Here is a 144,179-nt window from a genome sequence, read left to right as displayed (position 1 = left end):
GAAGCAAGCCTATTCCCATCCTTTTGCAATGACATACTGACTTATCAGTGTTACTGGTGTGCAAATCCTAGCAATATGGCAGCTAAGCAGCATGCAAGAAATACAATAAGAAAACACATTTCGTTAGGGTCTGAAGTCTTCTGTTCATATTGTCAGAAGTTTCCATGGATGATGATGATGTTGTGGAGCAATTTTCTGCCACAGTCTTTGGTATTCTCATCTAGTGCAGATAAATGGCCATGAAATGAGAAAGCTGGCAGATTCTAGCTCATCATACCCCATTGTTCCATATCATCTGTACTCTGTACTATTTGCGAGTACTTATCCATTGCTCTATCTTCCAAATACATCCAGGAGAAAATGGCAGGTCTCCCATAATTATTAAAGACTATTTTACTGAATATCTTCAATACAGGGGCGAGTATATACAGGTACAGGTATATACAGGTATATAACCCAAAAGGGTGTTTCCAAACTATAATAGAATAAAGCGAACACAAGTAAAGAATGTAGCTATAGCACTAAGAAATCCAGTCAAAGAAGAGATTAACAAATTATCCCAAGGTGGCCTTTCTGACAGATGTCTGCTCCTCCAGGGGACGTTCAGTGTATCCCAGGGAGGTCTCTCTGTTCCTTGCACCATTTGTGCTACCTCCATGGAATCTATCTTCTTCCCCTTCATACTTTGTGGTAAAAAAAGGTAGGTATTAGTAGTGTGTGTGTCGGATTGGTATAAGGTGATTGGGAGCCCCTCCCACCGCCACAAAGCTATGGTCTTGCCTGCTTTCTGTTCCCAGCTTCTTGTTGACTGTACCACTGTAGCCCACGCAAAAGGTGGCACTGTGCTAACTGAGCAAAGAGGCATCTTTTAAACGTGATGATTCTCTTTATTTAGCAGGGGGAGAGTAACTGGCCCTATCCACCCCCAGCACAGTACTTCCAGTGACTGTTGCTGGTGTCTATCTGATGTTTCTTTTTAGATTGTGAGCCCTTTGGGGTTTGGGACCCATCTTAATTATTTATTTATTCTTTCTCTAATTAAACTGCTTTGGGAACTTTTGTTGAAAAGTGATATATAATATTTGTTGTTGCTGTGGCATGCTTGTTTCAGGCAGGCTGTGTGTTTTTTGTGCGTGGTCTGATGTGTTGAGGTAATGAGGGAATGTTTCCATCACCGTGTATCGATTGACGCCTTCCATGCCTAGCCCATGTTGGGTTATCAATGGCGTGCTGTGGAGTTATCATTGGCACACACCATGATCAGAGTGTGCTGATGCTGTTGCCATGGGTGAGGTACTGGTAGGTTGCACTGATCTGAGTTTCTTTTCTTCAGCTTGTCTTTTGTCCTCCCACCTTATACACCTTTTCTCCTCCCAACTGATACAGAATCCCAACTAAGTTACACTGGTGAAAGGATGGAATTTTTCTTTCTAAATTACCCATCCTTTAAAAAATAATATGTATGTATGTATGTATGTATGTACAAATAATAGCTAGTCACAGTATTTGTAAGTTATTGTACAAAAATTAGCAACAGTGTCTCACAAAGCTATGAGCAAGCACAGCCTCATTCTTGGTGATATTGTACATTCTGGTAAAAGGAAAATTGTAATTCCTGCTGTGAAAGAGATAAAGTCAGGAAAATAAACAGCATTCAGTGCATCTAAATCTTCTCCATATTTGCATAGAATTATCTTTAAAAGAGATGGCTCCCTGGCCATCTAGGGGGATTGATTATACATGCATAATAGGAACTGGTCAACATGAATTCTTTACCTTGAGAGAATGCCTCTGAATGCAAAGTATCAGCTTCTTGTTTCCTGAAGTAAATTATAGTTTATATATAAAATTATACTGGCACAGTCAATCCAATATAGTTAAGACAGAGAGTATATTCAACATTCTACCATTATAAGCCTTGAACATGCTATTGCTTATAAAATCAAAACCACTTGTCCAATCTGCCTGATCATCAGTACATTTTCCCTAGGTGGCAACAGATACCTCTCCTGCAAATTTGGTGAAGATCCATGGAAAAAATGGCTTAGGTAGAGAAGTTTTTCTCTTTTGAACAGGGGTTTAAAGGGTCGGTGATGTTCTTTCAGACTGAACAAGTGGTATTTAAATGATTTTGTAGTCCATTTGCATAGTTTCAGCCTGTAGACTGCATGCTAGAAAAGGGCCTTTTGTATAGTTATGTATTTATTTAGCACATTTTTATACCACCCACAACCTGCGTCTCAGGGCAATTTATAGTTAAAAACATTTAAACATCGATTAAACAAATTTATGTTCCATTATATCCTCTGGGACCTAATTGATGGTTATTTCACAGTTGATCCTCAAAGTTGCATTTTAAGAGGCTGAAAAATACATCTTTACTGCAAAAAGAGCCCACAACCAGTGTGGTGGCCATCATCTTCTTCTCTGTCCAAGCCTTGGGAGCACAGCCCTTGAATTTCCTTCCCTGTCCTCTTCTTTCCTCCCCCACTGCAGCTATTCCTTTTAATACTGCTCCTTTGCCTTAGAAAAACTGTCCAACTCTGGACATGAGCTACTCCACAGACATCGGTTCTTCAAAACCATGTGTATTTCATCCTGACCTCCAGCCCAAACCAGCACGCTGCTCTGGGCAGCCCGGTGTAAGCAGGAGGTGGGTGGAGGGAAGGAGACATGCTCTGTTTAGCTAGGCTGCAAAGGGCTCATCTGGGCTCATCTAGGGGTGTGTGTGTGTGTGTGTGTGTGTGTGTGTGTGTGTGTGTGTGTAGTGTGTTTGTGGGGTGGGGATAGCTGGAGTCTATGTAGAAATGGCTGTAGAGTGTTCGCGTGATGGTAATTTGTTCTCCAAACCCATATGTGTGAACCTCATTATGGGTTCATAAGGATGAGAGAGCCATCATAGCACAGTGGTTAGAGTGTTGGACTAGGACTGGGAAGACCTGAGTTTGAGTCCCCATTCAACAATGAAACTCACTAGGTGACTCTTGGCCAGTCATGTATCTCTCAACCTAACCTACCTCACAGGGTTGTTGTGAGGATACAAAATAGCCATGTACTCCTGAGCTCCTTGGAGGAAGAGTGGGATATAAATGTAGAAGATAAAAATAAGTAAATAAATAAATAAATACCCCGCTGCTTATTAAGATCTTCAGGGGTGGTTCATCTGAGGGTGCCACCAACTAGTCTGGTGGCAACTCAAAGGTGTGCCTTCTCTGTAGTTGCTCCAGGACTGTGGAATGCACTACCTCCTGAGATTAGAGCTGCTCCATCCTTGCTGGCTTTTAAAAAACAATTAAAGACACATCTCTTCAGTCAAGCTTTTTAGTTCGTTGGTGAGTTTTTATGGATATTTTAATCTGATTTTAATATGTTTTAACTGTTAAATTCTTGGTTTGCTTTATTCTTGGTTTATACTGTTTTATACTGTAAATCACCTAGAGGTTTTGGTAGTGGGCGGTATACAAAGTTATTAAATAAACTAACTAACAACAACCCCCAATGAAGCACTATCTTGATGTGGTTGTGGGGCTTGCGTGCTCTGAGGAAGATGAGAACTATGCCAGAGGTTCAACCATATTGGACAGGTCTCATCAGAGGAGCCAGACGAAGAGTGCCTCCCCCATAAACAATATGGTGAGACATAAATTTAATGAATCTATACCTGATCGGTCTTCGCCCGGGTCAACAACGACCGTGCCAGGTGCTGGAGTCCCTGGACATCTGGTGGCAAGTGGGCTACAGGATTCAGGATCTTCAGTTGAGCAACCAGGGCTGCAGACTGCAGGGCTACAGGAAGAAATGTCACTTAACCGAAAAAAATACACAAAAAACTCTAACAAAGAAATAATGATTCGCTATTACAAGTCTAGTCCCACCAGAAGAGGTCATTTTTTAAAAAAAGTGTGCCAAATTGGAAAAGAGAAACATCCAGATACAGAAATAACAGAACAAAGGCTAGCAGACCAGAGAAGATTTATAACAAGAAATAAAGTATTCACAGAAGTTGAACTGGAAGAACTGCAAAGAGCAATACAGGCTCAAGATACAGAAGAAGAATCACCACCAACTGAAGAAGTTGCTCAGGTGCAGGTGGAGGATTCAAATGCAAAACCATTTCAAATTCAAAACCAGGCAACCTCTCCTTTGCTTTCATCTCAAAAATCTGAATGCCATTTAACAGAGAAGCACTAAAAACAGTTGCCAAAAACCAACTTTCTCAGGCATTAAAAGATATAAATTATTATTATTATTGATTCGATTTCTATACCACCCTTCCAAAAATGGCTCAGGGTGGTTTACACAGAAAAATAATAAATAAATTATTATTATTATTGATTCGATTTCTATACCACCCTTCCAAAAATGGCTCAGGGTGGTTTACACAGAAAATAGATCCCTGTCCCCAGAAGGCTCACAATCTAAAAAGAAACATAAAATAGACACCAGCAACAGTCACTGGAGGTACTGTGCTGGAGGTGGATAGGGCCAGTTACTCTGCTGCACATGTAGAAATAACAACCAATAATTTGCAAGAAACAAACCAACTAATGTACAGCGCAGCAACAATAAGAAAACAAGAGCTTGCATATAGGATCAGTGGAACTCCAAAAAAAGAAAAAAAAGAAAAAGAAATGAAAAAAAAGTAGTATACCACCTAAGTAGAAGATTAGATTAGAAAATAAAATCTCCACGCTTAGATCAGATGCTAGTAAATAGAAAAATATGAAAGACAAAAAGCTGAAGAATTAAAACACCAAACAGTATCTGACTCCCAAATACCATCTAGATTCCAGGAAAATTACAGAAGTCATGGAAATAATAAAGAAGCAAATAATAGCAGTGTCAAAGAAGATGAGCAGACACGAAGCCAGAATTACACAACACAGGCAGAATCTCCAATTCCAGACAAATCAGAAATGCTTCTATCAAAGCACAGAACGAGAAACTGCAAGAAACACAGAAATCCCAAATAAAGATGAAACAGTGCAATTCTGGGAAAAATTATGGGACAATCCAATAGATTACAATAAAAAAGCAGGCTGGGTAAAAGAGGTTGAAAAAATGTAACCAACAAAAGCAAGATCTAATAATAACACCAGAATTGATAAATGAAAGAGCAAAGAAAATTAAAAATTGGACTGCACCAGGTGATGATGAACTGCATGGCTTTTGGCTTAAACACCTAACAAGCCTTCATAAACAACTATCAAAACAGTTCAATCACATTATGAAAGGCGGTGATATTAAACGATGGTTAATAACTGGCAAAACTCAACTCATAATGAAAGACCCAGCAAAAGGTGCAGTTCCAAGTAATTATAGACCGATAACCTGCCTGCCAACCATGTTCAAATTATTAACTGGAATAATAGCAGATGAAGTAATGCAACACCTATTAACCAATAAGCAGCTCCCAGCTGAACAGAAAGGAAATTGCCCAAATACCAGAGGCACAAAAGACCAGCTGCTGATTGACAAAATGATTTTAGAAAATTGCAAGAGAAGAAAAACCAATCTAAGTGTTGCATGGATTGACTACAAGAAGGCCTTTGACTCATTGCCTCATACATGGATACTAAAATGTTTAGAAACAACTGGTGTCTGCAAAAACATTCAGATATTTATAAATAAAGCAATGAGCATGTAGAGTACACAGTTAACAATCAATGGCGAGACACTTGGACAGGTTAGCATCAGAAGAGGTATTTTCCAAGGGGACTCACTATCCCCTCTGTTGTTTGTAATCGCTATGATTCCACTTTCTCAAATATTGAAACGGGCCTTAGATACCAAACATCTAAAACATCATGTAAAATAAACCATCTGCTGTACATGGACAATTTGATGTTTTATGGAAAGTCCCAATCAGAAATAGAATCACTGCTAAACACTGTCTGCATATTCAGTAGCGATATAGCAGTGGAGTTTGGACTAGATAGTGTGCCATATTAATAATGAACAGAGGAAAAATAACAAAAACAGAAGGAATAGAACTGCCCAATGGAAGCAACATCAAGAATCTGGAAGAGAAAGAGCATTCTCCAGGCTGATTACATTGCACACACAGAAGTTAAAAGAAAAATTGGAAGTGAATACATCAGAAGAGTTAGAAAAATTCTAAAGTCCAAACTCAATGATGGGAACACCATACAAGCCATCAACACCTGGGCTATACCATCATTAGATACACTGCAGGAATAATAGATTGGACTCAGGCAGAGCTAGAGATGCTAGATCGTAAGACTCAGAAAAAAATGACCATCAATCATGCTCTGCACCCCTGCAGTGATGTAGATAGGCTCAGGTGGAAGAGGAATGCTGCAAGTCCACCTAACAGTAGAGGAGGAGAAAAGAGGCCTTGCAGAATATATAAAGGACAGTGAAGAAGATGCATTTAAATTGGTCAATAATGAGAAACTATTCAACACCAATGAAACAAAGCAGGCCTACAAGAAAGAACAAGTAAAGAACCGAGCAGAAAAATGGAAAAACAAGCCACTGCAAGGATGATATTTGCATGATATAATCGGAAAATCAGACATCACCAAGACCTGGCAGTGGCTCAAGACAGGCAACTTGAAGAAAGAAACAGAGGGCTTAATAGTGGCTGCACAAGAACAGGCATTACGAGCAAATGAAATAAGAGCAAAAGTAGAAAAATCAACAACAAATAGCAAGTGCCGCATCTGTAGAGGAGCAGATGAAACAGTGGACCACCTAATCAGCTGTTGTAAAAAGATGGCACAGACTGACTACAAACAAGGGCATGACAAGGTAGCAGCAATGATACACTGGAGCATCGGCAAAAAATACTAGCTACCTGCAGTCAAAAATTGGTGGGACCACAAAATGGAAAAAGTGGTAGAAAATGAAGATGTAAAAATATTATGGGACTTTCGACTACAAACAGACAAATGTCTGCCACACAATACACCAGATATAACTGTAGTCGAGAAGAAAGAAAAACAAGTCAAAATAATTGACATAGCAATACCAGGAGACAGCAGAATAGAAGAAAAAGAAACAGAAAAAATAACAAAATACAAAGATCTACAAATCAAAATTGAAAGGCTGTGGCAGAAGAAGACCAAAATAATACCATTAGTAATTGGCGCTCTAGGTGCAATTCCGAAACAACTTGAAGAGCATCTCAACACCATAGGGGCCCACAGAAATCACCATCAGCCAACTACAAAAAATAACTTTACTGGGAACAGCCTACATTTTGTGGTGATACCTATAACAACAACAATATTGATAACAAAATTCTGGCATCCCAAGTCCTTGGGAAGGACTCGATGTCTAGAGAAAACAAACCAGTCAATAACACCTGTTTGACTGTGCAAACAAAAATAATAACAACAATATACCAGACTGCACAACATTTTTATAACTTACATGGCACAGACGTTAAGATGGGCACTTTAACTTGCAAATTTCCATTCCTTTTATAGCGCAAGTGAAAATGTAAAGCAGCTTAACTCTCATCTTAAACCAAAGGCTTTTGGATTACTGAATAGCTATAATCAACATTCTGGGAGGGGTGAATCAACAAACGTACCAACAGGAAGACAAGTCCACTACTTAACCTCTCCCAAGTATTTCAAATATAAAATGTCTTTCACAATTTTTTTTAACACCTACAATACAGCAGTGTTACTAGACTGCATGACTTCAGGGTCTGCTTTTATATATTGTTCCTTTCCCCCCTCATTTTTTTTCATATTCTGTATTTTGTTTCTTCCCTCTCTCAAACCAAATCCAAAACACCCAAGCTGCTTCTGTTCACATATGAATTCAGGTGTAATATCCGCTTAGCAATATCTTCAGATCATGTTCCGAGAGCAAAGAAAGCTGCATGCCATGGATATTAGAGATATGGCATAGCTGAGGAAATTGCATGAAGAAACAACCATTTTAATTAATATGAGCTCCACATCTGATGGGCACAGTGGCCTGTGGCCCACTGGGTTTTTAAAAAAATTGTTATTCTTCTTCCCTAAAGTGACTCATCATTTTGGTTATATTACAAAATATAAATACGGTAGCTACTGCTGAAGGTAAAATATATTCTAGCGTATAGTTCCTGATATTAAGATACATTGGCATGTGATATTTTTTGAAGAAAATTTTTCCTGAAACAAGACTTCAGATAACTTTTTCAACAATTATTATAAAGAGGTGGGAGTTCTGAACATTTACTTTCCTGTAAATATTTGGTTAGGCGTCAGGTTAAACTAAAAGTTATAGAAGACTTGGAGCCCTTGGTGGTTTAAGGTGCAGAAATACACAGGAGCCAAAGAGCAATGGCAACAGTGGGGTGATGCATTTTCCCAAAGTGAATTTTCACCATTTTTATTTTGTTAATTGAACAGAATAAAATATCTATTACTGTTACACAATGAGGCTATTCACACAAGTGTGCAAAACTGGCCTAAGGGAGCCTAGCCCAGTTTTACATGCTCATGTGAGCCACCGGGATTGGGCCCGATCCCAGCGACTACACGGTGGCAAACAGCGACTACACGGTGGCAAACCAGTTAAATGAGGTTAAGGGAACCAGCACTCTCTTACCCTGATTTTTCTGATTGTGTGTCAGCCACAGCTGCAAGCAGCCATGCCTGTCATACCTGAGGTGAGGGAGAGGGGATCCTAATAATGCACCGTGCACTCGCACAGTGCATTATTGGGGCTCCAGGGGGCAGGGCAATGCATCCAGGTACCCCAACCCTGGGAGCTACAGTGGGAGCTGCTGCTCATCTGGGCAGGTGATCCACCCACCCAGGGACTAAAACCCAATCATCTGCAGGGAAGGTAAGTTAAACTCTCCTCCCTCACAGACCATCCACGAGCTCTATTCCCCACAGACCTCTGTTGCCCACAGACCACCCGTGAGCTCTATGACTTGTGAGCTCTATGATTCATGGGCTCAGAGATCGTGAGAAGAGCTCTATTGTTTCCCCAAACAACTGCTGCTTCAGTACCATTTTTTCTTTATAGTTACTGTATCTTCTTCCTGAGGATAGTCACAGAAGTGATTCCTGCTCAACATAGATCGTGCAATGAAAGGGATGGTAGTCACAGATTGGTAATGTGCTAACATCATTACAGGCCGGTGCCCAAGATACAGTCCTCGGCACACACATTTATGGAGGGGACGCTCCAAGAGCACACTTGTTTGGATGTCTTCTGCTTTTCCTCAGACACCCTCTCGGTGCATCAATTTATTGGGGGGGGAGGTGTCATCTAATGAGCTCCAGACCCTTGTTTAAAGAAGTATTTGGAGTTCTTGTATAGGGGTCATTTGGATGAACAGCCCATCCATGTGATAAAGGGATGAGTCAGAAGAACTTTTAAAATGATGCCTGGGGAACAGCCGATGGGAGCTGGGCAGTATCCCATTTGGCAAAAGCCATCCCTTAAAGTGTGTGGGTGCAAAGGATTCAGATAAAAGAGAAGGGGACAGAGCAGAAACTCATAAAGAGCAGAGGGGAGCCTGTGCCAGCAGGTCAAAGAGTCAAAAGAATAGCACACATCAGGTGAGAGATTCAGCGTATAGGTGCTTATATGCCAATGCCAGAAGCCTCCAAGCCAAGATGGGTGAGCTGGAGTGCTTGATTGCTAATGCAGAAATAGATATAGTGGGCATACAGAAACATGGTGGAACAGTGAGAAGCAGTGGGACACTGTTATCCCTGGGTATAAACTCTATAAAAAGGACAGGGAGGGGCGTCTTGGAGGTGGAGTAGCACTGTATGTTAAACAAGGGATAGAATCTAACAAGCTAGAAAACCTAGGTGGACTGGAGTCCTCCACAGAAACCCTGTGGGTGACAATACAAGGCCTGAAAGGGAATGTGCTACTGGGGACGTGTTATCACCCCCCGGATCAAAATGCCGACAGTGACTGGGAGTTGCAGGAGGAAATCAGGGAAGCGTCAAGGAGAGGCAGGGCTGTAATTATGGGTGACTTCAATTACCCACACATAAACTGGGTAAATTCACAGTCAGGTCAGGACAAAGAGGTCAAATTTCTAGATACACTAAATGACTGTGCCCTAGAACAGTTGGTCTTGGAACCAACCAGAGAGAAGGCGACCTTGGACCTAATTCTGAGTGGCACCCAGGACCTGGTGTGTGATGTCAGTGTCATCGACCCTTTAGGGAACAGTGACCATAGTGCCATCAAATTCAGCATATATGCGGGGAGGCATATATGCTTCCTTGTACCGTCAAGGAAGCCATAAAAGGGAAGAAGACTTCCTTCTGAAATTGGAAGGCCTGTCCAAATGAAGAGAACAGAAAGGAACACAAACTCTGGCAAAAGAAATGCAAGGTGACAATAAGAGAGGCAAAAAGAGAGTTTGAGGAACACTTAGTCAAAAGTATCAAGGGGAATAACAAAAACTTCTTTAAATACATCAGAAGCAGGAAACCTGCCAGGGTGGCAGCTGGACCATTATACAATGAGGGAGTGAAAGGGATTATTAAGGAGGATATGGAGGTTGCAGAGAACCTGAATGAGTTCTTTGCATCTGTCTTCACGGCAGAGGATACTGAGTATATGACTGTTCCTGAACAAGGATTTTAGGGATGGAGGCTAGAGACCTGAGTCAGATAGAAGTGACAAGAGATGATGTTCTAAACTGGAAAAACTGAAAGCTAACAAATCACCAGGGCCGGATGGAATCCATCCAAGAGTCCTCAAAGAACTCAAATGTGAAATTGCTGATCTCTTTGATAAAATATATAACTTATCCCTGAAATCAGGCTCTGTACCAGAGGACTGGAGAATAGCAAATGTAACACTGATTTTCAAAAAGGGGTCTGGGGGCGATCCGGGAAGTTACAGGCTGGTTAGCCTAACATCTGTTCCATGCAAATTGATGGAAAGCATCCTCAAGGATAAAATTGTAAAGCACCTAGAAGAACAGGCTCTGCTGGGAGTCAGCCAGCATGGCTTCCGCAAAGGTAAATCTTGCCTCACCAACCTTTTGGAGTTCTTTGAGAGGGTCAACAACTGTGTGGATCAAGGTGATCCAGTTGACATAGTATACCTGGACTTCCAAAAAGCTTTTGACAAAGTTCCTCATCAAAGACTCCTGAGGAAACTTAGCAGTCATGGGATAAGGGGACAAGTACATATGTGGATTGCTAACTGGTTGAAAGACAGGAAACAGAGGGTAGGTATAAATGGAGAGTTTTCGCAATGGAGGGAAGTAAGAAGTGGGGTCCCCCAGGGATCTGTACTGGGACCGGTGCTTTCATAAATGATCTAGAAGCAGGGGTAAGCAGCGAGGTGGCCAGATTTGCAGATGACACCAAACTCTTCCAGGTAGTGAAATCCAAAACGGATTGTGAGGAGCTCCAAAAGGATCTCTCCAGACTGGAGAGTGGGTGACAAAATGGCAAATGCAGTTCAATGTTAGCAAATGTAAGGTGATGCACATTGGGATGAAAAACCCCAACCAAGTATATGCTGATGGGATATGAGCTGTCAGTGACTGACCAGGAGAGGGATCTTGGGGTCATGGTGGACAGCTCATTGAAAGTGTCAACTCAATGTGCGGCAGCTGTTAAAAAGGCAAATTCCATGCTAGGGATCATTAGGAAGGGGATTGAAAATAAAACCGCTAGTATTATAATGCCCTTCTACAAAACTATGGTGTGACCACACTTGAAGTACTGCGTACAATTCTGGTCACCACATCTTTAAAAGGACATTGTAGGACTGGAAAAGGTACAGAAGAAGGCAACCAAGATGTTCAGGGGCCTAGAGCACCTTTCTTATGAGGCAAGACTACAACACCTGGGGCTTTTTAGTTTAGAAAAAAGACGACTGCGGGGAGACATGATAGAGGTCTATAAAATTATGCATGGTGTGGAGAAAGTGGAGAGAGAGAAATTCTTTCCCCTCTCCCATAACACTAGAACCAGGCGTCACTCCATGAAATTGATTGCCAGGAGGTCTAGGACCAACAAACGGAAGTACTGTTTCACACAATGCGTGATCCACTTGTGGAACTCTCTGCCATAGGATGTGGTGACAGCCAACAACCTGGATGGCTTTAAGAGAGGTTTGGATAACTTCTTGGAGGAGAGGTTTATTAATGGCTACCAGTCGGAGGGCTGTGGGCCACCTCCAGCCTCAAAGGCAGGATGCCTCTGGGTACCAGTTGCAGGGGAGTAATGGCAGAAGAGAGGGCATGCCCTCAACTCCTCCCTGCGGCTTCCCAAAGGCATCTGGTGGGCCACTGTGCGAAACAGGATGCTGGACTAGATGGGCCTTGGGCCTGATCCAACAGGGCTGTTCTTATGTTCTTACGTTCTTATGAGCACTGGGAAGTCTACAGATGATGTTCTGCTGTGCACACTCTTGAAGCATCTCTTCCTAATTTTGTGTTTTTGAGTTTGTATCAATGGAACTGTGGGTATCAAAACTGAATGAGATGGCAATGCTTCCTGACAGAAGCCACATGTGTTCTATGCCATTGAGGATCACTAAATAAACAGGATGGCATGCTACTATGACATGCTACAATTCTACTTCCAATTGTAGGGGGGCGGGGGGAGATCAGTCATGATGTCCAAATCAGTTAATCTTAGTTTATTCTAATCAGAGTGCTGGGCGGGGAGTGGGGGGCAGAGATATGAACCAATACTTGAAGTGGGTTCAATGTATTTCAGTTACTTTGGTTAAAGCTGGGAACAAAATCTCTCTTTGAAGAGATTTGAAGAGTATTTCAGGTTTCCTCCCAAGGAAAAACTTGCAAAAGATTTTCTCAGATGGATTATCCACATCCCTAAAATAAACCAATCAGCTCATTTTGGGTGATCTTGGCATGTTTCCAACTCCAATTGGAAGTAAAGTTCTTCCAGCTCATGCTGGCAGGGGATGGGAGAGTGCACATTCTAAAGGCCTGAAGATGTTGCAGAGAACCAATATTTAACTATGGTTCCATGTGATATCTGCATCTGTCTAGTGTTTCCTCCAGTGCTGCTTAGGTACCTCCCCCCCTCCCCGTTTGGTCTCTGCTTCTTTCTTTATCTGAGTTAAGTCATATGGGCAATTCTTTCTCAGTAGAAGTCACCAGGATGATGATACAACAATACATAGCAAATCAGATTTATCTACATTAAGGCAAAGAAACCAACTGAGACACAACATCAGAGGAAAATGTACAGTAAATGAATAGACAAACATTTTTGCAGGCTTTGTTGGTGGGGGGAACATTGAAAGAGGAGTACATTTCTTGATCCTGCTGAAAATGTCCCACAACTACAATGAGTCATTTCTGTTTAGCTGTAAATTGGATTTATCTGATTCTGGGGACTGCAAAGGCATAGTATCAACAAAATCTTTCTCAGAATGTACTTTTGAGGCAAAAATAGAACTCTGTGCCACCCCCCACACCACCACCAAATAAAGACTTATAATTCCAGATATCTGATTAAGTTAAAAAAATTCTCTCTTCATATTTGGTATATATCTTCTTTAGGAGAGATCATAGTCTTTTTGGAACAATGTGGGGGTGGGGATCCTTTCAGACATATGATTATGGCCTTGAGGCAAGTGCCATCAAATGTTATTTCTAGGATTAAAGCAATTCTGTCTAAGGCCTAGAAATCTCTGCAAGCAGAATTGCAATTTTTTAAATAGGAAGGTCTATTTTTTTTTTACCATTAATTTAATCTATACTGTGGATGTTACTAGTTTTTATTGTCATGGGATGGGTCATCAGCACTTTCTTTCAGTTTTATCCAGCCCATCATAACTAAAATAGTGATCTATTGTGATTGAAAACAAAAAATATCACTCAGCAGCTTATCTTGTTATATGGCCATACATTGAGCTTTCAGGAATAAGGTTTAATGATTCATGATGGACTTCCTTGATCCCCCCTCCCCACAAAGGGATACAATTCACAGTCTACCTTTTTTTTTTTTAGCACTGGGCATATATTTGACATAATAAGTTGCTAATTATGATCTGGTAAAAGAAATCTTTCAAGCCCCTTTTACGTAATTGTTCAAGCTTTGTTTTTAACATTCGGATGTATTTCACTCTAGATACAGACTGTACAGCAATTTTGCCATTGTTTTTCAATACAGCAGCTGTATAACAAGGGCAGAAGAAGGGTTCCACCCTTGCAGAGAGCAGCGTACCTGCACTCAAGCCTTACTCTGCAGCCCAATATGGGTGGAGGGAGAGGAGAAAGTGATTTTTGCTTCTGTCCCCTCCATTCAAAAGCCTTTTCGCTGCTGGGAATATATCCCCAAGGGACGAGCAACCATCAGGGACATATTCCTTAAAGCACAAAGGGCTTTTGAGGGAAGTGAGAGAATTAAAAAATCACTTCCCCCTTCCCTCTATCCATACTCAGCAGCAAAACAAGGCTTCTGTGCAGCTAGGCTCCTGCCATTCTGCCTAGGCAGAGCCCTTTTCTCTGTAATGCTGCAGAAGATGTCAACCAATATTTACATTTATTTATTTATTCATTTATTTAATCAAATTTGTACACTGCCCCAAACTTTCATCTCTGGGCGGTTAACAATAGCATAAAATAAGTTAAAACATATACATAAACTTAAAACAATTTAAGAATTTAAAAATCACCTACAAATTAAAACCTTGAAATTTTAAGGAACTGAAAAAACCTTGGGTGAAGAGGTGGGTTTTTAAAAATATTTTCTAAAAATTGTCAGAGATGGGGAGGATTGTATCTCAGTAGGAAGCACATTCCACAGTCTTGGGGCAGCAACCGAGAAGGCCCGTCCCTGTGTGGCCACCAGCCAAGCTGGTGGCAACTGGAGAGAGATCTCTCCGGATGCCTCAATGGGCGGTGGGGCTCATAATGAAGATGACGTTCTTTTAGATACCCAGGGCCTAAGCCATTTAGGGCTTTATAAGTTATAACTAGCACTTTGTATTTTGCCTGGAAACTTATTGGCAGCCAGTGTAACTCTATCAACAAAGGAGTGATGTGGTCTTTCCGAGATGACCCAGAGACCAACCTGGTCACCGCATTCTCTACCAACTGAAGCTTCCGGACTATGTACAAAGGCAGCCCCACATAGAGTGCATTGCAGAAGTCAAGTCTGGAGGTTACCAACATATGTACCACTGTTTTGAGGTCGTTCATCTCAAGAAACGGACGCAGCTGGCGTATCAGCCAAAGCTGCTAGAAAGCCCCTCTGGCCACCGCCTCAACCTGAGATACCAGGGAGAGGTGTGGATCCAGAAGTACTCCCAGACTGTGAACGTGTTCTGTTTGGGTAAGTGTGACCCCATCAAGAACAGGGAGATCGAAATCGTCTCTGGAGTTCTGACTCCGCACAATAAGTACCTCCGTCTTATCTGGATACCTGATCATTGTATGGGCAAACAAAATGTATACCCCCACATGTCTTTTATAATATGTTTCTGGGTAACCTCCAACTTTTTGAAGGAAGCTAAGAAGTAAAGATTAAGATGTTTTAAAAGATTTTGTAATGCTTCTGCCCCATCTGCATTTGATTACTCATTGCACATACATCTTTGAAAGCCTATTTTTCTTAATGCTGTGAATGAATGTGTAAATATTTGTGATAACACATTGGCTTAAAGGCATCCTGAGCCCTTTCTCATGATCACGTGAGAGGGCTGCAAGGCGGGTGGTGGGGAAGGCAGCATAAGCTCACCTTCCCTGCAGACGGCTGCTGGATCTGGGAGGGTCAGGACACATGACCCCACATGCCCAAGTGATCCGCTGTTTGCCCTGGCAGTGTGGAGGTACGGGGGTTGAGATGTGTTGTCCCAGCCCCCAGAACTCCCATATTGATCTGTGCAAGTGCACGGTGCATGGTGGGGATATCCACAGTGATGGGCAAGTGCCCATCATTGTTGCAGCATCTGCTGAAAGCAGTGTCAACTGACACTACCTCACCATCAAATGAATGGAGCTAAGGGAGTACTCACTCCCTTAGTCTAATATAAGAGGTGGGCTCCATAGGTGGTCTTTCTGCGGAGATACCGTTGGTAGCCGGGAGCTTCCCGCTGGTTCTCATGCACAGAAAAGCCCAATCTTGACTGTGTGTGAGAACAGCCTCACTCTATTTTTCATTTCAAGCACATCTTCAAGCAATATAAATTCTAAGGGTGTGCATGAAATGATTTTTTGTGATTCAATTTGTACCCGAATCGAAATGCCCCCGTTTCGATTTGTGTCCGAATCTGACCCATCTGAATCAGCCCAGATTCTATTTGGATCCAAATTTATCCAAATCTGAATTGATTAGGATCGGAAAAATGGGTCGTGGGGTCAAAAGAGTAGGGTGGGGTGGTAGTGCCTAATGGGTGGAGGCTACCACCCCAATTTCCAAAAAAATGGGCAAAGGGTTGATTTAAATTTTTTTTTGAAGTTTATGTGTCTTTAAGATTTTTTTTTTTTTTTGCTATTAGCAGTAGCAAATGAGAGTGGATTCATGGTTTCTTATTGAAAATCTCATATGCAACCAGAGAATCTACACTAAGAACACTTCCAAAACAACAGAACCCAGTACACCATGGGTTATCAAGCCATGGAGGTGGTTGGCACCCTATGTTCACTATGCCACCACTCTCTCTGGGCCCGCACTCCCCTGCTGCAACCCCAAAGCCCCGCGCTCCCCTGCTGCAACCCCAAAGCCCCGCGCTGCGCTCCTCCAACCCCAGACCCTGCGCTGCACTCCTCCAACCCCAGACCCCACGCTGCGCTCCTCCAACCCCAGACCCCACGCTGCGCTCCTCCAACCCGACCCCGCGCTGCACTCCTCCAACCCCAGACCCCGCACTGTGCTGCTGCAACCCCAGACCCCGCACTCCCCTGCTACAGCCCCAGACCCCGCGCTGTGCTGCTGCAACCCCAGACCCCGCACTCCCCTGCTACAGCCCCAGACCCCGCGCTGTGCTGCTGCAACCCCAGACCCCGCACTCCCCTGCTACAGCCCCAGACCCCGCGCTCCCCTGCTGGCCAATCTGCAGGCTGGAAGGGCTGGAAATTCAAACAGATGTCAAAACTTAAAATGGAGACTGAAGGAGAAAGATTTTTTGTGATTGCAAAATGGAGTTCCAAAACAGCCGAAACAACAAAATGTTTTGTATCCGAAACAGGGACGTTTTGTTTTGGCTACAAAATTTTCTGTTTTAAGCATTGAGTGTTTTGTTTTGGCTACAAAACAGCCGAAATGGCCTGTTTTGTGCACAAAATTTTTTGTATCCGAAACAAAACACACATCCCTAATAAATTCCATTGAGGTACACAGATTCATATTATGGTCTGAAATTAGCTCACAAACTACATCATGTTTCCCATTTCGAAACACATTCCTAAACTGAGTTGCATTGTGGGACATGGATGCCGTCGATGATCTGAAACTCACTTAAAACTTGCACTATATTCCTACTGGGAGCATTCATATTATGAGCTGATATAGAGTTGGAAGTGACACATTGTTTGAAATTTCCCCATAGATATACAGAAGCTTGTACACTCAGTTCCTGCTTCCCACCCCCACATCATTTGCCACATATAAAGGACACTAGCTATTTATGCTATTTGCATTTGTAAGCATAAATTGTAGCCATTCACAACATCCACAGAAATCCCATAATAATATACCAAAACTGGAAGCTTGGCTACAGCAGTGACAAAACACAGGCACCCCCCCTACAGTTAAGTACTTTTAAGTCCAATTGGTTTCAATGAGATGCAGCTGATCACATGCTTAACTCTCTCTTTGAAATCAATGGGCATTCAAAATACTTAACTTTGTCTGGAGTGTCTGCCTTCAATATACAAACAAAGTGACAAGAGGCAGGTGCTCAGCTTTGGACCTGAGACATTGAAAACAGCTTGTCAGTTGGCCCACTGATCTCCTGTTCTTCACCTTCCCTCTCATTGCTATAGTTCCCAAGTCTTTTCCTGCTGTTCCTGGTAGCTCCTTTCCATGAGTGAGATGTATTGAGATCAGCAGTTGAACTTAAATAGATGGTGGTCTATGTGATGTGGGCATGGTTGCTGACTTAATGCAGGTATGCAGGTGCTAGCTGCTGATGTTCTCAGAAGGAACAGTGCAGTCAGCAACCATGTGATTGCACAATTCTGCCATGGTACCCTTCTGCACCCCCCTCCTGTCACCTACAGGTAAGGGTAGAAATTTCTTTCATCACCAATAAGTTGCTTGTTCTTCCTAGCAAACCATTTCACTTGCCAACACTGGATTGTGTCTTCACTGAATCTCCATCTCTGGCCACCAGAATCAAGTGGTGGGCATTTTGTTGCTACGTGTTGTTTTTATTTTCTTTCTGATTTTCCTCTCTGCTGATTTTTGTTTAGAGTTTGCCCACTGATATAATCCAAGCATCTCACAAATAAAACTACAGCCTGTGTTTATAGTGTTTGATACAGAGGGCAGAAATCCAGTAAGATATCAGGGAAGCCACAGCAATCAAAGTGTACAAGTTCATTAAAAGCAGCAAATTAATTCCCCATGTTCACCAAATAAACAATCAATAGAAATTTACATTAATTAAAAGATAAACTCAGCCCAGATGCATTCAATAAATAACCTCTTCTGAAGAAAACAAGGTATACTGCTGTGTGGAATGCAAGATGCTTACATTATCCATGGGCTCTTCATTCATTCACTCAGAGCTCACTGCTTGCAGTTCTCTTTAAGCTAGAACACACATTACATTCAACACAGGGATGCTACCAAAAATAACATCCCATGGCAAGTTCAACTACTTACTTCTGGGGCATAAAATGTAGAAGTTCTTCACTGTAGAATACAGAGTTAGAAATTAGTATAATTCATTGTGTACTGAAGACAAAATCAGAAGGCACTGACTAACGTGATACACAGCATAATTGCTCCATAATGACCCCAAATTTATTTTACCTCAGATGCCCACTCCTATCCAATTATAACATCTGGCCTACAAGATATATGTCTGTCTGTTTTTGTTCACATATCTACACCATATTAAAAAAAAAATGTCCATAGACAAGTCCCCTCCTGCCCTCAATCTATCTATGCGTCTTCTTGAAACCACTATGTGCAAAACTGAATGATGTTAAAACTGTTTGAAAAACTGTCAGAAGTTGTTCAGGCTTCTAGACAAATGGAGTTTGATACCAACTGTTTACAAGTGTCTTGACCTTGTTAGCCATTTCAAACCTATCAAGTCAAGAAGTTTCTTAAGCCTGTCTGTAATACTTTAGATACTCTTCATAAACATTGGGATGGTGGAAAGTGTTACCCTGGAGCAATGTCATGTGCAGTATGGTTATAAGCAAGAACAATGGTGTAAATATTATGCCATCCTTAGCAAACTGCACAGTTACTTGTCAGCTTTGGGGCACAAATCAAAGTGTTGATGTTTACCTTAAAGGCCAACTGTGCAATCTTGAGCTCAATCTATTGAGCAATCAATAGAAGTAAATCTATTGAGTTCAATGGGCACCACCTTGTAAGAATGCCTAGTTTTAATGCATCCTAAATTATCTAGGATCTCTTTCCAGGGAGATCTGGTCTGCCAATTGGAATCAGCCGGTAGTCCAGCTCCCTGAGGTGGGCTGACACACCAAATCCAGAGCAGAGGGTTGGTCTACCTGTCAATCCCAATTAGTAGACCAGCTCTCCCTGGAAAACCAGGAAAGCTGGTCTAATGATTGGGATTGGTGGGTATACAAACGCTCTGCTCCCTGGGGGAAAAGTGCCATTTTGAGCCCCAGTTTTCCAGCAAAATAGGCCTCAAAATGGCATCCAAATAGCCCAAAGAGATTTGGGTTGAATTGCAAGTGATTCTATTCTATCCCGAACCTGGCCCTATGTTTTCAGGGTGATTCAATTCAGGGCAAAATAATCTAATCATCCCCAATTTGACTGAAATCGATTCATGGGCAAATTGATCTGCACATCCCTAATCCCCTTATATCCTCTGAAAAGGCTACATTGGTTCTCTTCCAATCTTCTAGAAAAGATGGCAGTAAATTATATATTTTAATAAATAGTACAACATTTTGACATTTGGATTCTTTTAGAATTCTGAGTTAAATACCATAAAGGATGTCTTAATTTTTGACATGAATTATTTCTAAATCTATTATTTCTTTTACCTGTAGTAGTGAGTGCACTCTAGATGCAGTGCCTTCCCCCAACCCCTGAGTCTTCAAGCGGGGGGGGGGATATTCAGTGATCAATTTCCTGTCTGTCATCACCTCCTGTTGTCAGCTAACAACCCCCCTGACTCTCTGGCTGGTTTCCTAGTTCTGATATTTCTAAAGACATTTTTAGGTATTAGTTATCCTATTTCTAGCAAGCTCCTATCTTCAATTCCTTCTTGGCTTATGCAGTAGATTTACATTTGGTTTGGCACAGTTTATAATCTTTTAAAAACATTTACTTTTTAAAGAAAGCTTTCTTGTGTTTTTGTAACCTTCTTGACTTAACTTCTTAACCATCTCTGATTGGATACAAGTGCTCATGTTGCTGTAGCCTCACCAGAGTGGAAGAGGAACAATGAGACCTGTGAAATGTGATTCAGAATATTTGCAGGGAATTGTCTTGCTGTTGTGCATTTTAGATTGGTAGCAATTACTTTGATCAAAGAATCCCCCAAGGTCTGTGTCTGATTTTTTGGCCTTCGCATAATCTGCTACAACAGCACACTGAAAATTAAATATCTACTTGGCAAGCTAATTATGAAGTTTATATGATAAATTCTCTTTTTTTAACCATATCAGCTTTATCATTTGGAATATTTAACCATCAATTATGTATTCCAAATGTAAAGTAGTTTATTTCACGGATTCCCCAGGCATGCATCTAAAATCTAAATTGCCCAAATTTTGCTGAAATGGCACCTCATCAGAATGTATAATAATAATAATAATTTTTATGCTGTGTAGAAACAAGTGGGTTTGCTGAAGCAAGTGTGACTGCAGGAGAGATGTCTGTGGCCAGCAATGCTCTCCCAAAGATCTGAAAGGAAGATATTCTGCATGTTTCTGGCACATTGGTGTCAGACCCAAAGTTGCAGCAGATCTCCCTACCACTAATGGCATGTTACAACGCAGCTGGGTGGCAGGGCAGTGAATCTGGTTGCAGTTAGCAAAGGGTGCTACAGATGTGAGTGGAATGAATGAGAACAATTCACATTCTTCAAGATCAACCTGCAAGGATCAAAAATCCAACAAATCTTGAACCATTGGGCAATGGGCCAGAAAGGAGGGAAAGACAGCAATGATTAGAGTCATTCCAGAAAAGTACCTGGGATTTAGTGGAGGTAGAAGTTTCAGGAGTGTTGGGCCAAAGGCATTATGAATTATGGATCTACCTATATGGCTTATTTTATTTTATTGTTAGATTTATATACCACCTCACGACAAAACAATCTCAAGGCAGTTTGCAAAATATTTTAAACAATCTAAAGTTATAAAACAGTTACACAATACAAATATTAAATCAGAATCTAAAAACACAAATTTAATTAAAAGTTTTAAAAAACATATACAATGAGATCATACAATACAGAACAGCAGCAACAAAAACAACACTCATTAAAAAGCCTGGGTAAAAGCCAAGATTTTCACTTGCTTCCTAATGGAGGAAGCGGATGCCCACTGGGAGAACATTCCAAAGTCTGGGGGCGATAACTGAGAAGGCCTTGTCCCGTGAGCATGACAGCCAAGCCTCCATCATTGTTGGAATGCAGAGCAGAGACCCCTCCGATGTCCTTGTCAAGTGGGAAAGAAACCCATGGGAGCAAGCAGTCACTCAGGTATCCAGGGTACAAACCGTTAATTTTATTTTATTTATTTATTTATTATGTATTTATTTAATTTATATACTGCCTGGCTCTGAAGGCTCTAGGCAGTTCACAAAAGTAAATACAATAAAAACAAAATAAAACAACCATTAAAGTAACAATTGAAAACAATTTAAAGCATTCACAGTTTACTAACAGCCAGGCTAAAAAGATGTGTATTAAAGGCTCTTTTTAAGGCGGGTAAAGATGTTGAATCACAAACGGCTATAGGGAACGCATTCCAGAGCTCAGGAACAACTACAGAGAAGGCCTGCTCCCAAGTCACCACCTGACAAGCTGGCGGCATCTGGAGATGGACCTCTTTCGATGACCTTAATGTGCGATGGGGCTCATGCACATTGTCTTGGAATGTGGCCAAGTTTTGCTATGTAGACTGGAAAATCCATAAGGAACTCACTATCTGATTATTGTTGGCAGTTATTGTTTATTATTGCTGGTCAATGGCCGAAATAAAGCTATCTATCTGTCTATCCGGATCGTGCAGAAGAAGGCACTCTTCCAGGTAACTCACTCCTAAGACATTTAATTACCAGCAATTTGTATTTTGCCCAGAAACCTATTGGTAGCCAAGGCAATTGCTTTAAAACAGGTATAACCACATTTTGGACGAACTGAAGTTTCTGAATCACATACAAAGGCAGCTCCACATAGAGCGCATTGCAGTAGTCAAGCCTAGAGGTTACCAGAGAGTGCACCACAGTTCTGTGATTATTGTCTTCAAGGAATGAATGTAGCTGTCGTATCAACCAAAGTTGATAGTATGCACTCCTGGCCATAGCCTCAACCTGAGAAAGCAGAGTGAGGCCTGAGTCCAGAAGCATTCCGAAGGTATGTAACTGTTCCTTTGGGGGGAGTGCAACCCCAACAAGAACAGGAATATCTATCATGTCCCTTGAAATATAACTCCTTACCATGAGTACCTCCATCTTATTTGGATTCAGTGTTGGGATGCCATGTTACCTGGTCGCTTGGGTGGCCCTGTGAAGGCTGGAGAAGGACTGGGCATCCTCCTCTGAGGCTTTCGTTCCCTTTAGGGGGCAGTGGGATGAGAAGGGCCCAGGCTGGTTGGATCCCAGTGGGGTTGAGAGGGCAAGGCAAGAGGACTGCAGGAAGCAGCTCTAGGGAGACAGCTAAGTTGGATATGGCAGGAAATAGGAAGCAAGGTCAGGAAGGGGGTGGGGCTGGAAGTGGGCTTTAAGCCCTGTCAGCTCTGCACTGGGGTATTTAAAGACAAAGGAGCTGATGATAAGGGCTGAGTATGGGAGCCAGGAGTATGGGAGCCAGGAGTTCTCCAGGAGGGAACTGGCTGAATGCATCAAGCCAGGAGCAGAACGACTCTGGTGACAAACTAACTTCCTCCCCTGGCTGTTCCTGAGGCTGACCTTTTTGGGGTTGCTCCAGTCATTCTGGAGTTTAAGAAGGGCTAGGAGCCCACCTCGTCCCCCTGGGAGTCTGACATTCAGTTTCAATTTATTATCCCTCATCTATTCCATTACTCCCTCTGGGCAGTCATTTGGGGGCATTATGACATTTCCTAATGATGATGTCATGGAGAAATAGATTTGGGTATCGTCAGTGTATTGATAACACCCTGCTCCAAATCTCCTGATGATCTTACCCAGCAGTTTCATGTAGATGTTCAAAAGTATCAGAGATATCTTATTTTTATTTTTATTTATTGTTAAATTTATATATCGCCTTTTATTAAAAACAATCCCAAGGCGGTTTACAAAAGTCAAAACACATATAATAAAAATAACAGTTAACAGTAATTAAGCTAAAAATATAAAAACAGATCTGATTTAAAATATATAATATACAAGCACAACAGCTATACATGGATAAAAACACACAGAAGCAGCAATAAAACAATCATGTAAAGGCCTGGATAAAAAGCCAAGATTTAACCAGCTTTCTAAAAACTGTGATGGAGTCTGAGGAGAGAATGGCCACTGGGAGAGCATTCCAAGGCCTGGGGGCAGCAACAGTGAAGGCCCTGTCCCACATGCACAACAACCAAGCCTCCCTCATTGTTGGCACCTGGAGCAGAGCCCCCTCAGATGATCTCGTCAAGTGGGCAGAAACCCTTGGGAGCAGGCAGTCCTTCAGGTAGCCTGGGCCCAAACTGTTAAGGGCTTTAAAGATCAAAACCAGCACCTTGAATTGGACCTGGAAACACACTGCTAACCAATGCAGCTCTTTCAAAATAGGTGTGATGTGATCACACCGGGCAGCTCCAGATAGAACCCTAGCTGCTGTATTTTGTACAAGCTGCAGTTTCTGGATATTCTTCAAGGGCAGCCCCACGTAGAACACATTACAGTAATCCAGCCGTGACATGACTAAGGCATGGGTAACTGTGGCCAGATCTGCCTTCTTGAGAAAGGGGTGTAGCTGGTGCACTAGCCAAAGCTGTTCAGCTATGATAGAGCCCTGAGAGACACCATACAATAGCTCTCATTTCAGAAAGCAACTATTTCCGAGCGACATCATCTGGAATAAACCTGAGAGATAGGAATGGAACCACTGCAGAAAAGTACCTCCTATTCCCAGTTCTCCCAGGTGATCCAGAAGGATACCATGGTTGATAGCATTGAAAGCTGCAGAGAGGTCCAAAAGAACCAACAGAGTCACACTCCATCTGTCCATTCCTTGGTAAAGATCATCCATCAGGCTGAACAATGCTATTTTCACTCTGTAGTAGGGATGTGCAAATCAGGTTTGAATCTGAACCAGTTTGAATCCGTACCAGTTCAATTTGAAGGTTCAAACTCAAACCAAACAGGGCATTGAACTGGCAATGCCTGTCCAAGTTCAAACCAAACAGAACCTGGTTCTTTTTCAACCACTTTGAACTGGTTCAAAGGTTTTAAGTCTCTAAAACTAGGTTGGGGTGGTAGGCACCCATGGGTGCCAGCTACCACCGAAAGCAATCAGATACACCTGCAGTTTTTAATGATTTTTTGAAGATTTTTCCATTTTTTGCATATTCCCCACAGGATATAATGGGGACTTGAAGCGGCCCATTATTCCCTATGCAGAATGCCTAGGGGCACAAAACAGAGCACCTAGGGGCACAAATCACCCCAAAGCAATTGGACACTGATTTTTACTGATTTTTTGGGGGGGGAGAGATTTTTACATTTTTTGCATTTTTTCCATAGGAAAAAATATTTTATTAGCCATGAAGCTAACATATTTTATTAGCCATGAAGGGAAAGAGTGCACAAAGTTGCCCGCAAGTTGTCCAGGATCTTGTCCACATCCTCAGGCTGCACTAACTGAAAATAATCCAACACAATGGAAACAGATGGTACCCAAGGCACATCTGTTGGAACTGCCAAAACCCAGGAGTCCTAATCAGCACAGATCTGAGTGACTTTATCTGCATAGTGACATGCAAATTGATCACAACTGGCTGTAAATGGTTCCTCCCCCATTACCTGGGGGGATGTGTGGAGCAATGCCTTTGCTACATGGAACAGTTCCACTGGTCTGCAGTGAGCAAATGCAATGGAGGCAGAGAAAAGGCGTTTATTTGCCGACCCCACTGCCATGGAATAGTCCCTAAAATTGGCTCTAGCCTGTGTCCAGTTGAATTCATCACAACACTTTCTCCAGCATTGTTCCAGCCATTGTCCATGTTGTTTCATTGCCTTAAGCTCCAAGGAAAACCAAGGAGCAGAACAGGCTCCACCAAGTCGGAGAGGTTGTTTAAGAACTATTTGTCAACAGCCCAGACTGTCTCCATGTTCCAGAAATTCACCAGTGTCTTGAAAGAGTCACCAGCCCTGGACACTGAAAACTCCCTGAAAGCTGTCTGGAAACTGAGCAGGACCATAAGCCTCCAGGAGTGGTCCACCTCAATTCAAGATGGTGGACACATAAACTTTCGAGGTGCAAGTGCACTAACTTGTAGACAGTTTAACCGATTTGAAGCAAATTTGCTACAGCTGGATGGAAACATAGGGATGCCCCAATGGTGTAGTTTGTGATGATGTCACCCACTCATCTCAATCCAAGATGGCAGATGCATAAACCTTTGAGGCACAAGTGCACTAACTTGAAGATTGTCTAACTGATTTGTACCAAATTTGGAACAGCTGTAGTGAGTGACACAAAGGGACACCACATTGGTGCAGTTTGTGATGATGACATCCACCCCAATCCAAAATGGCAGACACATGAACATTTGAGGCATTAGGGTGCTGCTGCTGAATGCCAGGTCAGTTAATGCAAAAACTTCTCTCATCCACGATTTGATTGTAGATGAGCGTGCTGACCTGGTATGTGTGACGGAGACCTGGTTGGATAGGCTGGGTGGGGTTGGTCTCTCTCAGCTCTGTCCTCCAGGTTTCCAGATCGTGCAGCAGCCCCACCTCGAGGGTCGGGGAGGAGGCGTTGCAGTCATCTTTCGAGAGACCCTCCCCGTTTCCAGGTGCCCGGTCAGGCAATCTCAGAATTTCGAGTGTTTGTCCTTGAGGGTGGGCCTCCGAGATGGGCTGGGGATTCTGCTGGTGTACCAACCACCCCACTGCACTTCAGTCTCCCTACCTGAGCTGGTGGGGGTGGTCTCGGAGGTGGCCTTGGATTCCCCCAGGCTTATTGTTTTGCGGGATTTCAATGTCCACACTGAGGCCCCCCTAGTGGGTGCAGCTCAGGATTTCATGGCCTCCATGGCAACCATGGGCCTGTCTCAATTGGTATCGGGCCCTACCCATCTGGCAGGACACACTCTGGATCTGGTTTTTGACGACCGGGAAATAAATGATCTGGAGGTGGGGGAATTTAAGGCAACTCCCTTGTCATGGACAGATCATCATCTGGTGGGGTTTAGTTTGACTGCTCCATCTGTCCTCTGCAGGGGTGGTGGGCCGATTAAGATGGTCCGCCCCCGGAGGCTTATGGATCCGCTTGGATTCCAGATGGCCCTTGGGGAGTTTCCAGTGTCCAGAGCTGGTGACCCTGTCGAGGCCCTGGTTTATCTCTGGAATGCAGAGACAGCCCAGGCTGTTGACATGGTTGCTCCTAAATGCCCTCTCTGGCTTGGTAGAGCCCGATCTGCTCCTTGGTTTTCCTCAGAGCTTAGGGCGATGAAGCAACTCGGACGACGGCTGGAACGACGCTGGAGGAAGAGTCGTCACGAATCCGACTGAACACGGGCTAGAGCCCATTTTAGGGACTACTCCATGGTAGTGGGGGCGGCAAAGAAATGCTTTTTCTCAATTGCATCTGTTCAGTGCAAACAGAGCTGTTTCGTGTGGTAAAAGACTTGCTCCACACATCCCCCCAGACAATGGGGGAGGAGTCATCTACAGCTCTTTGTGATCAGTTTGCCGGTCACTTTGCACTTTGTCAGTCCCAGCAAATGTGCCTCTGGTACCATCTCATCCTGTTGTGTTGGATTCTTTTCGGTTGGTGTGGCCTGAGGTTGTGGACAAGATCCTGGGCAGTTTGCGGGCGACTTAGCATACTCTTGACCCTTGCCCTTCATGGCTAAGAAAAGCTGCCAGGGAGGGGACGGGCAGATGGTTGGAGGTGATCATTAATGCTTCATTAAGGGAGGGCAGGATGCCATCGTGCCTCAAGGAGGCGGTGGTAAGACCACTACTAAAAAGGCCCTCCCTTGATCCCACCAACCTAGATAACTATAGACCTGTTTCTAATCTTCCCTTTTTGGGCAAGGTGATGGAGTGTGTGGTGGCATCCCAGCTGCAGAGGGTCTTGGATGATACAGATTATCTGGACCCTTTTCAATCTGGCTTCCGCCCCGGGTATGGGACTGAGACTGCCTTGGTAACTCTAGTGGATTACCTACACCAGGAACTAGATAGGGGGAGTGCGTCCCTGTTGGTTCTGCTGGACCTCTCGGTGGCGTTCGATACCATCGACCATGGTATCCTTCTGGGCCGCCTCTCAAGTATGGGAATTGGAGGCACTGCATTGCAGTGGTTTCGGTCCTTTCTTGGGGGAAGGGTCCATAAGGTGGTACTGGGGGACTACTGCTCGGCCCGTGGCCGTTGGCCTGTGGGGTCCGGCAGGGATCGGTCTTGTCCCCCATGCTGTTTAACATCTACATGAAGAGGTCATCCAGTGACTTGGACTGAGTTGTCAACAATATGCGGATGACACTCAGCTCTATCTTTCCTTGTCATCTGATCCTAGGGAGGTGGTGGATGTCCTGAATTGGGGGCTGGAGGCTGTGATGAGTTGGATGTGGGCTAATAAACTGAAATTGAATCCGGTTAAGTCAGAGGTACTGTGGGTCAGTAGGAGAGCCAATCGGGATGAGGAGATTTTACCATTTCTGGATGGGGTTGTACTCCCCTTGAAGGAGCAAGTACGCAGCTTAGGGGTACTACTGGACCCGGCTCTGCTTTTGGAAGCTCAGGTCGAGGCGGTGGCCAGGAGTGCCTTTGCACGGCTTCGGCTAGTGCGCCAGCTGCGTCCCTTTCTCGAGAAGGCAGATCTAGCCATGGTTACCCATGCCTTAGTCACGTCGTGGCTGGATTACTGGAACGCGCTCTAGGTGGGGCTGCCCTTAAAGAATATCTGGAAACTGCAGCTAGTGCAAAATGCGGCAGCGAGGGTTTTATCCAGAGCTGCCCATTGGGAGCACATCTCGCCCATTCTGAAAGAGTTGCATTGGCTGCTGGTTCGTTTCCGGGTCCAATTCAAGGTGTTGGTTTTGACATTTAAAGCCCTTAATGGTTTGGGCCTGGGATATTTGAGGGACCACCTGCTCCCAAGGGTTTCTGCCCACTTCATGAGGACATCTTAGGGGGGCCCTGCTCCAGGTGCTGGCAATGAGAGAGGCCCGGCTGTCGTGCACTCGGGACAGGGCCTTCTCTGTTGCTGTCCCCAGACTCTGGAATGCTCTCCCAGTGGCCATTTGCTCCTCTGACTCCATCACGGCTTTTAGAAAGCTTTTACATAATCGTTTTTACTGCTGCTTCTGTGTGTTTTTACCTGTTGCATTGTTTTTATGCTTGTATTTTATAGATTTTAAATTTGGTTTGTTTTTATATTTTTTAGCTTAATATTTTTATTGTCTTTTAATTGTATGTTTTAACTTTTGTAAACTGCCTTGGGGTTGTCTTTTAATGAAAGGCAGTATATAAATGCAACAATAAATAAATAAAATAAAATCTACCCCAATCCAAGATGGCGGACTCATGAACATTTGAGGTGCAAGTGGGCTAAATTGTGGACTGTCTAACTTATTTGAATGAAATTAGGTACAGTTGTAGTGAGTGACACGCAGGGATACCTCAGTAGTGTAGTTTCTGATGATGTCATCCACCCTGATTCAAGATGGCGGAACCATAAATCTTTGAGGCGCATGTGAGTTATCCTGAGAACCACATAACTGATTTGAATCAAATTTGCTACAGCTGTAGGGACATATAGGGACACCTCAACAGTGAAGACTGTGATGATATCATCCACCCCAATTCAAGATGGCGGACATGTAAACCTTTGAGGCAAAAGTGCACTAACTTGTGGATAGTCTAACCGATTTGAACCAAATTTGGTACAGCTGGATGGAAACATAGGGATGCCCCAATGGTGTAGTTTGTGATGATGTCACCCTCCCCAATCCAAGATGGCAGATGCATAAACATTTGAGGCACAGGCACACTAACTTGAGGACTGTAACCAATTTCAACCAAATTTGGATCAGCTGTGGTGAGTGACACCAGGGACACCTCAATGGTGCAGTTTGTAATGATGACATCAACCTTGATCCAAGATGGCAGACACATAAATATTTGAGGCACAAGAGATCTAACCTGTGGACCTCTGTTTGCACCAAATTATTCCAGATGTAGAGACAGTGAAAGGAAAGTAGGCTGATTAGTTCTTACTGGAACAACTTGTTTACATTGAAAAAGGTAAGTTTCACCAGACTCCAGGGTTAATTTACGATATGGATTTCATTGCTAAAGTAAATATCTATAGTATTAAAGGATTAGTATTTGTAAAATAGTCATAAGAATAAAGTAATTGGTAACCCTTTTCAGTTAGTGGTCCCTATGGCACATCACCATTTGAATCTAATTGGAATGAACATGACATTAATACATACATTCACTATGTTAGCTCTAAGCACTGACTATAATACCCTTTGAGACTTAATAGCATCTGTTTGCTGCTATTATAATATACAACACACTAATTTGGTTAGTCAGTTCATATTTAGAGTTCCTGAGATGAGTATCAGAAACTCTTATAACTTTTACTGTTTTCCATAATCTTGCCCAAAATTGGTATGTTATGTGCTTTTCACAAAGTGAGTGTCTACTACATTACTTTGACCTTTAGAAATGCAACTGGTACTGCTAAAATAGCAATTTGGTAGTAATGTTCCAGGATAAAAAGGTGTCCTAATTTGACTTCAATTAGCCACTTTGACTTTACCTGCATCCTTTCAAAGAGTGCCCCAGCCATCATTTGGGCAGCAAGCAAACCAGCCAGCTGAAGGTTTATATCAATTCTAGGGATGGGCAGGAGCTGTTCATGCACCCACTGGTGGTGCAGAGAGCAGTTCCATTTAAAAGCATTTAAGGAGCTCCTTATCTGCTTGTCCCCACCCCACCACAGTTCTGCTGGCAGCACCCACTCTCTCAACAGCCACACAGGGCTGCGGTGCTGTTTCCTACAGCCCAGGCAGGATTAGGCTGGTCATGAGAACAGCCTCAATGTATGAATATGGCTTGTGGGACAAAGAGAGCTGGAAACTTAATAATTCCAAAAAGGGTATTGACAGACTAAGACTGTTTGTCCCTCCCAGATTTAAGAAGAAAAAGAATTAGGTGCTAGTACTACCCTAATGAATAACAGTGCCGTATTAATGTAGTTGCTCCTCTGAGGAGCTGAAGAGGAGAGCACAGGAGGGAGGGATGAGCCCCCTGCTTTTATTTTGGGAACAGAGAGAGAGGAGTGCTTGGAAGGAAGTCTGGGAGGCGCTCAGGTGAGGAAATCAGAGGTTAGGAATTCCATCCCACCCTCCATCCTAGCTATTTCCATCCTAGCAGTGGAAAACTGACCAGACACAGAAGTTTGGGGTGGTCACCAAATTAGACAGACAGACAAGTAAGTAAGTAAGTAACCTACCAACAGCTAATTATTTTCAAATTGTCATGTTTATTTAGCCCAACAGGTAATGTACACAAAACATCAAATCATCAAATATGGAGAGTTTCTCAGGAAACAGAACAGTGCAGTCAATGTAGATATCAAAATAACAAACAGGCAAGGGATTAAGACCTATTTTCTTGTAAATGAATATAAGAAGTTTGTACATAGAAGTGCATCTGTTCTGCTATGGAGAGTAAAAGTTGCCCTTAGGCAACCAGGCAGAAAATATACGTATTGTTTCTCTCTTATAGACCATAAATGAATAATATAAGCCTGTTCTTCCAGGAGAAAAAACACAAGGATTCAATGTGGAAAGGAGACACATCCAAACAAAAATACAGCAGCAGTCAAACAACATGTACCAAAATGTGCTTACTCAGCAGGGACATAAAATGGACCTACCATCATTCCTCCCTGTTTATCCCCAATCAATCAACTCAATAAAGCCAAGCTGTTCAAGGTCTCCAGAAACAAAACACCACTCTGATCAGCACTCCAACCCTGGCTTGAACTTCACAGCGGCAGGCACAAAGTAAAAACAAAGGAAATTAAACTGAGCATGTAAAGCTCCAAGTGCTCCTATTTCTATATTGAATGTACCATACACACTGGGGTTACATTTGGCTTGCAGATGTAGTTGACACACCAAATTCCCCAGGGATGAGGGGAAAAGAGACTCACTCATTTCTTCCATACCACTGCTGCTGATGGAGCAGCAAGCCAGATAAGCAAGTGACAGGGAGGAGGTTCATAGAGAGGTTGATTAAAGGTTTGAATGCTCATCGGGGAGTTCAGGAAGAGAGCAGATCACATCATACCTCCCTATGGCATTACTGGTGGCATAATGGGGTCCAATTTGGTTCAGAACAAGCAAGCTATTTGATGAGTTCTAAGGAAAACAACTGATGTTTTCAAGAGCAGCAGTGAGTCTGAAGAAGAGAATTTGCTCCATCACTAGTAAATTTTGAGGTCTTATTATTAAGGATGGGACATATTTCCAAATGTATCTCCATCATGGTATATCTTCATTAAAAGAATATCATTCTGCTAAATGGCAAGATTAGGGAGAGGCCGAAATCGTTCTCCCCCCTGAATGTTTGTATTTAAAACAATTCTTAAAAAAAAAAAAAAAGCGCAACAGAAAGCCATGCATTGGGAGTGGCGGGCGGGGGGGGGGGGGCAACGAAGCACACAGATGGCTTTCTTCAAACAAGTTGCCAAAGGTAGTTTAGCTTCTGTAAACTGAGAAATAGATTCCAGGAGAATTGATATGGCTGAGTCCTGTGTCTGTTATCAGTTCAGTGAAGTGTGATTGTTCTCCAGGGTTGCAAATGTCAACACAGTGAAAAGGTTGAGGAACTGAGGGAAGTGAACTGTATTAGATACCTGTAGGGATAGCAACAACTTCACATACTTGGGTTCATCATGCATGTGTCTTCCACTTGTGGACAAAAAGAACTGCTGAGACATTTTTCTGTTGTCTGGACTGTGAGACTGCGCTAATGAGTACACACAAGCTAGCTCTGCACCTCCAGCATTGTTTTGTACACCAACTCTCTGAATCCAGCTTCTGAACATTTGAATGTTTTTTTCCTTCCAGTTATGTGGCACAGCTGCACTTTTTGTAAAGACATAAGCCCCTAAAGCATGTGTGATGTACCTCAGTACAAAATACACGAAAGCATGCTGGCAAACCTTGCCTCAAGCTATACTTGCAGAGAGACCATTTCCTAATGATTGGGAATGCTGAGCACCCAGCATTCCCAGTTACAGAGAAAATTTCTCCCTGAATACAGCATTTATCTCACCAGGCAAACAGGGACGGTGTGGCAATGATGCTATGAAGCATGTCAGTATTCAGCTGGGATTGCCGGTATATTTTCATGGATGCTAAACCAGGGTATAGCATCCACGCTTTATGAATACTTTATATGAGCAGAGCTAGGCTAGTAAAGGGCCACTCTGTGCTGTTGAGAGAGTGCTACCTCAAGAGACTAGGCAGGCAGAGGGGAAGGGAGAATTTTCTCTCTCTTAGGTCACAAATGACTACCACAGGTATGTTTGGACAGTCAGTCTAGATAAGCATCCACACTTTACCAAACATAAACAAAACTGTAAGCCCCTTAAAACAGCAGGTTAAGAAAACAGTCACTATTTACCGATGATGTCATCAAACTAATAGATGTCTGTGACAATCACACAACATTTCTGTTAAGCACCATCTCAGGGGACTTGGTGTACTTGAAGTAATGTCTCATAAACACCTCGGAACCAGATTTTAATGTAAACAAGAGTACTGAGGTAGAGTGGGGTGTGTGATGGTTCTACCATACCTGCCAACGTTTCAGAATGAGAAATAGGGACAATTTTTTTTTTACTACATGCCCCACCCAACCCCCGCATAGCCAGAGCAAGTAGATGGCAACAAGCCAAAGCAGCCATTTGATCTCAGAAAAGCAAAGTCAGTGTTCTGTCAAACAATCTGACCCTTTTCTGCAGAGATATAAATTGGATTTTGAAGCAAGTGCTCTCTCAAATGAATCTGACACTTTTCTGCAGGGATATATATAAAATGAAGAAATTAATATTCTGAAAAGCAAAGAAGTCAGTGTTCTATGAAATAATCCTACCGTTTCTGCAGGGATATGAAGCAAGTGCTCTCTTAAAAGAATTGCATCCTGCTTTCCTGCAGGGAAATCCACACGCTCCTAGAGAGACCTTGTGGCCAGGCTCTCTTCAGAGAGACGATGTCTCTCCACCACGGTCTCCTCCCTCAAAGCTGTGTCTCAGATGCAGACAACTCTCTGAAGGGAGGGAGGAGGAGGTAGAAATTGGGATTTTCCATTGCATGGTCGCAAGCCCGGGAATGTGGTGGGAATTCATGGCTGTCCCAGGTAAATCAGGGCAGTTGGCAGGTATGGCCTATAAACCTCCAAACCTTTCGCTTCCCTTCTGGTGCAGACCACTTTTACATGCTTTATTACCCTATCAAGGGTAGGGTAGTAAAGTTTACGTGATCCATGCCAAATAAGAAGGACAGAGGCTTCTGAACATTTTCACATTCCTAGTGATATATTTGAGAGTATGCTGTGGCACAGAGGCCCCCCAAAAGACTGCATCCATTCAACATTGTCTTATTTAATCCAAGTTTCATTTACAATATCCATTCCAGTTCAGTTGCAGACTCCTGCCTGAAACCTTGGAGAGCCACGGCCAGTCAGTATAGTCAATGCTGAGCTAGATGGACCAATCAAACTCTGTCTTGATCATGCTAGTCAATCAATCAATCAATCAAATCAATCAAACATAAGATAAAATAGTTAGTGGTTTAAAATGATGCAGAGCTGATGCAAGGGAATGGCCTGGTAGTCACGACCCGACGGATCGAACTCACTGCCATGCAGAACTTGGCAGTGTTATTCGTGAAGGCTGGGTCTTCATCTGAAAGCAGCAATTGGGTATAGACATGGTTTGGGCAGCCAGGGTACTTGTGAAGTAGCAGAAATATAAGCTTGGCCCAAATGTCTCTGTAAACAGGGCAAAAGAGGAGTGCATGTTCTATGGTTTCTACCTCCCCAGTGTCACAGGGACAAAGTCTCTCTGCAATTGGGATATTTCTATATTTGCCTTCCAATGAAGCGGAGGGAAGGGCATGACAACAGGCAAGAGTATAAGGCCTTCTGCGGCTGGGGATTTCTAGCTGTGACAGGTCTGTGGTTGGGAAGGCAGAGAATTAGTGTCCTTCCGAGGATAGGAAGGTTGGCTAGTCAATAGGGATGTGCAAAATGTTCCGGGTACAGAACGATCTATACCTGAATCTTCCTGTTTGGGCGATTTGTATACAAAACAAATTGCCGCTCTGCAGGCCCAGAAAGGTTCCGGTCCAAAACAAATCTCCTGAATTTCAGAGCTGAATGTTCTGTTGTTTCGAATCTCCATTTTGTGGTGATCTCCGTGTAGTCTCCATTTTGTGTTTGATGTCGATTTGAATTTCCTGCCCTTCCAAGCTTCAGATTGGTGAATGAAAGCATGGGCTGATCTGCTGACAATTCTTTCCTGGTTCCAGATTGGCTCTTTTGGCTCTTTCCACTCCTGACTGACCCCACATTGGCCAGAGGAAGGGTCGAAGAAAGGGCAAGGGTGGGGGGAGTTCAAGGAGGGATTTTCAATGAGATTTAAAGAGGCAGCAGGCCACCATTCTGCCTTTCCGCCTCATGGAGAAGAGAGAGAGAAGGCTTTGATTTGCTTTGATTTGCCTTGCCTTGCCTATTGCCTTCTGCCTTGCCAGCCTGAGCCCAGCCTGCCTTGCCACCCTGCCTGCCTGCCCTTGCTGCATGCCCGCCTGGAATGGATTATCTGCTACATTGCATTTTTGTTCCTGACGGAAAGAAAGTTGAATTTTATAATTATTTAGAACAGAAGATGGCTGAGTTATCGAATGTTAACTTGATTATATTGGGAGATTTTAGTGGTGTTGTCTCTACATCTTTGAATAGAAAATCTGATAAACCTGAAAGGAACTTACAAGGCAAGCTTCCTAAAGCGTTTTTTTTTAATTTAGCAGAACATATGGATCTTTATGATCTGTGGAGAATTAAAAATTCAAATGCAAAAGAATACACTTATTTTTCTGAAAGATATCAATCTCATTCAAGGATAGATATGGTCTGGACATCAAAATCTATTACGCCATGTATAAAAAGAATGGACATTCTGCCCAGAACCTTTTCAGATCATAATCCAATTTGTTTTACATGGAAGAAGAAAGGAACGGTTTCCTTTCATTGGAGATTGAATGTGTATCTGCTGAAAAAATCAGATGTTGTGGAGAAAGCTAAAAAGAAGCTAAAGGACTATTTTGAACTGAATTTAAACCAAGGATTGGACAACAAAATAGTCTGGGATGCAGGAGGTTTCTTTATACAGCAAATGCATACTTTAAAAAGCAAAGAGGATTGAAAAAAAGAGACATTATTGATGCAGATTTCTAAAAAAGAAAGATAATTATTATGGGCCAAGGATAAGAAGACAATTACTCAAGCTATCAAAATGCTCCAACAACAACTTTCTATGTTAGTATCAAATGAAGTTGAATGGAATTTAAAATATGTCAAGCAAAGGTCATTTGAGTTCGCAAATAAACCAGGCAAGTTGTTGGCTTGGAAAATTAGAACTGAGGGAAAAAATAACTACATATCTAAAATACTTACAAAAAATGGGCTCTCTTATGATGGTAAGGAAATAAGAGGAGAATTCTTTAGATACTATTCAGAACTATTTAAAGGAAATATAGTAGAAGATACAAAAATTAAACAATTTCTTAAGACCAAAAATATCCCAAAACTTTCTAAGGAACATATAGAAATTATGAATGCTCCGATAACAATAATGGAAGTAACAGAAGCAATAAATCAAAGTAAGGCCAGTAAGGCGCCAGGACCTGATGGGCTATCAGCTTTGTACTATAAATCATTTAAAGATCAAATTCTACAGCCTTTGCAATGGACTATGAATGACATTTTGCAAAGAGGGATTATGCCAGAGACTTGAAAGTATGCTAATATTGCAGTAATCCCAAAACCGGATCAAGATTTAACGCAAGTCAAAAACTACAGGCCAATCTCACTTTTAAATAATGATTATAAAATTTTTGCCGCCATTTTGGCAAGAAGAATGAAGGCTATATTAAGACTCTTCATTCATGAGGATCAAGCTGGCTTCTTACCTAAGAGACAATTAAGAGATAATGTGAGAACAGTTTTGAATGTATTGGAATATTATGAAAAACACAATGACAAACAGGTGGCTATGATTTTTCTGGATGCAGAGAAAGCTTTTGATAATCTTTCCTGGCAGTTCATGTGGAGGTTATTAGATGCAATGGGCATTGGTAATAATTTTACTAGGGCTATCAAGACAATCTATTCAGAGCAATATGCTAAGATTATTGTAAATGGGGAACTATCAGACAATTGTAAAATACAAAAAGGAACTAAAGGATGTCCACTTTCCCATTACTTTTTATATTAGTATTAGAAGTGCTCTGTAGAAATATTAGAGAAGATGATCAAATACAAGGCCCAAAAATTGGGAAACAAGAGTATAAACTAAGAGCCTTTGCGGATGATGTCGTGCTTTTTTTAGAAAATCCATTGGACAAGATCGGAAGACTTTTGGAAAAAATACAATTTTGCCAATTGGCAGGGTTTTATATAAACAAGACTAAAATGAAGGTGTTTTTCTAAAAATATGGATCAGAACTCTAAGGATAGATTTTTTTGAAATTAGTGAATTGAAAGTGGAGAAGAAAATTAAATATCTGGGTGTTTGGCTAACAAATAATAATTCTTTGTTGTTATCAAATAATTATATTAAAATATGGAATACATTAAAAACTGACTTACAAAGATGGTCTAATATGAACTTATCTTTAATGAGAAGAATTTCAGTGGTGAAAATGAATGTCTTACCCAAAATGTTGTTTCTTTTTCAGACTATTCCTATAATCAATACTTGTTTTAAGCAATGGCAGAAGGACATAACTAGATTTGTTTGGCAAGGGAAAAGACCAAGAATTAATTTTTAAAAATTAACAGATGCAAAAGAAAGAGGCGGTCTTACCCTACCAGACTTAAGGTTGTATTTTGATGCTGTTTGTTTGACGTGGTTAAAAGAATGGATAACATTAAGAAATCCTAGAATACTTGATCTGGAGGGATTTGACAGTAGGTTTGGATGGCACTCCTATTTGTGGTATGATAAAAGTAAAGTACATAGAGATTTTCTTAACCACTATATAAGAAGGAGTTTAATGAGAGTCTGGGTAAAATATAAAAAATGGTTGGAACCTAAAACTCAGTTATGGTTATCCCCGATTGAAGCTCTAGTACGTAAAGAGGTAAATATGCAATCACACAGTGGTACCTATAGGGATTTGTTATGTTTTCAAGAAAAGGACTTTAAGTTAAAAAGTTTAAATGAAGTACAAAATTTGGTTAGTAATTGGTTTCAGTACCATCAGTTAAATGAAGTTTATAAGAAGGATCTTAAAGTTGGATTTGAGGATCAGATGTCGAGATTTGAGAAGGAGCTGTGTGAAAATGATGAAAAATTAGTTTCTAAAATGTACAAGCTCTTGCTTTTGGAGGAGACAAGAGATGAAGTGGTTAAAACGACTATGGTAAAATGGGTTCAAGATGTGGGGTATAATATAGAAATGGCAGCCTGGGAAAATTATGGAAAACTGAATTAAAGTTTACTTCATGTTATGTTTTAAAAGAAAATTATTATAAAATGATGTATAGGTGGTACTTGACACCTAAAAAACTGGCATTAATGTATAAAAATGTTTCAAACAAATGTTGGAAATGTGGACACTCTGAAGGAACCTTTTTTCATATGTGGTGGTCTTGTAGGACATGATATATAATGAGTTAAAGAAAATATTTAAAATGACATTTCCTAAGAAGCCAGAATCCTTCCTGCTGGGAATAATGCAAGGAGTGTTTTCTACAACCAACTTAACATTCTTTATGTACGCTACCACAGTGGCCAGAATAACATATGTGCAGAAATGGAAGAGTAATGAACTGCCCTCAAAAGAAGATTTTTTCCCATTCCAAAGATATTTTTAGCATTTTTAAAAAACAGAAGCCTGTCCTCCAGCCTTCTGTGCCCATAAATTATCAGTATTACTATTCTCTGCCCAGCAGCCTACAGACTCTGAGTGAGCAGAAAGGCACAGACTCTAGCATCCTCCCTCCACCCATTTACCTCCCACCTCCAACTGCAGAATTCTGAGGCCATGGCAAAAATTAACCATAAACCCACAAACCCTTTCGCAGAGTACACACACGCACACAGGTATACTATGCTTTCCCCCTACATAATCTTAAGTCTAGCAGTATATATATTATGCAGTTAAATGCCCTGGATGGTTTGTTGTTGTGCGTTTATTTTGGGGACCTCATGGATGGGCATAGGACAGGTTCTCTGTCTCTCTGTTTGTGGATTTCTTTGCAATGAAAATTGGGTTCTAGCATCATCATCATTTTTATTCAAACTAGATTGCTTGCATCTACAGTACTATAGGTTGTGCTGGTGCCACAGGCTCCGATCTGTTGCAGAAATGTTTAAAAAAAAGGGGGGGGGACATTTTGTGCCCTTGTTGTCATCCTCATCACTCTTCTACTTGTGTAGGAGGGAGCAGGGCCAAACCTTGCTGTTCCACTGGCAAAATGTTGTTTTGCATCCTTCCTTAACCCGCTTTTATGGCCAGGTGCCACAGATGTAGCTGCATCTGTTGCTTGTGGATGAAAAATGCTTGGGGGAGGGGAGGCAGGGCACATTTAATGATGTCATTGGCCCTAGTCTGCTGCATCTGTGATATCACATTTACTTGCTTGCTTGTTGCTGGCTACTGCCGTTGTTACCCTGCATTGGGAGGGAGTGCGTGGGGCAGTGCATTTCATTGTTGTTGTTTCACACTGTTGTGTGTAGATCAATTGCATTTCTTGGGGTGGGGGGGACACAGTGGATGTGGTGAGTGTATGGCACAGTGGATGAACGTGACCTTTGGAAACCTTGTTCTTTGCAAAGCTCTGCTGTTGTTGATGATGTTTGCTGCATCCACTATATCAGACAATGGGGACAGACAGTGCCCATTTCTGCCTGTGGGTGCTTCCTGGGAGTGCCACAGTAGGTCGGGTGGTGGTGCCCCAATGGGTGCCTGCTACCACCCAGGTTTCAGAGTGATTGGGCAAAGGGTTGATTTTTAAAGGATTTCTGAAATTTGTGCATCTTTGGGGCAGAAAAGGGGCTCCCGGGGCTTCATTGTTTGTCATTCGAAATGAATCCAATGCAGCAATATCACAGGTAGCGGGCAGAGAGAGGTATGCGGTGAGAGTTGGGCAGGCTGTTACAGGGGAAAACAGTACAGGCAATTGAGGCCTATTCCTTTTTCCAACTCTTCTCCCAATCCACTGACCCCAGGGAGCTCTGGGAACACTCCTTCGAGGATTAGGGTGCTGCTGCTGAATGCCAGGTCAGTTAATGCAAAAACTTCTCTCATCCACGATTTGATTGTAGATGAGCATGCTGACCTGGTATGTGTGACAGAGACCTGGTTGGATGAGCTGGGCGGGGTTGGTCTCTCTCTGCTCTGTCCTCCTGGTTTCCAGATCATGCAACATTCCCACCTTGAGGGGAGGGGAGGGACATTGCAGTCATCTTTCGGGAGATCCTCCCCATTTCCAGCTGCCCGGCCAGGCAATCTCAGAATTTTGAGTGTTTGTCCTTGACAGTGGGCCTCCAAGATAGGCTGGGGATTCTGCTGGTGTACCGACCAACCCACTGCACTTCTGTCTCCCTACCTGAGCTGGCGGGGGTGGTCTCGGAGGTGGCCTTGGGTTCCCCCAGGGTTGTTGTTTTGCGGGATTTCATTGTTCATGCTGATGCCCCCCTAGTGGGTGCAGCTCAGGATTTCATGGCCTCCATGGCAACCATGGGCCTGTCTCAGTTGTATCGGGCCCTAACCACATGGCAGGACATACTCTGGATCTGGTTTTTGCCAACCGGGAAATAAATGATCTGGAGGTGGGGGAATTTAAGGCAACTCCCTTGTCATGGACAGATCATCATCTGGTGGAGTTTAGTTTGACTGCTCCGTCTGCCCTCTGCAAGGGTGGTGGGCTGATTAGGATGGTCCACCCCCAGAGGCTTATGGATCCGCTTGGATTCCAGATGGCCCTCAGGGAGTTTCCAGTGTCCAGAGCTGGTGACCCTGTCAAGGCCCTGGTTGCTCTCTGGAATGGAGAGACAGCCTGGGCTGTTGACACAGTTGCTCCTAAATGCCCTCTCTGGCTTGGTGGAGCCTAATCTGCTCCTTGGTTTTCCTCAGAGCTTAGGGCAATGAAACAACTTCGGCAACAGCTGGAACGATGCTGAAGGAAGAGTCGTGACGAATCCGACTGAACACGGGCTAGAGCCCATTCCGTGGTGGGGCGAAGGTGGCGAAGAAACGTTTTTTTTCCGCCTCCATTGCATCTGCTAAGTGTAGACCGGCGGAGCTGTTTCATGTAAGTGTAGACCGGCGGAGCTGTTTCAATGTCAAAAGACATTGCTGCACTCATCCCCCCAGACAATGGGGGAGGAATCATCTACAGCCCGCTGTGATCAGTTTGCATGTCACTTTGCGGATAAAGTCATTCGCATCCATGCCGATTTGGACACCAGAATTTTGGCAGTTCCAGCAGACGTGCCTCTGGTACCATCTGGTCCCATTGTGTTGGATTCTTTTCAGTTGGTGCAGTCTGAGGATGTGGACAAGATCCTGGGCAGTGTGTGGGCATCATTATGTGCTCTTGACCCTTGCCCTTCATTGCTAAGAAAAGCTGCCATGGAGGGTAGAGGTGAGTGGTTGGAGGTGACTATTAATGTTTCATTAAGGGAGGGCAGGATACCACCATGCCTCAAGGAGGCGGTGGTAAGACCATTATTAAAAAAGCCTCCCTTGATCCCTCCAACCTGGACAACTATAGACCGGTCTCTAACCTGCCCTTTTTGGGCAAGGTGATAGAGTGTGTGGTGGAGGCCCAGCTGCAGAGAGTCTTGGATGATACGGATTATCTGGACACTTTTCAATATGGGTATGGGACTGAGACTGCCTTGATTGCTCTAGTGGATTACCTCCGCCGGGAACTAGACAGGGGGAGTGCATCCCTCTTGGTTCTGCTGGACCTCTCGGTGGTGTTCAATACCATCGACCATGGTATCCTTCTGGGCCGCCTCTCGAGTATGGGAGTCACAGATACTGCGCTGCAGTGATTCCGGTCCTTTCTTGAGGGGAGGTCCAGAAGGTGGTGCTGGGGACTACTGCTTGTCTCCGTGGCCACTGGCCTGTGAGGTCCCGCAGGGTTTGGTCTTGTCCCCCATGCTGTTTAACATCTACATGAAAACTCTGGTAGAGGTCATCTGGGGACTTGGACTGAGTTGTCAGCAATATGCGGATGACACTCAGCTCTATTTCTCTTTATCATCTAATCATAGGGAGGCAGTGGATGTCCTAAAGCAGGGGCTGGAGGCCGTGATGGGTTGGATGTGGGCTAATAAACTGAAATTGAATCCCGACAAGACGTACTGTTGGTCATTAGGAGAGCCAATAGACATGAGGAGATTTTACCAGTTCTGGATGGGGTTGCACTCCCCTTGAAGGAGCAAGTATGCAGCTTGGGGGTATTACTGGACCCGTCTCTGCTTTTGGAAGCTCAGGTGGAGGCGGTGTCCAGGGGTGCTTTTGCATGGCTTCAGCTAGTACGCCAGCTGCGTTCCTTTCTCGAGAAGGCAGATCTGGCCATGGTTACCCATGCCGTAGTCACATCACGGCTGGATTACTGTAACACGCTTTAGTTGGGGCTGCCCTTGAAGAATATCCGGAAACTGCAGCTAATGCAAAACACGGCAGCTAGGGTTTTATCCAGAGCTGCCCGATGGGAGCACATCACACCCATTCTGAAAGAGTTGCACTGGCTGCCAGTTCATTTCCAGGTCTAATTCAAGGTGCTGGTTTTGACCTGTAAAGCCCTTAACGGTTTGGGCCCGGGGTACCTGAGGGACCACCTGCTCCCAAGGGTTGCTGCCCGCTTGACAAGGTCATCTGAGGGGGCTCTGCTCTGGGTGCCGACAATGAGTGAGGCTCTGCTGTCATGCACTCGGGACAGGGCCTTCTCTGTTGTGCCCCCCAGACTCTGGAATGCTCTCCCAGTGGCCATTCGCTCCTTGGACTCCATCACAGTTTTTAGAAAGCTTGTTAAATCTTGGCTTTTTATCCAGGCTTTTACATGATTGTTTTTATTGCTGCTTCTATGTGTTTTTACCCATATATAGTTTTTCTGCTTGTATTTTATAGATTTTAAATTTGGTTTGTTTTTATATTTTTAGCTTAATATTTTATTGTCATTTTATTGTATTTTTTTTAACTTTTGTAAACCGCCTTGAGATTGTTTTTAATGAAAGGCGGTATATAAATTCAACAATAAAACAAACAAACAAACAAATAAATCCACTCTCATTAGCTACCAGAGAATCTACTCTCATAACACCTCAGAAACAACAAAACCCAGTGCCCCATGGGCTTGTACCCACAAGGTATGAGGGTGGTTGGCACCCTATGTGCACTATCCCACCACTCGCTCTGGGCCACCCCGGTGCCCCCCAAGTGAAGTTATGGGGCTTCTGAATTCCCCATTATTCCCTATGGGGGGGAAGATTAAAGATGTGCAAACTTCACAAATTCTTCAAAAAATCACCCCTTTCACCAATTTCTTTGAAATCTGGATTGTAGCAGGCACCCATTGGGGCACTACCGCCTGACCCACTCTTCTGCACCCAAAACAAAGACATGCTACAAAGACATGCCAACTTCAAAAATCAATTTAAAATCAGCCCTTTGCCCAATTTCTTTTGAAATTTGGGTGGTAGCTTCCTTGCACTGATTCGACACTACCACCCACCACAACCCACTCTGAGCCACCCTGGTGCCACCCCCCCCCCGGAGTTATAACTAAGGCTGCTTTTAAAAAACTATTTATTTTTAATTAATTTTAATTTTTGTATAAATGTACAAAAGAAAACAAATTACCAAAACAAACAAAAACAAAACAAAAACCAAGAATGGGTTTATAATTCAAAGCCACTACCACTACTGTTTTCTAGCCTCACTGCTGAAAGTGGTAGGAGTTTGCGCTCAGCAGATAATTCCAAAAATAGAAGGGGAAATATTTTTTTAAAGTTTTTGTCCTATGATTTTGTCCTGTGCATCATCAGAATATGTTTTGTCTACTCCAGTTAATGAAAGCAGGCTGAAGCCTTGTAATTTTTATAATTTTAAATGTAGGGATTCAATGCCATCCTTACATTCTTCCTCTCCCCCTTTTCCCAGCAAGCAGTCAATTCTGTTAAAAATAAAAGTACCCACCATCTAGTCAGGAGCAGAGATCTTCACATGCAACACCATGCCAAATGGATTAGAGTGTTATCTCACCTATACAGAGGAGTCCCATTGTCAGCAACGGCAGATGAAGCTCCAAGGATGCATGAATTGCTTTCCTCTGCCTTTTGTTTTAACACTGTGAGTATTTGGCTTCAGGGGGTATCATAGGGAAGAGTTCAGTGAGATAGACTCTAAATACATTTTTCTTCTTCAGGTCGTAACAGACTACGATAAAGTGGGACATGTTGGGGGTAAAGTTGGGGGTAAATATTATTTTACTGGTGAATGTGCATAAATACTGGTGATGGTGCACATGAACTTACTAATATACAAGCAGTGCGGCGCTGCACACATCAAATCTCCAGAGAGAGGCTATGCATCCCACAAGCTGCTTTCAGCTCAGCCCTCTCTCTGTTCCTTACTATGCCCTTTTCAGATACATAAGGTTCAACACAGCACAATCTATGTACAGTATATGCATGTACATATCTATGCACACATACAGTTATTCATGTATTATATTCAATGCATGTACAGCAGTATGGTTCCTTGAATTTGAGAAACATGTACCCAGGTTCACTTTTAAAGTGAACACATGTACAGTCATTCACACAAAATGTGGCACTTGTAGGCACATACAGCATAATGTCTTAATACATCTCTTCTCAGCCTTTTGGCTAAGATCAAGTGTGTATCTTAATATAGCTATCTGTCTCTACCAGACTGTGATTTTTCCCCACACACCCACACCTTATATCAGCCCCTCAACTTAGCTTGGAAAGAGTCACCTTGTCAAGCTCTGATGAGGAACAAGAGAGATTTCTAGATATTTTCCAACCATTAGCTCCCATTGAGGAAACATTAGACAAGCACCCTCCCTTACAAAAGAATGCTTGGCCTTCAGGTATAACAATATGAGTATGTTAACAACAAGAGTAATGTCTTGTTTATGTGCATATTCTCCACACCTGCAAGTGAATGTTCTGAACCATCAGTATTTGTGCACATTCTCCATTCAGCCCTCATTAACTACGACAGATGCAAACTTGGTGTGTTCTTTTAAATCTTCAGCAGAATGCTTCTGCATTTTGAATAAAAGCAAACATCAATGTTGACTGACAGAAAAAATAAACTGGAGATGAACAGAGAAAAAACTTGTAATCAAATATGATGATCCTTGATTAACACTGATAAAATGCAATTTATATCAGGATAGCTTTCATTACAGCAGGGCATGACAGTCTGCAAACAGTAATGTTTTGTAATTTAGTATTCATGAAAACAAGACTGCAGTATTTAGAACTCATTGTGTCATAAACTTTGCAAGGCTGCAATAAATTTCAGAACCCTTTTTCTCAGCCTGCTAGAGCAAAACAGTGTGCTTTCTTAAGCCTTCCTATTTTAATGGTGCTATAGCTTATGGCCTGTCATCATTTCTAATACAAATTGTGTTGTAGGTTGATGTTTCAGGAATACAACCCTCCCCCAAAGTTTAATGCTTCTGATATCTCTCAACTTTTCTTGGAATCTAAGGCTTTCCTTGTTAAATCAAAAATTTTGGAGACATTAATGTGACAAAGAAACAAAAGCAAAAGTCCCCAAGGTGCTTGTGAATATCTTTAATATATTTTTTCTTTAAACATCCAACACATTTTAGACAACTAACAGACTCTTCATTAGGGAATTCTAAAACTGCTACAAAGCAAACACATTTTTCTTCTTTCCAAATCTTCTAAAGCTTCATCTAACCACTGTAAATATATATATACACACACACTCCTGTGATTCAGACCATTTTACTCTGCCTTCTTTCAAACCATAGCCATATTGAGATATTTCTGATAATGATTGTATGTGGGACAGATAATGAGAAGTTGAAATCAATAACATATTCACCCAGTGACATATTCACCCCACATTTGCTCTTTTTAACAAATATAAAATGTTATTATTATTGTTGCATATATACCATACGACACAGCCAACATGTGTAATTCATTGGCTGACATACTATACAAACTTTACACACGTGGTGGAATATAGCATTCACACAGTTGCGCAAGAGCACAGATGGAGTTGAGCAATAGTGCAGCCATTCTATATAATGGTCTCACTGACAATTAACTCTGCAAACAGCATTCATGTGCAATTGCACAAACGTTATGTTCTAGGATGCGTGTAACATTCCACAGAATGTCAGCCATAATTAGCATGTTGCAGCCATGTTGCAATCTAAGACCTGGTTCAGGAAATCAACAGTATGTTAGTGTAGTGGGTGTAGCCTTCTCCTCCACTCCATTCCAAACAGAATACGTGCTGTGAGTGTTCCATGTAGAGCCACACAGGTGATTACCTAATTCATGCAGTTATTCAATTCCTTGGCTGTCCATATCCTGCTGACATGTCCTCCTCTGGCCATGTCCTGACAGTGCTCAACACAGTGAATGTTCCTCCCTACATCCAGTGTTGATGAATGTGTGGATGCCCAGAAGACATGACCAGTGAAGGGGCATGGCTAGTTGACATGCTCCCTTTCCCCTCACTACACTAAACAAATGCAGGAGGGATGGCTTCTGAAGAAGGTTTTCTTAAACAAGAAAATAAGGAGGGTGTTGCATTCTATTCAGTAATATCTTTCAGTTTGTTTGTTTGGACATTTGTCCCAAGGGGGATCCGGTAGAGAGTGTGGGGGAGGAGTCAAGAGGAAAAGGGAGGGAAAGAAGGAGAAAATTGAGTTGTTGCTGAATAAACCTTTAGTTAAATCTACTTAAGATTTCTTTGTGTGTATGAAGAAAGCACCTATAAAACAGAGGGGAAATGCACAAATTTAGCCCTCACATGTATAGGCCTCTCTATGAGGTATTCATACATTTCCACATGTTTGATCCTCCACAACATGCATCAAGTAAATGTCTGAACTGGGCATGTTCAGAAAGAAAGAAAAACCTCCTCTGTTGCTTTACCAAGGTATACCATATCCGTATCTATATCTACTGTGTATATTTTCCCTTCTATATTGTATATAGTTTTATTTTATTGTATCTCTGGTTAATCAAGCAATCAATTCAGGCAATCATACAAAGACAGAAAGGAATTGTTCCAGATTCTTCTCAGACTGCAGAACTTCAGAGATCCTTGATAATGAATGAATACACAATAAACTGTACACAGGCAGACTGTAGGCTGGTTCACACAATCATCAAAATCAGGGTTGGAGGTATTGTATTCTGGTTTGCATGATTGTGTATAAACTCACAAAAATCCCTCCAGTCCAGGTTGTTCAAAGCAGGGTAGCCCAGCTTTCCTAACCTTCTCTTAACTACGGTAGGAGCGAGGAGAGCTATCCTACCTTGATTTTTTTGCTGTGTCAATCTGCTCACATTTCTCTACCCAGCCACTGGGACCCAGTAGGTCTGGCCTCACATGGAAACAAACAAGTTGTTCTAGTAGCCTACATTCCTTTCACTGTCTCTTCATCTGGACTAAGTGTAGTGCAAATCGAGGTCCACAAGTTAGATCTCTTGCGCCTCAAATGTTCATGTGCCCGCCGTCTTGGATGGGGTGGATGCCATCATTACAAACTGCACCACCGAGGTGTCCCTTTGTGTCACTCCCTACAGCTGTTCCAAATTTGGTTCAAATCTGTTAGACAGTCCTCAAGATAGTGCACTTGCACCTCAAAGGTTTATGGAGCCATCATCTTGGATCAGGGTGGGTGACATCATAACAAAATATGCTGTTGAGGTGTCCCTATGTGTCATTCACTGCAACTGTACCTAATTTGGTTTAAATTGGTTAGAAAGCCCACAAACTAGCCTGCTTGTGCCTAAGAAATTCACATGGCTGCCATCTTGAACTAGAGTGGATGACATCATCACACACCACACTATTTGGGCATCCCTATTTGTCTCTACAGCTGTAGCAAATTTGGTTCATATCGGTTAAACGATTCACAAGTAAGCTCACTTGCACCTCAAAGGTTTATGCTTCCACCATCTTGAGTTAGGGTGCATGATATCATCACAAACTACACCACTGAAGTGTCCCTGTGTGTCACTCACTACAACACAATGTAATTTGGTTGAAATCAGTTAGACAGTCCACAAGTTAACCCACTGGTGCCTCAAACATTCACACATCTGCCATCTTATTTATTTATTTATTTATTTATTTATTTATTTATTTATTTATTTATTTCTATACAGCCCAAAATACAAGTTCTCTGGTCGGTTTACAAAACAATAAAAACAGCCAACAAAAGATAAAACATTTCAACAATTAAAATTAAAAAGTTAAAACTATTAAAACACAATTAAATCAGTATCTAATTAAAAGCCTGGGTGAACAAATGCATCTTGACTGCCCTTTTAAAAGTTGTAAGAGATGAGGAGGCTCTTATTTCAACAGGAAGTGTGTTCCAAAGCCTCGGGGCAGCAATGGAAAAGGCCTGTCCCCAAGTAGCCACCAGATGAGCCGGTAGCAACTGCAGACAAACCGCAGACTGGGGTAGATTACATCATCACAAACTATGCCATTGAGGTGTCCCTATGTGTCCCTACAGCTGCAGCAAATTTGGTTCAAATCGGTTAAGCAGTTCACAAGTTAGCCCACTTGCACCTCAAAAGTTTATGCATCCTCCATCTTGGATTGGGGTGGGTGACATCATCACAAACAATGCCCTTGAGGTATTCTTATATGTCACTCACTGCAACTGTACCTAATTTGGTTTAAATTGGTTAGACAGTACACAAATTAGCTTGCTTGCGCCTCAGATGTTCACACGGCTGCCATCTTGAATTGGAGTGGATGACATCATCACACACCATTCCATTTGGGAAACCCTATTGTTGGGGTCCCCTTTTTAGGGGTCCCCTAATCTTCCCAGCTAACCTGGGCAAGACAGACTCCTGTCCCCTGTGAAATACTTGCCAATTAACAAAAGACGAGAAAGGAGATCTTTCAATTCCTTTATTCAGCTGAGCAAAGCAACCGGACGTCACCCCATACACGCAGGCAGAGAGTGGCGTGCCCAAGAAAGGTTTTACACACCTTTATAACCCCGAGTAAACAAGTTCACCCCACTTCCCACTTCCCCATATAAGGCTGCCCTTTTAGCAAAACATCTTTATTGGCTGTTTTAAGCTTGCTCCTTCTTTCTATACATTATCATATACGTTCATAGATTCAAAGGGCCTCTGACCTTTTATTTCCTCTTCTTGCGGTTTTTCTAGCTAAAGCAATGCACCTATCAGCAGCTAGCTGCTGTTCTGTGGTCGGCACAGAAAAATCCCCTTCTGTGACCTTTACAGCTCAGCAGACTGTCTTCAACTTTCCTCTAACAGTTGCAAGCATGGTTACAGAAGCAAAATGGTGTTAGTTAGGCTAACTATTTTTATAGAACTCTTCATTTCCTCCCTTTTCATTTGAGGATTCTGAGGGTACCTCATGAATCCTCTTTATACCATGGATTCCCTTTTATACCCTGGACTTAACATTAGTGAGGCACACTTTTTGGGCACTGTTCGCAAAATCATAGTCTTGGCTGGGGCATTGGGGTTTCCCTACAGCCCTTAGGAGCAGGAAAATGAACTTTGCATTAGGCCCTCTTCCTCGAACACAGGACAGGGTAGCAAATGGACGTTCTTTCACCATTGGGCTGGACTGGAAACGCAGATAGGAACTCCCCTCGGGTAGCTGCTGCTGCTGATGGTTAGTTTTTCTGGATCAGTGTTGATGTCCTCTGGAGACTCCCTTGGGATCACATTCTAGCGATTATATACATGGTACTCCTTCAATCTGGGGAGGACTAATCCTTCTTGGAGAGACAGTTTAAGGCACTGTTGGTTGCAAACCTGTTTACTTGAGAGAAAGACAGGCAAGTGAGTTGCCAATTCCCTCCCCCCCCCCTGCAGGGACAGCGTCCTGAGATTGAGTCTCTGGGTGCCAACCATCAGCACAAAAGAAAAAGTCAAGTTTTCAAGGCAAATAATTCAGAGGATGGATAAAACCTGAGGCTATTTTCAATTTGGTCTTTTGGCATTTTTCTTTTTCCAATTTATGTTTTAGTTTCCCTGCTTGCCCTGGGCCCCTCTTCCCCCGAAGTCCAGAACAGGGGATGATGTCCTCATTTAGGGCTTGGTGGCTTGTGTATCATGAGAACAAAACGACAATCCTGGGCAAAGGCAAAACAATAAAGTCAAAAAGAAAAAAGGCATTCACATTTTCACACACAACCCTCGTGAGTTTTTGGGGTGTTGAGGAGGCATTAAAGCTTTTAAGATCAAACATAGTCTTATTACTCGAGAGGCTGCAACATAAAAATTCAGCGCTTGAATTTCACCAAAGCCCTCTGGGTGTAACTGCTCACAAAGTTCTGTTTCCATGTGGCATCTCATATTTTCTTCTGTGTCCCGTTCTTCCTCCTTATAACAACCCTGTGAGGCAGGCCAAACCATTTGAGTGGCAGGCTCTATGTCACCCAGCAAGTGTCATGGCTGAATGGGGGTTTGGACTCGGGTTTCCCCCGGTCCTAGTCCAGCACTCTAACCACTGCACCACGCTGGCTGACAATCATACTTACAGGCCTTTGTCAGGGTAATCAATCTTCATCCAATATACCTGACTTCATTCTCCATAAAGGGATGATTCGTCAGTAACATCTGGCTTTGAGATCTTCATCTAGGTCACATATCAATAGTTGTGGTGTTCCAGTTCTCCATCTTTAGCCTCATAACTTAGCAAGTGACCAATGAATAAGGGTTTGGGTTTTGACATCTTTGTAGGGTAACAATATCTCCTGGGAAAAACCTATATAAAAAGGAAACAGTCCATGCCCCCAGGCAAAAATACTATACCTTGATAAAATAGGATTAGTCTTCTGGATGAGGTCTAAAAGCTCATAAAACAAATTAAAATGTCCCTTTTTACAGGTCTCTTTAGCAAAGGTGTTATCAGAAAATTGTCCATAATCTTTGCAGAGGGGTGAAACCTGTGATAATAAAGTCAAGTCTGTCATCAGGAGCTGTGGAAACAGGGTATGGGTTTCAAAGTAAGACACAAAGCTTGATCCTTTCAAACTGGGAAGTCTTCTAGGTAAAATGCAAATCAGTACTTTGGAACTCCCTTCCACTTGCAGGAGTGGCAAAACAAAATTCCTTTCATCAAATCTCACATCTGGAATCTGGAATTCTAAGATTCAGCTACTGTAAAGGCAAAGCAGGGCTACTGGATGAGACAAATTTAAAATTTAAACCTTAGACCATCTGACCACTAGCTCTCATTGTACATCAAAATCAGTTAGCAGAAGTATTGCATAGACTTTGTGAAAACATGAGTGACAGTAATACAATTGAACTAAGTTATCTTAAAATCATTTTTTTCTTCTCACCCACAATTAACTGGCTGGAACACAAACTGCCCTACAGAGAACCTCCTTCCCTCTCCCACCCGGAGATGGGCGGAGTTATCACTGTTCATCAGAGATCAGCTTTCAGTTGTGAGAAAGAACTGAAAGGGAAACTTTCCGGTTTAAAAAAAGTTTTGAGCTCACAGAAAATAGATAAGATAGACCATGTCAAGGAAATCAGTGAACATAATATATAAAGGCTTATGACACTCAGTAGTAGCAAAAATAACACAATCAATATAAGAATAAATAAAACAAAGCTTGCCCTTATTATGTCTAATGCATTTAGCCAGCCATAAGCAGCACTTCCCTAATCAAAGGTGGGAAGACTCGCAAAGAAGGAAAACCTCATCACCCCAGTTGGCCACCTGGGACTGCTGAAGGTCCCCCGTTGCTCAGGCCTTGACCAATTTTATGTTTGATTAATATAATAACTGTGAATTTTGGAATTCAATGTCAGAGCAAGTTTGGTCTGGAACAGTTTACAGAAAAAGACATGTCACTAGAATAAATACATTCACAGATATGACAGAAACCTTATCTTCACAAAGATGTTATAAGATTCATGGGAATTGGATTCCTGCACAGAACCAGAGCTTTGGGCTCCCGCTCAAACACACACACAGACACAGACACAGACACACACACACACACACAAACACACAGGCTTGTCTTGTGTATTTCACAGAACAAAGGACTAAACAAAAGAAATTTCATATGACTCACAAAGGATTTTATAACATTTTAAATATGTTAGCTCTAAAACACAGTTAAGAAAGTAGCTCAAACAGAACAAACTTATCACAGTCATCTATAAAACAATAAGGTCTGATTCATACGTTTGACCTTGGCTCTGGGTGGTATGCAGAGTGCAAAAACCACAGGATGTCTAACATCTACAGACCTCCCTTTTCACTTGTGCCTCTTGTCGAGCACACATATCTGCCAGGCGGTTTCCCCTGGCAACGGGGCCATCATCTGTTTGATGTCCCCTATAGTAAATAACAGCTATTTCTGCAGGCAACAAAAGAGCCGGGGAAAACTTTTCCAGAAGGGGTTTCATTTTTAAAGGTTTTCCATCTGTACCCCTGGAACCCCTAGCCTTCATATTCTTGAGGGCTCTCTCGATAAGGCGGGAGCCCCCATCTCCAGTTACAAAGGTCTGGGGTGGAAAGGGACCAAGACCAGTCCATTTCCCATGGGCACCTCCCTTAATGGACACAATAGGGTCCACGTGGTGATGAACCTCCGGGGTGGGTTCCTTTTCGTGGATCTGCCCGATCTTCAAAGGGTCGAATCTGTGTTTCCCCCCGAATCGGAGCCATCAGTCCCACTCCCTAAAAGAATGGGGGTAATGGGAGAGGATGGCCCCAATGGGTCCTGGGAGTTGGGGGAGGGCCCGGACCCAGACAGGGTGGGTGCCCCAAACGGGCTGGATGGTAGTCTCCCTGAGGCCCGCCCAAGACTTGGGGCAGGAGGTAAAAACCTTGGGGCAAGAGGGTGGGGAGGGGGTATCTGTGGAGGTGGATTTCCCGCCCTACATCTGGCCTAGTACTTAGATATAAAAACATTGACATGTAACATAAGTTTATTAATTGACACTCATGAACCTAACAGTTGCAAGCATGGTTACATAAGCAAAATGGCATTAGTTAGGCTAACTATTTTTATAGAACCCTTCACTATGTGTCCCTACAGCTGTAGAAAATTTGGTTCAAATCAGTTAGGCGGTTCTCAAGTTTGCCCACGTATGCCTCAAAAGTTTATGAGTCCACCATCTTGGATTGGGGTGGATGACATCATCACAAACTACGCTGTTGAGGTGTCCCTATGTGTCCCTACAACTCTACCTAATTTGGTTCATATTGATCCAGGCATTGCGAAGTTGATAGTGGGGACACATGCACGGACACACGGACAGGCACATAGAATACTGCGTGATCTCATAAGCCTACTGGAAAGTAGGCTAAATATAGCTGTGGCTATAGGGGCTATCATCCATGGATGTGTCATTCTGCAAAGCAAACTTTGTGATCCATCCTGTAGCTGGAGCTGTTTCAGCAGGTCTGGGTCCACTTCCTGCTCCTTTGTGACCAATCGGAGGGCAGCTGCTGACATCATGAGGCTCTCCAGTGTGCTGGCAATGCAAAGCATTTTGGAAATGCCAGCTAGGCCTCAGAGATCTTTCCATGTTTGCAACTCCCTGGCGTAATCATGTGTTTCCTGGGTTTGCTGACTCAAACAGAGGTTCGGATCACATACTTCTAGGAGCTTTCTAACACTGCAAACCACCTCAAACGGAGAGAGAGCACAAAAAAAAATTGTGAGGGTGTTGGAAGAATCATAGTGTCCATTTTGACATAACCACAGAGTTCTGGTTGCTGTTTTCATATGTCCACATGTTACAAAATTTCATGTAAGATTGAAATGAAGAAAGCAAAAGTGTATGTGGCATATATCATGGTTATTCCCTGGGGAGTGTTCATTCATTTCAAGAGGACTTGCATATAATAACTTCCTGGTGTAATTAAACTTTCCCATATCTCTGAAGTTCTCATCAGTTAAAACTTTTAAATAATTATTCCAAATTCTCCAACAGCGTGATTGAAAGCTGTTCTTTCCCCCACTTTTACTTCATTAACTGCTTTAGTATTAAGGTTTCCTTCTTAATCAGTTTGCCCAAAAATACCCTTATAATTAATTGAGATCTTTTGCTAAATTAATTTCATCAGTGCTTCAAACAGACACACATACACACATTTTCCAGTAAAGCATTGTGTCCGAGTAGTAATAGGAAAAGTACCCCAACTAACTACTTTAAGATAATTACTTAGTCCTAATGATTTGACTGTTATAATATTAAGAAAGGTAATGGTCTATCATTTTCTTATTCCACAAAAATCATATAAATCATTTGCCAAGTACTAAATTATGCTTTAAATATCCTTAGAAATATTGCTTTGCAAAGCCAATATTCAAGCTCATAAAACCACAAAGCTTTAGCTTCACAATCTTTCAATTCTTCTTATGTCCAAATACTAATGGAAACTCCACATTGCACAAAATGTGCAATCCCCACTTCCTCTTCAGAATGTACAGTACAGCCTCCTGTTGCCTGACATACATTCCACCCCACCCCCACTTCTCTGGCATCAGTATGCAGCCAGTGATATGGAGCAGGGTAGAGAAATACCCACTGGGGTAATAGCAGACAGGGATGGGTAAGAGACATCCTAGAGACATTACAAAAAGGAAGGGGGAAATTAAACACCTGGTTACTGTTTTTGGTGACCACTGCATATTTAAAGCAATGTGTAGTTCCTGCCCAAGAGCCACAACCGTACTAAAGATTTATCTCCTTCTTTCAACAGCACCCTATCAGGTGACTCCATAGCCCACAAACATGGTGTTGCTCCTTTCACAGTTTTCTGTTACCCAGCATTCAGTTACCCAGCACCTATAGAGACCCTACTATATGACAGCAATGTTTATGCATAGTAAAAACGCTCCAAATGAAACAAGATGATTAGCGTGGTCCCAGAACCTGGAGTCTGTATCATAAAATGTTCATCATTCAAGTCTCATATATAGGAGAACCTTGTTATTCAGAGAACCGCTATTTGCGGTTCTGCATATCTGCAGGGTGTCTAATAGACACCCATTTCCACTATCTGTGGATAAGATAGGGTTAAAACCCACGTATCCGCAGTTCCTAGACGTCTGAAAGTGACCACAGAGGTCACTTCCACCCTCCATTTTGACTCAAGAAGCCATTTTGTGACTCATTTCTGGCAAAAATTTGACTTTTTCCTGTGGTTTTCAGAAGCATTTCTTCCTTTGAGTTGGCTCCTGGGTACAAGTGGGACCCATGGATCATGTCACAGTAAGTTCTGGGCCCTTTTGGGGTTGATTTGGGGTGTTTGCGGGGCATTTTTAAAATTTTTCCCTCCACCCTGGAGCCTACCCCTCTTTCCCCATAGTCCTAATGCCTCATTACTCATGGTTCCATTACTCACGGTAGTAGGCAAGGAATGGAACCCCTGTGAATAACGAGGTTCTCCTGTAGCTCACCCAATGTCACCAGTGTTAAGGGTACAACAGTGGTGGAAATTTCCCTTCTCATCACTATTGCATATCCTTTCAGAGCAGTACATTTAAAAAGTCTAATGTTGAAAGTTTACAACCAATGGTTTACCACTGTTGATTGGAAGAAGAGCTGGTCTTGTGGTAGCAAGCATGCATTGTCTCCTTTGTTAAGCAGGGTCCACCCTAGTTTGCATCTGAATGGGAAACTAATGGGAACATTGTAAGACATTCCCCTTAGGGGATGCGGCTGCTCTGGGAAGAGCACCTGCATGCCTGCATGCAGAAAATTTCAAAGTCCCTCCCTGGCATCTCCAAGATAGGGCTGAGAGAGACTCCTGCCTGCAACCTTAGAGAAGCCACTGCCCGTCTGTGTAGACAATACTGAGTTAGATGGAACAATGGTCTGATTCAGTGTATGGCAGCTTCCTGTGTTCCCATGTCCCTATAGTCAGTGGCAGACATTCTGACTAAATTTATTTATTTATTATTATTTATTATTAATTCATTCGATTTCTATACCACTCTTCCAAAAATGGCTTAGGGTGGTTCACACAGAGAAATAACAAATAAATAAGATAAACAAAATGGATCCCTGTCCCCAAAGGGCTCACAATCTAGAAAAAAATTACTCGAGGAATTTCCATTGAAATTAAAAACAAAAGGTAGGTATGCCTAACTTCTCCTTTTAGTTTCAATAGGACTTCCGTAAGTAAATTTAGTCAGGATGTCAGCCACTGACTTTAGACAGAGAGTTGGGATTTAAGGGGTTGGAAGAAGGTTCAGTCAATGGCAACTCTGGGTAGTGCTGGAAAATCCTTGTTGTTGCCAGTCACAGTATAAAATACTGAACTGGACCAGTGATCTTACTCAGTGGAAAGCACCTATTGTAGTGTAAGATGCTACACTATATGCCATTAGTAATAAATAAAAGTGGCATTTGGTTGTGTATATGGTGCCATTTCCTTACCAATGATGCCATCTCCATACCTACATGAATTATAACAAACTAGCTTAACCCGCACAGAGCATCTGCACGCAAGTACTTGATAGCTCCCCTCACCCCCACCACAGCCCCCTCATCTCAGACATCTCTCTACCCTCACCTGAGCTGCACTCCTGCTCCTCCTCCTCCTCCATCCCATTGCTTCCACCCCCCTCACCCCTCTTGGTCACTCCTTCATCTCTTTACTCCATTCTCCTCACCCCTCTTGGTCATGGCTGCTTCATTGCTGGTGCCTATTGGCCAAACTGCATCCCCCTATCCCAAGAGATCTCCCCACCCTCACCCAAGCCCCACTCCTGCTCCTCCCCACAGGAGCAACAGCAGCAGCAGTTGACTGGGCCCTTCCTCACTGCCACCACTGCCACCACCACCACCATGGCCATTTGTTCCCCTCAGGCCACTGACAGACCCGGAACCATCCCTTGCCTGCTAAACTGCTCTTGCCATCATGAATTTAGGGGAACTAACATACCACCCTATCAGCCTGATCTTGGGCTCTGATTTTTATTTTTAAAAAGCAAAAAAACAACAACCAAAAAACCCTCCTATGTCTTTTTTTAAAAAACCCTCAACATTTGTTCCAATCTTCAAACAACAAAAGAGGCTCTTCAAAATTAAAATAGATGTGTTCATGTGTTCCTCCCCTCATGGGGTGAGGGAAGATTTAAAAGCACCCTTCCCAGACAGATGATCATGAATATCCATCCATCCATCCATCCATCCATCCATCCATCCATCCATCCATCCATCCTTCCATCCAACCATCTTTGTTCTCTTTGGCAGTTCAAGCCTTACACAGCCTTGTTCAGAAGGCTTTACAGTATTGGAGAGTCTGAAAGGCTTTTTCATTCTTAGTATTGTTAATTTGGCCGTGGACTTCCAACCCATCAGCTTTGTGTTGAGTATTACAATTAGGGATGTGCATGGAACCGGTTGGCCTGGTTTGATTCGAGTCCGGAATGGACTTGAATCTGACTGGGCCATTTCTGTCCAGCACCCCCTAACCCCCCCACCCCTGGTTTGGTTCGGTCCAGGGGTATGTGTGGACCTTTTTAAAAAAAGTACCTTTATTCCCTTCGGGGGAGTTCCTTGAGGCAGCAAGGGGAGGGGGGTCTGCAGAGGTTCCCCCTTCCCCTGCCAGCCTCAGTGCAGCCCAAATTGGCCTGTCCACCCACTCTTCAACCCATTCAGGCCTTCCCCCTCGGCACAGCAGCCATTTTGGAGGCCTCTGCACCTGCACAATTGGCTTCTGAGAGGCCTGACATGACCCAGGCCTCTCAGAGGCCAATTGCACAGGCACGGTGGAATCCCAAATGGCCACTGCGCTGAGGGGGAAGGTCCAAATGGGCCGAAGAGCTGGCTGAACGGGGCGGTCTGGGCTGCAGCGGGGGGAGGGGAACCTCTGTGGACCCCCCTGCCTCAAGGAACTCCCCCAAAGGGAGTAAAGGTACAATTTTAAAAATAAATAAATAAGAACGTTTGCCAACCCCCGAACAGTCGGGGGTTGTTCGGTCTGGGGTTGGACTAAACCACCCGAACAGGGGGTGGTTCAGTTTGACCCCAGACCGTCAACCCAAACTAGCTCCACATCGAACCAGTTCAACATTGATCCGGTTTGCACATCCCTAATTACAATACATCTCTTGTGTTGAGTATTACAATATATCTCTGGTGTCTCTGTTCATTTAAAGATTCTACATATGTATCTTTCCAAGCACCAGAGAAGCTTTTTGGAAGTCTATGCTGGTAGTTAAAAGGAGTTTTTTAATTATCCCCATCTTGCTTACTATATTATAAGTGCTGAGATTTAAAATCCCACACTTGTCACTATAAAACATACCTCATTGGAAGGAGAGAAAGTCTGGACAGGTTTGAATACTATTGCATTTCTCCTTCCTTTGTAGGATGGGTAGGTGGGGTGGCCCTATGCATGGCCTAAGGGAGGAAGGGTGAGAGGAGGGCTCAACAGGCAGCAGACAGATGCCAGCAGGGCTATCTCCTAGGATTAGAAGCCTTTTAACCCACCCTTCTGCTAGTTATGTAGTGTAGGTTTTGGCTGGTCACTTCTGGGGTTGAATAGCATTTCCTCTCCTTAGTCCATACTGGCTGTGGGGATGGTTTTGGTTTAGATTGTTTGTTTATTTTAATCTGTAGCATTGCTGATGAGTAGTTTAGGAGCATTGGTTCCAAAAGGTTTACAAGAAGTCACAACTGGCAGAGTCAGTACTGACAGAAGGAGATATATGAGATTTGGAGAGCATCCTAGCCCAATCACACATTATACCCAACCCAGATACTATCTCAGTACAGGTATTCACACTGTAGGCTTTTTTGCATGTGGGCAGCTGGCTATCTTGCAAAAAGGAGATGTGTTGGCCAAAGAGATGTCATGTGGAAATTTCCCCAAACTTCCTTTTTCCATGGGAAAAATCCATTTCTTACATTTCTACTTCTTGAAAAACCTTTGAGATCTAGTAAGGGGAAATTAATAAATTAATTTAATATGGTTAATATGGAAATTAAATTAATATGGTGAGGCTTTGGGGTTTGTTTCTTTTAACTGTATAAATATGATGATCAATCAAATATGATGCTAAATCAGATCACAATCAATTTAGGGCATCAAGAAAATGTGTATAGTAATTTTTTAAGGGAAAAATAATGCAAAAATAATGCAAAAATACAAATAAGGGAAATTTACGTGGGGAATTTTTCCAACTCAATTTTTTCCAGAAACCCCACATCTCTGGCCGGCTATGAGACAGCCACAATATCAGTGAACAAATTAAAATAGAATGTGCAAATAAGAGACTTTTTATGATAACTAGTTGCAATAAAAATATAAGGGCAGATAACAAAGGATGCCAAATATTGTAGCATTGCTTACCTGTATTCCACCAGTCAGACATCCTGAAACTGAAAGCAGCTGAGAATTCACCAGAAAAGTAACAACAGCAGCATTGAGTGTTCACTTGTAATTGTAGGAGACTCCATTTCCTTCTTCCATCTCTAGCATGAGTATGCCCACAGTAGAATTCATCTGCGAAAATTTTCCAAAGTTTCTCTTTGGGATGAGCACCAAAACTCTCTTTGAATTTTAGTTGCTCTTGAGAGAAATCCTGACAACCTCCTCCAATGCAAATTTATAGAAATTTTGGATCCAATTCTAAAAAGAAACTGTCTCAGATTTTGGTGTTTATGTGTTGATCTCAATCTTATCACATATTGCACTTTCTGTGATTCAGAGCGTTTAGGAAAAGATTACTGAAAGAGGTTTTATCCAGTTCATTAAACATAATAAAAGCAGTCATGTGGAGTGCCTACATGAAATTTTTAGCTTCCATTTCTTCTCTTCCAGAATGCCCTTATTTTAGACCCAATCGTTATTCCAATGTTAGTATGTACACCAGGAAAAGATTGTAAAAAGGATAAAACAACAACCTCATTATGTATGATTTCATTACTGTGATGGGAGAGTGAGGGATGTTAAAGCTGCAGGAGTTAACAATGGAAATAGCTGGAAACTTTCCCTTTATTTTTCATATACTTCTCATGACTAAGAATGAATTTTAAGTGGACAACTACTCTAACATGCCTCAGACCTCCTGGGATTGTCTGTTTGTGGTTGCATCAGTATAGTACAACACTGCAGGGTTATGGCCATGCTCATCTCTTTGCTTTCATTCCAGAATGTCTGAGTCTGACTTATCCTTAATGTAACATTTAATTCATCTTATGTATGAGCCAAAGGGGGAAGATATCCTTACACTTGAGTGCAAAGGGGGAAGATATCCTTACACTTGAGTGCATGTTTTAAATTTAACAGTAGCCGTATTTACAAATTATTTTCAACATGCCTATCAGTCTGTGTGCATGTGCAGTTATTCATTTATTATTTTCAGTGCATGTGAAGTAGTATGCATCCTATCTGTACCTTGTATTTGAGAACGCCTGTGTCCAAGTTCACTTCTAAAATGATCGCATGAACAGCCATTCACAAAGAAACGTGTGTGTACACATGAACATGATACGGCCAGAGCAGAGTTAGCAATGAATCATAAATAGTTATCTGAGATCAGATCTTGCTACATGAGCCCTTCATACAGTGACATATGCACACAGTGAATGCATGTGGGAGAGAGTAGGATCACAACAGCAAGCCCTGATCCATGCAAATGAATTGTAGTGGTTTCCCATGGAAGAGGGATGAATGCATATTGGCTCTGTATGGGGCCAAACCACCTCCTACACAGCTCACAGAGCCTCCATTGCAACAAAGAGATCCCGGGCACACAGCTGATTAGTCAAAAGGTCCAGGCGCGTAACAACAATCGGGCAAGGGGAGACAGTTGTCTGGGGGCCCCACTGCCTGGAGGGGCACCCCAGAGGCACCTCATGTGACTCCCCATTGCCCCCTGCCCAGCCCCATAGCCTCTCAGCCACTTGCCCTCTTCGCCGTCTCTCCTGCTTGTTCTGCTGGCCGCAATCGAAGCAGCAGGCAAGCTGCAAAGAGCTCCTTTTCTCCCGCCTCTCAGCTGATCGGCGGGTGGGCGGGGCTTCCACGGAGGCCTCCATGTAGGCCACAGTGAAGCCTGAACTCGAGTAGGGCCCAAGCAAGCCAGGAAGGAGGAGGCAGCCAGAGTGTTCTCTGCAGCAGAAGACCCCTTGCTGCCCTGCTTAACCCAGACCAGCATTTGCCAGGTAGAGTGTGAACTCCTTTTTGTGGTTACCTTTCCTGCCCCCCCTCCCATATATAGGGATCTGCTTGCCATAGGGCTTGGATATGGGGGGGGGGACCGAGAAGTCTCTGAATATTTATTTTGAAACAGCTTGGAAAATTTGCTGACTTAAAAAAAACTATCTAAAAAGTCCTATAAGTGGCTTGTTTCATGGCAGAAAATTGCAAAAACTTCTGGAACAGTATTTTATTAATTTTATTTATTCATTCATTCATTTATAAATGCACTTATGTTCAAGTTGTTTTGCAACGCAGAAGGTCTGAGTGAGAACTGTGAAGCATGTGTGGTGCTTTTATTTTATTTTTCTTGTGTGTGAACTGCTCCCCAATAACTTGCAGGGACTTCAGGGTAAATCTGGCCAACATGTGAATGCAGCACTTCCATTCCAGAGGAGATGTGTCTTAAAGGGCTTTAAAAGCCTCCTGTGAAAAACCTCCTGCAATCAAACTTGACTGAATTTGTTCAGAATTCTGAGAAAACAAACATAGGTTCACCCTGCATGGTTGAAAGTCTCCTTTGCTAATCTGCAGCGAGGGGCCCATTTTAATCATTCATCTTTCTAGTGTGTTCTAGGCATGAAAAGTAATACAAATGTATAGTACTCAATGTATATCACTATATATTGTGATGTGTGTGTGTGTATTCAGTGAAATGTATTTGCAGGCAGCATACTTATTTTGGAATATCAGACTTAAATCCTTGGGGGCCTGGGGTGTGCGGAGGCCCTGGACTTGGGGGGGGGGCATTTTAAAATCTTGTCTCTGGGCCCACTCCAACCTTGCTACGCCCCTGAAAAGGTCTTTCCAAGAATTCCAGCCATCAGATATTGATCTCTGATCAAGATCGTATATCTGATATTCAGTATATTAAGCTTACTGTACAAGTGTGATAATATAATATGTGACTGTATAAGCTGAATATGGGGAACTTAAGTTTTTGAATGTAGGAAGTCAGAATTGTATCACCTTGTCTAAGATTGTCCAATTTAGCTTGTGAAAAACAGCCTCTCTGGGAGGCTGGGAAAAGACAAACTGTTTTTTTTAAAACAACCCTTTTTAAGCTGATGTAATAATAAACTCTTACATATTTTACATATATTATAACCATTCATTTGTTGTGAACCACCCAGAGCCGGAGGTTTTAGACGGTATAAAAATATGTTAAATAAATAAATAAATAAATAAATTTTCTAAATGAAACTGCATGAGAGGAAGGGCTAAGGACAATTTGCGCTTAGAAAAAGTTCTGCATATAAACATTTCACAACTCCTACTTCTGTAGCCCCAGAGTGTCAAAACTGCACATTATGAGGCTATTATCACAATGGGGGAAAACCGGCCTAAGGGAGCCCAGCCTGGTTTTCCCTCATCGTGAGAACCACCGGGCGATCCAGTTGGCTCCAAAGCAGCTGATTGATTGATTGATTGATTGATTAAGTGTCATCAAGTCGCTGTCTACTTTTAGTAACCACATAGATAGATTCTCTCCAGGATGACCTGTCTTCAACTTGGCCTTTAAGGTCTCTCAGTGGTACATTCATTGCTGTCATAATCAAGTCCATCCACCTTGCTGCTGGTCATCCTCTTCTTTTTCCTTCAACTTTCCCTGGCATTACAGACTTCTCAAGGGAGCTGGGTTTTTGCATAATGTGTCAGAAGTATGATAGTTTGAGCCTGGTCATTTGTGCCCTGAGTGAAAATTCTGGATTGATTTGTTCCATTATCCATTTGTTTGTTTTCCTGGCTGTCCATGGTATCCTCAAAAGTCTTCTCCAGCACCCAAGTTCAAAAGTGTCAATGCTTTTTCTATCTTGCTTCTTTCAAGTCCAGCTTTCACATCCATAGAATGGCATGGGGAAAACCATCATCCAAACGATTCTTATCTTTGTAGGTATAGACTTGTCAAGGCATCTAAACATCTTTTCCAAGGACTTCATTGCAGCCCTACCAAGTGCTAGTCTGCGGCGTATTTCTTGACTGCTGGATCCTTTACTGTTGATGGTCAATCCTAAAAGGCAGAAGCTATCCAGAAGCTATCCAGAAGCTATCCATTTCAATGTCTTCATTGTCAATTCTGAGGCTGGTTGCTGGACCCATTGTCATTAGTTTAGTCTTCTTTACATTTAGTCGTAGCCCCATTTTTTCACTGTACTCCTTGACTTTCATTACTAGAGCTTTCAGATCATCCGCATTCTCAGCTATCAGAGTGGTGTCATCAGTGTAGTGCAGGTTATTGATGTTTCTTCCTCCAACTTTAAAACCATGCTCATCTTCTTCAAATCCAGCATATAAGTTGAATAAATGAGAAAGAATACAGCCTTGTCTCACTCCTTTGCAGATCTGGAACCAGTCTGTTTCACCATGTTCCCTCTGGACTGTGGCTTACTGTCCTGTGTATAGGTTTCTCATGAGAACAATGAGATGTTCTGGGACGCCCATTTTTCTAAGGATATTCCACAACTTCACAGTGTTGATGCAATCAAAAGCTTTTCTGTAGTTAATAAAGCACATATTAACTTCTTTTTGGTATTATTTAGCTTTCTCAATTATCCAGCATGCATCAGCAATGATGTCTATTGTTCCTCTGCCTTTTCTGAAACCAGCTTCAACATCCAGCATTTCCCTTTCCATTTAGGGCTCTAATCTGTGTTGGATGATCCTGAGCATTATTTTGCTAGCATGTGAAATTAAGGATACTGTGTGGTGGTTTGCACAATCTGTTAAGTCTCCTTTCTTTGGTATGGATATGTAGACTGACCTCTTCCAATCTGTTGGCCACTGTGTCATTCTCCATATTTGCTGGCATAGTTTGGTTAGAGCCTTGATTGATTCTTCTTCTGTTGCTTGCCATATTTCTGTAGCTATTCCATCAATTCCTGTAGCTTTCCGACTTGGTAATGAGCAGAATGCTGATCTAACTTGACATGGTCGACGCAATCGAAGGCTTTTCTGTAGTCAATGAAGTACGTTTTGACCATACTAGAGGTTCTTGCAAGTAGGGAATATCTTCTAGAGTATCTTGGATGTTGACATCCAGGCTGTACAGATTTCCAGTATCTTCTCTCAATCAACCACTATCTGTCCTTTGGTATCCCTTAGCATACCCATTCGAGGTTGGAAGCTCTTTCTGAGTTCAGAGATCTTTTGGAAAACTTTTCTTGTTTTCCCATGTCTATTTCCATCCTCAAGGTCTTTACAGATGTCATTGTAGTACTGCTCCTTGTCTCTTCTAACAACTTTCCGAAATTCCCTATTAAGTTCCTTCATGACGTCTTTATCTTACTTGACTTTGGCTTCTCTCCTCTTCTTGGCAATTTCCACTGTCTGTTCTGACATCCATTTTGCTTTCTTCTCTTTTTTTGGTGTTTCTCTTTTCACACTCATTATTAACAACTTCTTTGATTTCATTCCATAGTTTCTTGGGTTCCCTATCAATGAGGTTTAGAACTTCAAAGCGGTTCCTGATGTTCTCCTTGAAAATGATGGGTACATTCTCAAGATCATATTGTGGAAACTGCATAGCTTTGTTTATCCGCTTTAGCTTGACTTGAAACTTGCACACGAGCAGTTCATGATCTTTTCCACAATTGGCTCCCAGCCACATTTTTGCTGTTATAACTGAGCTCTTCCACCTCCTTTCACCAATAATGTAATCAGTTTGATTTCTGTGTACTCCATCTGGTGATGTCCATGTATATAGGTGCCGCGTTGGTTGGTTGAAAAATGTGTTAGCAATGAAGAGATCATTGGCTTGGCAAAACCCATCAACTTCCTCTTCTTCTGCATCAGTCATTGGGGCATAGACTTGAAGAACTGTCATGTTAAAGGGTTGTCCACAAAATCTAATTCATATTAGTCAGTCACTGACCACATTGTAACCAAGTACTGTGATTGCTATATCCTTCCTGACTATGAAAGCAACACCATTCCTTTTTTGGCTTTTGTGTCCTAAGTAGTAAACAGTATGATTTTCTGACTGAAAGTGTCCTATTCCAGTCCATTTTAAATCACTGATGCCCAAGTTATCAATCTGTAGTCGATTCATTTATTCTTTCACTGCGTCGAACTTCCCTATATTCAGAGGCGTATTCAGATCTAGGGAAAATAGCGCCTAGGGCAAGCACTGAAATTGCGCCCCCTGTCCAAACATCTGACACCTATCTTTCAGATAATTTTACCATAATATCAGCTGAAAAATACGAGTCAAGCTCGTTAATCTTTTAATATTTCAAAAACTATTTAGCAGTGGATGTAGCCAGACCAAAAAATGCTGGAAAACGACAAATTTCAGTATGCTGGGGTTCATGAAATACCCAAATACTATGTGGAGGTGTACTTGGAAAACTAAACAGAAGTGCCTGTCTCATTCTCTACTATGCATTGTAGCATCACTATTACATATGTTTTAAAAATAAATGGAGAATTTGACTTATCCCAGATACTCTGAAAATAATTAAAGGATATGCAGAGTAAACTGTGTCACTGCTTGGAATATATTCTAGTATTTCAGAAAGACAGTTAAAATGAGAGAAAGAGCAAGAAACTCCCAGTGGGCCTTAATACTAAGGATTTCACTGATTCAAAGTCAAACTCACCATTAATAGCCATATTATTAAGACATCACATTTAACTCACTTATCACAAGAAGCAAAATAAGAGCAAATGAATACAATCCTATCTCATAAGCTTCAGCTCAGTATTCACAAGCCCTGATTCTCTGTACATAGTGCCAGACTAAATATGTGTACAGTGACTTATATTATATTAATTTTTTTTTACCTATAGTCCCTTTGGAGGGCTTCCTAAAGGCCATGGGGTGGTGGTGGTCTGCAAAGGTTTCCCCTCCCCTCCTGGCCTCTAGGGCCTTGCAGGGCCCATTTGAGCATGTGCGGTGGCCATTTTTTAAAAAATGGCTGCTGAAAACAAAATGACCTCTGTGAGTCCTGGGATGGCCTAGGGCCTCACAGAGGCCATTTGAGCATGCACAGTGGCCATTTTGTTTTCAGTGGCCATTTATTTAATTTATTTAATTTTTAAAAATGGCGCCCCCTTCAAGTGGCACCCGGGGCACATGCCCTGCCTGGCAGCGCCCCCCTCCCCCAAGCCCCGTTGCTCCTGAGGAAGCCACAGCCAGGTGCGGGAGCACCCAACCGAAGCAGCCTCTCGTCTAGGCAGCCGATCCAGCCGCCCAGCAATGAGTGACTGCTCGTGTGCAGGGAGAGCGGACTAAGCCCTCTTGCCCCACATAACCCCATGAGGCTCAACACATTGATTGTATCTACAGCCTCTATATTACGCACGTGATTGGAACTAGCGTGCTTGCTTTTGTGTTCAGTAAATAGCCCTGAGAGGGTTGCTCTGGATTGAGACCACACAGTATGGGGTTGGGGGCCTTTTTACCTCTATCACAGCCCCCATCTCCCTGCAGTGCTGTTGCCTGAAGGCAAACAGGTGCCAATAGGCTTGCCCTATGAGATTCTGTCTTGGCATGCAAACAGATAGTTTACACGTTCCATCCTTTCACCTTTATGGGTTTATTATGGCCGTGCACGTGATCCAGGCTCCTATAGGAATGTTAAACAGTAAAAGTTATGTCTTGACTTCCTGTCAAAGTGGACTTGAAAATCATACACAGAATCACATCCTTATTCTGAAGAGCTCTTAGATTCACTATGCGTTTAAACAAATTTACTATCTGTTTTAACAAATTAATATTTCAAATGTTCTATTTCAAAAATTAAGTATGTAGAGAAAACCATCTCAGTTAGGAAGCATATCCTTAAATCCTCATTAGGACTTTTAAAAAGCAGTCCTTTGTTCTTTAGCAACCCTCTTTCCCTTACAATTGTTCTCAAGACATCGCTGCAAAGGAAACCAAAAAAAGAAAAGAATGGGTTGTCTTTTAATGTTTGAAGAGCAACAGAAATGCACATCAAATGAACAAGACCTTCTCTTAGCACTGTCTCTGTGTTTGTTCTCTGTCTCTGAGGAGTGATGGAGAAGACTCCCTCTAAAACACTGATAGTGAGGTGACTTAAAAATAAGCATCAGAGAATCTTGCCAAGTCAAAGATGTATCTGCTTTGTCTAGGCAAGGCTTCTTTACCAGATCACAGCCTCAATATATGCTGTTAAAATTCATGTTTTGCACAAAGAAAGCAATTTCATTGTCTGCAAAAATTATCCTATCCAAGACACTTATGGCTGATTACATCCCACGGTACAATTTGAACCACTGGATAATGCAGTAAAGAAAAGAAAAATTCTACCTTGCCTGATTATGTTTTCAAATACCCACACATTTTCTAGGATCTGCATGCTATTAACTAAATTGCATGCTTTAAAAATATACTTTCCAAAGATTCCACACTTCCTACCTTCTAGCAGGTGAAAGGAGAAGAAATGCACAAACACCTACAAAATTTCTCTTTATTATCTGCTTAATCCAGCTCCTTTTTCAGAAGTGAGGGGGAAAATGTACAAAACCTGGGTATCACTATTACTTTTGTCTTTCATCACAGAATTGTGCAAATCTTTCACTTCTTCTCTATTTTGTCTTTGAAGATTTTGTTTCTTGAGGTGGTGTTCTACTTATTGTTTACTCTCACATTAAAGTATTAGTCTGGATAATGTTTTAGCTATGTGCAGGCTGTGAGTACTCTATGATAAAAAAAAAAGTTCTATGCCACCTGGGCACTCCAAATTCTGACTATGTACCCACCCCCCACAAATGAATTCTGCACTCTCTATAAAAGTGAGCAAATTTAATTGTTGTTATTTTGTACTATGGTGCCACCCCTGGCCCTGTGCCAGTGGTGGTCTATTTGCCCCAATAGTCCTCAGCGTGGAGGACTGTTGAAGGATTGGGGGGGCATAGCCATCCCACCTCTCTTTTGGCTCTCTGAGGGTCTTTGCTGGAGTGGTGGTCTAACATGCCTTTCAGTTTTTGTTTATTTAGCAGTTACTGTAGGTGTAGGAGCATTTTTTAAAAACTCAAAAAAAAACAAAAACCCCACAGAGTAGTTGAACTAGTTGAACTATTTAAATAATAAATTTAAATTCATTAACATCCATTCTTTGTCGGCCCTGTTGGCTGACTATCTCAATCGGCTTGATGCTGATTATTTGTTACAGGGTTTTAGTTTGGGTTTTAGAATTCCTAGCTTTACTAGGCAAACTGCCTTCATAGCCCCTAAACTTAGATATGTGGTGGGCATGGAGGATGTGGTTATGAGTAAAGTTGCAAAGGAGGTTACCACCGACAGGGTCCTGGGTCCCCTCTGGGCCCCACCTGTCCCACATCTTTGTGTGCACCCCCCCTTGGGGTCGTCCTTAAGAATGCCCACATCTCATTCATGTGCATTATACGAGGCCGTTTGCATTGTCTGTAGTTGTGGTGCTGGTGTTTGATGGCCAAATTCGACATTGAGTTCACTTTTCACCTCCTTCCTGTTTATCTCAGTGGTTTTAATGTGATGGGATTCACCTTTGATGGTTGTTTTTTCATTGACCAGGTATTGCCTATGGTGTGTTTGGTGTCCTGCTCTGCTTTGGAATGTTTTAGTACATTCCTTGAGTCGTTCTTGTGGCATAGGCAGGCTTTTACACTGCCGCTCATTTTCTTGATGACTTTAAATGACGTTTTATTTGTAGGTCCTGGCTCTGATGATTGCTGCCTGTGGTTGTTGGGGCAGTTCATGGATTTTATCAGGGAACTGGGGGTGCCTTTGGCTGTCAATAATACTGTGGGCCCATTTTCTAAATTAATATTCTTGGGTATTGAGCTTGATTCCATAGCTGGTTGTTGCCACCTGCCTTTTGAAGTTGGCAGCCATCAAAGAGCACATCATAATTTTTCTGGCCACCAAGAACGTCACCTTATACAAGTTGCAAGTCCTTTTAGGACTTCTCAGTTTTACTTGCAGGATAGTGGCTCTGGGCTGTGCCTCTTTGCATCACCTCTGTGATGCCACAGTTGGTTTCAGGGAGCACTGTAATACGATGCGAGTTACTGAACAGATTAGGGTGAACCTGTTGGTTTGGGACAGTATCTTGAATGCTTTCAATGGGGCTTTATTCTGGAAGTCTGAACAACTTTTCAAAGCTGAGTTTCAAGTCTATTTGAATGCAGCTGAAGGTTTTGGTTTTGGTGTATAAATCCAGGATGTTGGTGTGCTGCCAGGTGGCCTTCTCATTAAGTTGCCAGAGGCATTACCAGAGACCTCACTTTCTTGGAGCTTTTCCCAATTGTCATTGCTGTGCAACTTTGTGCTGAGGAGTTTGTTAATTCCACAGTTCATTTTTGGTGTGACAGTCAGGTGGTGGTGCATACTATGAATCCCAGACCTCCAGGTCTCCTAAGGTGGTGGAGTCAGAGCAGCTGCTGGAAGTACAATGGAGCCTTGGCAATTAGAAGTGGGTCATTTCATTGATGCCATCCTGGCTCCTAGGAACAGGGCTATCCATGCTAGTAAGGCGTTGACTTTTAAGCCTTTCAGACAACAGGTGGGTCTCAATGATACTTGGCCGATTCACCCCGAGCACATTATGCAGTACCTCATTTATTTGAAATCGTCAGGTAGGGCCATCAGCACCCTTGCAGATCATCTTACTGCAATTTCCTTCAAATCTAAGGCGATGAGTTTGTATGACCCCATGACAGATTTTAGGATATGGTGAATGTGGGGCTGTGAGCACCTGCCATCCCCCAACAGGAGGCGGCCAGTGACTCCTGCACTGTTGAGTTCCCAACAGTGTTTCTTACTGCTCTCTTATATTTCAGTTCTTCTCCTTGGGAGGTTACCCTTTATTGGTTGTGGCCCTTTTTGCATTTTGGGGTCTTTCAGCCTTCTGAGGTTTTGCCTCACAGTCACCCTTCAATTAGGACCTCTTGTTTACAATTCAGTGATGCTTTTCCCATGGATGCTGGTGTTAGAATTTCGTGCATAAGTCTAAGATTGACCAGCATGGCCATGAACAACTTATCCAGTTTTACCGGTCAGTTGATCTTCATCTTTGCCCTCTGTTAGCATTGCAGGCTTACCTGAAGCTTGGCCCTCTAGCCGTTAGCTGTCTTTTTGTCCATTGTCATGGAACACCTCTGACACAATTCCAGTCTTTGGCACTGCTGTGCAAGGCTTTTGTTGCCATTGGTCAGTTGCCTGACCTGTTTGGCCTTCATTTTTCTGCAGCCAACTTAGGTTTTTCTGATGCTGACATTTGGCGTACTGGTTGCTGACACTCCCAAGTTTTTAAGTATTATGTACACCCTTAAACTTTATCTTGTTTTGTGCCTGTTGCACAACTTTTCCTGTGTTTATGGTTTGCCCCCTTTTCCTGATGGCATTGCATTTATATATGAGCAGTAGAAATAATCGCTCCCAAACGTCCTCTCTGACCTGTTTTAAGGACAGTCTCGTTGTATCGAGATGAAGTATGGGAGCTGAAGCGGCAAAGTAGACAACTAGAGTACAAATGGAGTAACACTCGGCGTGAATCTGTACACAATTGCAACACAAAGCATATTTGGATACTGATGATCTGGCAATGCAGGCAGCAAAAAAGCGATTCTTTTCTGCTCACATTGCTTCCGTAAATTCATGTCCAGCTGAGTTGTCTAGCATCATGTACCCCCTCCCCCTTGAGTTTGAACTTGGAACCATCGGTCACTCACTGTGATGCCTTTAATGGATTTTTTGCAGATAAAATATCGGGGCTAAGCTGGATTCTACAGTTACTGCAGAGTCTATTGTGGAAGTGTTCAGCAACTCCTCTTATGAGGTTAGATTGGATCATTTTCAGTTTGTGATTTCTGAGGAAGTGCACAAACTGCTTTTTGACTATGTGTCCTACAACCTGTTCTCTTGACCCTTGCCCAACTTGGCTTATCTCATCTGGTAATAATATTATCAGAGATGGTCTGATAAATATGATACATGCTTCTCTGAGGGAGTGCAGGATGCCTCCTTGTCCTAAGAAGGCTATTATTAGACTTTATTTGAAGAAACCTTCAGTCAGCTAATTACAGACCCATTTCCAATCTTCCATGGTTGGGCAAGGTGATTGAGTGGGTGGTGGCCTCTCCGTTCCAGGCAGTTTTGGATTATACAGATTATCTAGACCCATTTCAAACTGGCTTTCGAGCAGGCTTTGGTGTTGAGACTGCCTTGGTTGGCCTGAGGGATGCTTTCCAATTGGCTATCAGCAGACTCTGCTGATCCTTTTGGATCTCTTGGCGGCCTTTGATACCATCAATCATGGTATCGTTCTAGCTCACCTGAGGGATGTGGGATTAGGTGGCATTGTTTTTCAGTAGTTCCATTCCTACCTCTCTTGTAGATTGCAGATGGTGTATCATGAAGACTGTTCTACAAAGTTAGAACTAATGTATGGAGTTCCACAAGGTTCCATACTATCTCCAATGCTCTTTAATGAAACTGCAGGGAGATATTATCAGGAGATTTTGTGTAGGGTGTCATCAATATGCTGATGACACCCCAATCTATTTCTCCATATCAACCTTATCAGAAAATGGCATAATTTCCCTAAATGCCTGCCTTGAGGCAGTAATGGGCTAGATGAAGGATAATAAACTGAAGTTGAATAAGATGGAGGTACTGATTGTGGGGGGATGGGAGCCAAGAGATGGTTTAGACCTGTTTGTTATGGATGGGGCTACACACCCCCTGAATGATCAGGTACATAGCTTTGGGGTGCTCATGTATCCAAAATTCTCTCCAGTTTCTCAGGTTAAGGTCGTGGCCAGGAGCACTTTTTATCAGCTTCGACTGATACGTCAGCTAGGTCCATTTCTGGAGGTAAATGACCTAAAACAGTAGTGCATATGTTGGTAACCTCCAGGCTCAACTACTGTAATGCACTCTATGTGGGGCTGCCTTTGTATGTAGTCCTAAAACTACAGAATGTGGCAGACAGACTGGTCTCAGGGACAACATGAAGGGATCATATTTATGTATTCATTTATTTATTGATTCAATGTATATACCGCCCTTCCCAAAGCAGCTCATGGTGATTTACATTAAAAACAACTTGTTCTAGTAAGAACTAATCTGCCTAATTAGTAAGAACTAATCTGCCTAACCCTCTCCATATCCCTAAAACTGGACTTAATTTGTTCCAGATCAGTTAGGCGGTTCACCAGTTATCCCACTTGCTCCTCAAATGTTCGTGCATGTGTCATTTTGAATTGGGGTGGATGACATCATCGCAAACTATGTGTTTGAGATGTCCCAATGTGTCCCTACAACTGTTCCAAATTTGGTCCAAATCAGTTCCCACTTGCACCTCAAATGTTCACATGTCCATCAAAGAAGGCAATCCTCTTATATCCATGGGGAGTGCATTCCACAACCCAAAATTGACAATTGAGTAGTAACGTTGATTCAAATCAATTAGGCATTCCACAAATTACCCCTCTTCTCTCTTCAAAAATTCACATGTTCACCATCTTGGGTCAGGGTGGATTACAAATTGCACCACTGAAGTGTCCCTATGTGTCACTCATTACAACTGTACCAAATTTGGTTCAAATTGGTTAGATGGTCCACAAGTTAGCCCACTTGCACCTCAAGTGTTTATGTGTCTGTCATCTTGTATCAGGGTGGATGACATCATCACAAACAATACCACTGAGGTGTTTCTATGTGTCTCTACAGCTGTAACAAATTTGGTTCAAATCATTTAGGTGGGTCACAAGTTAGCCCACAAACTATGTCCTTGAGGTGTGCCTATGTGTCCCTATAACTGTACCCAATTTGGTTCATATTGGTCCAGGCATTGTGAAGCTGATAGCGGAAGACACACGGACGTACACATACAATGAATGCCTGGTGATCTCATAAGCCTACTGGGAAGTAGGCTAACAAAAACGTAATAAAATGATTAAGATTTTTTAAATAAACATTTAAACAAGGTTAAAATTAAAATTGATATATAGTTTTAAATCATTAAAAGCCAGGCTAAATAGATGGGTCTTTAATACGGATGTGCATCAATCGATTTTTCCAATTTGATTTGTACCTGAATCAAATCAACCTCGATTTGTTTTAGGTCCGAATCTGGCCAGCTAGCACAGGGGCAATTTGTTTTGTCCACAAATCTCCTGAAACAGGTAGATTTGGGTACAAATCATTTTGTACCCAAATAGATTTGCACAAACAGCAGGCACAGGCAGTGATTCTCTCAACAGCAGGAAAGGGGTGAAAAGAAATTCCCTTCTCGTTTCTTCAATCAGGAAACCAGGAACAAAAAGAAGAGAATCCATTCCAGGCAGCAGGCTGGCGAGGTAAAGCAAAGCTCCTCACTCTCTCTCTCTCTCTCCTCCCATGAGACAGAAAGGCAGAATGGTGGCTTCCTGCCTCCTTAAGTACATTTGAAAATCCCTCCTTCAAACTCCCCCCACCCTTGTCCCTTCTTTGACCCTTGCACTAGATAATGCAGGGTCAGTCACACCTGGCAACACAAGATTTGAATGGAAATGAGCCAATATGGAACCAGGAGGAAATCGCCAGCCAATCATTGCACATTGTAAGTCACCAATCTGAAGCTTGGGAGAGTGGGATTTTCAAAACAAATTCCTGACACAAAATAGAGACAGCAAGAGAGATTGCCACACAATGGAGGTCTGAATCTACAAATTTTTCAAGTCCAAAATCTGGGTGACTTGTACCAGAATCTCACCAGCTAGTAGAGGGGTGATTTGTTTTGCCCACAAATTGCCCCAGACAGGTAGATTTGGGTACAAATCATTTTGTACCTGAATTGATTTGCACATCCCTAGTCCTTAAGGTTCTCCTGAAGGCCTCCAAACAAGATAATCCTTCTATATCTACGAGGAGCATGTTCCACAACCCAGGGATAAAAAATGAGAAGTTGTCCAATTTATATAACACAGATTTTAAAAGAACTGCATAGATTTCCAAGCGAAATACAAAGTGCTGGTTATTACCTATAAAGCCCTGAATGGCTTGGGTCCATGGCACTTAAGAGAGCATCTCCTTTGTCATGAACCATCCCACCTATTAAGATTATCTGGGAAGGTTTAGTTATGGTTGTCTCTGGCTTGTCTGCTGGTGATTCAGGGCTGGGCCTTTTTTGTGGCTGTCCTGGGGCTTTGGAATATGCTCCCTGTCAAAATAAGAGCATCTCAATCTCTGATTGCTTTTAGGAAGACCCTCAAGATACACCTGTTTTCTCGGGCTTTTAACTGAAATTAGTTTTAAACTGTTTGTTTTTATCCTATGAAATTGTTTTAACTTTTTATTCTGTGAAATAGTTCTTACTCTGCTTTACTTTGTTTTAACAAATATAAACAAATTACCTAGAGATACACATATCAGGTGGTATATACATATGATTAATAAATAACAACTGCTGTGAATATGGACAAATGATGTTGAGGATCAGACTCAGCTACAGGTTTGAGGACAATGTGAGAATCAGACAGCAAAATCCATTCTGGGTTCCCCACTCATTCTGGACTTCCTGGATCACCAAAGTTTCCTCATTCTTAATTCCAGATAGATATTTTGGATAGAAAAGTGCAATTGTGCTTGGAATGCATGGCTATTCACAACTCTTGATCTTCATAGAGTTCTCCCCTGTTGTTTCCCTGAAACATGATTTCCAGGAGAACAGAGTAAAATTCCTCCCAGCAGGACATTAGTAAGTTACAACCTCTCCAAACTGGGAATATCACCTTACCTGAAGCCTAGGATTTCAGCTGGCTGAAAGTTTCTCTTTCAAACTTCTGGAATGAACTAGTTGCATGGGTGGATAGATTCAGCTGAGTTTTTGAGACTTGCTTTATAGTGCAGTCAGTCAGATGAACCATACTTGACCTTTCTCCTAGGAAATCTAATTCGCTGTATTGCTCTGCTTATTGTCAGATATTCTTCCATACTGTGTTGCTTCTTGCATCTTCCAATGCCTTTGCTTTTTCTACAGGTAACCATTAGTGTGTTGTCCTGGACAAATGGTCCTGTGGGCCCCTTGTTCCTTCTACTTGAAGTATAGTTCTCAAACTTGTAAACAACTGAGCCCTAAAAAGGTTGACTTCCCCCGCTCCCAGAGTGCTCTGTGATGTTGTTCTGGAGTGTAGTATGCTTCTTTGCTGTCCTTCAGCAGGGAAGTCATGACAGTGTCCGGGGAACACGGCTGATCTGATGCAAGGAATTTTGAGCAATTATAATTCAGTACATTGCCAAGACACTGTAACCCCCCTAGTCATTCAAGGAATTAAAGTGCACATTGCTGGACCTATGTGGATTCAACAAAAAAATAATCTCTCTCACGTACAGGCTGACAGTGGGTCCTTTTATAGTGCATCTTTTCTTAGCCACATGAGAGCAACAAGAAAATGGTACTACTTTTGTGAGGAAACATAGGTTAAAGTTTTTTAAAAAGTAATTTTCTTATGGGGAAGCAGAAAGTTTTCAGGATGAAACAAAGTTCAGAGATTGGGGAGAAAATAGTAGATAAAGTAGGGACTTTCTTTCAAGTATCATTGAATTAGCAGTCTGATTTAACATAAGGCTACAGGATTAAATTGGTAGATTAAGCAATGGGGCCAATTTTCATTGGTGAAAGGAAATTGAATTGGGACTGAGAATAAAAAGCACATTTTTGAAGGATAATGTGGTTGTGTTACTGTAATAAGCAAGGGCATAGGCATAGCTAAGTACTTAAACAATCTGGGGCCCAGGCCCACAGCTTCCTTTTTGATAATTAAACTCAATCATCCTGCTCCAAGAATAATTATATATGCTTTTGAATTTTATATTTGAATTTCATGTACTTCAGACACATATTACATGCTATGTATATCGTGCATTCATTCGTTAGGGAGACATGCATATATTGTTATCCATGATCCTATTAATTTGACTAGAAAAGTATGCCTACATTATCGTACATAATACATACTATGTATATTGTACATTCATTCATCGTCGAGGCATGCATATATTGTTATACATAGGTCTATTAGCCTGATTAAGAACGTATATTATATTGTGCATATTAGTAATGTCCCTACAAATATTCTTTATCCCATTAAGACTTTAATCGTACATTTACATATCATGAATGCCTAAAAGACAGGTAATGAATGCTCATCCAACGGGTCATTTATTAATCTGACAACTCACGTGAAACCACCAACCCACCCACTAGTACGCTTCGTTACCAGCACAAAGGCTATCTTAAATAGTATTGCAGCATTTCAGCAAGCTTTATCACTTTTCCCAAGACCTCTGACTTCTCTCTCAGAGACAATCTTTTTTTTAAATTAAATTTTTATTGATTTTGACAATATTCTTATTAACATGCACAACAAATAAACAAATATGGACTTCCCGCTCACATCTCTTCGTGAATCATCAACTATAAAATTTACCTTTGCTATAATAATAATTCAAAACATAGATTTAAACCTTACAAACACAATTTTAATCTACCCAACCTGCTATTATTACTAAATTTCAAACCCTGCTGTAAAATCCATAGTAGGAAAATAGTTCTTTAGATCCAACAAGAATGGTTTCCAATCTTCTTTAAAGCATTCTAAGTTTTGATCTCTTATCAATACTGTAAGTTTTGCCATCTCCCCATATTCCAAATTTTTTATCAGCCAATCTTCTTTTGAAGGGAGTTCATTGCTCTTCCATTTCTGTGCATATATTATTCTGGCAGCCGTGGAAACGTACATAAAAATGTTAAATCAGTTGTAGAAAATACTCCTTGTGTTATTCCCAGCAGGAAGGATTCTGGTTTCTTAGGAAATGTCCTTTTAAATATTTTCTTTAACTCATTATATATCATGTCCCAATAGGCCTTAGCCTTCTTACAAGTCCACCACATATGGAAAAAGGTACCTTCAGAGTGTCCACATTTCCAACATTTGTTTGAAACATTTTTATACATTAATGCCAATTTTTTTGGTGTCAAATACCATCTATACATCATTTTATAATAATTTTCTTTTAAAGCATAACATGCTGTAAATTTTAAATCAGTTTTCCATAATTTTTCCCAGGCTGCCATTTCTATATTACACCCCACATCTTGAGCCTACCTCTCAGGTACAATCTCGGTGTATCCCCTTATTCTCACTTTTTCTGAGACCTCTGGTTAATGGGTTAATTACCCTCGTACCCATGCTCATAGCATAATTGCTCTATCCTGGCTAGGTTTTTTAATTTTTTTAGGTTGCTGGCTTCAGAGCCCCATGATCACTGCCGTGATCGCTGTCTCTTGCAAATCAGTTCAGCGGGACCTATGGTGCATGTGGTGTATTTCACTAACCTCAAAAGGGTGGCTATTGAATTAATGCTTGTCAGACATATTTATGCTTGATGATATCAATTTTTATCAAATTTTATCACACTTTTACACATACTTGTACTTGAACTTATATCCTACTCATACATACTCATACTAAAACACGTACGTTCACATGTGCATACTCGTATACGTACGCACATACACATAAGTATTCATATACATATGTACTTATACGTTCGCACATGCATACTCATATATGTACGCACATGCACATAGTATACATACGTACACATATGTACACATACGTATGCACATACACATACACATACACACCACACTCCTACACTTGCTCACATATTTTCTTCCATTATTAATTTATGGCAAACCCTCCTATCCCCCTTACCAATAATTTTCCATTTAATCAAATTGGTCCTTGTCAAACCCCTAAAGCGAGATTCAACTAAACTGATAAACTACTGTAAAGGAGCTATTACAGTCTTCACACACTCTACAGATTGTAAGTGCAACCATAACTGTGTATATCTACACATATATTTACTTATATACTGCATACATATATACATATTTACATATTATATACATGTTATTGTAGCTTATTTTTTTTAAAAGCACGGCACTGAAGATGCCGAGATGGACTACTAAAAGTACCCCAGAAACAGAATGTTTTGATCTTAAACTTGCCATTATTTTTAACTAATAACACACATGCAAGCATCGTCATACCAGTGAAACTGCCCATCTATGCCCTAATAAGGCTAATGGAGCCGGTATCAGGCACACCATATCTTTAGCCAATGACACCTTGCCTTATTTATTATTATTTATTCAATTTATTTATTCAATTTTTATACTGCCCGTCCAAAATTGGCTCAGGGCAGTTTACAAATAAAACAAAAACAATTAAATTCAATCAACAATTAAAAGTTAAAAAATACCATAAAACAGTTAAACAATAAAACAGTTTTAAAACCCTGAAAAACAGGTACATTAAAAACCCTTTACAACAATTTAAAAACGCTGGAAGGCCAGGACAAACAGATAGGTCTTAAGGACTCTCCTAAAAGCCAATAAAGAGTTCAAATTACAGATTTCTGCAGGGAGTGCATTCCACAGTCCAGGAGGAGCTACAGAGAAGGCCCGCCTCCGAGTCGCCACCAGACGTACCGGTGGTAACTGGAGACGGACCTCCTTAGAATGCCTTAAGGTACGGTGGGGATCATACAGAAAAAGGCACTCTCTAAAATAATCTAGGCCTAAGCCTCTCAGGGCTTTAAAGGTAATAACCAGCACTTTGTATTTTGCCTGGAAACCTATCAGCAGCCAATGCAACTGTTTCAAAACAGGCATAATATGGTCTCTCTGAGTTGCCCCAGAGACCAGTCTGCCTGCCGCATTTTGAACGGAAGTTTCTGAACTACGTACAAAGGCAGCCCCACGTAAAGTGCATTGCAGTAGTCAAGCCTGGAGGTTACCAGCTGATGCACCACTGTTTTGAGGCCGTCCTCTTCAAGGAATGGATGCAGCTGTCAAAACAGCTGAAGCTGATAGAAAGCACTCCTGGCCATGGCCTCCACCTGAGATACCAGAGTGAGGCCTGGGTCCAGTACTACTCCCAAGCTGCGTACCTGCTCTTTCTGCGGGAGTGTAACCCCATCCAGCACAGGGAGATATCTCACCCCTCAGATTCTGAATCCCTACAGTAATCACCTCCATCTTGCTTGGATTCCACTTCAGTTTGTTATCCCTCATCCAGCCCATTACTTGCCACACCCCCACGGGTTTACAGCAGTGATTGATCTTAAACAAAAGTGAAAGCTTGATTTAGCTATAGTTAACCCCTTTAAGGTTGGTAAATTTTGTGACAACCACCACGGTTATACGAGAGACCCAAAATAATAGCCCTCGGCGTAAAGCGTGGCCAGAAAAGCATTTATCATTCTAAGGGTGAATTTCTCCTATGCTATAAAAAGCCCTAGAAGAAAATAACACCTAACCCCTTACAACCATTTAACTCCATGAAAGCTATGACACAAACTGGGATTAGATACCCTACTAAACTTAAACTTAGATAGCAAAACACAACCTATCTGCCAGAGAACTACAAGCAAAATACTTAAAACTCAAAGGACTTGGTGGCATTCCATATCAATCTAGAGGAGCTCGTCCTATAATCAATAATACATGCTTAACCCACCCATTTTTGACCACTCCAGCCTATATACTGCCGTCGCCAGCTAACCTTGTGAAAGAAAAATATTAAGCAAAATAGCCTACACTAGAACATCAGGTCAAGGTGTAGCTAATAAAATGGATATGATAGGCTACATTTTCTACAATAGAAAATACGAACAATACAATGAAACTTTGTAATAGAAGGTGAATTTAACAGTAAAATAAGCAAGAATTCTTATTTAAACTATGCCCTGGAATGCACACACACCGCCCATCACCCTCCTCAATATAAAACCAGATGAGGCAAGTCGTAACATGGTAAGCATACTGGAAAATGCGCTTGGATCAACAAAGAGAAGCTTAAAACAAAGCATTCAACTTACAATTGAACAACATTAATTTAAACCTAACCTCTTTGAGCTTAAATCTAGCCCCACCTTTCCACTGAACTTACTAAATCCACTAAAACAAACCATTTGACCATAAAAGTATTTAAGAAAGAACCTTTCATCAGGTGCAAATAAATCATTATATATGCTTTTGAAATACAGTGTCTATGAAGGTGGAGGGAGCAGAAAGCCAGGTGCAGTAGGAGCTGTTTCCCATGCTATTTATTTATCTATCTATTTATTTATTTTATTGTTAAATTTATATACCGCCTTTCATTAAAGCAATCCCAAGGCAGTTTACAGCAAAAAAAAAAAAAAAAAAAATTAACACAAGATGGTAAAAAAGACACAATTAAAATATTAAGTGGGGGAAAATATTAAACAAATCTGATTAAAAAATTTAAAACAAAAGCATAAAAGCAATAAAAACTATAAAGAGCAGCAGCAGAGAATCAGATAAATGCCTGAGCAAAAACCCAAGATTTACACTTTTTCTCAAAGCTGTGATGGAGACCAAGGAATGAATAGCCACTGGGAGAGCATTCCAGAGTCTGGGGGCAGCAACAGAGAAGGTCCTGTCCCGTGTGCACGACAACCGAGCGTCACTCATTGTCGGCACCCGGAGCAGAGCCCCCTCAGATGACCTTGTCAAGCAGGCAGCAACCCTTGGAAGCAAGCAGTCCCTCAGGTATCCCGGGCCCAAACCGCTATGTGCAGGTGCCTTCACAGCTGCACTTCCTTTCTGGAAGAGGTCATGAAGGAGGGAAGTGGCTGATGAGATTTGGGGCTCTGAACTATTCATTGGGATCCTATTGCCCCATGGGCCACCCCCTAATGACATGCCTGGCAATAAGGAATGAACAGTAAAGTAATATGTAGGGGTGTACATTTTGGAATTTTCTTGTTTTGATTTGTATCCAAATCGAAACACCCCCATTTTGTTTTGTACCCAACTTTTCTGAATCCAAATTGCCCCTGTTTTGTTTTGTAGCTGAGGAGTGGGTGTTTGTGGTAGTGTCCAATGGGTGGAAGCTACCACCCAAATTTCAAAGGAATTGGGCAAAGGGCTAATTTTTTGTGAATTTTTAAAGTTTACACGTCTTTAGGAATTTTCCCATCAGGAATAATGGGGATTCCAGCAAATGTATCGCTTCACATTGAGGGGAAAGGGTTGGCCCAGAGAGGAGTGTTGTGGGTGGTAGTGCCCGTGGGGGCAATGAAACTACCAGAATATTTTCAAAGGAATTGGGCAAAGGGCTGATTTTTTGTGATTTGTTGAAGTTTACGTGTCTTTAAGATTTCTCCCATAGGGAATAATGGAGGTTTCATCAGCCCAATAATTCCACTTGGGGGGCACTGAGGTTGCCCAGAGCGAGGGGTTGTGTAGTGCACATAGGGTGCCAACCACCCCCCATACCCACAAGCCCTTGGGGTACTGGGTTTTGTTGATTCTGAGGTGTTCAGTGTAGATTCTCTGGTAGCATATGAGATTTTCAATGAAAAACAAGAATCCACTCTCATATGCTACCAGAGAATCTACACTCAGAACACCACAGAAACAACAGAACCCAGCACCCCATGGGTTAGCAACCCTTCCCCTGGCCAATGTGGGGTCAGTAAAGTGTGGCAAGAACCAACAGAGCCAATGTGGAACAAGGAGGGAATTGTCAGCAGGTCAGCCCATGCTTTAGTCACCGACTGGAAGGCTGGAAGGGCAGGAAATTCAAAGAGATGTCAAACACAAAATGGAGACAGAGACCACCACAAAATGGAGGTCCAAAACAACAAAACATTTTGTAGCTGAAACAGGGACATTTTGTTTTGTATACAAAACTTTTGGATCTTGAAAATGGGTGTTTTGTTTTGTCTACAAAACACCCGAAATGAGCTGTTTTGGGCACAAAACGTTTTGTATCTGAAACATTTTGCACATCCCTAGTAATATGTTCATTCAGTTGTATGTTTTACATTTCCATTATATGAACACATGGAGAAGATTCAATTCGATGCACGGCCCATTCCGACACGTTTAAAACTGAAAGAGCTCCTCACGGACAACGGTACATATGGAGAATTCTAAATGCAATTGAGAATCCTGCTTTTGTCAGGGTTACCAACAGTGTGGAAAGAGTCCTCACCCACCACACATACAGGGGCTGACTTTAAGTGGCCAGGGGTGCCTTTGCATGGAGGTCAGGCACACACAATTCTGGTCCCATTCATATCATAAAAGGGTTTTTCACTTATAGGCAAAAAGGGACTGAGTGCACACCCAGAAGCAACCGGGGGTGGGGCTTGCACTCATTTGAGAGGGAGGAGGGGATCTGGAAGGAGCTCTCCCTCGCTCCTCCACTGAACTGTTTGTTCCTCGTTCCTCCACCATGGAGGCTCCACACAGCAGCGGAAGCTGCTTTAAGGTAAAATGGGGAAACTTCCTCTCCCTCCAGCAACCCTCCCAATCCCCGCTGTAGCCAGCCCCCTATTCCACCCAGCAGCATTTTAATGTAGAAGGGGGGACTTGCCTCTCTTCCCCCACCCCCTGCAGCTGCTGCAGTGGCATTTAGAAGTTAAAAAAGGTCGGGGCTTCATCCTCACCATCCCTACCCTAACCCTCACTGCTGCAGTGGGTTGACAAGAGGCTTAATATCTCATCGCCGCCACAGCCACCGCCACCACCAGCAGCAGCAGTCTTAAAAGTGGTTTAAAAAAAAACAAAAAAAACCCCCTCTCTCCTGTCCCAAGATCTGCCGCTCCCCCAGGATTCTCCACCGAACGCAATCGCCTCCATTGCCTCTGCGGTAATCTGCCTATGAGAAGAGGTGTGCAAATAAAAATTTCAGTTTGTTTTATTCTTATTTATTTGTTTGTTTGTTTGAGTTTTAGACCACCCTTACAAAATAGCTCAGGGCGGTTCACAAACATCAAAGACCCTTTAAAACGATTTATGAGCACGGGAAGGCCAGGCCGAACAGATAGGTCTTTAGGGCTCTCCTAAATTCCAATAAAGAATTCAAATTATGGATTTTTGTGATTTGAAAGTTTATTTGTTTCAAATACATTTGTTTCATAATTCATTTGTAATACTTATTTGTCAACATTTGGGATCAGTTTATTTTTTCTACTCAGGTTAATTTCATTTACAATCATTTCTATTGTTGTGATCATTTGTTCATAAACATTCTCATTTTGTTCATAAACATTCCTATTTTGTTCATAAAACAATAAAATATAACAATTCATATTTTAATAGCAATAGGTATTTTAATTCATTTATTTTCATAGGAAATTATTTGTTGTAATCCCTTTTTTATTTGTTAGTTGTACTCATATTCGTTTCATAACATTATCTGTCCTTTTAATATATTTCAATTAATAACAATAGATATTTTAATTCATTCATCTTTCAGGGCAAATCATTATTTGTTGAAATCATTTGTTTTTGATGTTTTGATTGTACTCATTCATTTCATACCACCACCACTACCACCCTGCCCTTTAATATATATACGTGTGTTGGGTGTTACTTGTGATGCTGGCAGCCAACAGCTCTGCTCAGCAGCTGCCCCTCACTGCTGCCATTTTGTTTTCCCCGCAGTGTCTCAGATGCTGCATCATTTGGTGTTACTGTGAAAAATAATGATGGCTGCCACAAAAAGATGGTGTTCTCAATTTTTTCTCCACAATGCCTTGGTAGGGCTTCTCAACTTCGGCCCTACAACTTCAGCTTCTTGACTTCGGGAGCCTACAGCTCCCATAATCCCTGGCTATTGGCCACAATTGCTGGGAATTATGGGAGCTGTAGTTGAGCAAGCCTGGCAGTAATGCAATGTCTGGGGCATTGGAAAAACACGTCAGAGCTGGAAGACAGGCAGCTGCCAATAAAAGGTTTGCATCTGCTGGCAAAGATATGCCACTCCTTCAAATGACTTCCAAATGTATCCTAATTAGGTTATGAAAATGGTTCATTTGGAGCTCTTGCCTTTTATTTTGTAATGAATGAGAATTGAACCAAATAGACCTGATTGATTTCAGGTTTTCATTTGCTGCAAAATGAATGAGCACTCCCATTCTTAAGCAACTTATGAGCTGTATACATGTACTTTTTGTAGTTGTTAAAAAGCAGGGATTTCTCTCTTGTAGTACATTCTTCCATATGACAAGCCTCTTCCACTGAACTTTATCAAAATATAACTAGCAGATCTGCCACCATGCTTGGTCCTTGCTTCTTCCCACCCTTTTTGTGCTGGCTTTGTAGTGCTATATGGTAGCGTAGATTGCAGTGTATAGAAGGAAGATTGTGTACATACTGTATCCTTGTGCAGCAGTCACAGATATAGATTGTGTACATACTGTATCCTTGTGCAGCAGTCACAGATAAGCGACAGGTCCAGAGTCATCCAGTGAGTTTCATAGCTGAATGGGGATTTATGCTTGAGTCTCCTCTGTCCTAGTCTAACACTCTAACCACTATACCATGCTTGCTCTTATTCCAAGCTGTTACTTGGAATTTACACAGAACTATTCTAACAATGTGTTAGCATATTCTTTTTAAACAGTTAGACTGCTAAGGATCTAACTCTTAGCTCCTGGTGGCATTTCAAAATGGTATATTCTTAAATATGATTCTTTTATATGGGAAAACACACTGCATGTTTCGGCAATGAATAATTAAGCATCTACATTGTCTCCTTGGTGTTATTTTGCTGCGACTTAGAGCAAGGGGAATGTGTAAGCAGTGTGAATATACTGTTAGAGGACCTATTTTCCATTTTGTATGGTGAATCATAACTCTCCAGTGTTTACATGCTGGAAATGATAGGAGCTCATAATGGTTACTTCAATCATGACCGTTTTCTGGGCTGACTGTAAACAATTTGGATGGGCTTTTATTTTGTGACAAAGGCAATGGAGAAAAAAAACACACAGTTAAGATTGATTTTGAGTTGTGCAAAGAAAGAAATCTTATTCACAATCTCTAAGAAACATACAACACTAAAATTATCTGAAGCTCTCAGCTTTAAGCTAGAAGTTTTCAGATTGTTCAGTAGGAAAGCATTAGAACTGTGAAACATTTGCAACAAGCGGGAGGAATCATCTGGCAGATACAACTTTTGGCTCCTCCTGTGAATATTTAGTGATACCAAAGTGTCTCTTAGTCCCTTGCTTTCTCAGTAGCAGCCAAGGCTGAGCACATTTGCCTCTTTATTTATCCAGTTATGAAGCCTTCTGCTGTCTTCAAGCTTTAGGGCCTCACATTATTTGTAGTAATAATGTCATATTATTTGGGATAATAATAATCTCACATTATTTGGGAGATCTGTGGTCTATCTCTCAATGTTCTTTTGCGGGATTTCTTTTTTGCTGAAATGCAGTCATATGGGACTGCCAGTTCATTGGGAGCAGTGGTAAAGGAGAGGTTAATCCTTTCCCTTTTCATGGGTTTCCTTATCAAAATCACCTCCCTCCAAGCTGCACTGTTGCTGAAAAAATAGTGGCTGACATGATGCACGTTCTAACAGAACCATAAGGCTCCATGTGTTACTGCAGCAAAGCTGCAAGATAAGCCTTGATGCTTTTAAAACCTGGTGGCTGCAGAAACAGTGATACCACATTTCTTGCCATTTGTAAGTATGGGGATTAGTATTATAGTGCTTCCACAGCCCCCCGGTCTTAAAAGCACCAAGGCTTATCTTGCAGCTTTGCTGCAGCCTTGATTGGAGCCTTATGGCTTCTTTTCTTTAGAATGCCTATAATCTCAGCCAATATAAATATCCATATTTCCCTCCATAGGACAAAGAAGGGTATGTGTGGTTTTGATCAATAAAGTATCAAGGAGGGCATATCTTCTTACTTTTGCAACGGCTTTGAGCAAATGGCCAGTCCCCTGCCCACACACATACCTGGCTGTATTTCAGTAAAAATATGTATTGTATATGTTAGAAGATCAGTCCCTCATATAATTTGTAGTTTGACCCTTAACTGCATGTAGTTCAGATCTTCCTTCCAAACCAACATTTATTGATTGTTTTTATTGTTTTGTTGTAAACTGCCCAGAGAACTCGCATTTTGGGCAGCATAAAAATGTGTTAAATCAATCAATCAATCAGTCTTTCCGACTGATCATCAATGCTTGTGAATATTCATGTAACAGAGTTACCACTATTATTTAAAACACATTTTGGTTTTTCTTTTTTCCCATTTCAAGGGATAGGCTCTGATATCATTGCATGGCATCCTCTGCAGTAAAACTCAAGCAGTTCAGAAGTGCCTGTGCTGCTTCTGTCTAAAATAATGCCCACAGTGTTGCAGAACAGGAGTTGTGCACTATTAATTACAACTGTGCAATTGCACTTATGTGATGCTGCAGCCATTACCTCCAATGGCCATAGCAGTGTGGAATTGTGATTGCACAATTTTAAGTAGTTCCACCAACAAGACCACAGGTGTAGTTTTAGATGCCTACAGCAGTGTGGGCAATTCATGGTCATGACTACCCTGCCATTGTTAGAAAGCTCAGCTCTTGAGATTATTTGTGAGATCATTGTTCTTCCCATTTTTCATTGTTCTTCCCATTGTTCATATGTTGTTCATTCCCATTATGAGACCATTATTCATCCCAGCTCTTGAGGTTTTTTTGTGAAGATTATTTGTGAGATCATTGTTCTTCCCATTTTTAAAAAAATACAGTATGAAGCCTACATTGAACAGATCAAAGGGTGTCTCATTTAAACTTATACATGTCTTACTGAAAGAGACAAGGTTTTACTTTGAAAGAGAATAAGGTCATTCACATGACCATTTTGGGTAGGGCTGGTGAGGGTGGGGGGAAGGCAGGACACAACCCACCTTCCCCCACAAGATCCTTGCCACTCTGGGATTGCTCTCAGTGCTCGCTCATATGGCTGGTGCATGAGTGATCCATGAGTAGGGTGGAGGCGGAGGGAAAGCAGGCTGTGGCCTCCTGCATTCCACAAAGCACTGTACAAAGAGCATGATGAATTGGGGGATTTCTCCACTGCCTGGCACTCCTGCCGCCCAGCTCTGCATGACTGGGAGGGGTGAGGTGGCAGGGTATGGCCACCCTTCTACCTCACTTCTAACCCGGGTAAAAATCCGGGCTACCCAGTCGCAGAACACTGGGGTTGGGATTGATGTCAGTGCTCCACACGACCAGCCTTACCTGCATAGGGCTGTGCAAGCCCAGATAGGGCTGGTAGTGTGAATGACCTTAGTGTCTCAGCTTTTCATCAGATCATTCAAATAATAGTTACAATTAATTTTCTAACCTATGGGTAATAATATTGACTTGGATTATATCCAGCTAAGTAAAGGTAAAGTGTGCCGTTGAGTTGGTGTCAACTCCTGGAGACCATAGAGTCCTGTGGTTGTCTTTGGTAGAATACAGGAGGGGATTGTGATTGCCATCTTCCACGCAGTATGAGATTATGCCTTTCAGCATCTTCCTATATCGCTGCTGCCCTATATAGGTGTTTACCATAGTCTGAGAAACATACCAGTGGGGATTCAATCCAGCTACAAAAAGGAAAGTCCCTTTACAGTGGAAAAAGCAATCATATGAATCCACTTCTTCTCTTTAAAATCATGGCAATGGGGCATTCTTGCATTCACAGTCACCAGGTTCACAAGCCATGTATTTTATTGTGTTGGTATTGTTTTTTCTCTTGTAAAAAATCAACATCTTGGCAATTTGGCAGAATGTCATTTTGCACAGAAATAACAAGAAAATGAACAGAACAATAGAAAACTATCATAAAAAAACAGCAGCAGTAGAAACAAAATATAATTGCTTTTTGGCAATTCAGTCCAAAAGTTTAAAAGGCAATAAAATCTAGAATACAGTTTCCCAGCTTCATTTAAAATGTGTATAAGTTGATAACAGCCTGGATCCTTTTGATTCCCTCCCGTCAACATTTTGGACTATGATGATGATTATTCCATTCAGAAGGAAGCCATTTCTGTCTCATTAATGAAAGTAAATACTTTTGTCAGTAGTTTCACCCCACCATAATGGCAGAGATTTAGAGACCCATGTGAGAAGACAAGCTTTACTTGATGGGGGCTTTATAATTCTACTGGGCATTATTCATTTCCTGCTCAGTTACAGGTGGCTAGTAGCAATATTAATCTCCAAAGCTAATCTTTGGTTTATATTTAATTATACTTCCAATTTGTTTGTAGTTAACCTTTGCTTTTTAACAGATATTTGGATGTTGTCATAAGCATACTATTAAAAGGAAGAAATTAAAAATGCCATGTGAATTGCTATTTTTGGCTTAGTGGAAGCTGGAGATTGGAGAAGCAATGTTGTTAGAACAGCTACTGAAAGTGTACTAAAGCAATATGCTCAAATACTATCTTTTTACTGAAATCCATCTAAAGTAAAAAATCAAAGTGAATTTTGCAGTATATCACCAGGCAAAATATATGTTGAACTTAGACACTTGTGAACACTACTGAATTTCTTATGGGGTTTGGGGGCATCCCTAAATAGTTTATTACCTAGAGCCTACTGCAAATATTTTTCAAAACCTAGTGAAGTTCTTTGACTAACTGTTGGTGCGGGGGAATCCTTTATAAGACTTTAAAATTATTCATCTCCTTTCCTTTAAAAGGAAATGTGTGGTTTTGGTTTTTTCAAATCATTGTAATTGTAGAGCTGAGAAAAAGGAGGAGCTGCTTTTGGCAAATATTATTGGCAGTGCCAAAATATATGTATTTTCCTAATGTCAAAATGTCCCTCATTCTTGGTTGATATTTTAGTGATTGCTTTAGAAGGGGTCAAAAGGGCTCGCCTAGCCAAGAAGTTTGTTCTTAACTCTGACTTGACTTTGTTTGCCCTCACTTGCCCTCACATCTTGTTGGCTACATAATGTCATGATGTCATTCAATATACTGCACCATACCCAATTGGCTTTGAGCAATCAGGAAGCACAGCCATCATTTTAAACTGGCTTCACTGGGGGCGGGGGTGCATTCATTTTAGAAGGAATCATGCTCCAAATAGTCACCTCCACTTTGCAGCAGTTCTGGAGTGCCCACTAAACAAAGTAGAGCTCTCTTAAAGCACTCTGAACAGAAGCAAATCTATCTGATGTAGTAGCAGTCATCCCTCCAAAGCAGTTCCAGCTGCTTTGGATGGATAACAGTTTTGCTTGTAGGGATTTGTGAGCTGGCTAGACCTCAAACTGAACCAGATCTGGTTTGGTTCGATCTTGAACTTAATCCGGCCAGTTCCGAGCTGGCTAGAATCCAGCTTGAAGCCCGACGGTAAAGGGGTATCTGGTGAGGATCCCCCTTTACCTGTAAAGGGGTGGGGGCGGCTTCCCTAACCATTACATGAAGTTAAAACAGAGTACCTACAAGTTGCTCTAGTGGCGCTGGCAGCTGTAGTGGATGGGGGGGAGGGAGTGACTGTTCTCCTGACCCCCACCAGCCTCCCCTGGGCTTCTAGCAGACCGGTTCAGGATGTTTCAGCACAGAGGCTATTTTTAACCTCTGTCCATGTGCACGGGCCATTTATATCAGCTGAGGTTAACCAAAAAAAGGCCTCCGCACTGGTCTGAACCGGGCCTGAAATAGCTTCATACATTACCTGATCCGGGCCCAGGAGAGTCTGGAGAAGGCTGGTAGGGGTTGGGGAGCCACCTCTCACCCATGGCCGCCACAGCCGGAGCAACTTGTAAGTATTCTGCTTTAATTTTACATAATGGTTAGGAAGCCTTCACCAGATCCCCTTATGCTGGTAGAGCCCCAAGCTGGTTCTAAACTGGTTCAAGCTTGAACCAAACCAGGAACCAGCTCAAAGCTGCCAAACTGAGCTGTCCTGGTCCATAGGGATGTGCAAATTGATTCGGGTACAAAATGATTGGTAACCAAATCTAGCTGATTTGGGTGATTTGTAGATAAAACAACCTGGGCATTTGAGCACAGGGGTGATTGTCTACAAATCACCCCTGTGCTCAAATGCCCAGATTTGGGTACAAAACAAATCACCCAGATTCAGACCCCCACAAAATCAGGGATTCAGACCTCCATTAAGCCCATGGGGCACTGGGTTTTATTGTTTTCAATGTCTGAGGTGTTCTGAGACTAGATTCTCTCGTAGGAAGTGAGAGTGGATTCTTTCTAAGTTCATTCATCATTTTGCACCAAAGAAAATTATGAATGAACAAAGATGAGCAGTGATAGTGGATTCTATGTGCCCTCCATGTGGAGTTATAAGGTTGCTGAAATCCCCATTATTCCCTATGGGGAAAAGCTTAAAGATGCACCAACTTAAAAAAAAAATCACCCCTTTGCCCAATTTCTTTGAAATTTGGGTGGAAGCTTCCACCCATTGGGTGCTACCATCCACCCCAATCTTTTGCCCCCAGAAACTCTTTTTCCCCCCTGAATTGATTTGGATTCAGATTCAGAAAATTTGGGTACAAATCGAATCTGGGGTGATTCGGGGAGGGGGATCATATTCGGACCCAAAACAAAGAGTTGGTGATTCAATTTGGGTACAAATTGAATTTTTAAAAAAATCTATTTGTGCACATCCCTACTGGTTTGGTCTGTATTCAAACTTAACCAGGCTAACCAGTTAAGGATTGTGCACATCCATCCCTATTTGCTTGGCTTTGCCTCCAGCCTTTTGAGCAGATTTGCTTGTCTCTCTTTTTGCCTAGATTTGGAAGAGAGGAGCAGGAAGTCAGGAAAAGGATAATGTACTTGATAGTTGAGCTGTCAATGCAGCTCATAGCAGCTGAATGAAAGCTGCTAATTGGTGCTTTCATTGCTTCCTTGTCCAATCAGTGTGATTCTTAGGAAGTAAGCGTGAAAATATATCGTGTTTTTTTCTGACTTTTGTGACCTCTCTTGGAATGAACACTTTCAGAAGCTATTGGTGCGTTCTTTAAACCAATAAATTCTGTTTGCACTCAACTAGCAGGCAGGAAACAGTTAATTATGCCTGTCCCTGTATTCATTTAGCTTGACACAGCACTTAAATTCTAAGGCACAGAAATCTCACAGATTTAATAGATATTTCCTTAGGAATCCAAGTATCCAGCTTCCAGAAATTTTTGGCATACAACGCCCGCCACCAAAAAAAAGCCGGGGGGGGGGGACACCCACCACTTTCCTAGAGTCAGCTCTGCATTTCCTGTCACTTTGGAAATTTGGGGCAAAAACAAAATAATTATAACTTCAAACCTCTAATACTGTTTTTATGGAGAACTCCAGAATCCCTGTGCCTATATTTTGGAAATTTTGCAAGAATCTTATCTAAAACATACCTGTTTCCTCTTTGAATTTTACACACACTGGCCCAAATACACTTGGCATGACCAGCAGAACCCTTTTACAATTTCCAAAGTTAAGGTGTCCATTGAACAAAAACTTCAAAAACTGCTTGAATGAAATTTAGCAGACTTTGTTCCCTCATGCAGTACTTCTGTCCTTGCAAATTTTGTCTGAATCTGAATTCAAAAGTTAGAGGGAACTTTAATTTGCCTGTTGTAATAAATGGGAAATATTTAAAAACAAATAAAAATATAACTAAAGAGACTGAATCAGATGCAGAATGAAGTAAGTTGATGAGATGAGCCAACAACATTAATCAAGCCACCAAACAAAGAAAAATAATTTTTGCACATCTCTTCTTTACTCACTTTTAGTGACATCAGTACATACAGAAATCTGATTTGATACATGTATATCACCGCCAATTCCTGATATACTGTGTTATTAGCCCATGGATAAGACTCGGTAATTCAATGATTAGCAATTAACCATCTGTAGTAAATAAGGTGAGGAAATAGTACGTTAGAAGACTGGGAAAAGATGGCCTTACTTACAATAAAGTTTTTTCAATAAATCTTTTTGAGCTAGTTTTGGCTTATATATCAAAATAAAGAGAATATTTTGCAAACCTCTAGTAACTGACTTCCCCAGAGGAACTGACTGGGGAAAAGACAATCACTTTCAGTCAGTCAAAGTAATTAACAGAGCTGGTGGTAGGGAGACAATTGGTTGCTAAAGTGCCTTCCCACAGATGGTTTATATCTAGCTTCTTCCATTTCTGTATGAGTCTGTAATCCCACCCCACTCTAAGTTTCATTGAACGTTCTGTTCTTGGTAATTGATACAGAGCTGAGTTACTGAGGGAAAAGAAGGTGTCTTTTAAAATATGTATGTGAAGAAACTGCCCAAAGAATTGCTAGTTCACTTTCACTCTTCAGATGCTGTAACATCCTATAGGAAAACCTGCCTGAAAATTCTTCAGGAATATCTCCTTTCAATTACTGCATGTGTTCTTAAAAATAAAAAAATTAAAAGCTCTGGATATTCCTATTGAATGTTGCACTTCCAAGCACTTGGATGAGGCTATTCACATGCGCATGCAAAACCGGGCTAAGGGAGCCCAGCCTGGTTTTGCATGTATGTGTGTATTTGATTTCTATACCACCCTTCCAAAAATGGCTCAGGGTGGTTTACACAGAGAAATAATTAATAAATAAATAACTAAATAACTAAATAAATAAATAAATAAATAAGATGGATCCCAAAGGGCTCACAATCTAAAAAGATAGACACCCGCAACAGTCACTGGAGGTACTGTCTGGGGGTGGATATGACCAGTTACTCTCCCCCTGCTAAATAAAGAGAATCGCCACGTTAAAAGGTACCTCTTTGCCAATTTAGCAGGCAGTAACTTGGATTGGGCCCAATCCCAGAGCCACCATGGTGGCAAACCTGCCTATGGAGACACCCTTCAAAACCATTTTACTGCTCATGTGTCAGCCACGAATGCAAGCAGCCGAGGTTGACAGACTCGGGGATGGGGATCCCCATAATGCACCGTCCACTCATGCTGTGCATTATCGGAGCTCCAAGGGGTGGAGCGACACAGAGCGGTGCATCCTGGCACTGAGACCCTCGGAGTTGCTGGCAGCAGCTGGGGCTCATGTGGGCGGGCAATCTGCCTGCCCAGGTTCGACAGAATGCTCATCTGCAGAGAGGTAAGATCTTTAAGGTTTCCTCCCCGCAAACCCGGTATTCCTTTCTCACTGATCATGAGAAAGGGCTCCTTGCCTCTCATGCCAGTTCTGCTGGTGCTCCTTACTGTTGGCATTCATTGTAAGAGATCTGCGCATACTGAGACGTTCTAATCCAAGGCTGAGAATCCTTCTTCTTCCTTTGCAGCGAGCCTGCTTCTCCTTCAATTTGATCATGCTCTAACCCCAGGCCTTTTAAATGTGGGTCCAGGGGTGCATGCAATGACTTTCTATGGGCTGTAATGAACCATGAAAAAGATAATTGTCCATCCCTGATGCATTTGGTGGAAGTGCCCTTACAAACTGCACAGAAAGCAGAAGTGAAGTGAAGTTTTTACAAAAAGGACATCTTCCTAATCCTAGATTTTGCATTTTCTTTAATGGCTGGAAACACACTTCTTTATTTGGAACAGGAAGGGATGAGGAATCTGTATCCATATGTGCAAACCACCTTCCCAAGCTATTCATCATTTTTATGTCTGTCTGTGTCTTTTTCAAAGAGAAAAAAAGCAAATCTTCATACAGTACAGAGTTATCTCATTTTATGCATCTACTGAAATATATTCTTTGATGCCAAATGCTTTCTGCTTAATTTCTGTTTATATTTCCCCCCGTAGGAAAATGGGTGACAGATTTTGATTTGTAAATATTGTGTATTTTGCAAATCTCTGGAAATATGTTCTTAATCTGTTCAAAACCTAATAAACCTTCATTTCATATTGCTGCTGAATATATAGAGACTTTCTTGTCTGATATACAAATGTAATACCATATCTCCCCCTTTCATTTGTTGCATTGGTCAGAATGAAAATCAAAGCAACACATATCTGACATTAATGTATCTTGGCCAAAAAACTAAATGGTATCTTGGGGAACACCTTTTTTGCACTTGGATATTCATGTATAAGACCCATTGAGGACAATAGCTGGCATCCAGACTCATGTGCAACGAATTAAGTTGCCCACATGCAAAAAGTAGCTGCACAGATGCTCAAAGCTGCGCAGTTGGAGAGCTTAAGCTCTTGGTCCGCTTGCACAAGGACAACTTGGTCTGGATGTCTGCCAAATATCACCCACATTAATATTAACAGAAATGTGTTGATGTACAAATATGAATATGATGGTATATCAATATGAATATATTGAGAAAGGAATTACTTATTTAAGACATATATCATTCTTTGCATCATTCCCTGCAACATATATGAACTGAGGAAGCAGTTTCTGAGCAGGAGCCACACCACAGGAGGCACACCTTCTTGAGGAAGGGCACCTTGTTGCACAGGTGCAACACTGCTCTGGAAAGCAAGCTCCTGCCTTAGTGGAACTAGCTAGTGCAACATGTTTGCACAATATTTGGCTGTCAGCCAGTGTAATGTACCTGTGCAAAACTGATGGCAGGCTCAAGTTTCTAATTTTCTAATTTGGTGGTTGCATGTTTTTATCTTTTGTGTTATACATGAACTTAGTGCTATGCAGAAAGGCAAGATATGCATTACATAATATACAAACATATTTGTTTAGTGTGGTGCAGTGGTTAGAGTGTTGGCCTAGGACCAGGGAGACCTGAGTTCAAATCCCCATTCAGCCATGAAACTCACTGGGTGACTCTGGGCCAGTCGCATATCTCTCAGCCTAACCTACCTCACAGGGTTGTTAGGACAAACATACTGTACAGTGCTCTAGGCTCCTTGGAGGAAAAACAGGACATAAATGTAATAAATAAAATATTTCTGCTTTTGTAACCTCAGGAGTAGACTTATAGCAATATAATGTAAAATTCTACTCCCCACCTTGACTCTGACCCCTTTTGAAGCTAATGATGATGATGATGATGATGATGTCCTGGTTGGATTTTTCAGACAGAAAGAAAAGCAGTTCATCTGACCCTAATTAATTGCTCACCCCCATGGATTCTTACAACTGCAAAAATACCAAACTTCTAAAATCTCAAAGTATTCTGGAAGTAAAAACAGAGTAACCATACTTCGAGTGGGTGGTACAAATCCTCCTTCCTTGCACAGTAGCATGCAGGTTTGGTGTCAGAAGGTTAGCTTCCTGCTCATCTAACCTCAAAGCTCAGATTTATAAAGCAATTATGCAGTAGTGCTAAACTGTTGTTCAGGGCTAGGTGAGCAGGAAGAGATTCATCTAGCTGTGGATCAGCAGTCTTGAACTATGTAGAATGTTCATGGAGAGAAGAACTTCCAGTTGTTTATCTCGCCTTCTCAGGGGTGTAGCTTTAATTGAGGAGATGGGTTCAAAGAACCCAGGCCCATGAGCTCCTGAGGGCCTCCAGTTCCACCCCTCCCTATCTTCTCCATTATCTCCCTCACTCCAAGGGGCCACCAGAGAGAGGGGTGAACACAGGCCCTCTCTCCCCTAGCTACACCCCTGCGCCTTCTATCATATTCCAACTTTTTAGAATATGATATGGATCTTGGATTTATTTCAGCAGATTGATAGCTAACTTTCTGCACAAGCTCAAGGCCTCATTGTTCTTTGCAATTGACAAAGCACTGCAGCCAGCCTAAATGCCAAACTGTGAAACTAATTGCTATTCTTAACTTTCAAGGATAATTGGTGATAACACTTCAGAGAATCTTCCTTTTAGTAAAGTGCTGCTAACTCAGTCTGGAGTGTCCTGTAAGTGCTTTAGATAGAGGCATTTCCCAAAATCAGACAACCCCATGAGATGTGAAGCATCTTTCTATCTTAATTAATCACTCAACACTTAAGAGCTCTTACTTCAGATTTCTCTTTCTTTTCATTAGGAGTGGAGATCCCAGAGGATTGTCAGCATCTCTGGCTGTATTAAGTTCATTGGTCCAATTCAAAAGGGGTGGGTGGGTTGACCATCTTTCCAGTCTATTAAAGTGCAGGAACTGGGCAAATCAAGAGGGGTTTTCTGGCTAGAACTGACCATGGACAAAACTTCATTCTTTCCTCTGAGCCAAATATGTGCCTGAGTGCACCTCTGAACTTATGCACCTGCCTTATACTGATGAGACCATTGGGATCGTATTCACTGATGGGCAGTAGCTTTGCAGGGTTTCAGGCAGGGGTCTTTCCCAGTCCTACCCAAAGATGCCAGGGATTGAATGTGAGCGTTTATATATGCAAAGTATGTGCTTTGCCAATGAGTTATTCTCCTCCCCTAAATCTGCTCTTCTCTCAAACCCTGAAATACGTTGAAGTGGCACCAAAACAAATGGTTCTTGGAATTATGCAAATTGGGGTAGGGGCACTATTTTTTGTATTACACACTTTGCTAGGCAGTATAAACATTTGTCTAAGCAATTTTGTGTTTTTCCAATTTCATATGCTTTGGCCTATTTCAGAAATAGTTTATTCATTTCATGTTTAAATGAATGGTGAATGGTGATTTCCTTTAAAATCAATTCAACTTTTCTTTTTAATTGCAGTCCTGTGCCTTGGAGTTTTTCAGCCAACTGCCTACCCATGTATCTGATTTGGCTTATGCTTACCATAGTGATACCCAATTAATATTGGGCTTCATTTGCTAAGCAGATTTTTAAGACTCCCTGGTGGCATGCAACAGTCGGAAGCTGGCAGACTACTGATGTTTCTGAGATTTTCTTTAAAAATATGTTTGGGGCAAATGAGCGAGGGTACAAGTTCAAAGTGCTGGTGGGAAAAGCCCACTACTTAGCCTCAATTTCTGTGGCAAGTTCTGCAATGTGTCTGATATGTCCCAAAATGCACACACTTTATTCTGTGAGCTGCCAGATTAAAAGTTAGGCACTTACCTGCGAGCAAGTCCCTCTGTGAACACAAATAACTTGAATGATTGGAGGGGAAGAAGATAGAGGGGTGATTCTCATGATCAACAAAAATTGGGCTAGGAGAGCCTAGCCCGATTTTTGTTGATCGTGTAACCCGCTCAAGTAGCCCTTCCTAAAGCCCGGGTTTGTGGAGCGAGCGCTCCACAAACCAGGGTTTTCTGATCGTGAGTAGCCGCAGTGTGGGTCCATGGCGCATCTACTCATGAGGAGACCCCCGGAGGGGAAGCGAAAAGCTGCCTCCCGGCTCTGGGGGTCTCGCCAGCATGCCCTGCGCACTCTCACGGGGCATGCTGGAGCTTACAGGGGCCAATTGGCCCCCGCTTGCCCCAGCCCCCGCTGGCTCCATCACGGAGCCGGTAATCGTGTGGGCGGCCGATCGAGCCGCCCAGGGCTCCCTTCACACTCACTGACCCAAACCGGGTCTCACTGATCGTAAGACCCGGCTCAGAATATAACACAAATTGGTATATAGTCTCTTTCAGAAATGTCTTACCAACTTTTATTTTAGCTGGGCTTTGGAGCCAATGTAAATTTGTAGAAAGTATGCACTTTTAGCATACCTTAGAATCAAGACCCCTGCCGATTTGCATTTAATCTTCACTGAAACAGCCTTCTGCTTTGCTAAAACTATTCAAAACCAGAAAAGAAAAAGTGCTGCGGGGCGGGGGGCACAAGAATTTGACTAGGAAACAATAAGCATAAATACACAAGCAAAACCAGACTCTGCTAGAAAATGTGATGAAGTACATAGCTGGCAGGCACTCGTTTTGCCTACGGCAAAAAATAGAAAACAGCATTTTGAGCATTCAAAGGCTAAGCAATGGGAAGACATCTGAGGGCAGACAGCAGGAGATACAGGTGGCTTTGGAAATTCTTCTTTGGACCCAAAAATAGGAATATGTCTGGCTTTTTCCAAAGCAACAGCAGGTCTCACACTGATGCTCACAAATAACCCTATTCACAGTGGGAGGAGAGATATGAAACTTTCAACATTAATTCTTGTTTTAGATCTTTGGCCTGGTACCAACTAAACTATATGCAGAATGAAGCAGTAGGCTGGTATAATTCTACAGCTTCAGTACCACTTCAGACTGAATGGTGAGATTGAGATTGAGGAACATTTGATGGTGAGATTGAGGAACATTTACCTAAAAGCATCAAGGAAAATAACCAAAACTTATTTAAATACTTCAGAAGCAGGAAACCTGGCAGGGAAGTGGTTGGGCCATTAGATGACAAGAGAATGAAAGGGATTATTAAGGAGGATATGGAGACTGCAGGGAACCTAAACAAGTTCTTTGTATCTGCCTACATGGCAGAGGGTGCTGAGCATATACTGTTGCATGAACCGAGCTTCCCAGGGACAGAGGCTAAAGAACTGTTTCAGAACTTAGTCAGATAGAGGTGACGGGAGATGATGTTCTAAACTATCTGGAAAAATTAAAAACTAAAAAATCACCAGGGCCAGATGGCATCCACTCAGGAGACCTTAAAGAACTCAAATGTAAAATTGCCAACCTCCTTGCAAAATATGTAACTTATTCCTACAATCAGACTCTGAACCAGAGGACTGGGAAGTAGCCAGTGTAAGATTTTCAAAAGAGATCCAGCGGGATCCAGGAGATTACAGGCTGGTTAGCTTAACATCTGTGCTGGACAAATAGATGGAAAGCATTCTCAAGTATAAAATTCCTAAGCATATATAAGAACAGGCCCTGCTGGGAGAGAACCAGCATGGCTTCTGCAAAAGTAAGTCTTGCCTCACCAACCTTTTGGAGTTCTTTGAGAATGTCAGTAGGTGTGTGGATGAGGTACTTGGATTTTCAAAAAGCTTTCAACAAAGTTCCTCTTTGTGAATACCTTTTTATTATAACCTTTGGATTGTGCAGACACATAACTGAATTGAAGAGTAGCAGACTAGCTGTGAAGAGTAGCAGACTAGCAGTGTATTTTGTGCATGCACATTTTTGCACTTCTTCTTCGGAATTGTAGTGTTGGGGAAGGGGAAAGCAGTGGATTACCTAGGCAATACGCAACAGCCATCTATTATCCCAGCATCACTCGTGAATCACTTTGCACCTTCTTCTCTGCTCCCACTTGGCTGCACAAAAAACCTTTGCTCCTAGAACACTAAGGGCTCCTTGAGAAGTCAAAACCCTTCTCCCATCAACCTACTGCTGCACACAATGTGGGTCATTGAACTCAATGGGACTAAGTCCAAACAGGTGTGTGCAGGACTGTTATCTTTAAAATGCATTTGAGGAAAGCACTGTGCCTTGTAGGGATGCATCAGGCAAAAATGTAGCAGGGGCATTTCGCCAGTAATTGGGGATGCTGCTTCTTTTGAATTTTTGCCATCCCAATGTTGGACTGAAAGACTGAGGCAAAGTGTGGGTGCATGAAGTCCAACTTATAAGGACAATACAATCTGCGAGACTGTACAACATTTTCACCGCTTGCATGGCACAATACTTAAGGTGACCACCTTAAGTTGCAATTTTCATGCTTTCTAGAGCATGACTGAAAATTTTAAGCACCTTAACTATAATCTTAAACCAAAGGTTTGTTTTTTTAAAAAAAACAACATATTTGAATATTATTATAGAAAAGTCAATTCATTTGGTGGGAGGAGGAGTTAAGATGGCGGGGAGAAAGCTGCCTTTTAGAATCACTCTCTTATTTAAAGTTTTTATCAGCATTTCTAATGGCTTTAATTAAGGGTTTTTAGACTATTTGGTGAACCCTCCCTGTCAGTTGACAGTTGGCTGTAATTATATTGCTGTGTTAACGCTGGATTCTTGAGATTATTGCCTTCTCTCTCCCGGACTGTTACAAGCTGCATTTTGTCTATCTGTGGCTGTGGTAGAATTAACAAGAATAAGAAACGACCTCGTTCTTCACCAGACCAAGCGGAGAAACAACAGAAAGGTAAACAACAAAAAATGGACAGTTCTATGACAACAAAGGACCTGGAAACGCTTACAAAGTCCTTCCCAATAAAAAACAACTTTGATCCTTTGGAAACTTTACAAAAATAACAGAAGGACGATTCGCTGGAAGAATGTCAAGGGGAGCAGCTGCTGGAGATGCCGGACTCCGATGAGCCAGAACATCCAGCGGACTCCTTCAGCCACCACTTAAAGGGACACTATACCAAAAGAAAACCACAGAGCTCTGTGGGCGCCAGGAGTCAAAATCGACTTGACGGCACACTTTACCTTTATTCTCTTATAAAGCTACCAGCCTTCCCATGATGGAAGAAAGGCTGGGTTGCTTTGGATGATATCATTGTTGGCCATGCCCACAGCAAGATTAAAAGTGAGGATATGTATGCCATTAATTAATTGTTTTAATGCATAAACACTATCTTTAACAAAACTTGTTTTTTAAACTCCAGTGGCTAATAGTAATGGTCACAAAAAGTGGCCCATGTTATTAAAATGGAAGGAGAGGGTTCTTACTATAAAAATAGCCAAATGTTTTCTGAGAACTGCTCTAGTCTGACACATCTTATGTTATACTGAAAATGATCTTATGCAATCCCCAAAAAGGGCACATTATAATCGTATCTATTGTTACAGTAGTGATTTCATATTGATGGGTGTGTCAAAACAAATTCTCAACAGATTAATGAATCAGATCCATCGTCAATCATTCATTCTTTCTCTTTAGTTCCTAATTGTGTAAGTAAACCACAGCAGCAGATATTAACAACCCATTTATCCAGCAGTATATCTGAACTAGATAAAATGCAAACAGGTGAATGAAAGAAATGACAGCTGTGGGCTACTGGCCATACTGAAGCTCCAGATATAAAAGGAAGACTGTGGAAACATTCCTAATCATATCAGTGCAGGTGCCAGGTTGCTGATGCAAAGTCCTGCACTGGGCTCCCATGGACATTTGGGATTTCCACCTGCCCCCTGGGCTGCTGCACAACCTGCCACCTGAATTTACCAATGACTGCTCCCATCCCCCCATTAACAAATGGATTGGGGAGCTGTTTCTCCCCCTCATATGGAAGAAGAAAAAGTAGCTGCAGCAATGTTCCATTCCTATTCACTGAGGGACATGGATGATGGAAGAAAAAGAACTGCCACCACTGCCAATCCCTCAGTGATAGCTCCTGTCACCACACCCACCAGTCTAAAAGGCTCCTGCATTCTCACAGGGGCCTTTGAAAAAGGTCCACTGTCGTGATAGTCAGGCTTGAGGGCAGGCATGTCACCAGCCGAATGGCGGCCTGTGTCTGGCCCCTCCAGCAAGGGATAGAAAGAGAAATATATGGTGTCAGGCAGCGAGCGCTGCCAGAAATGGCTGGGGGAGAGTTTGCTCGAGCTCTCCAGACCCTGAGCCATGCCACCGTGTGTGTTATGTCATGTGCAAATGGGGCGTGGTCCAGGTTCGGGATCGCCCGAGTGAGCTCTATCCCATTCATTTCAGGCAGTGCTTGCTGCCTGACAGCCTTTATTTCTCTTTCTCTCCCTCACTGGGGGGAGTCTGGTTGTGGCCAGGGGAGACCTCCCTCGCGGCTCTCCTAGAGCCTGAGCCATGCCCCACTATGGGCTTTGGTGGCCTTTTTCATTGGTGGCCCAGGTTCTTTGAACCCATTCGCACAATGGTGGCTCTGCCCCTGCTTGAGGGAGGTCTAGGCCTCAATTAGAGCAATTGCTTGGAGGGTGGGAGTCTCCAAATAAGGAAGCCCAGGAGAATAAAATCCCTGTTGCCCAACCCATAGTGAGAGGCAGGGTTTACTGGACAACAGCCTATAGATATGTAGGAGAGGGGTGTGGAGAGTTTCCCTAGAGGCCTCAGAGTGAGGTCTAATCAGCAGCTACTATAGGACAAAGGGAGTCTAGTAGCTTTGAGCTGGGAAGCAACTGGGAGTTGCCATATTCAAGTTTCTCAAATCTGGGTAGCCTAATTTGCATATTATGCAAATTGTGTTGTGGCTAATCTACATACTATGCAAAGTATTTGAGCTGCCTGATGTACTGTGAAATGTCTCTCCTCTGGACATCATACACCAAGAGTTGGGGAATTATCTTTTACCTGACCATTTCAGGCAGAGTTTAACATCTCGATACCTTAAATAGCCCAACATTTTCTAATATATAAAGTTTAGTTTTTAATCTTGTCTAATTAGTTGTGTGCAGTATTGCCATAGATTCCCTCACCAACTGCAAACTGCCACCTCCCCCACCCCATTTTCCAATACCCACAGATTCTATTTATTGGTGAAGATAGCCCAGCTTATGCTGAGGAGCTGTGTTGAATGCATTCTTCACCACTAAATTCTACAATTGACCATACAATACTGGTGCTAGGGATTAAGACTTTCAGTATCCTTGAGCCTTGTCACTCTTTACATCCTGAGATCGACATATAAAATATAACACCAAAACAGAGCATTTTGATTTAAAATATTTTAATAAATATAAAATATATTTATCTTAGAGAGCGCCTTCTTCTGCATGATCCTGACTTCATGTTAAGGTCATCCGAGGAGGTCCGTCTCCACTTACCACCAGTTTGACTGGTGGCGACGCAGAGGTGGGCCTTCTCTGTCGCTGCTCCTGGGCTATGGAATGCACTCCTGGCAGAAATCTGTAATTTGAATTCATTATTGTCTTTCAGGAGAGCCCTTAAAACCTATCTGTTTGGCCTGGCCTACCAGGGTTTTTAAATTGTTGTAAACTATTTTGAATTGTTTTAAATGTTTGCCCTGGTTTTTCCAGGGTTTTTAATCTGTTTGAATGTTTAATTGGTTTTATTATGTTTTTATAGTTTTGATTTTAATTAACTGGTTTTAATTGTTTTTATTTTGTTGTAAACCACCCTGAGCCATTTTTGGATGGGCAATATATAAATTAGATAGATAGATAGATAGATAGATAGATAGATAGAGCCAACAGTATTACTGTAGCTTCACAGTATTTTTTGGTAAACTTCTTTTTTATCTTCTCTTACTCATATTAGCATGTATCTGATAACTTTTTACAAAACAGAAGCCACAAACACCACACCCTCCCTCCCTCTCCCTCCCTCCTGCCCAGCTGTCAAACAACTGTTTCCAAATTTATGTATATACACTTTGCAGAATATTCACAACAAAAATTACGTTTAAAGGTAGCCTGTTAAAAAACTTTTTTTACTTGCATCATCATCATAGCCAACCACTATCTCTCAGCCTAATCTGCCTCACAGGGTTGGTGTGAGGATAAAATGAGAGGTGAGAATATGGATGCTGCCATGAGCTCACTGAAGAGAGGCTAGGATATACACGCATGGACAAATTTGTTGGTGCCCTTATAGCTCATTGAAAAAGTGTTTTATGCCTCTTGAAAAGTGATTAAATGAAAAGCAATTGTCCCATGCATACCTGCATGCCTTTGATATGCCATCGAGTAAAACAGAACAAGTATGAAAAGAGATAAAGTATTGCTTATTCTACAAAGATATTCTAAAGTGGCCTCGACACATTTGTTGGTACCCCTAGAAAAGATAATAAATAATTGTATTGGAGTGATTTTTCAAATTAGCTGTTTTCTTTAATTAGTATCACACATCTCCAATTGTGCAATCAGTCATTCCGCCTATTTAAATGGAGAAAAGTAGTCACTCTGCTGTTTGGTATTATCGTGTGTCCCACAATGAACATGGACAGAGAAAGCAAAGGAGAGAGTTGTCTGAGGAGATCAGAAAGGAAATTATAGACAAGCATGTTAAAGGCAAAGGCTATAAGACCATCTCCAAGCAGTTTGATGTTCCTGTGACAACAGTTGCAAATATGATTAAGAAGTTCAAGGTCCATGGGACTGTAGCCAACCTCCCTGGCCGTGGCCACAAGAGGAAAATCGACCCTAGAATGGGCAGAAGGAGAGTGAGAATAGTAGACAAAAAGCCAAGGACAACTTCCAAAGAGATACAAGCTGAACTCCAATGTCAAGGTCCATCAGCATCTGATCTCACCATCCGTCACTTTTTGAGTGACAGTGGGTTCAATGGAAGAAGGTCCAAGAGGACTCCTCTGTTGAAAGAAAAACATAAAAAAGCCAGACTGGAATTTGCTAAAATGCATATTGACAAGCCACAATGCTTCTGAGAGAATGTCCTTTGGACAGATGAGACAAAACTGGAGTTTTTTGGCAAGTCACATCAGCTCTATGTCCACAGACAAAAAAATGAAGCTTTCAAAGAAAAGAACACCATACCTACTGTGAAACATGGAGGAGGCTCGGTTATGTTTTGCGGCTGCTTTGCTGCATCTGGCATGGGGTGCCTTGAGTCTGTGCAGGGAACAATGAAATCTCAAGACTATCAAGACATTCTGGAGCGAAATGTACTGCCCAGTGCCAGAAAGCTTTGTCTCAGTTGCATCAAAACTGTTGCATCAAAACTCTAAAGCAAAGTCTGATTTTTGTTAAATGCAGAATAAACAATGATTGGTGCCAATTACTTTTGTCAGTTTCAAATTATTTCAGAGACAATTGTGGGGTCTTCTTTTTTCGTGGAGGGATACCAACACATTTGTCCACGTGTGTAAATATATGTACTTTTTAAAAAAGCTGTTTTCATTTAATAGCATCATTTGCCTCCTTTAGTGGAGCGGTTACACTACATTAATAAGAATGCAGACATTAGGTACTCAGAGGCAACAGTCCTACCACCACCAAGACATCCTCTAAAAATTCTGTAGAATGGAAATATTGCTATTTGCTTCCAAAATCCAACAATATAAATTTGTCTCTTCCAAGGGAGAAGGGGGATGTCTTCTCTGCTCCCTTCCCTTGCAGGAAGGGATGGGCATTTTTTTTAAAGCTCTCCCTCCACCTCAGCGTAAAGTGTAAAGTTGCTTTAGGCTGGCAAGGTGTCATTCTGCCAGGCTTTGCATTCCTCTGGAGGAGAAGGAAGTGAAAGTGAGAGACACAAAGTTTCCCCCATTCCCCCCCCCCTTTTCCCACCAGCAACCATCTTGAATGGACTTTTCTACTTATAAGTCCGTTCCTACTTATATCACAAATAGAATGAATATTTATATACTGCTTTTCAACCCAAGTCCTCAAAGTGGTTTACAAGATATACATACATACATACATACATACATACAATGGCCCCCTGTCCCCCAAAGGGCTCACAATCTAAAAAAGAAATATAACATAGACACCAGCAACAGCCACTGAAGGGATGCTGTACTGGGGATGGAGAGGGCCAGTTGCTCTCCCCCTACTAAATAAAGCGAATTACCACTTTTAAAAGGTGCTCTGTGTCCGTCTATCTATCTATCTATCTATCTATCATATTTCTATACAATCCAAAACTTGTGTCTCTGGGTGGTTTTCAACTAAAATAATTTAAATATCAAATCAATTAAACAATTACAATCATCTAAACAATTAAAATCATTAACATTACAATAATTTAAACCCCAACATTTAAAATATTAAAACTAGAAATCTAATTAAAAGCCTGGGTGAATAAATATGTCTTCAGTGCCTGTTTTAAAGTTGCCAGAGATGGGGAGGCTCGTATTTCAAAAGGGAGCGTATTCCAAAGTCCGGGGGCAGCAACAGAGAAGGCCTGTTCCTGAGTAGCCACTAGACAAGTTAATGGAAATCACAGACGAACCTCTCCAGATGATCTTAAAAGTCAGTGGGTCTCATGGTGAAGAAGATGTTCTCTTAAATCCCTAGGGCCTAAGCTGTTTAGGGCTTTATAGGTAATAACCAGCAACTATTTTGCCCAGAAACATATCGGCAGCCAGTGTAGTTCTTTCAACACAGGAGTAATATGTTATCTCCTAGATGATCCAGAGACTAACCTGGCCACCACATCCTGGACCAGCTGCAGTTTCCAGACTAGGTACAGAGGCAATCCCACATAGAGTGCATTGCAGTAATCCAGCCTAGAGGTTACCAGCATATCACCATTTTGAGGTCATTCATCTCAACAAAGGGACGCAGCTGGTATATCAGCTGAAACTTATAAAAAGCACCTCTGGCCACCACCTCAACCTGGGACACCAGGGAGAGGTTCTGATCCAGAAGCACCCCCAGACTGTGTACCTGTTCCTTCTGGGGAAGCATGACCCCATTCAGAACTGATAGATCAAAATCATATCCTGCGTTCTGACCCCACACAACAAGTACCTCTGTCTTATCTGGATTCAGCCTCAGTTTGTTATCCCTCATCCAGCCCATTATTGCCTCCAGGCAGACATTTAGGGAAGTTATGCCTTCTTCTGATGATGTTGACATGGAGAAATAGATATTGATCATCTCCTGAATATCTTTCCCAGCAGTTTCATGTAGATTTTAAACAACATTGGAGAAAATATGGAGCCCTGTGGGCACATTATTAAAGTTCAGATTTTGAAGAACAGTCTCCAAGAGACACCATCTGGAATCTGCCCATGAGCCACCCGCAGTCCCCTCAAACATTCCAGAAGGATACTATAGGGTCAATTCTATTGAAAGCCGCTGAGAGGTCCAAAAGGACCAACAGAGTCACACTTCCTCTGTCAATTCACAATTGGAGATTATCCTTCAGACCAACCAAGGCAGTCTCCACCCCATAGCCCACCCAAAAGCCAGTTTGAAATGGGTCTCGATCATCAGTTTCCTCCAAGACTGCCCGCAGCTGGGAGGCCACCACCTTCTCAATCACCTTGTCCAGCCATGGAAGGTTGGAGACAGGCCTGTAATTGCTTAACTCTGAGAGATCCAAGGCAGGATTCTTCAGAAGTGGTCTAAAGATTGCCTCCTTAAGACAAGGAGGCATCCTGCCCTCCCTCAGAGAAGCATTTATAATCTCTACCAGGCCCTCTACAACAGCCTCCCTGCCAGATAGTATAAGCCATGTTGGGCAAGGATCAAGAGGGCAAGTAGTAGGCCGCACCATTCTGAGCAACTTGTCCACATCTTCAGGAGTCACAAACTGAAATTGATCCAGGGTCATCACATAAAAGTAACTGCTGGACACCTCGGCATCAGACTCTGTAACAATTGTGGAGAATGAATGTAAATCAGCCAGAATATGAGAGCTTTTGTCCACAAAAAAACTCATTTAAAATGTCACAGCATGTAATTGTTGGTTCCAAGTACTGGTTCAAGGGGGAAGGGGTGCACACTAGCCCCTTCATAACCCTGAACAACTCCACTGGATGTGAACTTGCGTACGTGATACGGGAGGAAAAGAATCAGTTCTTTGCCGCATGTTTTGCCTTAGAATAGATCTTCAAATGCTCTCTATGTAATAATCTGTTGGATTCGAGTTGAGTCTTCCTCCACTTGCACTGTAGTCATCTAACTCACTGCTTTAGTAGTTCTGTATACCAAGGGGCCAGTTTCGAAGCAGATCAGAGAGGAATCTTATGAGCGATTGTGTCCACTGCCCTGGTGAGTTGATTATTCCAATTCTCCACCAGAGTATTGATAGAGTCATTAGCAGACCCAACTCTAAATCCCTCCAAAGCTTCTTGGGATCCTATTGGATCCAATAACCTTTTCTGGCAGACTATCTTCATGGGCCCTCCACCCCTGCAGAGGTGGGACATAGTACAATCTTAACCAGATGGTGGTCCCTCCATGACAATGGGGAAATCACAGGAGTCCTCCCCACCCACAGAACACCACTCTGTTCAGAGTGAAAGACCAGATCAAGTGTGTGATCAGCAATATGTGTAGGTCCCGAGACCACTTGGGATAGGCCCATAGTTGTCATGGCCGCTATGAACCCCTGAGCCACCCCAGACAAATTGGTCCCAAAGTAAACATTGAAGTCCCTCACAACTACAAGCCAAGCCCAAGACCAAGTCTGTCAGCTCAGTTAGGGGCTCCGATGGGCAGCAGGGTGATCGATACACCAACAGAAGTCCGAGCCTATCCCTGGTCCGCAAACATAGGTGCACACATTCAGTATGGTCAGACACTTTAACAGGGATCCTGGCAAGGGAGATATTGTTTTTATAGATCACAGTCACTCCAGTTCCCCGCCCACGTCACCTCCCCTTCTCCTCAATAGAGTACCCTGGAGGGAGAAGCTGGGACCAGACTGGGCCACCAGCCTCCCCCAACCAAGTCTCTGTAATACATACCAGACCGGCCCCTTCATCCAGAATTCTGGACTGACTTGACATTGCAAAGGAGCAAGATGAGGCTCTGTTGGTGGTTGGCATTGCTTTCCAAGGTCAAAGAGCTGGCAGGACAGCCAGAAGAGGAAACAGCAATTAGGTTTCTGATTTCCCTGACCCTGCAACAGCCTGCTGACCTGTCAGTGTTACTTCTTCTATTCACCACCATAACTGGAATAGGTAAAGGTAAAATGTGCCGTCAAGTCGATTCCGACTCCTGGCACCCACAGAGCCCTGTGGTTTTCTTTGGTAGAATAGAGGCGGGGTTTACCATTGCCTCATCCCATGCAATATGAGATGATGCCTTTCAGAATCTTCCTATATCATGGCTGCCTGATATACTACCAGCGATAGCTGCCCCATAATCAGTGGATATACCCCCTGTCTCCCTATCTCCAGACAGACTCAGGCACGTTAAAACTCAACTCACCCAGGATTTCAAACAGAAGCCGAATTAAAATACCCAGCCACCTTTAGACACCAATTAGGGATCCTGAGCCAGGCAGCCTCACCTTCATTATCCCCCAAAATGGCTCCCCAAAGGGGTGACCTCCTTTGGTGTCACCCCTTTGGTGGCAGGCCCGCCACCACAGGCAGTGTTCCTATAAAAGGCCCAGAGTTGGGCAGGAAGCACCAGGAACTGCTGAGTCACTCACCGCTGGCCCCAGTCCTGCACACACTCCCCACAGATGTTACACAGAGGCAGTAGGCTGCAGTCTTACCGGGGAACCAGGAGCAGGCAGGTAGCAGCTATCTCTCCGGGTGGCATGCCTGACCTGATACTCACTCCTGTGTTTAACATGAAGCTTTGTTTTTGAGATTAAAAGTTAAGTGCTTGTTCTTAGGGCTCTGGGTCTGGAGAATCCCCACCACCACCGCCACCTCCGAGCCTCCAACAGCTATACTTTTGCTAAATTGTGTGCGCCACATTCCCTTCTCCTTGCTCTTTGCTCGGCTCGGCACATTCAGGTCTCGGGTGGCACAGGCTGCTGAGAGAGGCAACCATGTGCAGTCCTATCTCTCAGCTCACACTCCCTCTAAGGTTTAGGTGGGCAGACGTGCAACAGACAATACATTGTCTTATACCGTGTGCCATGGACTGTGCAGGCACACAGATGCGGCTGCTCAGCAGAAGGCAGATGGCTGCTTAGCTCGCCCAGCCAGCTGCCCATAGCCTGAGTCGTGCCACCGCCACAGCTGCAGAGGAGATGGAGGCTGGGGCTAAAATCAAGGCAAATAAAGAGTTGACCTGGGACCTAGGGGGAGAGCTCAAATCCAGGCACTGCCCAGAAATCACATGCTTTGCCTGTGGCCTACTCATGTCCAGCAGAATGTCTGAACAGAACACATTATTATTATTATTATTATTATTATTATTATTATTATTATCTTGTTTACACAGTCAGACAGGTGTTATTGACTGGTTTGTTTTATCCAGACATCGAATCCCTCCCAAGGACCTAGGATGGCTGAATTTTATGGTCAATGTTGTTGTTGTTGTTATAGATATCGTCGCAGATATAGGCTGTTCCCAGTAAAGCTGCTTTTTGTAATTGGCTGATGGTGATTTCTGTGGCCCCTATGGTGTTGAGGTGCTCTTCAAGGTCTTTTGGAATTGCACCCAGGGTGCCAGTTACTACTGGGATTATTTTGGTCTTCTTCTGCCACAGCCTTTCAATTTCAATTTGTAGATCTTTGTATTTGGTGATTTTTTCTATTTCTTTTTCTTCTATTCTGCTATCCCCTGGTATTGCTACGTCGATTATTTTAACTTGTTTTTCTTTCTTCTCGACTACAGTTATATCTGGTGTATTGTGTGGCAGATGTTTGTCTGTTTGTAGTTGGAAGTCCCATAATATTTTTACATCTTCATTTTCTTAAACTTTTTCAATTGTATGGTCCCTCCCACCAATGTTTGGCTACAGGTAGCTTGTATTTTTTGCAGATGTTCCAGTGTATCATTCCTGCTACCTTGTCATGCCTTTATTTGTGGTCAGTCTGTGCGATCTTTTTACAACAGCTGATTAGGTGGTCCATCTGCTTCTTTACAAAGGCGGCACTTGCTTTTTGTGGTTGATTTTTCTACTTTTGCTCTTATTGCATTTGTTCTTAATGCCTGTGCTTGTGCAGCCAGTATTAAACCCTCTGTTTCTTTCTTCAAGTTGCCATTCTTAAGCCATTGCCAGGTCTTGGTGATGTCTGATTTTCCACTTATATTGTGCAAATATTGACCATGCAGGGACTTATTTCTCCATTTTTCTGCTCGGTTCCTGACTTGTTCTTTCTTGTAGGCCTGCTTTGTTTCATTGGTGTTGAATAGTTTCACGTTATTGACCATTTGAAGTGCATCTTCTTCACTGTCCTTTATATATTCTTGAAGGCCTCTTTTCTCCTCTCTACTGTTTGATGGACTTGCAGCTTTCCTCTTCCACCTGAGCTGCGAGGGAGGTATAGCCTATCGACATCACTGCGGGGGTGCAGAGCATGATTGATGGTCATGATTTTCCTGGTCTTACGATCCAGCGTCTCTAGCTCTGCCTGGGTCCAGTCTATGATTCCTGCAGTGTATCTGATAACAGGTATAGCCCAGGTGTTTATGGCTTGTATGGTGTTCCCGCCATTGAGTTTGGACTTGAGGATTTTTCTAACTTTCCTGATGTATTCACTTCCAATTTTTCTTTTAACTTCAGTGTGTGCAATGTTATCAGCCTGGAGAATGCCCAAGTATTTGTAAGGTTCTTTCTCTTCCAGGTTCTTGATCTTGCTTCCATTGGGCAGTTCTATTCCTTCTGTTTTTCTTATTTTTCCTCTGTTCATTATTAATGCAGTACACTTGTCTAGTCCAAACTCCATTGCTATATCGCTACTGAATATACGGACAGTGTTTAGCAGTGATTCGATTTCTGACTGGGACTTTCCATACAACTTCAGATCGTCCATGTACAGCAGATGGTTGATTTGACTTGATGTTTTAGATGTTTGGTATCCAAGGCCTGTTTTGTTTAGTATTTGTGAAAGTGGGGTCATGGCGATTACAAACAACAGAGGGGATAGTGAGTCCCCTTGGAAAATGCCTCTTCTAAATCTAACCTGTCCAAGTGTCTCGCCATTGATTGTTAACTGTGTACTCCACATGCTCATTGCTTTTTTAATAAATATCTGAATGTTTTTGCTGACACCAGTTGTTTCTAAACATTTTAGTATCCATGTGTGAGGCAATGAATCAAAGGCTTTCTTGTAGTCAATCCATGCAACACTTAGATTGGTTTTTCTTCTCTTGCAATTTTCTAAAATTATTTTGTCAATCAGCAGCTGGTCTTTTGTGCTTCTGGTGTTCAGGCAATTTCCTTTCTGTTCAACTGGAAGCTGTTTGTTAGTTAATAAGTGTTGCATGACTTCATCTGCTATTATTCCAGTTAATAATTTGAACATGGTTGGAAGGCAGGTTATCGGTCTATAATTACTTGGAACTGCACCTTTTGCTGGGTCTTTCATAATGAGATGAGTTTTCCCAGTTGTTAGCCATTGTTCAATATCACCTCCTTGCAAAATGTGATTGAACTGTTTTGATAGTTGTTTATGAAGGCTTGTTAGGTGTTTAAGCCAAAAGCCATGCAGTTCATCGTCGCCTGGAGCAGTCCAATTTTTAATTTTCTTTGCTCTTTGACTTATTAATTCTGGTGTTATTATTAGATCTTGCATTTGTTGGTTACATTTTTTGACCTCTTTCATCCAGCCTGCTTTTTTATTATCTAATGGATTGTCCCATAATTTCCCCCAGAATTGCACTGTTTCTTCTTTATTTGGTGTTTCTAGGTTTCTTGCAGTTTCTCCTTCTACAGGTATGCTTTGGTAGAAACGTCTCTGATTCGACTGGAATTGGAGATTCTGCCTGTGTTGTGTAATTCTGGCTTCATACCTGCTAATCTTCTTTGACACTGCTGTTATTTGCTGCTTTATTATTTCCAGGACTTCTCTAATTTTCCTTGAATCTAGGTGGTATTTTTGGATCAGATACTGTTTGGTGTTTTCATTCTTCAGCTTCTTGTCTTTCATATCTTTCAATTTACTAGCATCTGATCTAAGCCTGGAGATTTTATTTTATAATCTAATCTTCCATTTAGGTGATGTACTGCTTTCTTTTTTACAGGTCCACTGATCTTATATCCGAGCTCTTGTGTTGTTATTGTTGCTGCACTGTACATTAGTTGGTTTGTTTCTTGCAAATTCTTGGTTGTTATCTATGCAAGTGCAGCATTGACATCTTTTAATGCGTGAGCAAGTTGTTTTTTGGCAACTATTTTTAGAGCTGGAAGTCAAACCCTGGTGGTTGTTTGGTTCATGAGCTCAGTTATTTTTTGCTTTAGTTCTTGTTGCTTTTCTGTTAAACGGCATTTGGGTTTTTGAGGTGAAGGCAAAGGGGTGGTTGCCTGGTTTTGATTTTGAAACAGTTCAGTAACAGTGGCATCCTCGATTTCCAACACCTCCTCCACCTGTGCCTGAGCAACTTCTTCAATTGGTGGTAATTCTTCTTCCATATCTTGAACCTGTGTTGCTCTTTCCAGTTCTTCCAGATCAACTCCTGTGAATACTTTATTTCTTATTATGAATCTTCTCTGGTCTGCTAGCCTTTGTTCTGTGATTTCTGTATCTGGATGCTTCTCTTTCCAAATTTGGTACATTCTTTTAAAATAACCTCTTCTAGTTGGACTAGACTTGTACTAGCAGATCATTATTTCCTTGTTGGCATTTTTCGTATATTTTTTTCGGTTAAGCGACGTTTCTTCCAGTAACTTTGCTGTCTTCAGCCCTGGTTGCTCAACTGAAGATCCTGAGTCCTGTTGCCCACTTGCCACCAGATGTCCACGGACTATAGCACCTGGCGCAGTCCTTGTTGACCCAGGCGACAACCAATCCGGTATAGATTTATTAAAGTTACATCTCACCATATTGTTGATGGGAGAGGCACTCTTTGTCTGGCTCCTCTGGTGAGACCTGTCCAGTATGGTTGGACCTCTGGCATAGCTCTCACCTTCCTCAGAGCACACAAGCCCCACAACCATGCCAAGGTAGTACCTCACTGGGGGATGATGATGATGATGATGATGATGATGATGATGATGATTGCATGTATATCCCGCTTTTCCTCCAAGGAGCCCAGAGCGGTGTACTACATATTTGTGTTTTCTCCTCACAACAACCCTGTGAAGTAGGTTAGGCTGAGAGAGACATGACTGGCCCAGAGTCACCCAGCTAGTATCATGGCTGAATGGGGATTTGAACTCGAGTCTCCGCGGTCCTAGTCCAGCACTCTAACCACTACACCACACTGGCTCTCCACACACAGTCACAATGGTAAGTACTTAGGCTCTGTACTTTAAATTCTCATTTTTTGCCAATCCCATTTTAAAAATCTATATCTTCAGGGGAAAATAACATTGTCCCCCTTCAAAAACTCATGCATTACTTATGTTACTTATGTTATATGTGCATCGATAGTTAACACTTACTCTTGAAGCAATTCTATTTGTGGAAAATTTTAATTTCCATTTAAAACAAATCTCTATCAGGCACTAGCTTGCTTTGGGGGTGGGGGGCTGTATTTTTATGTTCTTAGCAGGGTTGGGTTTCTTTTGCCTTTTGCCTCTTTTTGCCTTTATTATTACAGGAATTATCCGCATTCTCTTTTACCATCTCCCTGGTCTAATAATAGCCAAATTCCACCATGATCCCATCATAACATTTATAATTCATAATAGTCACCAAGGTGTCTACCCACTTCTAATTTTACTTGAACTTTATATAAATAAATAATTTGCTCCATCTTTTGGGACAGTTCTTTGATATATATTCTCCCCTTTAAAAACAAAACAAAAAACCCCCACCTTAAATATTTAAAATTCCACATGCACCAAATGGTGCTGTTAGCTTGAATAAAAATCATTAAAAATGCATTTTATGCTATTAAATATTGCATAATTTCTTTGACAGGTTTCCAAATGCATAACATGAGGCCATTGTATTGCTATCCTGAAGGCTACCCTAAGCTTGGTCCAAAAAGGGGGGGAAATCCCTTTTGTTGTGGAGAAGTAGCATAATCCATAATAGATGGGCTATGGCTTAATGAATAATCTTTAAGGAGCTTGGAAGAAAGGGTAGTTTAAAAGGTATTATGCTCTGTGTGGTGTGTAGCAGTTGCTTTCAGATTACTTAAATGGCTTAAAACTTTAATTGAAAGTGCTTTTGTCCTCTCCAGCTTAGTCTAAGTTTACATAAGAATGTGACAGGAGAGACATATAAAAAGTGAAAGGCAGTGTACTTTCATCCAAGACCCTTCAGGCTAAACTTGCTCATGACTGTGGCAATCAGCATCAGACAAATCTGATGCATTTTTATTTAATAATACAACAAGGATCTTAAAATTGTCTGGCTGGGTTATCAGAATATCAAATAAAACAAAGCAAATGTTTCTTTTAAGTCAAGGATGAACAGCATTTTTTATTGGTTTTTAATTTTTATTTTGGGTTTAATGTGTGATGCTAATCTTCAATGCTTTCCCCACTCCCATGGCTTAGGCACAATTTAAATGTGATGAGGCCAGGTGGAATGAACTTACCTGCACAGGTTGCCATGTGGCTGCCATCTTTACAGTAGGTATTTACCACATGCACCTGACCATTTGCATGCAATGCTAGTCCAGGTGCTTGCAGTGTCTCAGGAGAGGAATGTCTTCAGTGTTGCCTCTCAGTTTTTTCAGCCTTGAAGGCCATGCATTTTTATTCCATTTGTAGCTCGTCTCATGACTTTTGGTCAGTTTGGATATGTCCAAGCTAGCCCCACCCACATGTGGTTGTGGCCATGCATGAGCACAGCTTTCTTCTTTTTCTAACCACATGGAGGGATGGTTCACAGTTTAGACAACCCTGTTACACAACACAATTGTGAAAAGAGGAAAGGCATGCTGGGAAGAGAAGCTGAATTGCATCTGGCTCTTCTGCTGATTGCTGCTGCTCTTAGCCAACCATAAAGGTCAAGGCACCTTCAGGGGCATCACCAATCTTAAAGGATGCACAGCTTGAGGGGAGGGTGAGGCTGATCACTCCTACATGTGCCTTGAACTTTATGGTTGGCTAAGAGCAGCAACAATCAGCCAGAGATACATGATGCTTTTCTGAGCTGGGATGTATTGTCTGATATGATGCGGGTATTGACTCACACCTTGAGTGGTGAATCATTAGTCCCTGCACTGTATAGGGGCAGAGAGCCAGTCCTTTTGTCGTTGTATAATTGGATGTAAAGTGAATGAAGTTGTGGCCCTTTCCTCCAATTAATTCTTTGGTCTGGGTGCAATGTAAATGCTTGAGTGAAAGCTTGTCTCGTGTGCCCGTGCATATTAAGCATGTACATGAACAATAAATAAAGCACCATGTAGTTCACACTTTGCCATTTTCTTGTTGCAATTGGTGAGATTCATTTGGGGAAGGACAATTGCTCAATGGAAAAACATCTCTTTGCATGCAAAAGGTCCCATGTTTTCTCCAGGTAGGGCTAATAAACATCTGTCTGAAACCTGAAGGGCCAGTACCAGTCAGTGTAGACAATACTGATCTAAACGGACCAAGAGTTTGACTCACAGACCATTCACACAACCAAAGTGGGTGGGCTGGAGGGAAGGTAGGATCCTAGCTGCCTTCCCCCAGTTGATCAGAGCCAATGTGGCAGCAGACCCCTAAAGTTCTCCCATATCCCGCAATGTCTCATATCCCACAATGCACCATTCGGGCAGCAGACAGGAAGCCATCAGCAATGTAGCAGCATGCCTCTCCCTGGCCCTGCTTTCCTCTGGACTCTCTTGTAAATATGACTGCCAGCTCCTGGAATCTGCAGAAGCAGCTTCGATCAGCCATACAATCAAAAGCTGAGGTAGGTCAGCTGAGTGTGTGTGTGTGTGTGTGTGTGTGTGTGTGTGTTTCTGTCCTACCTCAGTTAAAGCATGAGTCCAAAACCTAGGCTACCCACTTAGGTAGGCACTCCCGTGGTTCCAGGTGAGCCTCTGCACCTGGCTTAACCTCTCCTACCTACAAAAAGCTGGTCATGAGAATGATACAAGGCAGCTTCCTATGTAACCAGTGTAGGTATTGTAAGTACAAGTTGATTTAAAGCAGTCAATTGATAGAAAAAGCCACTGCTTTTTAAAAATGAGGATCTCTTTCTTTAATACACAGATGCAATTTCTCTGATTCTTGCAGCAAACGTCTTCTTTCATACCAAAACAAATGCAATACCTTCTTGACCGACCAATATCCCCATTGTAGACTAAGGGCAGCAACTGCCAACAATATTATTAGACCAATTAGACCGAAACTTTCCCAAGCTGAGACCAAAGACAGAATAATCCAAGTTTGCCCTTCAAAGCATGGCTTTATAGCCAGACAAATTATAGGTGTAGGACAAACTATAGGTGCAGGACACACTATAAGTGCAGGACAATCTAGAAGCAACTCCTGTACTGGAGCAAGCTCCGGCACTGGACAAACCAGACAAGAACACTCCTCTACTTTCAGCTCCGCTATTGTTAACTCCTCAGCAGAGAAAAGCTTCCAAATGCGATATACCTCTGTACACATCATCACAACACTTTCCCAAGAGGCAACTACTTGCCAAGCTACTACAGTATTAAAGATTAAAGCAACCACCTTAAGCAAAATAGGGAGGGGCATGGGGAGATTTTACGACCCTGAACGCTAACCAGACATGAGAGCTAAAATCTGCTTGGTTCTGCCGGAGACTCAGGCATTAAAGCTATAAGAGCCAAACAGTGGATTGGGGGTCAAATTGGGAATACATTTGTATGCTGCCCAGTAGGGTAGAATAGTCTGGCTTTCCTGACTCCTTACAAGGGGGTTCCTCCGCCGGAGATACTAAAAACCCCAAATGAGAGTTTTTCGGCTCTGAAGTCGTGAAAAACTACATTGATAGGTGTTTCCCCAACTTTCTGAGGCATAGTCTGTGCCGAAAGCCCTATTTCTTCGTGAATCAAATTGAAGCAGAAGCTTCTAAAGCACGAACAAAGCACAATACCCAAACTAGCTGAGGTGCAGCATTTCTCTGATGAAACCTGCAGGCTAGAGGGAGGAGGAAAGGAGCAGATACTTCTCTAATGAAGGCTGCAATCTTAGGAATTTTTTGGCTACACCAATACATATAAACTTAGAGCACAAACTTGTAGAAAAACACACAATGCAACCTAGTGGTACATGCCTGCCTTAACTGAATTCCTTCAACTTTTAGAGCGTAAAGACTAATCTAACTTACTGATTCTGGTTTTCTACCCTGTGTTGGCGATAGGAGGGTGAAGAGGTGATAGAGGTGAATCCACAGGGGTGCCTTCTCTATGGAACTGGTGTAGGCCTGAACCAGACCGAAGCCATGTTACTTTTCATATAACCTGACTGTGTAAAGTGGGGCCTAGGGGATTCCTTATAAGGAGCTGCTTTTCTGTGCCAAGGAGGGCCAGGAGAGACTAGATAGGAGGAAACAGAAACAAAGTGGGGGAAAGTTGGGATTTCCTGAGCCAAACTTTGCATGATCATTTTTTAGGGTTCTTCGGCTTAGCCCAATTTAGGGGACCAAATCTGTTAATGGAACTGCCCCAGTGTAATTGGTAAATGCCTCAAATATTGTGTTCGGGCTTTGTGTGGGGATATTAGCTCTGGATAGGACAGTTCCACATCAGATTAAATTTTCACAAAGTTGTGGACCCAGGAAATAACTGGACTGAGGCAAGGTTGAAGTTTCAAAAATCAAAAGTTTTTTCTTGGAGGGAGGGGTTTAGCGGAAAGAAATGTCTGGTTAAAGCAATCCTATTTAAATGTACGTTCAGCTGAAAAGAGGTGTTTTAGCTTAAAGTCCTAATTGTATAAATTCCCAGGTGGGCTAGAGAAAGAGGCTTTTAGAGAAGGATGAGGCTGGATTTAAGAAAAAGGAGCAGGGATAGAGATGGGCCCAGTGAGGGGCAAACATTCATATTACCTGAGCTTCTACTGGCACAGAAACCTTGAGGCTGCCTGAACAATTGAGACACCTAGTTCCTCAGAGATAGTTCTTCTCTGTGGTAGCTCACCTCTGCTTCTCAGAAGCAGGGGTGAGAAGATCAGATGGCTTAGGTGATAGTGGTGAATCCACAGGGGTGCCTCTCCATGGAACTGGAGAACCAGACTGAAGCCATGTTACTTTTCATATAACCTGACTGTGTAAAGGGGGGCCTAGGGGATTCCTGATAAGGAGTTGCTTTTCTGTGCCAAGGAGGGCCAGGAGAGACTAGATAAGGTGATGAGGTATTCACTTAAGTACATGCACAGAAGTTAGCTGGAAATTTACAGAAAGTCCAGACAAAGGAAAGGGGCAGTACCTATGCATGTAACCCCTAGGCTACAAATATGTCATGTTTGTGTATGTTCGGGGTCTTGCGTTTGAGCAATAGCTGCCAAGACCTTTTGCTGCTATAGAGCAAAATAAAGCCTTTTAAATCCTTCTCGACTGGTGATGTGTTTTGGCTCGCTGGCCCAGAAAAAAACCTATCTTTGTTGGGGTACAACAGAACCAGCTTCCTGTACTGGTGAGGAAAGCTGGGCATATTGGGCTTGTCCCCAGAACTGATCTGGAGATTGGCACGAAGAGCTGGAAACAGCCTGATATGATGGCGGGTGAGAGAAACAGATCACCCAAGGCGTTTGTGGGTTGCAAAGTTGCTCACTGGATCATGGAATTGGGGCCTGGTATACCCAAGAACATGTCCTGGGGCAACATTCCTGTTGCTTTTATATGGTGAATAGGTGTACTAGGTGGAACCTGTGAGGATTCCATTGTTGCTGATCACTCTTCCAGAGTGTAACAATGTGTGAATGGCTAGGGCAAGACAAGGCTGATTGTCATAGATGTGAGAAGGGGAAATCTGCATAGATGGAGGGTCCAATAATTGAATCAGTACTTTTAATGGGTGCACCTCAAGGTCCTTATCGCTGACTCACCCTCTTTTGTGAGGAGGGAGAGTTACTTCCCCAAGCCTTATCTGCTATCCTTTACAAAAGGAGGGGAGGCTGAGACGGTCACTCTGAGTGCAGAGTGGCCTTGATTGGAAGTTAACCTGCTTAAGTTAACTTCTGAGGTCTACTTAGTGTATCCCAAAATAGGGAGGTCCTGCATCAGATCCCCTTTCCAATTTGCTTGTATGCAGCCAAATCTAGGGGTGACTGGCCCACTGTCAAATAAGTGACCTGTCCCCATGTGCCACAAGCTGAAGGCTCATGATCCTGTGAGACTCATGAGCATGACAAGAATGAGATCTCCAAGCCTGGAGACTTAAACACAGGTCGGAGGTGGTCTGTGAGCCTGCAGAAAAGCATTGCTAGTAACACAATTGACAAAACTAAACCTAACTACCAACTATAAGTAATGTACAGTGCAAGATATATCATTACAATATTAACGATACAACTGCATATATAGAGAAGCATCTGCTAGCCCAAAGTCTAGAACATAGTCCCAGAACAATCTATTCTTCACCCTCAGTTCACAAATGTAGGTGTATAGGACAATCACGTTGTCCTCTGTTGTTTGAATAAGTATTTTAGCAAAAGGACGTTTGTTTTTGGCATGATGAAGGGAAGGGGACATGTTACCCAGGCTTGGATTGCCAAGAGGCCCAACCTGGACTGCAAGTCTATTACCAGCAATTGCAGCTATACTGCAGATCATACTTGAGGTATTTATGCAAATTTATTTTCTTGTGCCTAATGACATTTGCATGAGTTGCACTATCTGGGCTTGCCTCGGTAGGGCTGTTTGTGAGAAGTGCCAGGATCGGTCCTGATCCCAGGACTGCCCCCCTGGTTAGTCTGGGTTTTTTACTTGGTCTAAACATGAGGTTAGGGTGTGTGTGCATGGCCTCCACCCTCAGTGCTCAGTTGTGTGTGTAGCCAGCAGCGACTTTCGGACTGTCAGCAGCCATATGAATGATAGAGGCCAGGGGTAGGAGCAAGCCGGCCTCTAGTGTTTTCCTAATGCTCTGTGTTGCTCATGCATGCAGTGCATTATGGGATATCTGGAGGCTCAGCATCCTTCTCCCTGCCTGAGGATCGGCACACCATTAGCTGCAACACTGATCATGTGGTGCATGAGCGGCAGTGCCCATAGGCAACTGGCAGTCATGTGTGGGGAAGGTAGGTAGGATTCTGCCTTCCTCCCAGCCCTCTTTGACCCCTGTATATTGGCCATGTGAATGACCTTTCTGTCTGGAGTATCTAGATCATCCAAAATCTGATGACATTTTGGAATCAATTAGAATCCATTTTATAACAGTCCAACCAGACCTTCAGAGCTGGCATCTTCTTTGCAAGAGGAACAAAGGAGGAATCAAGAGGGTGTGGCAGCTGATGTTAACAGAAGGAGAGACAAACACCCTAATTATCAGGGACACTGAGATCCCAGCAACAGTGGAATCCAGTCGTGTTGGTAGCATATCCAGGCCCCAGAACATATGTGAGTAAATGAATTAGACTGCCATTCTCCACAATGTGAAGAAGAAACAATGGTAGTTCCTAGGGACAGTCTAAAGGGCATTTGTCACTCATGTATAATTAAAATAACATGAATGTCATACTGTCATGTCTGTCTGTAAATAAATCAGGCAGTCAGAAAATAAGGAGCATAAATGGAGGGGCCTACAGAAGCAAAAGGAGGTCCAGCAACCCTTCTGTTTTCCAAAACAGACGAAAGTTTCTTTTGCAGGGGGAGTAGGCCATGTGTGCACAGAGCCTGGACAAATGATGTCTGGCCACTGGTAACTTGTGGTGCGTGTATTGGGCCCAGGCAATAATAAACTGATAACAGGTATGGTAGAAGGAAGCAATAATGGTAAGTATGAAAATACTGTGAATGTCTTGACTCTCTTATTACAGCACATTTTTGCTGCACTGCTGTTCATTTTTCAGAACCTATTTCCAGCAGTTTAATTTGACTAAGAAGCTTTCTTAAATGCTCAAGTCTCATTTCCTTAATCTTCTTTAAATTAGTGGCTCACACTTAAAAGAAGGGTGATAGTGGGAAATGTTCTGTGAAAAAATATTCCATCATTGATTCTTTCTTTCCCTCACTGCTTACCTTATAGCCTGTTTCCAAGTGTATTTTTCTGATTTATTTTTTTTTTTAAATTTGAAAACAGGCATCATTGATTACCATGGGAAACCTTTTTCAGGTGTGCTATGCATGCAGTTGCACAGATAAACTGGCAGCTGGTCTATGACAAGTAAATCAGAGACAGAGCATAGGTCTGTGGAAAACAGCATGGTACTTAACAGAACTTCCATGCTCAGTAAGAGATGCTCTCTGAACAAGTTAATTACCTTTATGTCCTACTTGTGACTTTTCAGAGTCAAATGACTGTTGTCTTGTTTTTTATGCTTGTTTGATAAGTTTTTAGCTTGATGTTTTATTGCTTGGTGTTTTTATTGCTTTTATTGTATGTTTTAATTTTTGTAAACCGCCTTGGGGTTTTCTTTTAACGAAAGGCGGTATAGAAATGTAAAAATAAATAAATAAATAAATAAATGACATGGGGATGTTGGGGGTGGGTGGGAAATGCTAGAACACTGAATTAGATGGACCATGGTTTGATCTAGCAAGTCAATTAAGATGACATATGTCTGGAAACTGGGAAATTAGGGTGCCAGGCAGGCCTTCCCCTCACTTGCTACATGCAAGAGAAAACATCAGAGAACTGCACTTTTATTTTATTTCATTTTATTTTATTTTATTTTATTTTATTTTATTTTATGTATTTGCTTTCTATACCGCCTTTCCAAAAATGGCTTAGGGCAGTTTACACAGAGAAATAATAAAATAAATAAATAAATAAATAAACAAACAAATAAATAAATAAGATGGATCCCTGTCCCCAAAGGGCTCACAATCTAAAAAGAAACAGGAGCTACTGTGCTGGGGGTGGATAGGGCCAGTTACTCTCCCCCTGCTAAATAAAGAGAATCACCATGTTAAAAGGTGCCTCTTTGCCAAGTTAGCAGGGGTTTTGCTTCAGACATATTCAGACATTCTGTTATATGGATCTGTACCCTTGTACATATTTTAGTATGAATGACTATACCTGTGTTTATTTTAGAAGTGAACTTGAGTGTAGGCCCCTCAGATGCATGTTCCTTCGCTATTCCCCCGCATCCCTTTAGTTGGCTGACCCTGGTTCCCAACTGAATTCAGCATCATCTTTGTGAACTGTCACCAGAGAAGAAGTTCCTAAAAAGCATTCACTGCCTGATCTTTGTTCACAAGGGCTTTCCCAGGAGACAACATGGAACCAGGCAGTCTGGCCTATGTTGAACAACAGAGTCCTGGCTTCGGTGGCCATTCCATTAGTGCTGACTGAAGGGCACCTTCCGCCTCATTGTGTGCTCCCGTACAGTGGTATTCCTGTTGATTAACTTGGTATCCCACAGCTGGCTCTGTGATGATTGTTCTTATGAGCTAAGATTTAATTTCCAAATAATTCACACACAGGCTATGAAAGCCTTTTTTTAATTAACTGTGTTCTATAAACAAATAACTAAGACCCCACCTTCACAATCAGCTTTACTTATTTCTGAAATTGCTCGGTAACTTTCCTGTATCAGCGATAGCATTGATACAGGACCATTATTGCCGCTGTTCTTGTGTGTTTTTATCCGTTGTCTTGTTTTTATGCCTGTTTTTAGCTTGATGTTTTTACTGTTTTTTACTGTATGTTTCTAATTTTTGTAAACCGCCTTGGGGTTTTCTTTTAGCGAAAGGCGGTATACAAATGTAAAAATAAATAAATAAAATAAATTAATTATTTCAGGCTTCTAGGACTCAGCTTGAAACTCAGTTTGCTTACAGAATATCATGTTTGTTTAGACATGATGGTATCCAAGAATGAAAAGATGTTTCCAACTAGGAGCAGAGCAGTATTAAATGTTAACCCCCTACCCGGCCCCAATAATTCTGTTTTTGGATTCATCCTAGGAATTGTGGTTTGAAGAGGAGAGGCTAAGAGCCAGACCAAACAAGCATGCAGATTACATGACTGGGCCTGTATCCTTTTGTTTTTAATGCTGTCCAGATTGCCCTAATCTAGATAATGGCCTCATGCAGATGCTATTTACATTTTGAAAAGCAAATATATGATCAGTCACACAATCTGAAAATCACCCAGTTTGGCCCTTAGGCCAACTAGAGATCTATTAGGATCTCTATTAGAATTATCATAGAATTCTTACCACGCTAAACCATCCACGATTCTATGTTTGTAATGTAGATAAAGCTTATCTATATGTTGTGTGCCAGCAAATGCTCCTTTTGTCCCTATTTACCAAAAAGAGGGTTTTTTTTCCCCCCTGATACAGGTTCCTGGTAAATTCCTGGGAAAGCTACTGGGATATCTTTGTTGTGGTTGATATTTGGTGTGCACAAGAGTTCACCAACCTCCTGTTGTATTCTGTCTAGTAGTCTTTTATGTTTTGTTGATACTTTTGTCCCACTGGGGTTCCAGTAGAGAGTAGGGATGTGTGAACTGGCTTGAAATCGAGCTGGTTCACACTTGAGCTGGGTCAGCTCAAAGGCTCTCCCTCAAGCTGAACAGAGGGTGGAGGGCAGTCTGAGGGCGAATAGAGCCAGGCCCCCACTCTTGAGCTGGCTTGACAGAATACTTGTAAAGGGGAATCCAGCAAGGATTCCCCTTTACAAGTATGGACAGGGCTGCAGTAGGGTCACTGGAAGGGTGTGCTGGAAGGGTCACACCTTTTGTGTTGGAAGGGTCACACCTGCACTCTGTGTATGCTCACTAGATATTCACTAGAATTATAAGGAGTCCAGCAACACTGCCACCCTGTGGCTCAAGTTCTTTTGATGGTCCCCATGAACAGACATATGAGAGAGAGAGAGAGAGAGAGAGAGAGAGAGAGAGAGAGAGAGAGAGAGAGAGATCCAGACCCAAGACTCAAGCAAAGATCAAAGCTTTATTGTAATACAACTGAATCATGTTGGGATTGACTAAGCAGTGATATAAAATATTTCTTCTTGATCTAGGATATGTGTTGGATGCATGTAAGCTCACTGGTACTCTAATCAGAAAGCAACAGCATACATTTCAAGAGACGGTAGTGCGGGAAGACAAACAGAAGAGAGGAGAGGGAGGAAGCAGGCTGTTCAGCCAAGCCAAGGCAGTGTGCTGAGGGGAAGGGAGGAAGGGGAAGGATTAGACGCTCCAGGGATGCAGCAAGAGCCATATTAATGGATCTGGTCATGGAACTGGGAAGTGAGCGGTGCTGGTGTTTGATGCTGGAGAGCGTGGCTTGGCAATCAGACAGACGGGCTAGCAAGGTGGAATCTCAGAGCTGGTACAGAAAGCATAACTCAGTGAGAGTGTGCCCCGCATTTCTCCTGAAAACAAAATACTCCCCTTCTCAAGGACAGGACACAAGATTGTCCATATCTCTCATATATGTTAACCTCTTATCAGAGAGGAACTGTCTTGTAGAACTTGTAAATAATCTGCATACCAAGGCCTGTGGTATACAAATTGCATTCTCACAGGCTTTGTGACACCTCTTGCCAGGGTCAGGTGTGAAGGGGTCAGGAAAAGGAGATGGGATAAGGGGAACATTTAAAGGTATGTTCATGAGATAATAGTCACTATATGGCTGTTCATTCTACCTTGCATTGCAGTTTAAACATTTCAAAGCTGTTCTACCAATATATATGTGTGTCTCAGGAAATTCCCATATAAATCATACAAGGAATTCAGTGTTACATTGGAATTGTAAATCAGAGCAGGAAAAGCACAATAATGCAATTAGTTCTCAAGGCCATAACAGTTAAATCAAGGAAGGTACCATTTGATCTTGTTTCCTAAAGTTAGAGAGTTCACTGAGAGTTCAGCATACTTCTGACCAAAAAGTCCCTGTCAGGATAACTTGGGACAGATGCAGGCCTTAGTTTGGCTAAATGGGCCTTTGGTTTTGGTACTGGAAAGGTTACCTGGACTATAACAGGGGAGGTCAAGTGAAAAGTCTTAAAGTCTATTTTTTACCTTTTAAAAATGATGCTGTGCTACGGGGTAGTGAGGCCTGGCAGCAGGGACCATGGCAGGGACTCCTTTCACCCTCCCACCAGCCTCCCAAGTGAGAGTCCAGGCCTCTCTGCACATGCTGTGTGGCAGGATGGTGAAGGTAGTGGCCACCGGCTGTAGCGGGTATGGTGTTGGCAGTGGGGACTCCTTCCACCATCCCGCCGGCCTCCCAAATGACAGCTCCAGCCATCTGTGGACCATTTGGGGCCTCTGCTCATGCACACACAGAGAAGCTCGAAATGGCCACAGTCAACTTGGGCTCTTATTTAGGAGGCCAGTGGGAGGGTAAAAGGAGTCCCCACCACCACCTCTGCTGCCATCCCTGATGCCACTGCAGCCAGAGGCCACTGCCTTTGCCATCCCACTACACTACACAGCTTATTTTTCTAAAAGGTAGAAAATAGACTCAGAAGCCAATACACGCCATTCTGTTGCAGAATAAATGAACAGAATGCTAGCTGGCAGGGAAGAGCAAAAGCGGGCAGAGATTATGTGTAATATTAGGTTGATTCTGATTGTATGCCCTCCACCACCACCACCAAAGAACTTGGCCCACATGATTAAAATGGGAACTTGCATTGAGTGCACAGTTGCTTACCTTTTCCAAGGTATCCTAACATTGTCTTGGTGAGTTTCTTAACTGAGTGGGGGATTGGTTCACCTAAATTGCTCCTCTATATGCACTACAAATTCTATTTTAAATGAGTAATTGTAGTGTATAGACAGACAATTGAGGTGAATACCTTTCCACAATTAAAGGATGTGCCAGGGTGATGTCAGGACATGCCAGGAAGACATAAGGATATGTGCATTCCCATTTAATTGTGTGGACATAATAAATATCCAGACCGGTACTGTGAGAGGTTTCGCTCAAGCAATGATCTTTGATTCAGGTATTGTACATGAACAAGCATGCCCCTATTTGCATCTGTGAAATGTTATAGAGTATGTGCCTGTCCACTGCAAAACCATTGGCAAAGGGGTTTCTTTGAGGCATAGATAGATTCTGGAAGATCACAGCAACTGAGGCTGAAATCAGTCAGCACCTGTTTGGTGTAGCAGAATAAATATTCAAATATGGGTGAGAAATTTCCTTCCCTTTCTTTCCATATGTTTTCTCTGGTTTACTCTATCCTGCATTCCAGTGCTCCCAACTGTTGGAAGTGAAGGACTCTGCACTGCCTCATGCCTCAGTGACATAGGGGGTCAGACTAGTGAGTCAGAGGGCTCCAGGGGTCAAGACATTGGTCATTCCTCCTCTCTACTGCTCTGACACTATCTCTTTGATATGTAGATTGCTACTCTCAGGGACTTCATTACTGCCTGCCTCCCTCCCTTCTTTCTTTCTTCTTTTCCCAAACACACACGCTCGCCTCTCTGCAGACAGCATCTCTCTGCATCCAGATAGCTAGATAGATTAGAGATTCTACCTCTCCACTTTCCTATCTAGACTCCTCATATTGATTTGAAACTATGAACTGGCTCCAAGTTTCTTTTGCTCTCAACAAACATGCATGCCTGGGCAGACTCTGCTGTGTTTTTCCTCTGTGCACTCTGCTGTAATAGAAGGGTATCTCTTAGCAGAGAGAATGCCCAACAGTAACTTCCTGTTTAACTTGGAAAATTTCTAAACTGAATTTCAAAACTGAAGGACATGCAGTTCACCTCAGCTTTCATTCCCTCCAATTCATCCATCACTAATTCATAGAACCCATTTTCCCCCTGATGGGCTTTAGATATTTGCTCTGCTGTTGTCTCTCATTTGGCTGCACTGTTTTATGGCTGTTCCTTGTTCTTTATTGTCTGTATTGTCTTTATGGTATGTATGTATGTATGTATGTATGTTTGTTTGTTTGTTTGTTTAAAAAACCAGTCAGTTTCTAGGCCACTTAATACATTGTATATTTTTAAGCTAACTTGTTAAAGAAGTACTTTTTAACGTGGTGATTCTCTTTATTTAGCAGGGGGAGAGTAACTGGCCCTATCCACCCGCAGCACGATACTTCCAGTGACTGTTGCTGGTGTCTATCTGATGTTTCTTTTTAGATTGTGAGCCCTTTGGGGACAGGGATCCATCTTATTTATTTATTATTTCTCTGTGTAAACTTCCCTGAGCCATTTTTGGAAGGGCGGAATAGAAATCGAATAGATAAATAATAAATAATAAAATAAGTACACCCTCAGTATGCATCCCCATAACTGGATGAAGAAGCACATTTGAACTGGTGGTTCTTTTTTCTTTCATTCCTGCCTGCAACCTTGGAGAAGCCACTGCCAGTCTGTGAAGACAGTACTAAGCTAGATAGACTAATGGTCTGACTCAGTGTATGGCAGCTTCCTATGTCCCTATGTCTTCCTATTCTTTAGCAGGGAGAGAGCAATTGTTGCTTTTCTAGCATAGTGACTAGCTGACATCCCAAGCCAAAGTGCAAGGATACAATGGGAGCTGCATCCTCACAGCCAGAGGCTGCATCCACTGAGCATGAGCTTTCGCACTGCTGCTGCACTTGTGTGCACATGGGGGAGAGTGCTTATGGGTAACCTCTCCTGCCTTCAGAAGTGCCCTGTCCCTTCTGAAACTGTTCATGAGGAACAGCTGGTCCTCATATAGGTACAGTGGTTTTACGGAGCTGTGGAAAGCTTTGGAGGCCTATTCTGCCCAGAAGTAAATAGGCCCAATTTGGCTAAGTTGGGCAATTTGGTTTCAACTTTGGGTCTAACTATGCCTCTAAAGTTTTGCACAGACCCAAACTCTATCCCCCACAGTCATCCCTGTTTATACTGGGCAGGCTTCTGTGATCTTCTTTGTCCCAGCAGTGAGGGAGCAGCAAGTGCCAAGTGCAGCTTCTATTTCAAAATGACTAGTGGTAGATCCACCCTCTTTTTCTCATTCTGTAGTCCTGGGAATAGCTCGAGGGCTCCTGGGAATTGTAGCCTTTTGAGGGGCCATGCCCATTGCCACAACTCCTGGAAATACTACAATTCACAAGAACACCTGTGCCAATTCCCAGACTGCAGAGGAAACATAAAACTCTAAGAAGTCCTTCTGAAATAGAAGGCATTCTACGTAGCTGCTGCTCCATCACTGAAAGAGAAAATTAAAGAAAGGTGTGCCTAGTACAAGAATTCTAGGGGAACTTTAAGTAACAGATGCTTTTACCCCCAAATTGATGCAAATGTTTGGACCAAACTCAATCATTGCAACCCCCAAAGGTCCAAATCAAATTGGTGCCGCCTCCGAAGTACCAGGATGACTTCCGAACTGAATACAGGCTGCTTTGCACAGCCATACTAATTAGAAAGCCCGGCCTATAGCTCCCAGTTGGATACTCAGTGGCAACCTTTGGTTTCCAGCAATGTTTGCATGAAATGATTCTTAGATTAAGTTGTTAATGTATTTCATGTAGTTTTTATACATTGTCTTGAAAAAATGTTTGAAAGGTTATCAATAACAATTAATAAGGGGTGAAATGATCACTAGTCTTTCTGGAAAGAATATTCCTGCTGATGCTAAATACTCTCTTTGGCACAAAAACTCCTGAGAAAAATGATTACTGGAACTTTTAAAGCATCTCTCAGCATTGTTTGAAAGCTTGAATTTTGCTTTCTCTGCATTTCAGAGGAAACTCTAGGTCAAGCCCAGAGCATGAACAAAACACATCCAGTGAATCTTCTGAACTGCAACTTTCTTTGCAAGAAAGTCTATGCAACCCAACATCACGACACAATTTTGGCATTTTCAGAATCTCTCCCCTTTAAATGATGGCTTCTCTGAAGGAGCAAAAAGGAAATGGAAAACGTACTTACAGCATGTAGAATATGGTTTGGCTATGTTTTAGACAGAATGAGTATGGTCAGTTATTTATTTATTTGTACTTAGAGTTTGTTACTAGCAATGCTGCAGTTTCATTAACAAGTTGTATTTGGCCATGACTTCAAAAGTCCTATTAGGATTCAAGGCAGCTCTACACAGCCAATTTTTTTTTAAGCCTAACATTTTTCTGTTTAGCACAACATAGCTGAGGCGCAAAGGCACAAGAAGACTACTTTAATCAAAATGGCACTGTTACAGAGTTTTCAATTTGGGTTTCAGTGATACTAGACACAAGAGTTTACTTGCATATAATAGAAAATAGCAGGAAAGAGGTGTATTCACTGTTGACAGTGCAATAATATATTCCTATATACTGGCTGACATACTGCACAAGGAACAGAGGATGGGAGTAGATCCCACTGCTGCATAGGCTGGTCTGTTCCATGCCCAAGAACTACTGCACAATCACACAATATGCAGATATAGCTGGCCCTTGTTATTGTAGGGGAAGAATGGCAGTTCAGTCCCCAAATATTTCCCGAAAGCAAAACCAGTTGGGTGAGAAAGCTTCAAAGCAAGAGGTCTTGAGACAGTTCTCTAGTATTGATGAACTACAAGGATTTGTTTAAAGGAAAGGTTACAAGCGAATGTGAAAAAGCCTGCAGCTTAATTTCAGCTGTAGCTCATGGCTGGAGAGTGAAACTAAAACAGACAATAAAATGGAGACTAACACTGGAAGAACAAAGAGGGGAGGAGTCCAGCACTTGTATCCTTGCCCCTACCCACCCCCCACCCCCCCCACACACACCAGTGGTCACTATGAGACATTGCAGCTGAGAGCTGATGCTGCCAGGGTCCAACAATCCTTCCCATTGGCTCGTACTACTGTCTAGAAGTCCGAACTTCTCTCTCAAGGTTTTGAAATGATCCCTGGGCAACAGCTTAGATAGCACATCTGCTACCATTTGTTCACTTGGACAATACATAAATTTTACAAGTCCCCTTTCTTGTGCATCCCACACATATGGTATTTTGTTTCAATGTGTTTTGTTCTAAATTTAATTTTCTCCATTTGTGAGATCTGGATGCAGCTTTGATTTGGTTGGTTTTGGTTCATCTGTGTTGAAGTCCAGCATTAGCTAGTGCAGCCATCCTACCTCTTGACATGTTTGAGTGCAGGTGCATATTCCGCCTCAGTAGATGAGAGAGAAACTATTGATTGCTTGCAGCTATGCCAACTGATTGCTCCACCACCATAAAAGAATACATGACTTCTGGTCTATTTGATCTGCAGCTAGGGATGTGTGAAACATTCTGAGTACAAAACATTTGGTACCCGAAAACAGCACGTTCAGATGTTCTGTACACAAAATGCAATGTGGAAATCCAATTATGAAGATTTTTGGGTTTTGGGGAAACGTTTCAGACCTCCATTTTGCAATTGAGCGAAGTCTCTCTTCAATTGTTCATCCAATGTTTTCTCCTTTCTCCAGTTTGCAGAGCAACTGTGCAGATCCTTTCCCTTCTGCATACATCGGTTTTCCTTCTGCCAAATATATAGGGATTTTACAACTTGTATCTAGGTTTATAAATCTCTCCCTTTCTCTAATCAGGTTGATTGTAGCACCTGAGTCAATGCAAATGCCATTGCTACATCTCTAAGACTTAGCTTTCAAAACTTCATCTGTTCTTGCAAGGTATATCCTTTGCTTATTACCTTTAGTCCCTGATTGCTTGTAAGTTCTGTACTCTGCATTCCCAGATTACTCACACTCTTTGCAACTTTGTTTTGCTTGCTTTTTGTTTACAAACTCTTTATTCTTGGGACACTTATTCTGCAAGTGTTTGGGGCTTCCACAAATAAAGCATTTCTTATTTCTTTGCAAAGTCTAAATGCATTTTCTTCAATTTCCTTTGGTTGCCTACCATTCCTTCTGCACAAATCAAAGTCTTCTAGACAGTTAATTATAAATTGTTTGTGTCCATCCTCCTCGACTTCCAAGGCACTAGTCACACTATCAAAGTAATGTGGCAAACTATTCAACAGCAATCCTATCAAAACTGTATCTGGCATGGATACTTCTTGAGTTTGCAGTTGCCTAGATATTTCTAACATTTCATTTATGTGCTTGGACAGACTTTCTCCTTTTCTAAGTCTTATATTGTTCAATTTCCTTACTAGATACACTTTGGAAACCACAGACTTCTTTTTATATAACCCTTTCAGAGTTTCCCACATATTCTTTGTGTTTTCTTTGTCTCAAATGCACTAAGATTTGGTCACTCACCGCCAAGCAAATCATTCTTGATGTCTTTTCATCTACTCTGTGCCATTCTTTCTGCTACTTTTCTGCATCTGCATGATGCTGGGTGTGCAGAACACTGCCAAGTCCATGACTCTTGAGGAGCATCTCCATCTTGAAAGTCTAGCACTCGTACTCTGGACCTTGCAACTTTTCAATCATCTGGAATCCTTATGCTGTCTCAGTTTTCAAAGTTTCCCTCTTTGCTTTGCTTTCTATTAACTCTCTAGGCTTTTCTCTTTTATTTACTGGCTTCTGGGCCCATAACCCTTTGTAGGGAAAGAATGTCAGATCAGTCCCCAAATAGCAAAGCAGAACCAGCTGGGTGAGAAAGCAGCAAAACAACAAGTCTTGAGACAGTTCTTTACTACTGAAGAACTACAAGGATTTATTTAAGGAAACGGTTAAAAACAAATGTTAAAAAAAAGTCTGTAGCTTAATTTTAGCTGTAGCTTATGGCTGAAGAGAGAGACCAAAAAACCCAGCCATCTCAGGAGAGGGAAAAATGGAGACTAACACTGGAAGAACAAAGAGGGGAGTTGTCCAGAACTTTTATATGACCCTAAGCATGACCCATGACCCTAACCCCTTTCCCAGTTGTCACTATGAGATATTGCAGCTTAGAGCTGATACTGCCAGGGTCCTATCTCCAATTGTTATCCACAGTTTCAGAAACCACGGTTTTGTGTATCCACAGTCGGGTCTTAGAGACACAGTTTCATTATCTGTGGTACAAAAAACAGGCAATTTTCATCTATTTGTGGTTCCTGGGCCACTGGAAGTGTCTTTCCTTGTCACTTCCATGGCATTTCTGGTGGTATTTCCAGTCTGGAGGCAGTACAGAGCTAATTTGTGGGTCATGCTTACAAAACAAAAAGCTCACAGAAATCGGCAAAACATCAACTGATTGGGGTTTGGGGGGGCATCCCTGGAGCAGAGTTGCCAGAACCTAAGGGGTATACTCGTGGGTCAAATGGGCCGTAAGCCAGAATTTGGCTTTTTTAAAGCCAAATCTGGCCACCTAGCCCTGGAGAGTGATAGAGCTGGAAACTAAATTATTGTGCTATACTCTTTTTATTTCTGCTTCCCTCCTGCAATTTTTGTCATTTTTGGCAAAAACATTTGTGCAGGAACCTAACCCCTGGATTTCTATAGAGTTAAGGTTTCATTATTCTCGGTTTTCATATTTGCAATTGTAGGCGAGAGCAGAATCCCCAGGAATAACAAAGGCTTCCTGTGCCTCCACTGGGGAATAATGGAGGTATCTGTGCAGCATGTGATTGTGCAAGAGCTTTTAGGCATGCAACAGACCAGCCTACACAACAGTGTGCATCTGATTTTTCCATCCTTACAGCACCACATTCAAGGGCTGCTCCTCCATTCCCTACACAATATCTCAGCAACTCTTAACACTCAGTGGAGTGTGTGTATAGGGAAGAGAGGGAGAGTGTCCAGTAGATAATGCTTAGAAGCTAGTCTCTGATCACACTACATATTTTAATTCATTTTTTCAATTAACTGAAAGTGCTTTGGAAAGTGTGTTTGTATATATATGAGAGAGAAAAAGAACACTTTGACAGACATCTAAAAATGGCCAAAACTATATGAGCTAATACTATATGACCTATATGGCCTGTATGACCTAAAACTATATGACCTAAAACTAGGGATGCTACTAAAAGCATTCTGTTCCCAAAGTGACAATTTCATATTTGATGTTGATAATTAGCCTCAGTGAGGAATGAGGTTGCAAACAGATCTTTTTTAAGATTTTAAAATCTTGAAAAGGATTGTGGATCTATTTTTTTTTAAGGGGGTGATTTGGAGAACAAAGTGATTTACGATAAGGCAAATGTTCAGCACTGATGCAGGACACCATTAGGTGTGTGCTTTTGTATGTATCCAGTAGGCTGATCTGTGTGTTTGAATGAGGAACAAAGAGACATAGCCTGGCAGGATACACAATAGCCTGTTCTGGGCTCTGAATGGGGATGAGTGCAATTGTGTATGACACACACAACAATGGAATGCAATAGCAATTCAGGAACTATGAATGTCCTATTGGTATTTTCACATCCCAGTTTTGTAGATGAGCATCCCTAAATGCACTCTGGAATTCACAAAACCGCAAATATCCTCAAAAATATATTGAAAGGTTTAATTCATCCCTATTTAAAACCACAGCAAAATGCCAAAAAAAAAATTTGTCTTGATGACTTGTAGATAGAATGCAACAAAGGTGACCAGATGCAAAGGAGGACAGAGTCTTGAGGGATTTTGAAGACTAATACCATGGAAAAACTATTTAAGAAGAGACTTGCAATAGGGACAGCTTTTCTCAGCCCTGTACAATGAGCTTCAGTTGCCCAAACTGCTTTTTCTGCACAATTCGAAGTGTAAAACATTTTTTATTCTATTTCTACACCACCCATCATCCTGGGACTTCAGTATAAAATATAAGAATGTAAAATATACGGAAAATGAGCAATTAATCAAAAATCAACAAACAGCAGCAAATAATAAAATAATCCACTCTACTATGATGGTTGCAAGACCACTACAACCTGTGACTGACATCCAGAGCAAGGAAGCACCGGTACAGCAAGAGGAACAGATTAACAGCACTTCCAGACCAACCGCATCACGAAAGTGAGATATATTATTTGTTTGTTTGTTTGTTTGTTTGTTTGTTTGTTTGTGCCGGACTAGGACCGGGGAGACCCGAGTTCAAATCCCCATTCAGCCATAAAACTAGCTGGGTGACTCTGGGCCAGTCACTTCTCTCTCAGCCTAACCTATTTCACAGGGTTGTTGTGAAAGAGAAACTCAAGTATGTAGTACACTGTTCTGGGCTCCTTGGAGGAAGAGCGGGATATAAATGTAAAAAATAATAATAAAATAATAATAATAAATTTATTCATTCTAGTCTTCTTGGCTCATCTTCAGCCCTTAGCCACTTATGTATTATTATTATTTCTTGTTTACACAGTCAGACAGGTCTAATTGACTGGTTTGTTTTATCCAGACGTCGAGTCCTTCCCAAGAACCTGGGATGGCTGAATTTAATTATCAATGTTGTTGCTGTTATTATAGATATCGTCGCAGAATATAGGCTGTTCCCAGTAAAGTTGCTTTTTGTAATTGGCTGATGGTGATTTCTGTGGGCCCTATGGTGTTGAGGTGCTCTTCAAGGTCTTTTGGGACTGCACCCAGGGCGCCAATGACCACTGGGATTATTTTGGTCTTTTTCTGCAACAGCCTTTCAATTTCAATTTGTAGATCTTTGTATTTTGTGATTTTTTTTCTATTTCTTTTTCTTCTATTCTGCTATCCCCTAGTATTGCTATGTCGATTATTTTGACTTGTTTTTGTCTGCTCCTTTTGATGCACCACTGCTTCCTTGCTCTGGATGTCGGCCGGTGTCTCTTTGCCATCAAGGAGCATGTGTGTGGTCAGTGCATCACCACTGTCCAAAGTGACTGAACATAGTCCAGACAGTCTTGATAAACCACCATTCAGAAGTCCAACAACAGGCATGGCCACAACTTCAGACTGTGTGCTAGGGCTGCAGCCATGCACATACATGTGCCCACTTTCTTATTTATTTATTTATTTATTTATTTAACTCACTTCTATATCGCCCCAAACTCACTTTTGCCTTGGCTTCTCCTGCCCAATGTGCATGCAGGGGAATGTATGCATGCACAAAAACAAGCAAGCAAGCAAGCTAAATAAATAAATAAATGGGGACTAGAATAGTGGGGAAACGTCTTGAATAGTAAACCAGAGATTGTTGGTTCAAATCCCCGCTGGTATGTTTCCCAGACTATGAGAAACACCTATATCGGACGGCAGCGATATTCAAAGATGCTGAAAGGCCTCATCTCTTACTGCACAGGAGATGGCAATGGCAAACCCCTCCTGTATTCTACCACAGAAAACCACATGACTCTGTGTTCGCCAGGAGTCAACACTGACGCGATGACACACTTTTGAAAAATTAGACAAGTTAAGAAAATTTCCTTTCTCCTCTCACTTGGTCATAGGAAGCTCCTTTTATTGATTCAGATGATTAGTCCATCAAGCCCAGAATTGCACACTGATTGGCAGCAGCTCTCCATGGTACAGGACTGGGGGATTTCCAAACTCTACTTGAAAAATTTGAGCCTGGAACATTCAGCATCAAAATGCGGCCTTTTTTCATTTCTGGCAAATGGTCTCCCAGATCCCAAAATATTGGTTAGGTCTCCTTTGTCTGTCAATTGGCAACCTCAGCTATGAGAAGCAGACTCAGTTATGAGACCCATGTCAGTGTTCTGACAACCCATTCAACTTGGAGAAGCATTTTACAAATTTGTGGGTCTTCCCTGACCCCCTGAGATGCATTTTTTTTAAAAAAGTCAAGAAAAGTGTTGCTGGAATAATGTATTTACATAATTCTTGTGTTGGCATTCTTTCAGATTTTCTGAACGTTTCCTATAAATCTTTGGCCCTCATCTTGACATCATCATGCTATCTTTACAGACGTAGTTTGACATTTTAATGTCATCTCCATAGGCTATCATCTTGACTAATTAAGTGCTGTCAACATAGATATCTTCTGACACTATTCTGTTTTGTTCTCTATCAGAACATTGTCTCAGAACACTTTAGCCAACACTACTGTAAAACACTTTTAGGAGGAAGTGAAAGACAGACTCCTACAAGAGATGAGAGTGCCGTATTTTATGGACTATAAGACGCTATGGACTATAAGACGCACCTTAATTTTAATCCAGTTTTTCAGAGTTTTAACATATTAAACTGTTATCAATAGTTTACAAAGCCAAACTAAAAAAATACATTTGCCATTATTTATAAAACCAAACAGACCTTTAAAATCCCAGAAAACTTTCATCTGAACTTTCCTTCTCCTCCTCCCCTCCCACTTCTTCGTCGTCGTCATCGTCATCCTCCTCCTCTTCACTTCTCTGAACTTTCCTTCTCCTCTTCTCTGAACTTTCCTTCTCCTCTCTCACCCATCTCCCCTCCAAGCCCTCCCACTGTGCCCCGCTCTGTCCTTTCCCTCCTTCTGCCATGGAGCAGAGCAGAGTGCCTTGTTTGCAGGGCCTTAGGCCCAGAACGGAGAAAGTGAGGGTGCAAACGGCGAAAGCAGACCACTCCGCTGTGAGCGTGACCACCGCCAAGCATGCCTCAGCTGCGCTCAGGACCACCGCGTCCCCCCCGGTGAAGGGCCATCCACAGCGACGCTCCCCACTGCGGGAGCAGGCGCCTCGATGAAGGGCCGGCGCGTGCGGGTGTGCACAGTGACAGCCACCATTTTGACGGCCTTCGAGGCCAACACAGACCAGGCAAGGGCCCAGCGGCAGCGCAGGAGGGCCCAGGTGCTGGAAGCTTTTGCGGCGGCACAATCCTCGGAGGCCACCGGCTCGTCAGGGGAGGAGGAGGAGTCCACGGCCCAAGCGGCGGAGGGTGAGCTGGAGCGGCAGTCCCCAGGCAGCACGGGGCTAATAGAGGGTCACCCCCAACCCCCTCCTTTAGCATCGGTACAGGCTTTGCTGGGGGATAGCCCCCCCCAAACCTGTTGGGCAGGCTTACGAGTATAAGACACAGTTATGAGTATAAGACGCACCTGAATTTTGGAGGATATTTTTCGAGGAAAAGAGTGCGTCTTATAGTCCGTTAAATACGGTATATCAACTGAATCTAATTCTTGAAAACAGTCTTGTTTAGAGAAGCCAGTGCTTTATCTTTTCACTTCCTATCCTGCCTCTAGGTGAAACCTGTACAACTTGAAAGGCATCCACTGAACATAGCCTTAACTATCTTGAATAATGACCTATCCGGTGCTTTACAGTCATCCTGCTGTTGATGCCCAGTTTTTGCAAAGCTAATCAGGCATCAAAACCACAAGATATATATTGCGCTAGTAGGTCGCCCTATATGGCCATACTGATGGCTTGGTGGTCTTAATTATGCAGGTCTTTGCTAGACAAAGAGGATAACAGATAGTAAAAGAGACATTATGTTCATGTAAAGACTCAATAAGGCCTTTTACACAAGCATCTGGAGGTGGTTGTCGGGAGGTAAAGAGGTCCTACCCAGTTTCCTCCATTTGGCTATGCAAATCCAGTACACAAACAAATAATGCAACCATGGTCTCTGTTTTTGAATTTAGGAACTGGGTCTTCCAAGGATCAAAAGAGCTATCCCAAGCATGCATTGCGCTGGTTTGAACTGGAGAAAATAGAATAGAAATCCCAATAGAAATCCCCTTTACAGAATGAGCCATCCACTGATTAGCCACAAAGGGGCTGGAGGCAGGCCAAGCCCTATTTATGTCATTACTAGGAAAGTACCAGTGTGCTGCACAGAGCAGCACATTGCAGGAGACAGCCCCTCTAGCCACAGCACTCTTTTATGAACATGGCTGCAAGCTCCCGGAGATTGCTAGGAACAGCAAATGCTCCCACTGCTATTTTCATCCTTCCTTGGTAAAGACCAAGCTACAAAAGTTGGGCTACCGAGATTGTAGTGAGCTGGGTTGGAAGGAGTTGTGTGGGTTCTCATGAACCTCCAAACCTGGGCTGCTTGTCTCCTATCTTGAGAATCATGTGAATAGCCCTGACAAATGTACAACTGGTAGACCTTAGAAGACCACCACTCTATCCTCTTAATTGCCTCCTCCCTCGCCCTTTCCACAGCGGCAGCTGTGGCACCTCCAGTCCTAAAGGAATGAAAGGCAAACTGGTCAAGAGGGAGGCTAACCAACGATAGGGAGATTGAAAGACTGGAATAAATTGTAGTTGAATCAGAGGTGCACCTGATTTGTGTAAAAGAAAAACTGCAGGCCCCCATTCTGGTTGGCTGCTGATGTAGAATTGAACAAACACATACAGGCAAAGATGTGGGTCAGCACCTGCCCGGAGTTCAAATAAGGCTCCCTTCCCCAGCTGATCAGTCTTCAAAAAATGGATGCATAATCGCAAACCTATGGGAATGGAAACCATGTCGTCCCCATACAGCTTGCTGCCAGAAAGGTTAAATCTTGACTGGGACAAAAGCTTGCTCAGTTGAAGGGCTCCAGAAACCAAAGTGAGGTATGACGCCCTGAATAAGGTGACTGAAAAAGCACTGGTGTAGACCAAGGGAAGCACTGCAAAAACCCTGACTAAAGCTGTAATCCCTTTCTCCAATTCTTCAACCACAATATGCTCCACACCTGCCACAGATTTTAAATTCTTAGCTTAAAGGATAGCTGAGGCTCCATGCAGGGGATCCTAAAACCTAACATAAAACCAACCAGAAGATATTCTGCTCTGGTGCTGTCATGGTAGGAGCACAGATATTTAGCTAGTGCTTCCACCTGCACCAGCATTGGTGGCTTTGTTTGAAGTTCCTTTTGCCCTGGTTCCGGATGGCCCAGACTTCCCATGCAGGTGTCCCAACAGCTTCCTAGCAGCTTCTGACCTAAAGCAGGTCAAGGCTGGATGGGTTGCAACCACAATGTGAGAGCTCATATCTATACTTGCAGGGGGTAATAAAACACTTCCCAAAGGGCAGCATTTAGCTCCTAGCACACTAATCTTCCCTCCCTGTCTTTTGTGGCAAGCTCTCTCCCAGTCTCAGCCCTCCAATAGGTGCCAACAGAAAGAATATGCCTGCTGTCCACTCTCTTTCCCAAAGCAGCCTTATCCTTTAACATGACATCCCACCATAGCTCACCATCTTTCCAGATCCATTGTGCTGCACATGCAGAGTTGCTCATCACTGGTCAACCATGACAAGCCTGAAAATGGCAAGTAATAATAAAATACTTGAGTAAGGATGGGGCCTGCCATGGCTGAGCCTGCAGCACTAGTTGTAAACTGCCTTGAAATAATAATCTTCTTCTTCTTCTTCTTCTTCTTCTTCTTCTTCTTCTTCTTCTTCTTCTTCTTCTTCTTCTTCTTCTTCTTGAAAAGTGGTATATTCTAAATAAACTAAATAAATAAAACTAGTGTGACTGGTGCAGAGCATGTAGGGGATCATTCTGCACACTAGTTCTCCCTACCTTTTCCCCTCAGCACTCCTCACACACTCTGGGCTCCCCCCTGCTCTGGCCAACCATCACCTCCCAAACCCAATTTGCACAACCGGAGCCCCCATGCCCCCCCCTCCATGGCAACCCTCCCTCCTTCCCACCTCGCTTTATAGAAGGTCTGTTGGAGCCCGTTGGAACCCTGCACTTTCATGGGCAAACCTTCCATGGGCCACACCGAGCAGGAAGAGGAGGCCACCGCCACTGCCAAGAAGGAGCAGGGGGAAGTGCTGCTGCCACCACTTTGCACTTTGCCGCTGGCAGCGGTGGGGGGATGGGGGTGGAGTGGGGGACGGCCTCCTCCTCCAACTCTGCCTCCATGACCAACCCCATCCTGGGCCTGGCACGGTCCAGCCCACTCCACTCTGGCCTGTGCACACGTACTCTCGCTCCTCCATCGGTGGCAGTGGCAGCTTCCTTCTGCTAGTGGTGAGAAGATGAGAGAGCTTCCCCTCACTGAATGTGCCCCCCCCCCCAGTGCTCCAATTGCCAGTGAGGCTCTTGCCTCCTCCACCTGCGCCCATTCCCTGGGCAATCGGCTTGGGATCATGCTAGGGATGCCTCCCTCTCTCCCCTAGGCTGCTGATTGGTTTAGCACTATGACGGCAAGGCTTGCCATGTACGCCCTAAGTGTAGATAGATAGATAGATAGATAGATAGATAGATAGATAGATAGATAGATAGATAGATAGATAGATAGATTTTAGACCTGAACTATGAGCCCCATTGCCCACTGAGATCATCTGGAAAGGATCATCGGCAGTTGCCACCAGCTTGTCCAAGGGCTACTCAAGGATTGGCCTTCTCTGTTATCACCCCAAGACTCTGGAATGCACTCCCTGCTGAAATAAGAGCCTCCCCCATCTCTGACAATTTTTAACAAGTATTTAAAGACACATTTATTTACCCAAGCTTTTTAACTAGTTATATATTTATTTGATTTGTCATTTTAAATTGTTTTAAGGTTTTAATTCCTGTTTTAATTTGTTTTATGTTGATTTAAGCTGCCCTGAGACACAGGTTTGGGGTGGTGTAAAAATATGGTAGGAAGGTAGGTAGGTAGGTAGGTGTTCCTTTTCAAAGTGTTCTCCAATGCTCATGTAAATTCAAATTCTTTCTTAGACAGAGGTTTTAACTTTGCTAGCTGGCATACTTACCAATTTATTCTGTAGAAAGCAACTTTAAAATAGATGGATTTTGACTTTTGGCCACCTAGAGTGTGAATTCAAATGGATGACAATGAAAGTTGCCAAGCATATATTACATTTGCTGTCTGCTTATTTGTGTTTGGTTTGTTTTGGTAAATAATGCACGGTAATAGAGAGCAATGCCAGATTTAGCAGAAAGACTCAAGTTTTTAAAAAATGGATCCTTTCTGATAGTTGGAAAATTGAACAATGGAAGAGTGAAGGAACTATCTTTTAAGTGTTCCTGTAATATGAATTTGTCTACTCTTCTATCGGTTTCAGTAGGGGCGGGGGGAGATAGATCTGCAGAACTGATATGGGAGGCATCTATTTTTATATGGTCTAATTTTAGAGAGTCTTTTAAACATACATCAAAAAGAAAAAGGCAATGAAGCTGGACAGCCAGAATAATATGACCAATAAAGTATTGCATTTATAGATACAAGAACCTGGTCTTCACATTGATTAGACTTGCACAACATTGACCTCTGAAGTTCTATAACACAAGCATTGAAAATATAGTAGGGCAGCTGTGGTCTTCAGCCTTCACTAATTCATTTTGTTTTTCTATAGAGAGCAGCACAATCTGAAGCAGGATGTGGGTGGCACTACCCAAATAAAGGAAATTTGGGAGAACCATACCCTTGTAAAATTCTGTCCCCAAGAAGACACACAAACAAGGAGCAAAAATCAAGAATATTTATTCTCACCCAATTTCTTGACAGTCTCAGAAGTCAGCAAGAAAATGCAGTTCTCAGGATACAGTTAGCACACTCTAATCATCAATTCTAAATGGAGATCTGTCAACAAACCTACCTGTTCTGATCCGGAAGTTGTCAAGAAATTGGGTGAGAATAAATATTCTTTATTTTTACTGTTGTCTGTGTGTCTTCTTGGATCCCAGAGGGGCAGAAATCAGAAAGATAAGGTAAAAGCATCTAGAACTTTTGAATGTTCTTTTTCCAATTTGAAGAAGGGAATTTGGATATATTTAAAATCTTACATATTTGGCAAGCCAGACAGTCTTTTTATTTTGGCTTCTCTGCAATTTGCGGATCTGAGACTGACACAGAGTTGGGTCTCCTTGTTTAGCATGACTGGTAAGGTAAAGTAAAGTGTAGGGGTGTGCATTTTGTATTTTTTAAATTCCATTTTTGGCTGAATCCTAAGGGCCCCCCCTCCATTTGGTGAGGGTCTGAAATCAGCCCTCCTGTAACGCCCCATTTTCGGTTTTAGAGCTGACTTGCTCCAAATCTAAAACTGAATTGCAAGCTATATCATACTGCGTTTCCCCTCCCTTCTGCCTCAGTCCGTTCCCTCTCATTTCGGTCTCCTTCCCCAGTCCATTCCCCACTGATTCCCCCCTCCCTTCTGCCCCAGTCCATTCCACATCATTCCTCCTCCTGCCACTGGCTGTGCTTTCTCTCCCCACCGGGCTCCCTCCCTCCCCACCATTTTTACCCACCTGCCTCCTCTGCCAGTACATTCCGCTGCCTCCTTACCCAGCCATCCGCCTCTTCCACCACCTCCCCACCACAGCTGTGCCCGCTGCCGCTTCACCACCCAAAGTAAGGAGCTCTCAGCAAGCTCCCTGATGCTCCAGAAACTCCTTGCCACTTCGCCATGCATCCAACCTTACTTTTGCCTGCCAATGTGCAGGCCTGAAAGGTGGGAAATTCAAACAGGCATCAGGACTCAAAATGCAGACTGAGGAGAAAGACTTCACTTGATCACAAAATGGAGGTATGAAATGTTTCCGAAAAACAATACTTTCGGTTCCAAAACAGGGTCATTTCGGTTCGGGTACAAAGATTTTCTTTATTGCATTTTTAATTTTTGGAAGGTGTACAAAACGTCCAAAATAGCCATTTTGGGACACAAAACATTTTGTTGCCGAATCGAAATGCACAAGCCTAGTAAAGTGTGCTGTCGAGTCGATGTTGACTCCTGGTGACCACAGAGCCCTGTGGTTGTCTTTGGTAGAATACAGGAAAGGTTTGCCATCTCCCGTGCAGTATGAGATGATGCCTTTCAGCATCTTCCTATATCGCTGCTGCCCGTTATAGGTGTTTCCCATAGTCTGAGAAAAGTACCAGCGGGTATTCGAACCGGCAGTCTCCGGCTTGCTATTCAAGTCATTTCCCCACTGCACCATTAGGTGGTTTAGAGCATGAATGGTACAGGAGGGATTTTTAGGTGAGCTTTCTTGTTTTCCTGAAATGTCCTTGGTTTTTTTGTGCATGGGGGGTGGGTACCTTTATTTATTTATATGCTTTTAGTGGAAATGTTTTTTTGGGGGGGGGGGTGTTTTATTTGGGAATTTTGTGGGGAAGGGAGGTTGAAGATGATGTGCTGATTTTTGATGTGGTGAAACTGTTCTTGGAGGTGTTTTCTAGTACTATTGATACTATTTTGGGATTTATTATTATTACTATTATTATCATCATCATCATCATCATCATCATCATCTGTGTGGGGAGGGATTCTCTTGTTTGGAAAGTTAGTCTAATATGATGTTCATGACTAGTTGAATGTATTTAAGGACATATTTATGATGTGAAATTGGGATTTCCTGGATACAACTGAGGTGCTAGAGGAATTTGTGCATGCTTTTGTCTGATTTAGGCTTGCTGAAATATTTGAGGGCACTGTGGGTTTTGCTTGAGGCAATTAGGGCTGTTATTGGGTTACCAGGCTTTGCAGGGTTGTCTTTGGGTGCTTTCATGATGAATCAGGAACTTGCTTTAACTGTGGAGGTGGACTCCCCTCTTCTAACATATTTAAAAAGCAAAGGGATTTTGCCATGGTTACCTGTGGCGTCCACAGGAATATCTAAAAAGTAAAGGGATTTTGACATGGTTACCTATGGAGTCCACAGGAATTCCAGACTCAATATGACAGGTTTAGGGAGGACAGGAAATGGCCCGTTCAGAAAAATGCCATTTAAAAAGCATGCTTGTGGGGTTTATATTATTTGGCAGATAATTTGCATTCTGAGGCAAGGAGATTAAACTCAGAATTAAAATCAGTTCAAAATATAATAAAAACTTTGACTGCAGAAGTGGAAAATCATAGGCTGGCCCATGGGCAGATCAACAGCCGAAATTCTGCACTGTCCAGTAGCGATATGCATGAACCAGTTCGGCACTCCTTTTCTGGAGCACCGAACTTGTTTGGAATGCCAGTTCAGAGGTGGGGGAGTTACCCTTAAGGGGCAGGGAGGGTGCCTATCCCTGCCCTGCCACTCCCAGGCCCCCCCGGCTGGTGCTATCCCAATTCCTAGTCAGTGAGAGAAAATATGTTGTCAGTTTTTAGCTCATTTCCAGTGAGAGAGAGGAATGCTTTTAATGTTGTTCTGTTGGGTGAAAGAAATGATTGTAATTGCTGTTGGACCTATACGTTATAATGAGACATGTGATTGATTTTGCTTGTTTGCTAAATTGCTTCGATGTAATCATTTAGCCTTCAATAAAGCTTCTAAACTGTAGTTTTGTGTTTGGGAATGCCTTCATTCTCCCCCCTCATCTTTCCCGGATGTACATGATC

The 144,179-nt window shown here is 42.3% G+C and overlaps 1 long non-coding RNA gene across 1 annotated transcript; it reads left to right on the top strand.

The window, feature by feature from the left end:
- The first annotated feature begins 119,764 nt into the window (after nt 1-119,764).
- On the top strand, nt 119,765-121,238 carry LOC128352031 (uncharacterized). The gene is made up of 3 exons (XR_008320179.1): nt 119,765-119,858; nt 120,455-120,634; nt 120,884-121,238. It is a non-coding gene; the product is annotated as an uncharacterized LOC128352031 (long non-coding RNA).
- The last annotated feature ends 22,941 nt before the right edge of the window (nt 121,239-144,179 follow it).

Source organism: Hemicordylus capensis, chromosome 3 (genome assembly GCF_027244095.1).
Source record: "Hemicordylus capensis ecotype Gifberg chromosome 3, rHemCap1.1.pri, whole genome shotgun sequence".
In the NCBI taxonomy this organism is placed as follows: Eukaryota; Metazoa; Chordata; class Lepidosauria; order Squamata; family Cordylidae; genus Hemicordylus; species Hemicordylus capensis.
This window is presented reverse-complemented; position numbering and strand designations above follow the sequence as displayed.